This window comes from Gavia stellata, chromosome 31, assembly GCF_030936135.1.
Source record: "Gavia stellata isolate bGavSte3 chromosome 31, bGavSte3.hap2, whole genome shotgun sequence".
Taxonomy (NCBI): Eukaryota; Metazoa; Chordata; class Aves; order Gaviiformes; family Gaviidae; genus Gavia; species Gavia stellata.
In genome coordinates this window covers 1,572,230-1,699,198 of record NC_082624.1, presented here as the reverse complement: position 1 = coordinate 1,699,198, position 126,969 = coordinate 1,572,230, and the positions used below count along the sequence as shown (strand labels likewise).

Genomic DNA, 126,969 nt, shown 5'->3' with positions numbered 1-126,969 from the left:
ACCATCAACCTCCCCCCAAGTTCCAGCATCCTTCACCTACAGAAACTAGAACCAGATTCAAAAATACAGGGGGAAGAGAAGAGGGCAGGAAAACCTCCCACCGCTGAGATAAATCCCTCCGAGCCGCAGCTTCAGCCCCCCAAAATAAAACATTAGAGAGGAAAGGCTGGTTTATCTACACCTGGAGTCCTCAACCTCAAGGAAGGAGGATCGCTCGCTGCCTGCAGAGCTTTCAACCCTTCCAGCGCTGCCTGAAGACACTAATTATACTAACATCAGGCGGAACTAAAGCACCAATTTGTAAGCTGCAAGGCAGGTCTCACTTGTCTGGCTGAATTAATGTTCACGGGCCCCAGAAATCACCAAGCTCCCAGCCTCCCCTGGGCCGGTCTGAAAGCTTCGCAGGACAAATACGATCCACAAACCCACCTTCTCCCAGGTTTGGTGGGCGCAGCTGCGGTGTGACCCCCACCCTGAATGCTCCTCTGCACCCCACACAGCCCTACCATTACCTCCACCAAGCGGGGAGAGCCCCGCTCCCTCCATCCCCTCCTTCCCACCTCGGGTTTATTGATTACAGCCTTCGCTCCGTCCCTCCGGGAGCCAACTCCTCTCACTGATGGTGGCAAAACCCGAACCGGCTGGGTCAGCAAGCTGAGATAGGGTTGGAGAGGTGCGGAGCCTGCCGCAGCGGCGGCGAGCCGGGGAAAATCAGGACGTCTCTGAGCTGGATCATCTCCGTGAGCGCAGCCGAGCTGCTCCACGGAGGGATCAAAGCGGGGCAGGGAGCAAAGCCTCCGTGCTCCTGCTTCAACACCTCCATCCTCATCGGGGATGAGCTAGAAAAATAACAGCCACAGGATTTATCCGCATCAAGGCACGAGGCTGCTACCGGCCTGGGCCTTGTCCCTCTGCCACCAAGCACCCGTCTCACGGCACGAGAAACAACATCCACGATTCCCCTCTCCCTGAGGAAGGGGCACGGTATCCCAACACCCAAAAACCAAACCACCGTCGCCAACGTCTGAACGGGGAGGCCTTCACGGCGCTCGCTGCTTAAACCTGCTCGTTTTCATTTCTAAACGAAGCTAATTGCCAGGGGACGCAGCTCCCAGCGCGGCAGCAAAGCTCTCACCTCGGCACGGGCTCCATCGCCCAGCTCAGCCCGGTCTGACCGGCCACATCAAGGACGCGGCACCGTCGTTAGCTGGCGGCTGGAGGATGGACAGACGCCAACAGCCACCTGAGCCGCTTCCCTGGCCGGCGTCCAGCCCCGGCCTCGCTTAACCGGGGGGGGCCGTGTCGGTGTTTCTGCACCGGCGGTGGGATGCCACCGCAGGGGACGGTGGGGCAGGCTGGAAGCGACGCCGGCCACGGGCAGAGCTCTCCCGTGCCATTTTTGACTCCCCGACGGCTACGAAGCACCGTGCCTGAAGGTGGGCACGGCACCGCCGGAACAGGGATTTTGGTTTAAGCGAGAAAAAAAAGAAAGCCTCCCCCAAAGCTAAATGAGAGGGGGACAGAGGCGAAGGAGACCTGGGAGGGGACGAGAAAGACGATACCGAAGCAGAGAGCTATTTTAAACCCCGGGAGGAGACACAGCTCCCTGGCTGACACAAAGGCACGGGTGAGCTCACCGAGAGGGGAGAGCAAGGTGGGAAGTTTCACCGCACAGTTTTATCCTATTTATTTATTTCCACCGTCATTGCGAGCCCGTGTGCAACGTACTCCCACCCGTCTTGTAAAAAATACATCAACTATTGAAGAGAGGAGAGCAAAGCTCTCCTGCCAACACCTCCTGCGACTCCAACTCGTTATAACAACGAGCAAAGACTTTGCTGAGGACTTTATTGCTCCCGCAACTAGACTGAAGCCTAATGAGCCATGACAGAGAGTAAATGATTAAAGGAATAAGGAAAAAGTAAATAATAATGAGGAATAATAAAAGTGAACTCTCCCTAAAGCACACTGGAAGAGGACTGGGCTCGAGGAGTCCTTAAATTAAGGTGAGGAGGCTCAAGCCTGCAAGGAGTAACCTTGAACAAGACCCACTCCGCTTTTAATCCCAGGCGTAAGCCAAGCCCTGCTGAGCCCGCCGGAAAACATCAGGCAGGGTTTATCCTCGGCGCTGGGACTCAAAAGGCCACGCGATGCACAGCCGCGGCTCCTAGTTAGGGAATAAAACCACGATTTGGTCCTTTCTCCAGCGTTGGCTGCACGTAAAGGCTGGGGATCGCTCCAAAATGTTTGAAGGTGTCATAAGTTGGGGTGCGAGGGTTGTTTCTCATTAGCGCTAAGATTTAATTAAGCCTTAGGTAAGCTACTTAAACAAATACTGGTTATTTAACACCCATAGGACGGTCTGGACGAGGCACCCGGATGCAGAATTTAAGAGAGGGGAAACCCGGCGATTCCCCATCGCACCCTGAGCTCCTCATTAAGTTTTAATTACCCGCTCCTGACTCACCCCCACTTTGTCACACGCTTCGCTGGATAATCACCCCTAAACGAAGCCGCGGGCTTCCACGGGCGTCTCAAACAGCCACCGGGAAGGTCGGAGGGTACTGCCAACATCATCCTGGCAGATTGGGGGGCACCGCCTGTCCCCCCCGCCCCATGCCAGCGCTGTCCCCCGAGTGTAAATGCTCCGTGCAGCAGCATGATGGGGGGCACCCAGTATCGGGGCGAGGGGGGGACACCCCTTTCTGCAGCACCCCCGGGGTGGGGGGGGGTGTGTAGGGCGCCACCCTGAAACCACCACAAGGAGGGTTTGGGGGAGGCACCCTGTTGGGGTAGGATTTGGGGGGTGGAGGGTGCACCCCCGGATCCCAGGGAGGGCGGGGAGCTGGGTGGGGGCACCAAGCAAAGAATTGGGGGGGTGAGGGGGCACCCCAAAGTCCCAGTTAATTTGCAGGGGGTACACCATGCAGGGACAGGATTTAGGGAACAAAGGGTGCGCACACACACACACCCAGCACCCCAAAAAAAGGGCTAGGGGACCCCCTGCCAGGACAGCAGCCAGGGAAAGATGTGGGGCAGCACCCCAGTAGATTTAGGGAGGCACCCTATGGGGGGAGGACTTGAGGGGTGCACCCCCAGGTCAACACATGGGGCAGAACCTGCAGAGGGTGGCACCCCCAGGCCCGGGAAGGTTTGTGAGCGCACCCCCACCCAATTTGGGGGGCACCCCCAAGGATTTGGAAGGGCACCCTGGAGCTTTAGAAAATTGGGGTGCACCCCTAGTGATGGGGGACTTGGGGGGGGGGAGCACCTCTGAAGAGCTTGGCGGGGGCACCCCAAGCCCTAGTGCACCTGGCAAGGGGGGGGGACACCCCTGAGGATCTGGGGGGCACCCCAGGCCCTAAGGAACGGGGGGATCGGGGAGGGGGGTGCCCCAAGCGCCAGGGACCGCGGGCTACCGAGGATTTGGGGGGGTTCCAGGGCCACCGAGGATGGGGGTGGGGTGTGTCCCGGTCCCGGGGGACCCCGCGGCGGACACCCACCGCTGCAGCTCCTCCTCCTCGATGCGCTGCCCGTCCCAGACGAAGACACCGGCCAGGGTCGCCATGAGGCGGCCGGTGGCGGCGAAGGCGGGGCGGCCTCGGAGCGGGCCCCGCCACCACCACCACCACCACCACCCGCCGCCGCCGCGCCTCGCCCGCTCCGCCGCCCCGTCCCCGCCGCTACCGCCGCCGCCGCGGCACCAGGCCCGCCGGGCCCGCCGCGCCCGCTGCCCCGTCACGCAGCTGCACTGGCGCGCCAGCAGGCCCAGCAGGCCCCGCCGCCCCGCGCCGCCCCCCGCCTGGCCGCCGGCAGCGGGGGGAGCCTCGGCGGGCCCGGGCGGGCGGGGGCCCAGGCGGGCGGCGCGGGCGCAACGGGCGACGAGACCGACGAGCGACCGCCGCGGCTGCAACATGCCGCCGCTCCCTCAGCGGGCCGCCCCGCGTCGCGCTCGATGCGTCATCGCCCCGCGCCGCCCCGCCATTGGCCGCCGCCTCGCCGCGCCGCGCGACCATTGGGCGGCGGCGGGAAGAGCCCGCCCCTGCACGCTCGCGGAGGCGAGGGAGGGAGGGCAAGGGCGCGCGGGGCGCTGAGGGCGCGGTGGGCGGGGCGGCCCGACGAGAGACGGGGCGGGGCCAGACGCTAGGGCGGGGCCAGACGCGGGGGGCGGGGCTTGGCGCGGGGACACGCCCCCACCAGCGGGGTGCAGGGCAGTGGGGTGCAGGCAGAGCCTTTATTGGGGGGCAGCGGGTGTGGGCAGGACCAGTTATTGGGGTGCAGGCAGAGCCTTTATTGGGGGCAGTGGGTGTGGGCAGGACCAGTTATTGGGGTGCAGGGCAGTGGGGTGCAGGCAGAGCCTTTATTGGGGGCAGTGGGTGTGGGCAGGGTGGTTATTGGGGTGCAGGGCAGTGGGGTGCAGGCAGAGCCTTTGTTGGGGGGCAGTGGGTGCGGGCAGGGGTGGTTATTGGGGTGCAGGGCAGTGGGGTGCAGGCAGAGCCTTTATTGGGGGGCAGTGGGTGTGGGCAGGACCAGTTATTGGGGTGCAGGGCAGTGGGGTGCAGGCAGAGCCAGTTATTGGGGTGCAGGGCAGTGGGTGCGGGCAGAGCCAGTTATTGGGGGGCAGTGGGTGTGGGTAGGACCAGTTATTGGGGTGCAGGGCAGTGGGTGCAGGCAGAGCCAGTTATTGGGGGGCAGTGGGTGTGGGTAGGACCAGTTATTGGGGTGCAGGGCAGTGGGTGCAGGCAGAGCCAGTTATTGGGGTGCAGGGCAGTGGGTGCGGGCAGAGCCAGTTACTGGGGTCAGTGGGTGCAGGCAGGACCAGTTATTGGGGTGCAGGTCAGTGGGTGCAGGCAGGACCAGTTATTGGGGTGCAGGGCAGTGGGTGCGGGCAGAGCCAGTTATTGGGGGGCAGTGGGTGCGGGCAGAGCCAGTTATTGGGGTGCAGGGCAGTGGGGTGCAGGCAGAGCCAGTTACTGGGGGGCAGTGGGTGCAGGCAGGGGTGTTATTGGGGGGCAGTGGCGTACAAAGCAGTGGGTGTGGGGCAGGGCTGGTTATCAGGGTGCAGGGCAGTGGGGTGCAGACAGGGCTGGTTATCGGGGTGCAACGGGGTGCAGGGCTGTAGGTGTGGGGTGTTTATTGGGGTGCAGGGCAGTGGGGGGGACAGGGCAGGGATGTTTGTCGGGGTGCAGGGCAGAGCACAGCAGACGCAACGCAGCGCTGTTTACCGGGGGGGGCAGCGCAAGGAGGGGCACCCCCTTTTCCCGCAACAAAGCGCAAGCTCCCACACAGGGCTCTTTGCACCCCCTTTATTTCCTCTAGCGAAGGGCGGGGGGAGCCCCAAACCCCGCGGGTGCCACCTGCGCCCCATCTGGATTCCGTCGAGGATCAGGGGAGGGGAATGACATCATTTGTCTCTTTTTGGGGTTTGCTTTTTTTTTTTTTACAGAAATACAGTGTGTTTATGCACAGACTATTTACACCCAAACCCCTCTCTTGCATATAAGTCACCGGTGGGGAAATCCAAACTGTTTTCCAGCCGGATTGCCGCGCCGGCCGGATGCCGGGGAAGAGCCGGCGGGATGTTTTCTTTGGCGGAGGACCCGGAGGTGGGACAGAGGAGGAAGAGGAGCGGCCCCGCGGCCGCTAAACCCCCTTGGCCACCCCACCGCCGGCCTCTCCCCACCCTTCCATCAAAACCCTCGAGGGTTTTAAGGGGCTGATTTTCCTCCTTCAAGTCTTGCAGGGAGCGGGCAGCGCTCTCCCCGGCTCAAGTTTTCCGGTTTCGTGCACCAGCCAGAGCCCCGGCGAGCGGCCGAAGCTGTTGCATAGCCAGCGCTGCTGCGGGCGCAGGGCGGGGGAAAAAAGGGCCAAGCTGGGCAAAACAGCCGGCAGCAAGAAAATAGGTAATAAAAGCATTAGAGGGATCACCGGGAGCCTACAACCTGTCCTAAAATTCCTTCCCTAAACCACCGCACCCTGCCGCAGAGCCAGCCTTGAGTTTTCCGGTGCTGCAGCGCTCGGGTCAATACATCCCTACGTGGTTTTTTTTCCTATTTGGTTTTCTTTAAACAGTCCCCAAAAATCCCCGCTCCGTCCCTGCCAGCTACCTCCTCCGGGTTTGGCTGCAGGGTCTGGAGGCGCCAGATCGGCTTTCCCTCGGCTCTCCGGCACCGTCCAGGAAAGGGTTCAGCTCCTCGAGGTCAGGCATCTCTCAGGGCTTGCGAAGGGAAATGGGGCAATAAACTAAGAGCGGGACAGAAAAATACCGAGATTAAAAGTGGGAGCAAGAAGCAGGAGAGTCAGATCGGCGCGGAGGTCAGGCGCTTGCATAAAAGCTACAGGCAGAGACGCTGGTTTTCCAGCGCAGGCTCAACCCGCTTCCCGGGAGCCATCGCTGTACCAAAGTCCGGTTGTATCTCGGCTAAAAAAACCCCCAAGATTTGCTCGGCGAGATGCCGACAGGAGCTGGGTGCTGCGGTGAGGGGGGACAGAGCTCCCCCGAAAACTGCCAGCGGTGGCAGAAAAGCTTTGAAACCCGCTCGCGCTGCACCGCCCGCTCGTGAAGGGGGTTTTACAGCGGTGACAGTCTCCGGCAGCTGGCCCCAAAAATGTCACCGTCCTCCCCGGAGCCTGAAATAAAGTGCAAAATGCTCGCGTGGTCAGCGCCAGTCAGAAAAGAGGAGCGGATAGAGCGGAGGGGGGGTTCGCTCTACCTCCCTCCTGCCGTACGGTCGCTATAAAGGGCCGTTCCTCTCCCACCGGCACGCCGTGACGGGCGTTTCCCCTATATATATATATAAATATATACACACACGCGTGCGTCACGCCTTTCTCCAGGTGTACGGCACGCCTCGGCAGAGGAGGGACAGAGTTCACCGCACGCCAGGCTGGGAATCCAGCGTGATTTCCTGGCGCAGGGTGGGGACAAGATCTCCGACGGGGAAGAGCAGATCCCACCGCCCCTCATGCCGGGGGATGACGCCGTCGTTATTTCGGCCAGCCGAGCTGGTGCAGGGTTAAAAGTCACGCCGTGGAGTTAATAAAATAAGGGATAGGAAGAAAACACCGGTCATCTGACCCGGAAAGTTCTTTCCTCTGCGTGGGAGGGATCAGAAGGGTGAAGGAGGTGCTGAAAAAATGAAGTTTGGGGGTGGGAGAAAGCCACGACCGCGTCCCGGTGCCGGCGGCATCAGGGGGTGTACGCCGGCGGCGGCTGGAATTGGTTGATCACTTCGTACTCGGCTGGGTAAGGTTCGTTCTCCTCCATCTCGGACAGGAGCTCCAGGGCTTGCTCCTCTTCCTCGGTGGGGTAGTGCCGCAGAAGGTTGGCGGCGGTGGCGAGGATGGAGGCTCCCCCGGCGCCCGCCACCAGGTAGAAGCTGACGGCGAAGGTGACGTAGACTTGGGAGCCGTGGTACTTTTTGTGCTGCTGTTGTTGGGCGAGGATCAGCTCCGAGGCCCAGTAGCAGAAGCCGATGACGGTGGCACACTGCAGGACTGAGAGAGAGAGAGCGGGAGAGGCGCTGAGCAGCCGGCAAAAAAAATAAATCAGCGAGTTCATTTCACGGCCGATATGGCAAAGGGACGTTGAGCGCGGCTTGCCGGAGGTTTAAGCAAGCAGAGTGCGAGAGCCTGCGGTGAAAGGAGGCGGTGGATGCCCAAAATCCAGCCCGAGAGAGGGGAAAACGCGGTGGAGGATCTCAGGCCGAGAACGAACCCGGCAAAGTGGGGAGGCCAGCAGCACAAACCAAAGCTGAACGATTTGGAAAGGTTTGGGGGGTTTTTTTGTGACCTAGAAGGAGCAGCAAGGACAAATCGGTGCTTAGTGTTTGGGGCAGGCTGACAGCTCGGACTTTCCCTGAGCCGCCCAAGTCTGACGCGGGTAATTCTGCCAGGGATAAGGGATATTAAAGCTCCTTCGACCTCATGAGCCGGAAAAGGTGACCTTCTTCCCCAGAAAGGCTCTGTGGGAGCTCTTTGAAAAATAAGAGCCATTAGCAGACACTTAATGTTCATCCTCAACTGCCTCCCCCCCAAGGTTTAACTCCAATTTTAGCCATGTGAGGCTGCTGTTTGCCTCTGGACCCAAGACAACGCGAAGGGGAAGCTCTGCGGGCAGGATGGGCGCTGCAGCTCCAAACCAAAGGTTGAAAAAAAGCCTTCAGGTTTTTTTTTTTCCATCCCCTTGAGAGCTGGGGACGGAAAAAAGAAAGCCAGAGCTTTCCTCCAGCGCGGTGAAAACCCTAACCCCGCCGGCGGGGATTTACCTGTGAGGATGTGAGCGAAAGCGTAGCGGCGAGTGATCTTTAACGCCGGGTGCTTGGGACCGAAGACGTCCAGGAGGAAAGCCGAGAGGCTGCAGATGATTCCCAGGAAGCAGAAGGCGGCAATGACCCGGAGCAGCAGGACCGTCTGCGGGTTCATGCAGTAATCTGTGAGGGGAGGAAGAGAGGCAGGCGCTGAGCACCGGAAAAACTCCTCTTTTCCATCCAAATCACTCACCAGAGAAAGCAACCGGTATCACGACACCCCCTGCTTCGATCCTGCCCAGCGTTTTCCTTTGAGGTTTAAAAAACGCAGCTCTCGACAGAAACCGGAGCACAGCAGGGCGCTTTTAATTAGGCTCTAGGAAACAAACCTCCTTTATGCAGCAGCAGTCGGCCTGGTTGTGTATTTTACTTTATAAACTATTGTTACCACGGAAATTAAAGCTAAAGAAACACCTCCGACACACCAGCGCAGCCGAGATAACGAAGCCGGTTGCACGGGTTCCTTATTTAAAGCGAAGCCGGGGGTGTTAGTAGGAAGTCTAAGCTTAATGCCACGTCCTGCAGGGGAACAAGAAGAGGATGTAACCCTGCGGCGAGGGAGATCCCACGCTACTCCGCCCGAATTCAAGCGTACGTGGTCTCTACCCATCCTTAACCGGGTCCGCAGCTGGCGCTGGGGGTATTTGGAGGCTCAAAGTCACTCCCCTCGGCTTCCACGAGGTCCCTCCAAGCGAGGCGGTGGGGAAAGAAAGGAGGGAAGGGGTTCCGGTTGCCACCCCTGCCGCGAGCCACGCGGGATTTTCAATAAATAAAGCCAGGCGTTCGTTTTAACGTCACGTTAAAAAGCAGTAATAAACATGCCGGCTACGATACACAACTGGAAACGAGTCGCAGATGCGCGGCTCTAACTCTGTCCGGGGCAGGGGGACTACGAGGACCAAGCGGGTGGGGGGGATCTCCTCGCGCCGTCCGCGACTGTTGGGGTGAAGGTGACGGAAAGTAGGAAAACAAACGCGTAATGCAGCCGCCCACCGCGGTTCTGCCATCAGAACTGCACATTTGAAAGCTTTACCCCCACCAGCTTCTTGTTTTAACGGATAACCCCCCCGTCCCCACGACGCACAAAGCCGGCTGTAGGGATTCAGTCGCCTGTTAGCTCAAAAAATAAAGCTGGGAACAACGTTTTTTGTGCTTCTCTCCTTCCTGACTGATTTAACCGCACCCGAGCTGCTCAGGCAGGGGGGCGAGGCCGGTTGCGCTGTCGGTAAGCGCAACCACGCGCATTTATCGCCGATGTTCGGAGCTGGATTTGTACGGCGGGGTGGCAGGCGCCGAGCCCTGAAGGGTTTCGACGCTAAAACGGGGAAAACCCACCTCATTTTGGTGATGCTGGAAGGCAAAAACGCTTATTAATAAGCTTTATGGAGGGGTGCAGGGGGGCGGCTGAGGCTCAGCCCCGCGGCCTGGGGGTGTTTGGGGCGGCGGGTGGGCCCAGGCGAGGCCCCGAGGGCCGCCCCCCCCCCCCCGCGCACACCGGGCCCGGCGCCCCCGAGCAGCGGGGGGGCGGGAGGGGGGCACACAGCCGGCCTAGCCTCACCTCGCAGCAGCTCGGGGTCGACGTAGCCGAGGACATCGGCGACGCCCAGCTCCTGACGGGCGCAGGTGCCGCCGTGGATGCGGAGCCAGGCGGGCTCGGCCAGCGCCGTACAGAGCGCCGTGATGGAGAGCGCACCGGGCAGCGCCGAGGCCAGGCTGCGCTCCGGCTGCTTGGGCAGGCCGCTCCCCGCCGCTCCCCGCCGCCGTCGCCCGCCGGGCAGCCCCGGCCCCCCCGGGGTGTACATCGCGCCCCGCTCCGGGCCCACCGACAGCGGCTCCGCCTCACAGCCCTGCGCCACCGCCCCGCTTCCGGTGGGGGCCGCTTCCGGTTCCGGCGCGCTGACGTCACGGTGCGTCGGCGGGAGGGTCGCCATGAAGGAGGCGCTGGAGCTGCTGTGCCGCGTCCCGGGGCACCCCGACTCCCGCTGCTGGTTCCTGGCCTGGAGCCCCGGCGGCGGCCTGCTGGCCTCCTGCGGCGGCGACCGCCTCGTCCGCCTCTGGGGAAGGGAAGGTGGGCGGCGGGGAGCGCGAGGGAACGGGGAGGGCGTGTCTGTGGCGAGGGGCGGGGCTAGAGGGGGCGGGGTCAGAGGGGGAGACGGCGAGGGGCGGGGCTACGGGGCAGAGAGGGAGGAGCGTCATGAGGGGCGGGGCTGGAGGGACTAAGGATCTGCAGTGAGGGGGCGGGGTCAGAGGGGGAGACAAAGGGGGTGGGGCTACAGGGGCAGAAGGAGGGGCTTCATAAGGGGGTGGAGCTAGAGGGGGAAGGGAGTGTCTGGCGAGGGGTGGGGCCAGAGGCAGTGAGGGAGGGGCTGTGCTGAGGGGGCGGGGTCAAGGGGAGGGAGACAATTAGGGGCAGGGCTACAGGGGCAGAGAGGGAGGTGCTTCATAAGGGGGCAGGGCTAGAGGTACTGTAAGGTAACGGGTGAGGGGGTGGGGCCAGGGGGCGGGGTTAGAGGGGCAGTGAGGGAGGGGCTGCAGTGAGGGGCGGGGCCAGGGGCAGTGAGGGAGGGGCTGCAGTGAGGGGGCGGGGCAGTGAGGGAGGGGCTGCATGAGGGGGCGGGGCCAGGGGGCAGTGAGGGAGGGGCTGCATGAGGGGGCGGGGCCAGGGGGCAGTGAGGGAGGGGCTGCAGTGAGGGGGCAGGGGCAGTGAGGGAGGGGCTGCATGAGGGGGCGGGGGCAGTGAGGGAGGGGCTGCAGTGAGGGGGCGGGGGCAGTGAGGGAGGGGCTGCATGAGGGGGCAGGGCCAGGGGGCAGTGAGGGAGGGGCTGCGGTGAGGGGGTGGGGCCAGGGGCAGTGAGGGAGGGGCTATGGTGAGGGGGCGGGGCCAGGGGCAGTGAGGGAGGGGCTGCGGTGAGGGGGTGGGGCCAGGGGCAGTGAGGGAGGGGCTGCAGTGAGGGGCGGGGCCAGGGGCAGTGAGGGAGGGGCTGCAGTGAGGGGGCGGGGCCAGGGGCAGTGAGGGAGGGGCTGCAGTGAGGGGCGGGGCCAGGGGCAGTGAGGGAGGGGCTGCAGTGAGGGGGCGGGGGCAGTGAGGGAGGGGCTGCATGAGGGGGCGGAGCCAGGGGACAGTGAGGGAGGGGCTGCAGTGAGGGGGCAGGGGCAGTGAGGGAGGGGCTGCATGAGGGGGCGGGGCCAGGGGCAGTGAGGGAGGGGCTTGGTGAGGGGGCGGGGTTAGAGGGGACCCTGCTCTCCCCAGGGCCGGGCTGGTCCTGCCGGGCGGTGCTGGGCGAGGGGCACCAGCGCACGGTGCGCAGGGTGGCCTGGTCCCCCTGCGGCTCCTACCTGGCCTCCGCCAGCTTCGACGCCACCACCTGCATCTGGAAGAAACAAGACGATGGCTTCGAGGTGAGAAACCCCTCTCCAGCCCCAGCCCAGGCCCCCCCCCGGGCACCCCAAAACCCACTCCTCCCCTCTCCTCTCCCTCCCCAGTGCGTCACCACCCTGGAGGGGCACGAGAACGAGGTGAAGTCGGTGGCCTGGGCTCCCTCCGGCACCCTGCTCGCCACTTGCAGCCGGGACAAGAGCGTCTGGGTCTGGGAAGGTGAGGGGAGAGTGGGGGGCGAGGGGGAGCAGCCCCCCCGCCCCAGGGCTGGAAGGGAGAAGGGGGGACGATGGAGGGCCCTGAGCTGGGACGCGGCTGAGCCAAAGCTGCCCCCCGCCCCAGCCTCCTCTCTTCTCCCCATAACCGTTTTCTCTCTGCAGTGGATGAGGAGGAGGAGTACGAGTGCGTCAGCGTCCTCAACTCCCACACGCAGGACGTCAAGCACGTGGTCTGGCACCCCAACCAGGAGGTAAGACGGGGCCTCGCGGGGAGGGGGAGACCCCCATTTCCACTCCAAACCCTACCCCAGCACTGGGATTGGTCCTGGAGAGCAGCGACCTGGTCCCCATTCTGGCTCCAAACTTGAACCACGGGTGAAGGGCAGCTTCACGTGTGCAGGCAGCTGCCTAGCACCTGGTTGATTCCTCTGCCCTCCCTCAGCTCTTGGCCTCGGCCAGCTACGACGACACAGTGAAGCTGTACCACGAAGAGGAGGATGACTGGGTGTGCTGCGCCACGCTGGAGGGCCACGAGTCGACGGTGTGGAGCGTGGCCTTTGACCGCAGTGGCGAGCGCTTGGCTTCCTGCAGCGACGACAAGACGGTGCGCATCTGGCGCCGGTACATGCCGGGCAATGAGGAAGGTGAGAGTCCCAGCCCGTCTTGCGAGGAGCTGCTCGTAACTTGCTGGGGAAAAGAGAGGGCAGGGGAAAAGAGCAGGCAGGGCAGCGAGGTTATTCTCTTGCCTTCCAGGGGTAGCCTGCAGCGGCACCGACCCCACCTGGAAGTGCGTCTGCAACCTCTCTGGCTACCACACGAGGACCATCTACGACGTGGCGTGGTGAGTGGAGGGAGAACGGCAGAGCCACCCGGCTCCGTTTTCTCCCGGCAGCAGCGTGGGTGACCCACGCGGTGCCATCCCCGCTCTAGGTGCCACCTCACCGGGGCGCTGGCGACAGCCTGCGGCGACGACGCCATCCGGATCTTTGAGGAGAGCGCGTCCTCTGACCCGCAGCAGCCCACCTTTGGCCTCGCCGCCCACGTTCCCCGGGCGCATTCGCAGGATGTCAACTGCGTGGCCTGGAACCCAAAGGAGCCAGGCTTGCTGGCCTCCTGCAGCGACGACGGCGAGATCGCCTTCTGGAAGTACCAGCGCCCCGAAGTTTGCTGAGAGGTTCAATCCTTGTACGTGTCACCCTACCCAGCAGTGGGACCCTTCGGCGCTGTCGCCGGCACACAGCCCCGTGCCGGTGCGGAGAGCGGGACAGGGAAGAGGGAGACCGATGTCCTCTGCCCTGCGAGTTGGGACTTTTGCATGCCGAGGACCATGGGGATCCCACCGGCCTCCCCAGGGATGCACACAGCAGCGCGGCGCCTTTGCCGGGATCCGTCTGGCTTTGGAGACGGGGCAGGACTTGCTCCCCGCTCCTTCTGCCCCACGCTCAATAAATCTGTGCTCTCCTCACCAAAGCCTCCGGCTTTTCCTTTCAGTGCCACCACTGACGCGCCCGTCACCCTCGGGATGAGCGGAACAGGGTGTAGGTGCTCCCGGGGGAGCTGGAGGAGGTGGCACGGGAGGATGGGCCCACTGGGGAGCTGGTTTTACGCCTCCCAGTGAAGCGCAGCCCGAGGGGAAGCGTTTAGATCCGCTGGCACCAGCATGGTGTTCCCAGAAACGGCTACGAAGCTAACTCTGCCTTAATTAGTTCTGCTAATGAACTTTTTTGAGCCCCACAATGAAGGCACATAGCCACCGTTGAGTTGGGGGACTGCCTCGGGGTTGCGCCTATTCCCCCCCCTCCTCTTTCCCACCCAGACCCAGCAGCGCAGAGGGCAAGATGGGTCTCAAGATTTATTCCAGCTGCCACAGTCGCTCTTCTGCGCGCAGCTCCTGTCTAAAAAACACTGTACAAAGCATCAACACCTTAAAAAAAAAAAAAAACCAACAGGAAAATACATGGAAACCACACAACGGGAGGCGACGCAAGTGCTACCGCGGCTGGGGTTTGGTGGCTGAACTATGGGGGGGATTCTTGCCAGGAACACAGCCCTTCAGGGACCGTTGTTAGTCGGAGTCGCTGTCGCTTTCCGCCTCCTTCACGTCCACGCTGAACTTGTACTCCTGGTCGCAGCCCATGTATGCGTCGCTCATGAAGTACAGCGTGTAGTTGTGCGTCCCCGTAGCCGGGGCCACGAAATCCAGCTTCACCTACACGGCGAGGAAAAGCTGGCGTTGGGGTGGCGGTGGGGAGACCAGACACCCATCCGCCTTGCCCAAACCGTGCCCGTTTGGGTGCCGGTCACCCCCCTGCCTGTTCCCGCTCACCTTGGCTTTCTGCTGCAGCGTCAACCGCTTGATGGAGATGAGGCTGTTGGATTTGGAGTCGCCGATCACCACCCACCAACCCTCCTCGCGTTTCTGCCGGAGAGGTAAGAGTTAACGGGGCTGGGGGCAGTGGGGGACAATCCCCCCTGCCCACTTCTGCCACCCGAGTCTCACCGGGTTTGGCACATACCTGGGGGAAAAGGGGAGCGATGACAGGCCCGGTGACCTCCTCTTCACGCTCCAGCTGCACCAGCACCACCACAGGCCCCCCGCTGCGCGGAGAGAACCGAAACAGAGGGTCAGGGTGTCCCCCCCAGCACCGGCACAGCACCGAGGGGGCCACGCCACCCCTCCCCGCCTCACCTGCGGATGCTCTCCTTCTCCACCACCTCGTAGGACAGCTCGATGTTGGGGTAACGGTTACAGAAGCGGGCGACGTCAGCAATCTGGGCGTCTGAGAGCTGCAGCAGGGCGTTCCGGTCCTCGTCCTCCATCTCCATGATGTCGAAGACGCTCTCCACTCCCTGCAAGGAAGAAGTTTTCAGCCCTGCGCTGACCTGGGTCTCCTCGGTGGGCAAGGGCAGGACCGTGACGCTTCCCCCCAGCTTTACCTTGTCCGTGCAGCGCTTGATGTGCTCAGAGGTGAAGTGAGGCAGCTGCTTGAGGTAGGAATCCTTCGACCACATGGCCTGCGTCACCATCTGCGCCAGCTCCATGGCGGCCAGCGCGGGGCTGAGCCAGCCGTTGCTGGACAGCACGTCCACGCAGGCCTGGATCAGCCGGATCGCCTGGACACGAGGAATGGGGACAGGTCAGAAGGCAGTGACGCAACGCAGTGACACAGGCAAGGCGGGCGGGTTCCCACCCGCCCCGTCGTACCTTGCTGAGGATTTCCTCAGTGTCCGACTGCAGCTCGGCGCTCAGCTGCATGCGTGACAAGTGAGCCTGCAGCAGGAGGTTGGTCTTGACGTGGGGATCGTTGAATTTGGGGTTGGTCAGCTTGTGGGGAACTTTTTGGGCCAGCTACGGTGAGAAATGATAAACCCATCAGTGCTTTAGCCCTACAGAGCCGAAAACGCAGGCAGCTTCCTTCCCTCGACCCTGCAGGGGTCTGTCCCCAGATCTGACGTGCTGCTACTCACCTGCCGCAGCAGGTTGTCCTCGTGGTGCCTGATGGGGATGTTCTCGTACTCAGCAGCGTTGGAGATGATTTCGATCAGCCCTCGCACCTTGGTCTTGGCATTCAGGGACATGCTGAAAAGCTCTGGGGAAGCCGGAAAGGTAGAGGGGTCAGGGAAAACCAGACAGCATTACACCCCACAGTACAAGAGGTGCCTTCAGGAAGACAACCCGCAGCCTCGTGCTAAAGGACGGAGTTTTACGCACCCGACCACGCACATGGCACCTTCTCTCCATCGCCCACAGCACAGGGAGTGACGCAGAGAGGGGACAGAGAGTAGGAACGCCGGGGCGAGTGCTTGCGTGCGGTACCTGTCCCTTGTGGAACCCTTACCGATGGTGGTGTAGTTGATGTAGTAATAGGCGGCGATCATCCCCAGGTTCAGAGGAGCCACGTCCATCTCATCCTCGATGCTGATGCACTTGGACTGCTCCAGGTCACTGAGGGTCTGTTCCACCAGCTCGGAGAGGTGATCTGAGAGATGCCTGTGGGACACGCCTGTGGGTACAGCAGTGTTGTGGTGGAGCTCAGAAACACCCCAGGACGGAGAAAAGCCACTCTTGCGGAAGCAGAGCCCGCAGGCAGAGGGTCCCCAGTATCCTTCAACCCCATATCCACCAGTGCGGAGCCCTCCGCTCACCTTGCAGGTTGTAGTAGTTTGGATTCTGCGTCATCCTGCGATACAGGAACGTCCAAGTGAGGTAGTCCACCGCATCCTGCTTGTTTTCAATGGTCTTGGTGACGATCTCGGCGTTGAAGTGATCGTGCATGCAGTGATCCAAGTGCGACTCCACCGGCAGGGGCTCATACAGGAATTTCTTGAAGAAATCCTACAGCGGGGCAGGAGTAGAAGGAAGGGGATAAATAAACCCCAGCAACTCCAAAATCCTGGAGCACCTCCCAGGCAGCAGGGCTCTGAGTGAGGGTTATACATCAGTCTGCCCAAAGCTGGCAGAAGAAATCCACGCCCCAGGCAAGAGACAGACATTCACAGGTCAGAAATGGTGCCCTGCTCCTCACCCACCTTCTTGGATCCCTGGCACATGATGACACAACGGCCCTCGTCATCCTGCAGCGGGCGATTAGCGTGGCCCACCATCTGCAGCACATCGTAGATAGGGTAATCCACATACCTGGGACACAGAGACAGAGTTAATGAAGCTCCACGGAAAGCTACCACCGCTCTCCCACGATTCCCAGCCTCTGCCTGGACAGGGATGAAGCCCTTTGGGATTAGGGCCTCGTTCCCTCATGCTCAGCGCAGCCTGAACTAGCAGGGTGGACACGGAGGGAAGCCATGGCTGGTCTTGCCCGCAGCGCAACACACTCACGCGTGGATCTTGCCATTGTAGTACTGCGTGTCCATGATGATCACCAGGTGAGCAGCGATGTTCATACCCCAGCAGAGGCTGCGGGAGGCAACCATCACCTGAACCGCACCTGAAAGGTGCACGGGGAGAGCAGTCAGCACCTCTCTGGGTCACAGAAATTGGAGGGAGAAAGATCTGAGGGTTCTGTGCTCAGGCAGACAGGTCTTGGCATACGGGGGGGTCCAGGAGAGAGGGTGAAGTTTAAGATCGCAGACTTTTTGGTCTCAGGAGGCAGAGAAGTGATACGAGGTTTGGGCAAGCTGTTATCTCCAGTCCAAAGACTGTGGGCACTGCCAAGCTCTGGGGAAAAGGGTTTACGGGTAGATGAAGTGGCGTGTCCCCATCCCACCCCACTCACCGGAGCTGAAAAGCTGCTCCACCACTCGCCGTTCCATGGCGGTCAGCCCCTCGTGCAGGTAGCCCACGCCATTCACGAGCGTCTCCTTCAGAGTGTTGTCATTCAGCTTGTCCAGGTACGGTACCAGATCTTTCTCGGCACAATGCAGGAACCTGCCGGAGAGAGGGGGAGTAAAGAGACCGCTGCCAGGCCCAGCAAGCCTGTCCCTCTTTGATATCACATCAAAGAGACCATTTCCCATCACTAGTTGTCCCTCAGCCCAGCAAAACAGCCAAAAAAACTTGCCCCTGCCTCAGTCAGAGGAAAAACACAGGCCAGGGCACCGTTACCTTTGCCTCTGGACATCCGAGGCGCACGTGGTGAGGATGTTGATGGCTGTGAGCCGTGTCTGTTTGCGAGACGGGACGAAGACGATGACCGGCTTTTTGGGCGAGTGCTTCATGATGGCGTGGTAGACGGGCTTGGCCATGGAGAGCAGGCGAGTCTGTGTGTGGCTGATGTTGAAGCCCTGCAGGGGAAGAGGAGCAGGCAGTGACGCTGTCCGGAGACCAGGCAGAAGGGAAAGGAGATGACGTTGCCCAAACTCTACCTGAATGTGCAGCTCCAGGGGCACGGGGCGGACGTTGGGGTGGAAGTTGAAGGTGGAGGTGGCACTGCAGCCCAGCCAGTGAGCCACGTCCTTGGCGTTGGACAGGGACGAGCTGAGGGCCACGATGCGGATGGGTCGCTCGATTTGGGAGGAGATGTAGCGCATGCGGGAGCAGATGACCTCCAGCACCGGCTGCAGGCGGGAGACAGCAGGTTGTAGCAGGAACAGGAGGGGAACACCAAGCTCTCCACAGCGCATCCGCCTCTCCTGGCTGAGCTCCAAGCACCCTCACCCACGGAGACCCCAGGGGATACCAATCCTGGGCTTCCCAAAGGATATGGCCCTCCTATCCCAGGCCATCCTGCAGCTTGGGGAAACTCCCGGCAGGAAAGGCTGACCTCAGACCAGACATGAGGAGTGAGCAACCATCCATCCCAAAGCAGCTCGACTATTGAGACTAACACGATGACAAGCATCGCTCAAATTAGTAGCGCCCTCCTCCCCTCCCAGACGCACCCCATTTTCGCCCCCGATGAGGTGCACTTCATCCACGATGAAGAGGTTGACGTTCTGGACGTTTTTGCGCTGCTTCCAGCGTCGCGAGAGGATGTCCCATTTCTCAGGAGTGCTGATGATGATGTTCCCTTTGCCCAGCAACTTCAGGTCGGTGCTGGTCTCCCCCGTCAGCAAGACCACCTTCTTATTGAGACGCTCCTGGAACTTTTCGTACCAGTCCAAGAAGACCTGCCAAAAATGCAAGGGAAGCCGTTGTCAACCTCAAATTAGAACAAATCCTACCAAATCCCTGGAGACACACACACGCGCACACAGACATCAGCAGGTCAGTAGTGGGGTGGTGTCTCTTTGCTCCCTCAGAGAGACCACAATTAATTAAAAGACTCTGGAGACATCCTGAGGGACATGACAGCAAAGAAGGGATGAGGAAAAGTGAAACAGGGAATGAGGAAGCAAATCTACGCCGGGGTAAGGCTCCAGTTCTCCCCAGGATGCCGGGCTTACCTGCTCTGCCAGGGCCTCCATGGGGGTGATGTATACGCAGCGTCCCTCCGAGTTCTGGAGCAACATCCTCAGGATGGCAAATTCAGCACAAATGGTCTTTCCACTTCCCGTGGGGGCACCCACAAACACGTTGTCATCGCTGTTATAAACCGTGTTAAACACTGGGGACGGATGGACAACACAGAAGAGAACAGTTTAGCGAGATCTCCACGGATTTCTATCGAAACTCTAAAAACAGGTAGGGAAAACACAGCCCGGACCCAGCCCACACAAGGAGGAGCTACCAAAAAGGCTGTTTAAGAGTTTTAGCCCAGGATCCACTGAGCAAAACAGGCTCTAGTCTGTCACAGTAGCTCCTAAGTGTGAATTCCCTACTCTGGCTAAGCCCAGGCAGAGAAACACAGACAGGGCAGCTTTGGTTCCCTCACAACTCCATTCCTACAAGCAGCACAGATGGAGAAGTTTGGGGCCAGCTGGCTCTGTGAACCTGAGCTGCGGTGTTAGCACAGACACAGCTTCCAGGAGCAAACCTGCTGCTGCTAGAAAGCCTCAGACTGGCTGCTTGATGCACTTGAGGAATATATCAAAGACACTCTGGCCCATGGAGAAAGATTTCAAACCATCAAACCTCTCAGGCTCAGGGAGGTAGAGGGGATACACTATTCGCTACAGAAGTTCCTCACATTACATGAATACACCTCACAAAACCAAGGCTACAGGACTGGGAATACCAAAAGGCCCAGGGCTCGCTGAGAGGCAGTTTGGAGGAGGTCAGCAGAGGCAATACCCACCCTGAGTCTGGATAGGGTTGAAGAAAGGGAACTTGTCCTGGTAGAGGCTCTCGAAGGCACTGTTTCGCAGAGCCGACACGGGGAGCGGCTGCAGATCCAGCAGCTCGGTAGGAGGAGGGTACTTCTCAGGGAGGATCAGGTGGCGGAAGGAAACGGGCAGCTGGGTCTCACAGGCTGTCAGACACACACAAAAAAAAAAACATTTTCATCTCTGAAAGCATTCCAACAGTTTCATCTCTGAGCTCCCTCTGCCAAGAGCATCCCCAGCCCTGCTGTCACTTGGATGTCAGAAGTCTTTCCCCCAGCGCAGCAGTGGGAGAGGGCGTGAACTGCCCCCTCAGACCCCAGGGAGAACCGCTGCTGTATAACCGAGATGCTCCTGGCAGAACAAGACTTACAGAGCCATCGGTCGGAGACCACCCGGATGAAGTACTGCGGGGGCAGCGGCTCAAACACGGGCACAAAGAAGGTGACAAGGTGCTCGTCCTGCGCGTACTTGGCTTTCAGCAGGAAGTACTCGTGGTGCAGGATCACTTCGCTGTCCACATCCTCCACAAGGATCCAGAAAGCTTCGGACGAACCATGTACCTGAGCAAGGGTAGCTGTTACCTTCATATCGGAGTCCGGATCTCCCCCTTCCAGATCTCCAGGAGCTGAACATCAGCCCTCCCACAGCAATCCTGCCCCAGAAGTGCCCTCCTCCCCCCAGCATGGTATTTAGCCCAGTGATATTTAGCTGCACAGCTCACCTTTTCATCCCACTGGAAGTCAGGGGCAATGGTGAGCTCTACTTTGAGGGTGGAGCGGGTAATAGGCTGCAAGTGGACCGAGAGCTCCAGCTTTGGAAACAGATGAACGTATTTGTGGATTGTCTTGCCCATCTTGGGCATTCGGATCAGTTCCCCTGCAACAGAAAGGCACTGCCGTCAGGACAGACGGACAACCGGCTCACCAGCAGCTCCCAAACTGAACAGTATTCATCATCGGTAAGCCAAGCAGCTGGAAGGTGCCAGGGCAAAGCCTCTGCCCTCCTCAGGCTGGACCAAGACCCTCACCAGTTCTGCCCCTTCAATCAGACAGGAACAAGCCCCCCAGTTTCTGGGTCAAAACACGGCAGAGGAGAACAAGGAGGCAGACACTTCTCCCTGCCGCATTTGCCTGTGACTCCGTACCTATTTCGTTATGGTTCAAGTCGTAGAGCCGTTCAAATGGGAAATTCTTCTTCTCGATTTTCTTCACCACTTCTTCAGGCAGTTTCTTGAACTGACGCAAAGGGCACATGGACTGCCACCTGCGAGGACAGCACGGGGTGAGACAAGCAAAGGAACAGAGACCAAGCCTTCAGAGCACCAACGCTCCCCCGGCCAGACACACACGGCAGCTCCTTTACACCCCAACAGGCACAAGCACTCTCTTTCCCAAACTTGCAGACCTAGCCATGCTACGCTGAAGAATCTCATCCAGCCTGAAATCAGAAAATACCTCTGAGATCTCACTTACATCCGTTTGTCAATCATCTTGCAAAGGTTAAGGGTCTTGTCGGTGAGCTGGGCCCAGCCACGGTTCAGGACGATCTCGAAGATGGCACGCATCAGCCGCCCAGCAGACTGAGGGAACAGAGAGCAGCTCTCAGAGCTTGGCTGTGATCATCACATTTAACTCTTCCTTCCTTTCTACCCATTTTCCTGCCCAGCCACATGATAATTGAAGAGTTTGGGTGGGAAGGGACCTTTTAAAGATCATCTAGTCCAACCCTGCTGCCACAGGCAGGGACATCTTTCACTAGATCAGGTTGCTCTGAGCCGTGTCCAACCTGACTTTAAACACTTCCAGGAATGGGGCATCCACAGTTTCTCTCGGCAATGTGCTTCGATGTCTCACCATCCTCATCGTAAAAAAATTCTTCCTTATATCCAACCTAAATCTACCCTCTTTCAGTAAAACCGTTACTCCTCGTGCCATCACTACAGGCCCTGGTAAAAAGTCCTTCCCCATCCTTTTTACAAGCCCCCTTTGAATTATACTTAAAGGCCCTTCGTGCCAAACACCTACAGGTGGAGCAATTACTTGATTCCCAAGTTCCCTTGGGAACTTGGCCTTTGTGGTAGTCCTCTAGTGCTGAATTATTTTGATTACAAATTGGAGACTCCAATGAAGATCTAATTCCCATCCTGACAGGGGTTAGACCTCCTCACTGCTCACAGCTCTGGTTATTTTCAAAGCCATTTATGACCACAAACTAGATTTCCGAGGTGCAAATAGTTGTCCGAGACGTGGCTGGACTGTGCACATCTAAGGGGAAACAGAGAGACCCCAGCCATGTTTCCTCACTCACCTGGGTAACGTACACCATGTCTGCCATGAGAGCAAATCCTTCCAGCTTCAGCTGGGAGATGAAGGCCTGGAGGAGCACGTTGATCTGGGGAAGCAGAACAGAGAGGATCTCAGCGCCCTGCGCACCAGCGCCTGATCCCGGTGGGGTTTGACACATGGCAGGACAGAAGCGATCAACAGGGACCGACTGTCCTACGCCACAGGACAGCACGCTCAACCAGAGACGAAAAGCACCTGCAGCTCTTCGAGCATCAGACAGGGTCCAGGATGTCCCACAGAGGGAAGAGAACAGAAATCCCCCCCAGAGTGGCATTTAACATGACAGCTCTCCCCCAAGGATCGCTGCTCCCCTCAAGACAGGCGGAGAATCCCCTCGAAGGGGCAGGCAGGGCTCACCTTGGCACTGGGCTCCTCTATGCTCTCCTTCACCGGGATGGGAACTCGTTCCAGCAACTTCTGAAGCTCAAGCTTCTCCTCCTGCAGGAAACCAAGGCAGCAGAGATGAGAACAGTCCCTCACAGGGCAAGCTCTGCATCTTCCCCTGCAGCATCAAGACTGATGCCTCAGGGATGTCTCACTCGGGACAGGCGTCTGGCTCCATACCTCCCTCACGGTGATGTTCCTGAACTCCGAGGACAGCGAGAAGACTCGAAACAGCTCAATTTCACTCAGGGTGGGTTTCAGAAGTTGATTATAAGTTTGCATCGTCTCATTGGTGATGTAGTAGTGGCTGGCGATGCGGCCCAGCTCCGTCACCTGCCACAAGGACAACAGCCAGAGTGAAGCAGCAGAAAGACACCTGACTGTTCACGGCACAGACAGAAGATGCTGAACAGGATCTAGGCCGCAGCAGGGGAGACATCTCCAGAGAAGCTCAGCATAAACTCTCAGCCTACAAATCACCCAGGAAAGCTGCTTTACCTGGTACACAATTCCATACATCACAGCCGCCCCTTTCTCATCTCACTGCCTCTGAAGCAATGAAAACGCAACGGGAATGTGAATTTGCTTAGAAGGCAGCAGCAAACCCACAACAGTGACAGACTGAGGGTCAGGTTTTACACCAGCGCTCTCTACGCCAGCAAACAGCTCCCTGGAATCACAGACGTGCACAACAGTAGGTCTGATTGATGCAGCAGCATTCCCTGGGATCCGTACTTAATCAGCAAGATGCCTCTTGCATCCTTTCTCTCAGCCAGAGGATGCTTCCCTCCAGCTCTGCTTGGTCACAGCACCTTTCCCAGGTCTCACCTGGAAGTTCCCCGTCTTCTTGTCGTACTTCACCAGGTTGTTCTTGTCCAACATGAGGGCTGCAGTGTGAACCAGATCCAGTCGGCGCTGGTCCAGCAGCGGATCCCCCTTCAGATCATCGTGGGATATCCCATAGAGAGTGGGGGAGCGCAGCATTCGGATGTACAGGTAGGTATAGCCCAGCCAATTCACTGCATCCTGAGGAAACACCGACGCGCCGTCAGAGCCGACGAACACGCCTCATGGCAAGCAAGGGCGATGCTCCGACTTGGAGCCTGGTGCTCCCAGCACGAGCGTAGGACACAGCAGGCTGAGCCCAGCTGAATCCTGCTGGGTCAACATTAAACCAGAGCTTGGAAGCCCAGCAGTGCCATACACAACTATTCTCCATTACCAGAAAAATATTAAGGAATTGCAAAACAAAAAAAAACCCACCCTCCACGTGCAGACTTTCCCCAGTGTCCTTCTCCATGTGGAGAACTCTGCTCTGAATCACAGAAGCATCTACCCACTTGCCTGACACACCTTACCAGCAGGCAGTTCTCATGGCTGCCCTTCCAGATCTCTTAAAAATTTGCTCCCCAGGCACCAAAGGCTGCAAGTTTCTTTGCTCCCATACAATGATGGCATCTTTCCCCAACAGCAATCATCCTTCAGCCCCTGCAATTCCCACCAGCTCTGTGGGTGCAACAAAGGGCACGTGTACGTGGGGAAAGCAAAGATTTGCACTTGCCTTTGCATTTTGGACGTTGCCGAGCACAGTCTCCGCATTCAGCATGTCTGGGAGCTTCGACACCATCTGACTTTCAATGGGGAGCTGCTGGTTGAGCAGGGACAGGTAATACTGCAGCTCGCCGTGGGATGTGATGAGGATCCCCTCTCCCTTGGTATCATACTGAGGCCTCCCGGCACGTCCCAGCATCTAAGAAACAAGAAGGTGGGGTCAGCAAAACATAAAAGCTTTTAGCTTGGCAATTTCTCCTTGCTGCCATGTCCTGGGGCTTTACTGCTAGATTGCTGAGTCTGCCGTTACTTCTAGTTGGCAGGAGGCACACAGCAGTATCTCAGATGTGTCTGGGCAAGATACTGGGAGAGGAATCATTTCTCCTACTGATCTGCTTCTCCTCTGCCCTCACAGCAGGGCTGTTCCCAGAACAGCTGAGACAGCCTGACAGTAGAGAACAGGGAGCGACTGCACCGAGAAAATACAAAAGCAGACCTCAAACGTGCCTCAGCGGGAAAGGAAAAAAATCCTGCCCCGGGTCCCGGCAGCATCTTTGTTACCAGAACTTCACCTGCAGAATGTCCAGAGCACCCAGCTCGGTCCAGCGCCCCTTCTCAGGGCTGTACACCTGCGTCCCCTTGATGATGACAGTGTGAGCAGGGAGGTTCACACCCCAAGCCAGCGTGGCTGTGGAGACCAGCACCTGCAGGAGCAAAACAGAGATCAAAGCCAGGCAGGAGCCTCTTCTTAGGGAAAAAGAGGATCTAAAATGCTGGTCCTGACATTACAGACACACAAAAGGGACAAAGACTGAAAACTGTGACTGTCTCAACAGCTCAGCAGAGGAAGGTTAGATAAACAGCAAGACCTTTGTCCAAATTTCCCAGCTCGCTGCATGACCCTAGGAAAATCCTTTGCCTTCCATTTATAAATGCAGCCAGGAAATTGGTTGGATGGGGTTTCGCCAAAGTGGCAACTGTGGAGGAGACAGCCTGCTCTGGGACAGACCTCTAGCTTTAAACACTCAGCTAGGCCTAGGGGAGAAGTTTTTGCCCTCTCCACTCCTGGCCATGTGCTTTTAGTTTCTCTTCTTTACACAAAAATCAAGGCTGCCTTCATCAGGCACCAGCTTCAGCAGAGCGGGATGGGGGTTGGCTACGCTTGATCCTCTCGATTTTGCCCAAAGGGCTGTTGGAAAACATGGCTCAACATTTCTTGTGAAGTACCTACCCCAAACACAGTAATTCCTCCTGGGAAGCGAGGCTCACCTGAATGTGCTTGTCAGCAAACAGATCCTCCACCAGCGTCCGGTCCACTCGCGTCATTCCGGCATGGTGAATGGCGAAGCCGTAAGGAAGAAGGTCCTTCAGCTCCAGGTTCTGCAGCAGAAACACAAGCAGCTCTAGGTTTTCTATCCAAGCTGAGTAACACCAGGCAGAAAAGAAGCCACAGAAGGTAGCGCGTATCCTAGAGGAAAGGCTGCGAAACTGCACCAAACTGGCAGCATCTTTGCAGCTGCGTTCCTGCTACTGCTGCGTCAGAACAGCCCCGGCCAGGCAGTTACCTTGCACTGCTCAGCTTCGGTCCTCAGGACCTCGGTGGAGGCTGAGCCCTCCCGCAAGAAGAGGCCCAGGGTATCTTTCTCCAGGCACATGTCCCTGATGGCTCGCGCAGTCTTCCCGGTCTCCTTCCTGGAGTGAACGAACACCAGCACCTGTTAAACAAGCAGAGAGAAGAATCACTATGGCTGCAGCTGGCAAAGATGCTTGACCCAACCTGTTCCTGCTGTTCAGGGTGGAAAGAGATCTAGAATTAGTCCAGATGCCCTGTGAAGCACACACAGAGCTCCTGATCTAATAGGGCAGCATCACAAAAACTCCCTCATCCTAAAAGGACAGGTCATGCGTTAATCAGACAGCTGGCAAAAACAGCAAACCTGTGTTCCTTCCTCTCTCAGCTGCCATCGACCACCCAAACCTACCCTCTTCTCCACCACAGCGTTTCTGCAGCGACAGCAACTTGAAAGAGTCTCACCAGCAACAGACAAGAACCAGAGTTAAGTGTGTCTGGAACAATAAAATAAAGTATCAAACCTGGTTCTTTCCAGCATGTTCCATAATCTTCTCATAAACAATCTCATTCATTATCTGGAAGCGTTTGATTGCTTTCTTCTCTGTAATACCCACATAGGTCTGCTCTAGGGGCACTGGTCGGAAGCTGTAAGGAAAAAGAAACAGTCCATAAAAGAGCAGAAAAATTGAGAAACCCCAATACGAAGGTCCTGCCAAAAGGCATCCTGTATTTTGTGCTACCAAGTTCAATACACTTCCTTTGTGCCTCAGTTTACTCAGAGGTTTGATGGCTCCAGTTCTGCCCAGTTAGATTAAACAGTAGGGGACAGTAAGATGTACTCCTACTTCCTGGAATCCCTTTGCTACGCACACACTCAGGGAGCAAAAATGGTGTTTCAGGAACTACCGCAATCCTATTTTAGGCTTCCTTCAAACGGCTTCTGCAGCACAGAGGTACAGCAGAGTTTATCTGCCTTCTCCAAAGCACCTTCTTGCAAGTTCGACAATGCAGAAACCCTGGCACGCATTTTGAGGCTGTATTTAACTGCTCTAGTCCTGAACATGCATTTACCGGCACATCTAAGAGCAAATAAATGCATGTTGAGAGTAGGCTGAAGGCCCGGTGAGACCCATCTGACAGCTAAATACTCAAGTGCCTCCGCAGGAGGCAGGTCTTTCCCAGCTCTCAACAGCTACCCACCGTCTGATCGTAAAGATCTCTCCCGGCTTTCCACAGTACCTGTTATCAAAATAGAACAAGCCTTTGGCCGGGTCCACTCTCAGGAACGTAGCCACGTCCTCATAGTTGGGGAGGGTGGCACTCAAGCCCACGAGCCTCACGTCCTCCTGAGTCATCTCGATGTTACGGATGGCTCTGGCTACCAAAGACTCCAGGACGGGTCCTCGGTCATCATGCAGTAGGTGTATCTCATCCTAAAGAGAGGAAACAGGAACAGAGTTATCCCCGCTCCAAACCGGCTCTATTAACCCAGTTTTGTTTTAGTTTCTTAGCAGACCCGCTTGCGTGGATTGAAGCACGCTCATCCCACAGCTCAAAACCCGAGTCTCTCCACAACCAAGCACCAGAGACATCTTCAACCACTAACGCACGTACAGGAACCACAATGCCAAATGACCCAGTGCCCATCATTGCCCCCCTCCTCCACGCCAGGGTTTTGCAGGCACTGGTGCTGCTCACCAGGATGACCAGCCGCACCAGCTGGGTATAGGTACGTTCTCCTCCCTTGCGGGTGATGATATCCCACTTCTCCGGGGTGCAGACGATGATCTGGGTAGCGCTGATTTCCTCCTTGCACAGCTGGTGATCCCCTGTCAGCTCAGCCACGTTGATGCCGTAAGTTGCCAGGCGCTAGGAGGAAGCCCACAGGCGGTTAAGCTGGATAAACACACGTTCCCCGGGGCAGCGTTAGAGCAGCGCAGCCCTGAGACGCTCGCAGACAGTTTCATACTTGTCCCACTACAGCGCTGGAAGAAATGCGTGGGTTTCATAGCCCACAGTGACATCCAAAGCCCGTATCAACACACACTCAGAGCCCAGTGAGCGCAGATTACATGAACAGAGATTAAAGGCAAAACCCAAACTCATCCTCTGCCAACAAGCTTCTGCCAGAGCTTATATGCTTCTGTAACCATAATATAAGGAAGCCACCGCAATAAAGCTCATCTTCCCCAACCTACAGTTCAAGTAGGGGCAGGACCAAACCTCTCCTTACCTTTCCGAAGCTGCCCACCATCTCCTGCACCAAGGACCTCATAGGCGCGATGTAGATAATCTTGAAATCATCCACGTTGATCGTTCCGTCGATATTAATGTGTTTCCCTATTTCTCGCAACATGCACATGAGCGCCACATTCGTCTTCCCAGCACCCTAGAACGCAAGCAGAACCAGTCCCATCAAATCCGTGTCTTCTCCAGGGTAAAGGTTCGCCCTTTTCTGCACAAACTGATCATCCTTCTGGATTCCCCATCACAGAGGACCCAAATATCAGGATCCTTACCGTGGGAGCACACAGCAGCAAGTTCTCATCCGACTCCAGCGCAGCGCGGTAAAGTTTGCTCTGAATACGGTTCAGGGTTTTAAACCCCTCAAATCCAGCTTGGGCATATTTGGGCAACTTTTCCACAGAAACCAGTTGCTGAAAAGGAAAAACATCAAGCTCAAGGCCTTTGTTTCAGTACCTCGCAGGCTGCAGGGCATATGTGAGAGCTCAGAGACGTCCTGGGGAGTAGCAGGGTCATGTTGTCTCCAGATGGCCAAAGAGAGGCCCTGTGCCCAGGGATTGCGGAGCAGGTTAGGAGGAGATCAAACGAGGCTCATTAGCCGGCCCCGTGCACTCCAACGAGTACAAGTTATAGTTGGCTACACCATCAGAAAAGCAAATCCCCACCATGTTCTCGTGATGGGACAGATCAGACCACATTTCCGCTGCCAGCACTGATCAAAAGAGGCAATTTGTCACAAGGCACACCATGAATCAGTCGGATCTCTGGCCCACGCTGCACATCACAGCAAGGAGGGAGCAAAAGCAGAGCCGAGGGCTCAGCAGAGCAGCTAAACGAGGCAGGGGAGCCCTGAGACAGAAACCACCAGCACAGGATACACACTCCAGAAGCGAGAAACTAGAAATCAGGAACCCTTTTCAGACACGTGAAATCTATTAGCTTAAAATAACAGTTCTTCAAGAAATCTGAGAGAGCGTCACAGCCACATCAAAGCCTGTTGAGTCCCAGGAAGTATCTGTCACGATATTAGCAACAACTTATAGAGTCATAGAATGGTTTGGGTTGGAAGGGACCTTTCAAGGTCATCTAGTCCAACCCCCTTGCCATAAGCAGGGACATCTTCCACTAGATCAGGTTGCTCAGAGCCCCGTCCAACCTGACCTGGAATGTTTCCAGGGATGGGGCATCGACCACCTCCCTGGGCAACCTCTGCCAGTGTCTCACCACCTCATCGTAAAAAATGTCTTCCTTCTATCTAATCTCAATCCCCCCTCTTTTAGTTTAAAACCATTACCCCTTGTTCTATGGCTACAGGCCCTGCTAAAAAGTCTGTCCCCATCTTTCTTACAGTCCCCCTTTAAGTACTGAAAGGCCACAATAAGGTTTCCTCAGAGCCTTCTCTTCTCCAAGCTGAACAACCCCAACTCTCTTAGCCTGTCTTCACAGGAGAGGTCCTCCAGACCTCTGATCATCCCCGTGGCCTCCTCTGGACCTGCTCCAACAGGTCCATGTCTTCCCTGTGCTGGGGACCCCAGAGCTGGACATGGTGCTTCAGGTGGGGTCTCACCAGAGCGGAACAGAGGGGGAGAATCCCCTCCCTCGACCTGCTGGCCACACTTCTTTGGATGCAGCCTAGGATACGGCTGGCTTTCAGGGCTGCGAGCGCACAGTGCCAGTTCGTGTCCAGCTTCTCACTCCCCAGTACCCCCAAGTCCTTCTCCATCCCTTCATCCCCCAGCCTGTACTGATACCAGGGTTGCCCCGACCCAGGTGCAGGACCTTGCACTTGGCCTTGTTGAACCTCATGAGGTTCCCATGGGCCCACTTCTCCAGCTTGTCCAGGTCCCTCTGGATGGCATCCTGTCCCTCGGGAGCATCAACCGCACCACTCAGCTTGGGGTCATCTCTAAACTTGCTAAGGGTGCACTCGGTCTCACTGTCTGTGTCACTGATGAAGATATTAAACAGTACTGGTCCCAGCATGGACCCCTGAGGGACACCACTCCTCACTGATCTCCCATCTGCACATCAAGCTGTTCCCCACTACTCTCTGGATGTGACTGTCCAGTCAATTCCTCACCCACCAAACAGTCCATCCATTAAATCCATCTCTCTCCAATCTAGAGAAAAGGATGCCATGGGGGACCGTGACAAAGGCCTTACAGAAGTCCAGACAGATGACATCAGTCATCTGGTCACTCAACACACCTGGTGCTAAATAAGGGGGACCGAGCGTGTCACCTACCTCTTCGGAGCCAAAAGGCTTTGGCTTCAGGGCCGGCACGTGCACCTCCTCGTAGCCCTTGCGCTGTCTGCGGAAGGAGCCGTCAGGGAGCTGGCATCGCTTGTTGGCCATGAAGTGACTACCTTGGGCAAACACCAGATCCTCCAAGTCCAGCACCTGCCGGGGAGCCAGCGCCTGGAAACAGCAACGGGAAAGGAGCAAGGATTAGAGAACAACCCTCTCCTGCCATTTTCACCCTGGGACCAAAGGAAGAGCAACTGCATCCAACCAGCACGCGCCTCTTTAGCGCATCGGGGCTTATTCTTGGTATCTTCCTGCCCACGCCACTTCAAATACTCTTTTTGCACTTCCTGAGGATGCTTGTCAGAAGGGCTAGCAGCAACAGATGACTTCAAAGAGTTTTACCTCTCCTCCTTGGTCCAGATCCATGGTCTCCAAGTCAGTATCCATCCGGGACTGACGAACACGCTCCCGGCGAGAGCGTTCCTCCTGTGCGAAGAGATGAGAATTCAGCCCCAGGGAAGAGCTAACATGCTTCCTCCGACGACTGCCATGCTCTCCTGTCACACATGGCTTTGAGTTTGTACAACCAGAGCGCCAGGCGCCACGATTTCTTTCAAGCACAGGCATTCATGTAACCAGAGCCAATAATTTTTGGCAGTAGAAACCAGTGCCCCCCAAGGCCAGGACATAAACTTGCCTTCCAGGAGAGCAGATGAAAGGAAGCAGGGAGTAAAGACACACAAACCTGCAGTGCCCCAGCAAAAGCCCAGCCTGCTGCACGCCAGCAGCGCTCCTCAAACACAGAGATGCCAAACTGGCCCCTCACATCAACATAACCAGGGTTTTTTCTTGCAACCAAGCAGGAATATGGTATTAATCCCCAAAAAACCAACCCCCAACCAGTCACAGAACTGCTGTCATCCAAAGGCCAACCAGAGCTAATCCCGCATGCCAATAAACCTGCTGAGTGTCACATTCCAGCCCCCGGTAATGAGGAGCTGATCAGAGGTGACCAGGGTGTTTTATTGCGGTGAGCCTCGCATCAAGGAGGCCCAGAGATGAAATGGTGTTGTTTCAAGATGCTTAAAACCAAATGTTAAATGTGAAACTTGCAGATATTGACATTTTCTTGGAAAAGCAGACATCTGAGTGACTCAAGAATAAGAAGTGGTAAATATATCGCCTTCTCAGCTGAGTCTCAGCCGTCACCTAAGCAACGTTTCCTATGGTTTCAAGATCCCAGCTGAGTCAGCAGGCTGCTTTCTCACAAACAGCAAACAAAACACAGCCCAACGATGACCGCAGACAGCAGCAAGGATCCCACGATTCCTCCTCTCATCCTGCCTGAGGTTTCCTCTAGCCTTACCCGGATGAGATCCTCCTTCTCTGTCTCGTGCAGCTGATACAAGAACTTCGACAGCTCAGGATCCGCTTCCATCTTCCCCATTATCCTTTCTTTTTCAGCTTCACTTTGTGCACTGGCCAGCAAAGTGCAGTACAGGACTGGTGGAAAGAAAATTGAGGGATAGCAGACGGGTTTAAGGGTTGAACAAAAAGAAGGGAGCAAATAACAAGGGCCCAAGCTTCACAAAACAACACTGACGGCAGCTCAAAAGCCTCAGGTTGTGCTAGAATCATGTGAGGACAGCAGGGAAACAGCAAGGCGGGGCGGTTAAAGGGAACGCCACTCACTCATCATCCGGTGCTGCCGCAGGACTTTAATGAAGTCGAAGGTGTTAAAGCCCAGGAGCAGAACAAGCTGGTTCTCACATTCCCGGTCATCGCTTGCAGTCTGGGAGGAGAAAAAAAACAAGGAACGACGGGTTACCTCTGTGCCCAACAGCACAAGAATCCCTGCTTCATACAGAACTGAACTCAAGTGGAGCTAAACAGCAGCTACACGCAAGACTAGGCACCCGATTCAGACAGCAGATAAAAATCCCATCCTCTCTGACTCCCCTTCTTCCCCAGCGAGTCACCAAGCCCAGCGCACACGAGCATCATCAGGGAAACAGACCTGACTTATGATGATCTCCCAACAAACGCTGACAACCATCTTCCCCTTAGAAGAAGATTTCTGTGACTTAAGACTAGGCCCAGCCTAGTCCAGCATTCATCTATCTTGTTGGCAAACATGGCACATCCACAATTGCATTTAATTTGAAGAAATGTAAGTAACGAGTTGTTGGGGCAAATTCCTATCTCCCAGACAGAGAAGTATTCTAAGATGGCTGCAATCCTGCAGATTAAGTGGCCGCTGACCTTCAAGATCTCCAGCACTTCATCCGCCTTCTTCTGGGAAACAATGGCATCATCGTAGAAGCGGCTCAGCTGCCGCTGGAGCCAAAAGGCGTCAATGTCTCGAGGATGCAGGTCCTTCTTCTTCGAACTCATCAGCTCACCTGATGCCACAAGCTTAGGAAAAACCCACAAAAGTTATTTTCTTGGGAGAGGAAAGCAGGCACGCGACCTTTGTGTTGTGGAGCGAGAGTTTGGGGCCTCTCTCTACCCTGGCAGAGGAGCAGAGAACCAGCAGATGCAACTGTGCAGCTGCTAAACCTGTTAATTTTATTATCGTTCATTTTGGCCTCCATCAGACAACAGCTTCAAGGCTCTCCACCCACAAATGACCTTAACTCCATCCACAGACCAACCAGATCAATGACCCTCCTCCAGACGACCCCAAAACCACGTTTCACGTGTTCCTCGGTGACTCACATTGGCTGAGAGAGTGCAACGGACAACGGCTTCATCTCCCTCCATGTCATCGTCGGACGCCTCGTCACGCACTTCGCCATAAATGTCCTCATCGCCTTCCTGTTGAAAGAGGAGTTCCGGTAAGCCGCTTTTGCAAACATCAAAGAGAAGCTTTTCCTCAACGGAAATTAATAATCTGGCGACCCACTCCTGAGGGGAAACAGCCTGCCCTGTGCTTTTAACAGGAACATAACGCTGCTGTTCAGGTAAAGGACCACGTGATAAGATTATTTCTACTCTCTACAGAGAGGTTTTGCCAGCGACTCCTCCAACAATCTCATATTTGTCTCTCTTATTTTCTCAGCCTCTTCCAAAAAACAATTCCAGGGAGCGTTTCTATGAAACACTTCCAAGCAGCGTGTTTGAACGTCTCTCTTCCTCCCGATCTGTCAAGTTCCCCCACGAGATCTAAATTTCACCATCTGTCTTCCATCGTACTGACTCATGACAAGCCTTGGATTAGCACGATAATCAACAACTCCTCCCCAAGCCAGGAAGCGGCATCTAAAATAATCCTGCTTCTCCTTCCTGGCAGAGACATCCCAGCCCGAGCCAATACCCACTTCCCAATGTGACCGAGTAAAATGGGACAAATGCGGTCCCAGCGGAGCGGCTCGGAGCAAGGGGACAGGGCACTGACTCTGCTGTCGCCCTGCAGCCTCTCATCTCGTACCTCCTCATCCGACTCGAACTGCACATTCACCCCGTATGTCTCATCAATATTGTCATCTGCAAGGGAGAGCGGAGTTAATTCATCGGAAAATCTGGGCACCACATGCAAGGTTGACAGATCCACACACCCGCCCACACCTCTGCGCATCCAAAAGATGAAAAGAACGTGGTTTTGGGGCTTGAAAACTGTCCAAACATTTTTCTGGCTTCTTTGTGTGCAAACACTACCCCAGAGTAAGGCTGGGTTTGGCACCCGTAACCCGACTTTCTGCCAGCCCAACGCCTTCCCGTACCCATGTTCTGGATTTCCTTGTCTCCGCCATAATCTGTGATCTTCTTCCCCAGGTTCACCAGCACATGGTAGCGGGTATCATCCGTCTGCCCCAGCAGCAGATCGATCTCCTTCCGCCTCTCCTTATCGCGCAGCTTCTCGTTTTTCAGTACTGCCAGGACCTCGTCGGCGGCTCCGCAGAGGATATCACGCGGCTGCGAAAGGAATAACGCGTCACACAGAGAAGAAATTCGCTATGTGAAGGGCATGGGGTTGGTCCCTCCTATTTCTGGACCTTCATATAGGCACCAAAAGGCCACCCCCCCAACAAAAACGCGATCACAACATCCCCGAGCCCAAAAGCCAGCACCGACGGAGCGAAGCCATCCCACAGGATTACAGGGAAGGATTAAAACATCCAAGGGCTGGATCTTACAGGCTGTGAATCCTCTGTCCAGAGCAGGGACCCCGGTGCTGATGCGTCCCCATCCTCACCTGGTCCCCAAGAGCCGCCTGGATGAAGCTCAGCAACACCTCGTAGGTCTCGCGGGTCTCCTTGGTTTTGGGTTTGTAGATGATGCCCACCATCTCATCGATGCCCTCGGAGAGCAGGGTGTAACCCTTCATCTTGTTGATGTCGTGCCTGTCCTCGTCACGCTTCCTTCTCCTGGAAAGAGGGGCAGGGAGGAGAGCGCCTGGGTCAGCCCCACGGCAGAGCCCTGCTCCTGCTATTTCAAGTACAGCTAGTCTCTTATTTGAAGAATAAAGGAGAAAAATAGGTACTTTTTAATTTTTCACTTCAATTTTAGTTTCTTAGCATCAAGCAAGCGACTCCAAACGAAAAAAACGTCTCTGCATCTTCCAAGTTGGTGTTTTTTAGTCTGCAGCCCTGTGCTCACGCCACTAGAACACTTTCTGCTACAAAATATTCCCAACACCACAGAATCACTAAGGTTGGAAAAGCCCTGTAAGATCATCCAGCCCAACCACCACCCCAACCCCACCATGGCCACTAAACCATGTCCCGCAGTGCCACGTCCACACGGTCCTTGAACCCCTCCAGGGATGGTGACTCCACCACCTCCCTGGGCAGCCTCTGCCAGCGTCTGACAACCCTTTTGGTGAAGAAATTTTCCCCAATATCCAGCCTGAACCTCCCCTGGCACAACTTGAGGCCATTCCCTCTCGTCCTGTCACTAGTGACATGGGAGAAGAGACCAACACCCCCCTCCCCACAACCCCCTTTCAGGCAGTTGCAGAGAGCGATGAGGTCTCCCCTCAGCCCCCTCTTCTCCAGACTGAACACCCCCAGCTCCCTCAGCCGCTCCATTCTACCCCATTTTAGCACTAAACCAAACCAAGGCTGCGTTATTCAAAGACAAGAATGAAAAACTAATTGCCCAGAGCATTTTTCACGCAAATACGGTTCTCAGTCAGGCCTCTGCACCCTCTCGGCTCTGGGCTCGCACTCACTTTGCGCGTCTCTCCTCCTGCATCTGGGGTTTGGTTCTCTGGGCCTTGTCCCCCATGCGGGTCCCCTCCAGTTTGCCCACCAAGGACAGGACCTCCCCCGTCGGCTCATCCCGCCGGGTCCGGTCGATCAGCGAGCGGTCGGCTTGGAGGACGAGGTTGGAGTTCTGGGAGAAGAAAGAAGAGGGGCTGACGGGGGTCCGGGAGGAGCTAAGGCAGCCCCCGCCGTGGGGGTGATTGGAGCCGTGGGGCTGATCGAGGACGTGGGGCCCCACACGGGACCCACAGCAAACCACGGCAGGTCTGCTACAGCCACAGGCGCGCGATTCCTTTTAAGCGAACACGCTCCACCTTGTTCGAGACACAAATAATTCGCATTTTAATTAACCGGGGCATTATTTAACCCCCCCACCCCACCAGGCGCGGGTTTAGACTTTAAGTTGGGTCTGAGCCACTCGGCCCCATCCTGGGGCTCGTTTCAGCCGGGAAAACCGGCACGCTCCTCGCCCGGGGGCTCGGTTACCTCTCGGTGCGCGGGAAATCCCGCTCTAACGGCGAAAAGTCTGGAAAAACCCTTAAAAGAGGGGTTTAGTCCTCAGAACCGCCCCCCCGGGCCTGATAAAGGGCCGTTACACCGAGCACTCCTCAGGCAGGCCGCTTTCGCGGGGAGAACCGGGGCCGCCACAGCCCAGGGTAGATTTAGTGGCACCCCCTGGGTTAACGGCACCGGGGAAGCGGAGGGCACCGGAGAAGGGCCGGTACCGGGCCGGTGAGGCGAGGGCGGCCCAGGGGCCTGTGGGGCCGCACTCACCGCCTTGTATTCGTACTGCAGGCTCCGCGCGGTCACGTCCGCCATGGTACCGCCGGGCTGGAGGCCGCACCGCCGCGGCGCACCGGATTAGGCCGCGGAAGGGAACTTCCGGGGTAACCGGAAGTAGGTGCCGTCCCCGCGGCGACCGCGACCCGGAAGCGCTTCCGCGTGGGGCCCTCGCTCGGCGCCCCGGGCTGCCTCTCCCAGCATGCCCCGCGGCTCCGCCCTCCCACCCCTCACTACAGCTCCCAGCATGCACCGCTGCGCCTGGTGAGAGGCGGTGACGCTCCGCCGGCCTCCCATTCTGATTGGTTGGCAATGCCTCGCTCGACTCCTCCCCGCCCCCGCGCCAAGGGCTGGCTGTGATTGGCTCAGCCGCACCGCCTCCGCGCGCTCCGATTGGCTGCGGAGGACGGTTGAGCCGTTGACGGTTGAGGCGTTTGAAAGCACCGGCGTGCCGCGGGTAGGAGGGGTCACCTCCCGCCCGCCTGCCTCCTATTGGCTCTCCCCAGCGTAAGCCCCGCCTTTTTCTCACAGCCCCGCCCACGCCCCCATGGCGAGGTCCTGGCCGCCATTTCGGGGTCTCCCCTGAGGGGCCCGGGCCAGGCCCCGCCATGGCCCCCCACCCCGAGGGGCTGCGCTGGTACCAGATCCCCCTCTCCTCCACCCGCATACCCCGCTCGGGGCTCTTCAGCTATGGCTTCCAGGCCAGCCTCCAACGCTACCAGCAGCTCCGCGCCCTCAAGCACCTCCGGGTGGGCCCCCCCATCGCCCCGCCGCTCCTCAGCCTGTTGAATCCCTGTCCCCCCGGCCCCCCGCCCGCCGACAGCCCTCCCCGGGCCTCCCACCGCCCGCGAGGCGCCGGTAGGGCGCAAGGTGAGTGCGGCCCTGTCCTGGGGACGGGTGTGAGGGGAGACGTGACCCTCCCGCTGGCCTCACAGTGTCCTGGGGGGGACCCCGGTGGCCCCCGCGTTGTCCCCGTGGCCCTTCCCTGTGCCCCAAGGGGGACCCCCGTCACCCCCACGTTGTCCCCATGGCCCTCCCTGTGCCCCAAGGGGGACCCCGGTCATCCCCACGTTGCCCCCCCAGTCCTTCCCATGCCCCAAGGAACCCCCTGGTCACCCTGGCGTTGTCCCCATGGCCCTTCCTGTGCCTCAAGGGGGACCCCTGTCACCCCCGCATTGTCCCCATGGCCCTTCCCTGTGCCCCAAGGGGGACCCCGGTCACCCCCGTGTTGTCCCCATGGCCCTCCCTGTGCCCCACGGGGGACCCCGGTCACCCCCACGTTGTCCCCCCAGTCTTTCCCATGCCCCAGGGATCCCCCTGGTCATCCCGGCGTTGTCCCCATGGCCCTCCCTGTGCCTCAAGGGTGCCCCCAGTCACCCCCGCGTTGTCCCCACAGTCCCCTGGCACCCCAAGGGGGCCCCTGGTCATCCCTGTGTTGCCCCCCCAGTCCTTCCCATGCCCCAAGGAACCCCCTGGTCACCCCGGCGTTGTCCCCATGGCCCTCCCTGTGCCTCAAGGGTGCCCCCAGTCACCCCCGCGTTGTCGCCACAGTCTCCTGGCACCCCAAGGGGGCCCCTGGTCACCCCCGCGTTGTCCCCACAGTCCTTCCCATGCCCCAAGGCTCCCCCTGGTCACCCCAGCGTTGTCCCCATGGCCCTCCCTGTGCCCCAAGGGGGACCCCGGTCATCCCCGCGTTGCCCCCCCCAGTCCTTCCCATGCCCCAAGGAACCCCCTGGTCACCCCGGCGTTGTCCCCATGGCCCTTCCTGTGCCTCAAGGGTGCCTCCAGTCACCCCCGTGTTGTCCCCACAGTCCCCTGGCACCCCAAGGGGGCCCCTGGTCATCCCCGCGTTGCCCCCCCAGTCCTTCCCATGCCCCAAGGAACCCCCTGGTCACCCCGGCGTTGTCCCCATGGCCCTTCCCTGTGCCCCAAGGGGGTCCCCGGTCACCCCCACGTTGTCCCCACAGTCCCCTGGCACCCCAAGGAGGCCCCTGGTCACCCCTGTGTTGTCCCCACAGCCCCGCAGCGCCCCAAGGAGTCCCCTGGCACCAGGAAACGGGTGAGCAGAGGGCGTCGACCTCCTGCTCGCGCTCAGCCCCATGCCAAACGGCGGGATGCGGCCAGCCGGGGCTCCCCACCGTGCCAGGCCACACTGGACGGTTGCGGGCATGTCCCGGTGCAGCCGGAGGTGGCTGTGGGGTCCCTGGGGGGTGAGGCCAACCGTGTACAGCACACCGCAGGTGGGACAGTGCCACAGCAGGCTGGCAGGAGCTTTGGGGGGCACCCGCCAGGCACGGCGAGGGGGCGGGTGTCCCCCACAGACAGCGAGGACGATGACCTGATCCCACTGAAGGACATGCTGCTGGCGGGGGACGAGCCCCCGAGCCCTGCAGACCACCAGCAGGTAGGTCCCTGCCTGAGGGTGGGTGCCCGGGCATTGTGGGATCCCTGGGGACGTCCCGGTGCCCGCCGGGTGTTGTGGTACCATCTGAAGCGTCACCATTCCCTTACTCTGTTGCCCAGGTTGCGTGCCCGCGGCCAGATCCGCTTGCCAACAGCCTGGATTCACTGATCCGGGAGAAGAGGTAAGACTGACACCGCTCCGGGCATGGGAGTGGGCACAGGGGCTGTGCTGGGCACCCCGGGGTGCCCTCGCCCTGCCCTAACTGCCCCCGTGCCAGGGAGCAGAGCCAGGCAGCCACGCTGCAGGCCAGCCTGGCGCGGGTGCACGTGGAAGACGCCAGTTCCTGCGAGTCCTCAGATGATGACACTGAGCTGCCTGAGGAGCACAGGTACCCCTGCCAGCCGTGCCCAGGTAGGGGGTTAGGGGGGTCCGCACAGTGCCCGCTCCCTGCCCGATGCCACCCTCCTGCCCGCAGGAATCTCCTGGCCCGCTTCACCACGAAATCCAAATTCATCCCCACTGTCCACCCCGGGGAGCCCGTCTTCTGCGCCCGTCCGGCGCCAGCGCCCACCCTGGACACCGGCGGGCTGGAGCCTCAGAGCGCCTTGGAGAGGTTCTTCCTCTGGTGAGCGCCGGGCACGGGGCGGGCAGGACGTATCGGGGTGACGGGGGGGGGACAGGGGACGTGGGCAGAGCCCCGCTCACCCCGCCTGTCCCTCTCCCAGCAACTCGCCTGCCAGCCAGGCAGCTTTCGTCCGCGACGGGGCCCTCAGCCTGCTCTACCGCTGCGTGCCCACCTGCCCGCTGCCCGTGCTGCGCTGGCTCTTCCAGGTAAGCCACCGTCGCAGGAGGGTGCCCCGTTCTCCTGCGGTGCCACCCCGGTCACCCCCTCTTTGTTTTGGCAGCTGATGACCCTCTGCCCGGACACGACCAACGCTTCCCAGGCGCTGTGGGAGATCTGGCTGAGCGTCGGAGGTGAGCGCGGGGTGGGCGTGGGGCTGCCTCACCGGGGTGCCCCCCAAACCCCCGCCCGCCTTCACTGTCCCCTCGCCCGCAGGCGAGCCCTGGTGCCCCACGGTGCAGGAGATCAGCCAGGCTTTCACCCGCCTCGGCGCTGACCTGAGCCCCCTGCGCCACCGGCGCCTGCTGCCCCCCGAGCTGTGCCCTGCGGACAGGTGAGCCCCGGCATGGCGGGCAGGAGGGTGCTGCCCACCCTGCCAGCCCCCCTGCCAACCCCTCCTGCTCCTTCCAGGAGCCCGGATCCATCCTGCTCCCCCACACAGGCGAGCCCCGATGCCGCCAGCACGCTGGGCTTGGTGACGCGGCTCAATGACATCTGCAAGGTGGGAGCCCGCTGCCCGCGTTGGGGATGCTGCGCCTTCGTTATCTCTGCCCTGCTAATTGGGCGGGTGGCGCTGATACCAGCTCCTGGAGGGGTGCCCGCTGGGGATGCCGCTGGCCCTGCCAGCCTGTCCCTGCCCCGGCGGGGACGTCCCCACAGTGGTTTTCGGGGGCTCCTCGGTGACACACCGCCTTCCCCCTCCAGTTCCTGGCGCTGTGCGTGGTCACCCAGCCGTGCCGCTACGCCGACGATGCCCGCCTGGCGCTCGTCACCCTCCTCTCCTTCCTCGGCCTCGACCGGGCGCTGCGCTGCCAACCCCTGCCTGAACTGCAGCACCTCCTGCACTGCCTGCTGGAGGGCATCCGGGGCTGGCAGGAGCAGGTACCCGGGGCAGGGGGGATCCCCTCGCCCCGTGCCCACCCTCCGCACCCCTTCCCCAGGGCTCTGCCCGCCCTGCCCACGCCTCAGCGCCTCCCTCTCTCCCCAGCTGCCTGCCCTCTGCCTGTCCCTCTGCCAACTTTCTCGGCACCACCACAACCTGGTTGCCCTCCTGCAGCTGCTGCCGGACCTCACGAGCAGGGACAGGTACGTCCCGGCCCGCAGCCGGGTGGGATGCCAGGCAGAGCTGGCAACGATGGCCTGCCAGGCGTCCGGTGCCACCCGCGCCCCACCGATTGGTGATGGGGAGCCTGGCGGGAGCTGGCACAGCCCGGTGGCACCATGCCAGGGCCGGGCGGGCTGGGATGCGTCTGCCTCTAATTCCTTTATTCCAGCCAGTTGCGCAGACACAAAGCGGGCAGGATCCGGCTGCCGGCTCCGATGCCCCTCACCACGGGTGTCCGGAGGGCACCGGGGCCACGCTGGCGCTGCGCGGACGGCACTGGGGGATGGCGGTGAATGGCGCAGAGGAGGGGATGGGCGTTTGGGCACGCACCGGACCCTCCCTCATGCTCTTCCCCCTCTCCCTAGGGACCTTCGCCGGCACCTGAGCCTTCATGCCATGGCCCGGCTCCTGAGGAAGCCGCCGGGCACCGTGCCACGCCCCGGGATGCAGATGGAGGTGGGTGCACTGAGGTGGGACTGCGCCGGGGCTCCAGCACCCACCGCGGGCTGCGGCACGGGGTGCGGGCACCCTGACACCCGCTCTCCCCGCAGTTGCAAGTGCTGGGCCGGCTCCTGGTAAAGGCGCAGCCGGACACCCTACGACGGCTGGTGCTCGCCGAAGGCCTGGAGGAGCCCGAGGACGCTGACCAGGAGGTGGGTGCCCCCCTTGTTAGGAAATGGGTGCTGTGGGGCACCCCGCAATGTGCCCCACGCCCCTTTCGGTGAGCCCCCATACCCGCTCCTGCCTGCAGGCTTGCTACCTGAGCTACAGCCTCCTCCTCCTCGCCAGCAACGTGGTGGGCACCGAGCACCCGCCGGCCGAGCAGCGGGTGAGCACCGGGCCCCGGGGGGGGGACACCCGGGGGGGGTGTCCGCTGTGTCCCTGACCGCCCCCTCCGCCTGTCCCCACAGGGCCACCTGGAGCAGCTCTGCGCCCAGCTGGACCGGCACTTCGGGACGGGGCTGCGCGAGGGCACCCGGCTCCTCTTCCGCACCCAGCTGAAGGGCCTGGCCACCCTCCTCTACGTCAAGTGGCAGGAGATGCTGGCGTAGGGGGGGCTGTCCTGGGGTGCCGTGGGCGCCCCCCACCCAATAAACACCGCTGGCTCATCCTGCGGCTGTGGGTGTCTCGGGGTGGCCGGCGTTGGTGGCCATTGGCACCCCAAAAGGGCGCCAGGGTTCCTGGCCCCGCTAGGCTGAGCCCAGGGCGGGCTGAGCTGAGCTGAGCCTGGCCAAGCTGCGCTGAATTGGGCTGGGCCAAACTGGGCTGAGCCGAACCAGGTGGGGCCAAGCTGGGCTGAGATGAACGGGGTTAAACCATGCTAGGTTGAGCCGAGCAGAGCCGAACTGGGCTGAGCCAAGCCAAGCCAGGCTGAGCTGAGCCGAGCTGAACTGGGCTGAGCCGTGCCGAGCCGGGCTGAGCCGAGCCGAGCCGAGCCGAACTGGGCTGAGCAGAGCCGAGCCGGGCCGAGCTGAACCGGGCTGAGCCGAGCCGAGCCAAGCTGAGCGGAGCTGGGCTGAGCCGAGCCGAGCCGAGCTGAACCGGGCTGAGCCGAGCTGAGCCGAGCTGAGCGGAGCCGGGCTGAGCCGAGCTGAGCCGAGCCAGGCCAAGCCGAGCCGAGTTGAACCAGGCCAAGCCGAGCCGAGCCGGGCTGAGCCGAGCCGAGCCAGGCCAAGCCGAGCTGAGCCGAACCAGGCCAAGCTGAGCCGAGCCAAACTGGGCTGAGCTGAGCCGAGCCAAGCCGAACCGGGCTGAGCCGAGCCGAGCCGAGCCAGGCCAAGCCGAGCCGAGCCGAGCTGGGCTGAGCCGAGCTGAACCAGGCCAAGCCGAGCCGAGCCAGGCCAAGCCGGGCCAAGCTGAACCAGGCCAAGCCAAGCCGAGCTGAACCGGGCTGAGCCGAGCTGAGCCGAACCGGGCTGAGCTGAGCCGAGCTGAGCCGAGCTGGGCTGAGCTGAGCCGAGCCGAGCCAAACTGGGCCGAGCGGGCCCAGGTCAAGCCGAGCCGAGCCGAACCAGGCTGAGCTGAGCCGAGCCGAGCTGAGCCGAACCGGGCTGCGCCGAACCAGGCCGAGCCAAATCGAGCTGAGTTGAGCCGAGCCGAACCGGGCTGAGCCGAGCCGAGCAGAGCCGAGCCGAGCCGAACCGGGCCGAGCGGGCCTGGGTCGAGCCGAGCCGAGCCGAGCCGAGCCCCCTCCCCTCGAGGCGGCCGTGACGTCAGGGCCGGGGCGGGGCCGAGCGGAGCCGCGCGGCGCGCACCCACCGCCGCCCCGACCCGCCGCCGCCGCCGCCTCCCGCCGCCCCGGCCGGGCCGCCCGCCCCGCGCCGCCGCCGCCGCGCCCCGAGGTGAGTGCGGGCCCCCCCCGCCCCCGCCGGGCCCGGCCCGGCCCCCCCCGCCCCGCCCCGGTATTGTTGTGGCGGAGCCGCGGGGGCGGGGGGAGGAGGGGGAGGCGCTTTGTTCCTCCCGGTACCGGGGATCGGGACCGGCACCCCCGGCGGCATCGCCCCCCGCCTCGCTGCTGTGGGGGCCGGACCCCCCCTCCGGTAACGGGGTGTGTCCCCCCCCGCCCCGATCCGTCGGTGCAAACCCCCCCCCCCCCCCCGTCGGTACAGGCAGCCGGTGCCGCCGGTACCGGCCCCCACGCGCGGGGCAGCGGGGTGCGCCGGGGAGGGGCCCCCACCCGCGGATGCCGGGGGGGGCGGGGGGTGCTCGTCCCGCGGGGCTGCGCGTCGCCGTGGGGCCCCCCCGGGGATGGCACCCCCGTGGGGACCCCACCCGGGATGGCATCGCCGCGGGGCCGTGGCACCCCGGTCCCCCCCATGGGACCCCCAGGCGTCCAGCACCAAAACTGGGGACCCTGGGGACCCCATCCTGCCCGGGGCACCCCGGCCGTGCCTGGGGGACCCTGATGGTGCCTGTCCCTGCGTTTGGCACCCCGGCTGTGCCCACGGCACCCTGGCCGTGACCGTGGCACCCCGATTGTGCCTATGGGACCCTGGCCATGACCATGGCACCCCAGCTGTGCCCACGGCACCCTGGCCATGACCATGGCACCCCAGCTGTGCCCACGGCACCCTGGCCATGCTTTTGTCCCCAGGGCTGTGCCTGTGGCACCCCGACCATGCCCGTGGCACCCTGACCGTGCCCGTGGCACCCTGGCCATGACCATGGCACCCCGACTGTGCCCACGGCACCCTGGCCATGACCATGGCACCCCGACTGTGCCCGTGGCACCCTGGCCATGCTCTTGTCCCCAGGGCTGTGCCCGTGGCACCCTAACCATGCCCGTGGCACCCCAGCCGTGACTGTGGCACCCTGACTGTGCCAGTGGCACCCTCGCCATGACTGTGGCACCCCAGCTGTTCCCGTGACGCTCTGGCCATGGCCTGCGGCACCGACCGTGCCCACGGCACCCTGGCCGTGACAGTGGCACCCTGACTGTGCCCATGGCACTCTGGCCATGACCCTGGCACCCCGGCTGTGCCCGTGGTGCTCTGGCCATGGCCTGTGGCACCCTGGCTGTGCTTTTGTCCCCAGGGCCATGCCCATGGCACCCCAACCGTGCCCACAGCATCCTGACCATGGCACCCTGGCCATGACCGTGCCACCCCGGCCGTGCCCGCGGTACCCTGGCCGTGACCGTGCCACCCTGACTGTGCCCGTGGCACCCTGGCCATGACCGTGCCACCGTGGCCGTGCCCACGGTACCCTGGCCGTGACTGTGGCACCCCGGCCATGCCCGTGGCACCAGCAGCCCCCTGCCTGCAGCCCCCCCCCGCCTCCGCGGGTAGCCCGGCCGGGGTGTCCCCCATTCCCACACCCCTGGGGGGCCCGTTCCTGGCCCCCCACCCTCCCGGAAATCCTTCCCCAGCTGGCGTGGGGCTCCCCCCGGGCCCCCCCGGCTTCCTGCTTCCCGCTGGGCAGGGCAGAACAATTCCCGGCCGCCCGCTCGCCTGGCCGCATCCTGCCCAGCCTTGGGGGGCGGACACAGCGGGGGACACCCCCCCGGGAGACCGGGGGTCCCGGGGCAGGACGTGGGTGAGGTGGGGCCGCCCGGGTGGGGTGGGAAGCGGAAGGGCCCGTTTCCTCCTCCGTGGACCCCCCCGGTGACTCGTCATGGCCGGAGGAGGGACCGTGGCGGACGGTGTGTGGGGGGGCAACAAGTCGGGGACCTGCGCGTGTGTCCCCCCCCGCACTGCGTGGGGTGCCCCCGGCCTCGTGACGCGCGGCCCTCAATACCCGCCTTGTCCCCGCGCCGCCCGCGTGACGCCGTCTCTGCCGGTGTTGATGCCCCGTAACCCTAACGGGGGCCGGGTGTGTCCGTGTCCCCCCCTCCCAGGCCGTGTGGCCCCCCCTCTCCCTGGTGCCATGGCCCCCCACCGGCTGCTGGCCCTCGCCTCGCTGCTGGCTCTTGCCACTGCTGCCACCCCCTCGGGGTCCTTGTGGAGCGCCGTGCCCCGAAAAACTGTCCCCTACGCGGGTAAGTACCGTGTGTGTGTGTCCCCCCCCCGGCGGTCCCCAGGGAGAGGGGAGCAGGTTGGGGAAACTGAGGCACAGTGGGGTGGGCTCATCGATCCCCTCCCTCGCTGACACTGGGGTGACACACCGGTGGCTGTAATGTCCCCACCTTGGGCTGCTTCTGCCTCCCCCCCGCCGAGCTTGCCAGCACGGCGGGGACCCCCCCGTGTCGGCGGCCCCAAAACTGGGGCTCTGGGGGAGCAGAGGAGGGGCGTGCAGGGACGCTGCCCGGTGTCCCTGTGCTGTGCCAGCGCCCAGGGTCCCCAGCTCTGTGCCGTGTCCCCTGTCCCCGTCCCTCTGCCATGCCAGCACCCCGAGATGCCATCCTTCTGCCATGCCAGCACCCTCTGTCCCCCTGGCCCTGACCTGTGCCAGCACCGTGTCCCCATCTGTGCCGTGCGCTGTGTCCCTATCCCTGTGCCATGCCAGCACCAGCGTGCCTGTCCCTGTGCCATGCCCTGTGTCCCCTTCCCTTGCCCCATTCCCCTGTCCCTGTGCGGTGGCAGTGCCCCATGTCCTCTATCCCTGCACCGTGCCAGCGTCCCCGTGCCGTGTCCCCTGTCCCTGTGCCGTGCCCACGCCCAAGACCCCTGTCGCTTTGCTGTGCCATGTCCCCTGTCCCTGTGCCATCCCCACGCCTGAGACCCCTGTCCCTTTGCCGTGCCACTGTCCCTGTGCCATCCCCATGCCCAAGCCCCCTGTCCCTTTGCTGTGCCACTGTCCCCGTGCCGTGTCCCCGTCCCTGTGCCATCCCCACGCCCGAGACCCCCGTCTCTTTGCCATGCCAACACCCCGCGTCCCCGTGCCGTCCCCGTGCCGTCCCCATGCCGTGCCAGCCCCGCGTCCCCGTCCCTGCCCGGGGGCCCTGGCGCCTCCCCCGTCAATGGGGCCTTTCTGCGGGGCCTGGGGGTGGGCGGGGGGGGCACGGGGTCTCGCCAAAGGCCGCTGTGTTCGCCCGGCACCGCCAGCGCCTGCTCCGGTGACAAAGAGCCCTTTGTGCGGTGCCGGGACCGGGGGGCTTCCGGCGGTGTTGGGGGGGGTGTGCCCTGGGGGTGCGGGTGCCCTGGGGGTGCCAGCGATGCCCACCTGGGGAGGGGGCAGCCGCGGAGGTGGTGGTGGCCTTGCCCTGATGTCCCCATGTCCCGTCCCCCCCCACTCCCCAAACCCCGCAGAGCTAAAGGACGCGGCCAAGCGCTTCTCGCAGGGGGGGGTCTCGCACTACCTGACGCTGACGCTGGACGAGGCCGAGGCGCTGCTCTACGTGGGCGCCCGCGAAGCCGTCTTCGCCCTGGCCACCGGCACCGTGGAGCTCAAGGCGGCGGTGAGGTCCCGGGGGACCCCCAGAGGGGGGGATATTTTTTGGGGGGGGGGGTGTTTCCAGCCCGCTGATCCTTTTTTCTGTCCCCAGATCTCCTGGGAAGCCCCCGTGGACAAGAAAGCTGAGTGCATCCAGAAGGGCAAGAACAACCAGGTGGGGGGCACGGGTGCTGTGGGGGGGTTACAGGGCACCCCAGTGTGCCCCCCCCTCGCCGCCACCCCCTTAACCGGCTGTTCTGACCCCCCCCAGACCGACTGCTTCAACTACGTGCGCTTCCTGCAGAGCTACAACAGCTCCCACCTCTACGCCTGCGGCACCTACGCCTTCCAGCCCAAGTGCACCTACATCGTGAGTGCAGCTCCCGGGGGGGCCCCCCAAAACCTGTCAGCCCCCGGTTCTCCCCTGCCCCTGGGGATGAGGTCCAGAGCAGCCCCTCCCCGGCCTCAGGAGCGTCCCTGTCCTTAGGGGTGTCATTCAGGGATGTCCCTGTGCACAGGAGGGTCATTCAGGGGTGGCCTTGTTCCCATGAGGGTGCTCCGGGGGTGTCCCCTGTCCCCTTGGAGCATTGCTAGGGGTGTCCCTGTCCGTGGGAGCATCATTTAGGGGCCACCCTGTCCCCCATAATGGATCATCCAGGGATGTCCCTGTCCCAGAACGGTCATCTGGGGGGTGTCCCTGTCCCCAGGAGGGTGGTCCAGGGGTGTCCCTGTCCTTAGGGGTGTCATTCAGGGATGTCCCTGTGCGCAGGAGGATCATTCAGGGGTGGCCTTGTTCCCAAGGGGGTGCTCCAGGGGTGTTCTCTGTCCCCTTGGAGCATTGCTAGGGGTGTCCCTGTCCGTGGGAGCATCATTTAGGGGCCACCCTGTCCCCATAATGGATCATCCAGGGATGTCCCTGTCCCAGAACGGTCATCTGGGGGGTGTCCCTGTCCCCAGGAGGGCGGTCCAGGGGTGTCCCTGTCCCCAGGAGGGTCATCTGGGGTGGTGTTCCTATGCCCGGGGCCAGTCTGGGTGTGGGGAAATGTGAACCAGGGAGGGAGTCGGGACCCCCACCCACTCCTGTGCCCCGCAGGAACTGTCCGGCTTCACCCTGGACCAAGTGGCTTTCGAGGACGGCAAGGGGAAGTGTCCGTACGACCCCACCAAGGGACACACCGGCCTCATCGTGGGTAGGTGGCACCGCCGAGCACCCGCTGGGGTTGGGGGGGTGCCACCGCCCCCCGTCCCCCTCCTTAAACCCTCACCTCGCAGATGGGGAGCTGTACTCGGCCACCTTCAACAACTTCCTGGGCACGGAGCCCGTCATCCTCCGCAACCTGGGCCCCCACTACTCCATGAAGACGGAGTATCTCACCTCCTGGCTGAACGGTAGGGTCGGGGGGACGCGGAGGGGGATGGCGTGGAGCACCCCTTGCTCCGGCACGGCGTTACCCTCCCTTTTCCGCCCCTCCCTCCTCTGCAGAGCCCCACTTCGTGGCTTCGGCTTACGTGCAGGAGAGCGCGGCCAGCAGCACCGGGGATGACGACAAGGTTTACTTCTTCTTCAGCGAGCGAGCGGTGGAGTACGACTGCTACGCGGAGCAGGTGGTGGCCCGCGTGGCGCGGGTCTGCAAGGTACGGGGAGGGGACAACCCGTGCCGGGGATGCCGTCCCGGTGTGGCTTTGCTCCGCCGGTGAGCGCGGTGGCCCTGCCTTGATGCCGGCTGGGTGCCCAGGGTGACGTCGGCGGTGCCCGCACGCTGCAGAAGAAGTGGACGACCTTCTTGAAGGCTCGTTTGGTGTGCTCGGCGCCCGAGCAGCAGCTCCACTTCAACCGCCTCCAGGCTGTCTTCACTCTGCCGGGGGCCGACTGGCAGGACACCGCCTTTTTCGGCGTCTTCCAGGCCCGCTGGTGAGTGCGTGGGGACGCGGCAGCCTCGGGGTTCCCTGTGATTGGTGGCTCCCCCTAAAAACCTGCCCTGTTCCTTGCAGGGGGGACGTGGACGTCTCAGCTATTTGCCGGTACCACATCCTGGAGGTGAAGAAGGCGTTTGAGGGGCCCTACAAGGAATACCGGGAGCAGGCGCAGAAGTGGGGCCGGTACTCGGATGAGGTGCCGAGTCCCCGTCCCGGCGCGGTGAGTGCCGGTGCCGGGGGTGGGAGGGGAGAAGAGGGTGCGGGATCCGGCCGCGCGCCTGACGGTGCCCTCCATCCCCAGTGCATCACCGACTGGCACCGGCAGAACGGCTTCGCCAGCTCCCTCGAGCTGCCCGACAACACCCTCAACTTCGCCAAGAAGCACCCGCTGATGGACGAGCCCATCCTGCCCCACCATGGGCGCCCGCTCCTCCTCAAGAAAGACGCCAACTTCACCCAGCTGGTGGTAGACCGGGTGCCGGGGCTGGACGGCACCGTCTACGAGGTGCTCTTCATCGGCACAGGTACCCGCCGGCGTGGAGGGAAGCTGGGGAGGGGACCGCGGAGGGCTCCCGTTGTGGGGACGTCCCTCACCGCCTGCTGCGACCTGCAGGTGACGGCTGGGTGCACAAGGCGCTGAACCTGGGTGCTCGCGTCCATCTGGTCGAGGAGCTGCAGGTTTTTGAGCCGGCGCAGCCCGTGGAGAGCCTGGTCCTGGCTGGTCGGAAGGTGAGCGGTGCCGTGGGGAAGGGACTGGTGCCCAGGGTGTCACCTCGTGGTGTCACCTCGCGGTGTCACCTCACCCATTCTCCCTGCCCTCGCAGAAGCTGCTCTTTGCCGGCTCCCGTTTCCAGGTGGCCCAGTTGCCCCTGGCTGACTGCAGCCGCTACCAGTCGTGCACGGACTGCGTCCTCGCCCGGGATCCCTACTGCGCCTGGAGCCACAACGCCAGTCTCTGCGTCCGCACCGAGGGCCTCAACGGGTAAGGGGGTTCCCCGGGGAGTGGGGGGGGACACCCCACTGCTGCAGGGGGTCCCCCCTCACTTCCGCCGCCTTCTCCCGCAGGTCCCAGCTGGTCCAGGACGTGCTGAGCTCCGACACCCGTGCCTGCACCCTGCCGCAGGTGGCCAAGCAAGGTGAGACCACCCCCCAGTGCCGCGTGGAGCCGGGAGAAGGGGGGGACACAGGACCCCCCTCCTTGCGCCTCCCCTCCTGATTCGGCCCCTCTCTCGCAGGGCCCATCACCCCCAAAAATGTGACGGTGGTGGCGGGCACCGACCTGGTGCTGACGTGCCGTTTGGGCTCCAACCTGGCCCAGGCGCTGTGGACCTTCGAGGGCCGGGCGCTGGCGGCTGAGCAGGCGCTGGTGCTGCACGACGCCCGTCTGCGGGCTCTGGTGGTGCCGGGAGCCGGGGCGCAGCACAGCGGCACGTACCGCTGCTTCTCGGAGGAGCAGGGCGCCCGGTTGGGCGGCGAGGTGTACCGGGTGGCGGTGTTGGCCGGCCCTGGGGTGCCGCTGGAGACGCGGGCGCCGCTGGAGAGCCTGGGGCTGGTGTGGGTGGTGGCGGTGTGCCTGGGTGCCCTGTGCCTGGTGCTGGTGCTGGTGGTGCTCTCGCTTTGGCGGCGGCTGCGGGAGGAGCTGGGCAAAGGCGCCAAAGCCATCGAGAGCACCCTGGTGTACCCCATCGAGCTGCCCAAGGAGCCCCCCAGTCCCCGCTTCGTGCCCAGCGCCGCCTCCGACTCGGACGAGAAGCTCTGGGACCCGGCCAGCTACTACTACTCGGACGGCTCGCTCAAAATCGTGCCGGGTCATGCCGCCTGCCGCAACGGAGGCCCCCCCGGTGCCACCTCGCCGCCCAACGCCATTCCTGGGCAGCCCCTCCACTCGCCCACCCGCATCCACCTGGGTCCCCTGCGCGGTTCCTCCTCCAACGGCTACATCCGCCTGGCGCTGGGCGCCGAAGAGCGGCCGCCCTGCGCCGATTTGGCCGAGGAGCTGCGGCGCAAGCTGCAGCAGCGCCAGCCCCTGCCCGACTCCAACCCCGAGGAGTCGTCGGTCTGAGCCGCTGGCGGGCGGCTTCCCCGCCGCCGAGCAGCCGTACCTACCTCAGGGCCCGGCCCGGCACCTGCCGGGGGGACCCCGGTGCCGGCACCCACTGCGGGGACCACCGCCTCGGCACCAGCACCCGACTTGGGGCTGCAGCGTGGGCGCCAGCAACCATCGCGGGGATGCCAGCGTCCATCTTGAGGACTGTGGCACCAGCACCCGCCTTGGGGACTGCCACCTCGGCACCGGCACCCATCTTGGGGACGGGACTGCCACGCTGGTGTCAGTACCCGTCTTGGGGACTGCCACCCCGGCACCCGCCTTGGGGCCGTGGCACCGGCACTACGTTTGGGGCACCGGCACCCGACTTGGGCACCGGAGCTGCTCTTGGTCACTGCGCCCGCCTTCGGTACTGTGTCCCGGGCAAGGGACTGACCTTGGGGACCGCCACTAGGCTTGGGGACCACCGAGCCCCCCCCGGGCACCACGTCCCACCCCGAGGAGCGGCCGCAGGATGGTTTTTTTGGAATGATTTAAGAACCGATCGGGTTTTTCTTCCTGAGAACTTTTCTAACACCCCCTCGCCCCCCCTGGGGAACACACACACACCCCCCCCAGCCCCGGGGGGCTTTGTACCCCCTCGGCCCTGGCTGTAAATACCCCCCACCCGCCTGCTGCCCCCCCTGCACGCCGCCCGCCTGGGCCCCTTTTGTATAACCCCCCCCCAGTGTAATTTATTTGTTACTGAAATATATTTATTTGCTGTAAATACGTGAGTATTTTTATATTAATAATAAAAAGGAGTAAAAAAAAAGAATATATATATTAACAGCAAAGCCCGTGGGGGCCGTGTCCGGTGCTGGCTGGGGGGTGCGGGGAGGGTGCTGGGGCCCCCCCGGCTGCTGAGCTCATGGAAAAAGGCCGCGCTCGGGGCTATAAAAGGCCATCGCGGCGCCGTTCCCAGGGCGGGGGGGGCCCGGCCGTCCCCCCCCCGGTGCCTGAGGCTGCTGAGGCCTGGCCCCACGCCCGTGCCCGCCCCCCCCCCCCCCCCCCCGGATGCCGGGGGTCAGTGTGGGGCGCGGGGGGGTTGTGTGTCCCTGGGAAGGCCCTGCCGGGAAGCCGGGAGGAAGCGGCAGCCGGGGTCCCGGGGGGGGGGGGGGGGGCCTGGGAGCGGGGCCAGGGGCTGCCCGGGGCGTGGGAAGCGGGGCCGGGGTGGCCCTCAGCCCCCATGGGGGGGCGAGCCCTGGGCCCCCATAGCTTGGGCGGGGGGGGGAGGGCCACAGCGCAAGCAGCGCTCAGCATGCGGGGGCGCCCCCTGGCGGCCGCGGCGAGGCCCTGCGGACGGGCGGGGGCGGAGCGCGCATGCGCCCTAGCGCTCGAGGCGTAGCGTCGTTCGGCTCTCTTCGGCCCTTCCCGGCTCCCCTCGGCTCCCCTCGGCTCTTCCCGGCCCCTCTCGGCTCCCCTCGGCCCTTCCCGGCTCCCCTCGGCTCCCCTCGGCTCTTCCCGGCTCCCCTCGGCTCCCCTCGGCCCTTCCCGGCCCCGGCGATGGCGGCGGGCCGCCGTTCGCCGCCCGGTCCCTGCTGCCCGTCGCGGGTGGCGGTGCCCAGCGTGCACCAGAGCCTGCCCGAGATGGACTTCGAGCGGGGTCGGGGCGGGGGGCACGGGGCGGGGGCGGGCCGGTAGAGCAGAGGCAGAAGGAGGGCGGGGACCGGGGTACGGGTGGGGGGGCGGAAGGGCCCCGGGGGTGCTCTGGGCAGGGGTCGGGGTCGGGGTCCGTCCCTGTCTGACGCGGTCCCCCCCCTCCCGTTGCCCGCAGGGATCTGGTCGGCGGCGCGGGACGGGGACGAGCCGCGGGTGCTGCTGCTGCTGGAGCGCCGGGGGGAGCCCAGCCAGCCCGACCTGGCGGGGTACACGGCCCTGGTACGGGGGGGCGCGGGTACGGGGCGGGGGGGGGTCAGGGAGCCCCCCTGCCCACACCCCTGCCTGTCCCCGTGTCCCCCCCCCCCGTCCCTGTGTCCCCCCCCAGCACTACGCCAGCCGCAACGGGCACCTGGGGGTCTGCCGGCTGCTGCTGCAGCGGGGCGCCCGCTGCGACGCCCGCACGCCCGGCGGTGCCACCCCGCTGCACCGCGCCAGCTACTGCGGCCAACTCGCCGTCGCCCGGCTTCTGCTGGCCCACGGCGCCGACCCGGCCGCCGCTGACGAGGACGGCCGCACCAGCCTGCACAAGGTGGGTGGCAGGGCCGGGATGGCCCCCCCAGACCCACCGGCGTTGCTCGCGCCGGCGGTGACGGGTGTGTCGCCCGCAGGCGGCTGAACAAGGCCACCGGGAGCTCTGCGCTCTGCTCCTGCGGCACTGCCCGGCCCTGGCCGGCATCCACGATGCCAAGGGCCGGCGGCCGCGCGATGTGGCTCACCCGGCGGTGCAGGACCTGCTGGATACCTGAGGCGGACACGGCGAGGCCAGGAGAGCCAGAGCCACCGCGCCGCAGGACACCCCATGCCACCGGACCCCGGCTCCAATGGATAAACAAAGCCCCTGGCACCGAACGCCGTCTCTGCCTCTCTGTCCTGGTGTGGGCCGGTGGTCACCCCTGAGCGGGGACCCGGCAGCAACAGGGGGGTCGCAGCGCCATTTTTTGGCTACCAACCCCTCCAGTGGCTTTTATTTCCTCAAAAAAAAAAGACTAAAACCAGGGCAAAGAGTGTTTTGTTGAACCAGGAATCACCACAGAGCGCCCTGCGGCGAGTGTGCAGTGACAGGGGAGCCAAAACCGTGCTCCCAGCCCTCGGCTCGTGCTGCAGCCGCCGGCTCCCAGCCTGGTGAGCAGCCAGGAGCGCCGAGGAGGCAGGAAAGCTTCGGCCCCGGCTCTTCGCTTCCCCGTGGGATGGTTTGGTGTCGCCTGTGGCAGAGGAAACAGCAGCCGCTGAGCTCGCAGTGCCTGTGCCAGGGCGGGAGTTAGCCTCTGAGATGGGGAAATGCAGCACCACACGTGTGAGGGGGAAACACACACCTTACATGCGGGGAGGAGGGAGCCTCGCAGGGGGCACCCCAAATCGGGCGCCCCGGCAGCTGCTCTGCCCTGCCCTGCCATGCCCTGGCCTCAGCTGCTCGCTGCCGAGAAGAACCGGGGATGGATGTGGCCCCACCTCAGGACCCCCCAGCCATAACCAGGGCACGGTTCCCAGATGGGGCAGCCATCGCCGTCCCGCTGCAGTGCCGGCTCCCTACCTGGCGCGGTGTTCTGGTGGCTCAGGAGCGCGGTCTGGCTGCCGAGGACGATTTTTGGCTCGATGCTGTTGGGCAACTTGGCTGGATTCGGGGTCCTTTAGGCTGTGAGGGCACCAAGACACTGTGGCCGTGTCACCTGGGTGGAGAACGGGTCAGTGCCACGTGGCGCGGCCACGGTCCGACAGCAGTGCTGGGGATGGTCCGAAACCTGCGGGCAGCTCGGCACGGGGCACAGTGCTCCCAAAAAGCCCAGTGAGGCAGGGCCAGGCTCCCAGCAGGACCCCGAGGGACAGATCCAGCCCCTACCTTGACCAGCTGCAGGTCAGTGAGCAGCCGCACACTGTAGTCAGGGCAGTACAAAGCTCACGCAGTCGGTGCAGCCCGGTTGCCGGTCCTGGCGGCTGCGGCACCAGGCGGACGCCAGGGATGGGTGCATGGCAGGTGACATTGGAGAGCCGGAGCCTGCCAAAGAGCATCTCCCTTTGCACCCCAAAAAACAGCCGAGTGGGTCTGGCGCTGCCCTGGGGATGAGCCCCACGCTGCCAGCTGCTCTCACCTGCGGGTAGCAGTGCCAGAGCGGAGATGCCATAGTAGGTGAAGGCTCCATTTTCGAACTTCAGTCCTTCCTTCCCGATCTCCATCTCCACGCGGCCCTGCGGAGAATGGGCAGCTTGGGGCAGGCAGAAGGGAGTGCTGCCTGTAGTCCGGGCGGCACGGGACGGCCTGCAGCACCAGCACAGCTGCCCCTCAACGCACCCTGACAGGTGGAGAGAGCACCCAACATCGCACAGACATCATGGAGGGGGACACACACGGGGCTGATGGGCCATGCGCAGCCGGTGGCACATGGCGCCATCCCTACGCCGGCGGTGCTGTACCTGCAGGATGAGGATGAAGTGGCTGAGGGGATGGTGACGGCAGTACAGGCAGGAGACAAAGGATCAGGAGCACATAAAATCATAGAATCACTGAGGTTGGAAAGGACCTTTAAGATCATCAAGTCCAACTGTAGACTTAACCCTGCTGAGTCCACCACTAAACCGTGTCCCTGAGCGCCTCATCCACACGGCTTTTAAATACCTCCAGGGATGGTGACTCCACCACCTCCCTGGGCAGCCTCTGCCAGTGTCTGACAATCCTTCCAGTGAAGGGATTTTCCCTCATACCCAGCCTGAACCTCCCCTGGCGCAACTTGAGGCCATTTCCTCTTGTCCTGTCGCTAGTGACATGGGAGAAGAGACCAACACCCCCCTCCCCACAACCCCCTTTCAGGCAGTTGCAGAGAGCGATGAGGTCTCCCCTCAGCCCCCTCTTCTCCAGACTGAACACCCCCAGCTCCCTCAGCCGCTCCTCATCAGACTGTGCTCCAGAAAACACGCTGAGAGGTGCACGGCTGCGACACCCCCATCCCCTTCCAGGTTCCCTGACACACACTGTACTCACCCGATTCATCCGACTCATTTAGGATCTCCGACTTGATGATCTCCTCGACGACGTCCTCCAGCGTCACCAGCACCTCGTAGACGGGGTCTCCTTCGCCCTCGTTGTTCACCTGCGGGGGGGGTGTCTGCCTCGGGGAGAGGTGAGGGGCGCCCGGTGCCGCCACCCATGAGGAGCGCTCCAGGCCGCTCCCGCCCGTCCCGCCACAGCGTCCCGCTGCCGCGCCCCACCCACCTTCCTCCCGGACAGCCAATCGTCAGCCGCCTTTCCCCCTGTCGCTCCGCCCCTCCGAAGTCTCCCCCACCCCTCAGCCAATCGCCGGCCGCCGCGCGCCCCGCCCCGCCGCCGTTCCTCCTCGCGGCCAATCGCCAGCCATCGCGCCTCACGCAGTGCAGCCAATCGCTGCCCGCTTTCCCCTCCGGGGGCGGTGCCTCACCGCCGCGCTGTAAACAACACCGGGGAAGGATTTAAAGGGGCCGCGTCCTTTGGCGGCGGCGGCCCCGGGAGCCCCCGCGGTAACCGGGACGCGGCCTCCGCGGCTCCCCCCCACCCCGCCGCGAAGCACGGAGGAGACCGACGTACAGATATAGATTTTTATTACCCAACTGGCAAAAAAAAAAAAAAAAAAAAGCCCTAAAACCCATCAAATAAAACTCCACAGTCGGTTTCACAACCGGGAGGGGGCGGCGGGGGGGTCACAACCCGGGGGGGGGGAGGCCCGGCCCCCCCGCACCCCCCAGGCCCAACCTACCCCCAATATATAAATCAAATCTAATGCAAAAAATAAATATGAATTCCCCGGGCAGGGAAGGGGGGGGGGGTGCATAGAGGACGATTTAATTAAAAAAAAGGGGTTTTTTTGTCCTGGTTTATTATTATTATTAATTATTATTATTATTATTTCTAGTATCTCCCCGCGGAAGGACCTAGGACCTGATCGTCGAGATGTGATTAACAAAAATAATTAACCTTCTCCCAATAACTTACAGAGTTCACCCAGGGAACTTGTGCTTTTTTGGGGGGGGCGGGAGGGGGGGTCTGTCCCTCCCCCGCCACCGGGCACCGAGCTCCGGGGCATGGGGGGGGTCCGGCCGGTGCTCACCGGGGGTCCCACGTCCTGCCCTGAGGAGGTGACGGGGGGATTTGGGGGTCCCCCGGGGCTTGGGGTTCCCCCCGGTGCTGCGGGGGGGGGACACACACACACGGACACGGCGCTGGCCCCCCTCCTGCCTGTACAACTTTGGTCACTAGCTTTGTGCCGCCCCGAAAAGCTGGATCCTGCACCCCCCTCCCGCCTCACCGATCCCCCCTCCGCCCCGTCCCCCCCGGCACGGATACCCTGAGATGCCCCATGGGAGGGGGGAAGGCACCGAAACCGCCGGCGGGGGGGCTGTCCCCGCCGTCCTCAGCACGCTCGTGACACCGGTGCGTGGTGGAGGGGCTGGGGAAGAGGTGGTGACGCGAGATGGCGGAGGGTCTTGGCCGCAGTCGTGCCCGGCTTCGCACCGGAGACACCTCGTACACGCCGAGCCCATCCCCTCGGCCTCAGGCCTGCCGCCGAGCTCTCCACCGCCGCATCCCCCGGTGCCCCGGGCCAGCGGGAAAGGGGAACGGGTACGGAGAAGGGTCGCGGCATCACCCCGGTTCACCGGGAGAAGGACGAGATGCCGCCGTCACGCCACACCCCAGGGCGTCCCCGTCCACTGTCGCACCCCGAAAACACCGGAGAGGGGCCGGGATCCCCGTCCCGGGGGGCCGCAGCGGAGCCCCCCCCGCCCCGAAGCGGCATATGAGACCTGAAGCTCCCTGAGCTGAACGAGCGCCGTCGGCGGGGCGGCCGGCGGAGAGTTGTGCCATCTCCACCGCCATCCGTTTAAATTAATTAAAAATAAGCCAGTCTGGAAAGCAGCAGCAAATCCCGGCTCCGTTTCCCACCGCGCCACCGCCACCTCCTCCAAGCTCAACCGGGCTTCTCCGGCGACCGCGGCACCCGGCACGGCATCACCGAGGAGACGCCGAGCTTTTCCTACCGGGGAAAGGGTCCCTAAAACGGGCACGCGAGGTCCCTCCCGGCGCGTGCCGGCGGGGCCGGGGTCAGATGGAGTTTTCCAGGGGGCTGTGGTTGCTCCGGCGGCTCAGGCAGTTCCTCTCGTTCAGGAGACTGGTGGTCTCGTCGGCGGTGGCGGAAGGTTCCGTTTTCTCCGGTAAACCGGCGTCTGGTTTGGGGGCGTTGCTGTCGGGGGACTGGGGACAACTGTCCATGCGGGAGGCCGTCAGGCCGTTCTGGTATTCCTGCCGCGTGATCTGTGCCAGGGGAAAAAAATAATAAGGTGGGGGGGTGAGGAGTGGTGCCGGACCCCACCGACGGCATCCCCGTCCCCGTGCCGGTGGGCACCCGCCTCACCTTGACGAACTGGAGGTCGGTGAGAGCGCGGACGCTGAAGTCGGCCACGTACTGGGTGCCGGTGCCGGCGTTGAGCTGGTTGTTGCTGCCGCTGACAGGGGACGAGACGGAGTCGGAGCGTTCGTGGTAGCTGAGGGAGGCCGAGCGGTTCAGGCTGCTGACGTGGGACGGGGAGCGGATCTCTGCGGGGACGGGAGGGACGGGGTTAGCCACACCGCGGACACCCTACCCCGGGGAGGGTCCTACGCCGTGCTGGGCTGAGGTCTGGCAACTCTCTGCCTGCCGGTTACGGGGTGCCGTACCCCCAGTGACGCCAGCCCTGGCTCCGGTGCGTGCCAGGCAGGGAGAGCCCCGTCCCGCAGGTTCCGGGGACATGGAGCCCAATGGTGACAGGGAGCGTGTCCACCCCAGCACAGCCCTGTGCCCGCCGTGGCTGAGCGCTACCGTCCCCCAGCTCTGCCGGGCAGCGCCGGATTTGGTCCCTGCTTATCGCCTGCCGAACGGCGACCAACCGCGGCCAGGGAGTCTGGAGCCCCTCCGGTCCCCCTGCCCCAGGGCCAGGTGCTGCTCAGGGGACAGGGGACCAGGGGACAGTTCCAGCCCAAGGACACTGTGACTCACCGCACTGGTGGATCAGTCACCCTGCGTGTGGTTAGGGACAAGGTGGGGGTTACGGGGACAAGGAGGGCCTGGTGACGTGGCGGGAAAGCCGGGGTGACACAGGAACCGCATGCAGCAGCAGGGAGAGTGGCACCTCCTCACCAGCCAGCCGGCGTGGCGACAGCCACCATGCCGGGCTGCCCAGCCAGCACCGTCCCCCTGTTCCTCTGCCGCAGCCACAGCGAAGGCAGCCAGGAGAAATCGGGGCGGTTACAGGGTGTGCAGGACCCTAACGCCACCGCGAGCAGGGCCGGGTGACACCAGGCAGTGGCATGCCCAGCTCAAGTCCCACGCCGCAGCCGGCAGTGGGGCTGGAGCTGCTTTTCCTCCTCCAGAGGCACTCGGATGCGGGGCGAGAAAGCCGGCGGCACGGGGAGGCAACCAGGATGGCCTCCCGGCACATGGAGCCGGATGAGATGGCGCGTAGCTGGCCCGGTGTGGGGGACAAAATAGCCGGTGCTGCATTAATGGGGTGGTGACGCCCACTACAGTGGGTTAACGTGGTCACAGCGGGGTTTGGCACGCCATGCAGCCGCACCGTTTACCTGTCAACCTGGCAAACAATGACCCTCGCTTTGTGGATGGGCGCCGGGGCTGGGCTGGGAGGGCTAGGGCAGACAGACGGACAACACAACACACACGCAGAGGACAAGGTCAAGAGAAGCCTCCGGGGCAAAGGAGAGGGCGGCCGTGGGTACCTCTACCCCTCACAGTGCCAGTGGATGGGTGCTGGTGACCCCACGACGCCAAGCCGAACTGCGAGGGTCAGCGTCTGGCCGCTCGCAGAGCCTGGCAGCGACGGGAGGGCAGCCTGAAATCAGGGCGGTGGGTTTTCGGCCTCCGGCTCGGGCACGGACCCTCCGCCCGCTGCCAGCCACGCTCAGGTGTGTCCCTGAGGACAAGTGCCAGGCGAGGTGCTGGCCACGCAGCCCTCCCCAGCATGGCTCAGGGGGCACCGGTGCGGGCTCGGAGCCTCCGGCATCTCCTATTCCTACCAGCAGCTCTAAATCAGGGTGGGAGGGCTCTGCCCACGCTGGCACCCAGGCGATCGGGAGGTGCTTACCAGATACAGGAGAGGGGCTGAGGGCCATCACCCCATAATAGGAGAAAGCTCCCGCTTCAAACTTCATGCATTCCTTGCCGGCCTCCACCTCCACCTTGCCCTGCAAGGGAGAGACAGCATGTAAGCCACATCCCGTGGCACTGGGCTGGATGAGACCCCCCCCATCGCAGTCTTCCCGGGGTGAGGGTTGACCCAAGGGACCCCACGCGCGTGGCTCCGATGCCACCCCGCGCCCCGGTACCTGCAGGATGAGGATGAAGTAGTCGGCTGCCTTGTTCTTGCAGTAGAGGAAGTGGCGCGGGGATTTCTTGTTCTCTTCATCGAACTTCAGCTCCTGGATGACGTCGGAGTATTTGAGGAGCCGCAGCAGGATCTTCTCCGAGATGAAGTTGGGGGTGAAGAGCGTCACCTCTGAGAGCGAGACGGGAAGGGGGTTCAGAACCGCAGTCCTTGTCCCTCTCCTGTCCCTCCAGACGAAGGTGCGTCCCCCCCGTCCCTCGGGGTGGTGCCTGGATCAGGCTGGGCCCCATCGACACCTCCCTGGGGCAGAAGCCCACAGGTCCGGCCCCAACACCAGCTCCAGGTCCCCACCAAGGCCAGCCCCAGCCTTGGGGACACACATGCCAGCCGGGGAACAGGACGGTCCCGGAGGGCCGGGGACCTGCCGAGCGTCAGAGGCAGGGCTGGCCTCCCTGAGCCCTGTCCCTTCTCATTCTGGGGGTGGGACAGAGGAGAGGAGAGCGGGACAAGACAAAAGCGCCCCGTAATTTCTGAACGAGATGGTTGGAGCGACTCTTCCTCTGTGTGGGGACAGGAACGGAGCCCACGCGGCTGCCAGGGACGCGGCAGCGCAGCGAGCCCAACTGGTGCCGGGGAGCCGTCGGTGCCGGCACTCCACAGTCGGACTGAGCCCAGGGGTGCCTGGAGCCGTGGGGGGCTTCCCCCCCACAAAAAACTCACCCGTGGAGAGGAAGCGGTGAGCAGCCAGGAGCAGCTGCGGGGAGACCTTCACCTTCAGCTCGTTGACGGGGTCTTTGAAGGCCGAGAAGTCTCGCTTGTTCTTCTGGTTGCCCACCCGCTTCTTGCTGCGGTTGTCGGCTGTGGGGAGCAGGGTGTCAGGGGGGGCAGGCGGGACCCCGGCACGCAACGGAGAGGGGAGAGGGGCCGAGCCCAAAACCTACTGTACATATCCGACTCGTCCAGGATCTCCGACTTGATGATCTCCTCGATGACGTCCTCCAGCGTCACCAGCCCCAGCACCTCATAGAAGGGATCTCCCTCGCCCTCGTTGTTCACCTTCTGCACGATGGCCAGGTGGGATTTCCCTGCGGACAGACACACGGACGTTGGAAGGGAGACCACCCTGGGGACACCCCCAGCCCCACCGCTGGGTCCCAGCACCCAGGGATGTCACCGGGACCAGCCCTTCCCTCCCTGCCACCCTCCCCGGCGGGAAACAATAAACCAGTTAAAATCTAAACGAGCGCCTGGGCTGGGCACTAATTCCCAGTGTAATGACAGTAATTAAGCCCTTGACAGTGGCGCCTGCGAGGCTCAAGGCACCACCATGTCGCCGTGGGGTGTGGGCTTGGCCAGGGGGTCACAGAAGATGGGATGCGTCCCTGGAGGAGCCTGTGCCACGTCACGGGAGCGTGGCACGGTCCCGGTGGTGCCGGCTGAGCGCCTGTGGGCTGAGGGCACCCCGGCATGGGGGGAACAACGCAGCCACGAATTGGGTTTCCGCCAGCGGCTCCGACCTCTCCAAGTTTCCTCGGCGGCTCTGCCGAGCTGACCCAGGGCTGTCCCATCCCGGAGGAAACGCTCCGGACACCTGGTGCCGCAGCGGCCGCCTGATCCTGGAGCCAAAACATCCGGGGGAAGAGAGCCAAGGGCAGGCAGCCGCTGCCCGGCTGGCCCTGGCCACGAGCAGGCAGGTCCTTGCCGGCAGGAAGACCTCTCCAGCCCTGAATTAACAACTCCCCTCGCTCTGCCGGCCTCACCCCAGGCACGCAGGACGCAGTTCGCCTTATTCTAGCTAAATCCGAACCGCCGCCTCGCGTCAAAGCTGCCGTTGCTCCTGCCCCAGCTGTTGGGCGCTCGCCGAGCTGGTCCGTGAACCGATGTTTCTCCTGCTTCCTTCCCAAATCACACAGAGCCACCGGGAAAAACTCCTCGGAGAAGGAACTTCCACCTCTGCTCCGGGGAGAGGAGCTGAGCGGCCATGTGGAAAACCGCAGCGTGCCCAGGCCAGGCCAATGCACCTGCAGGACCGGTATCCTTAGCCTGGGGAAACTGAGGCACGGAGGAAGGTGACGTTCTTTCCCTGACCTCAGCGCAGCCGGAAATAAAATCACTTCTACCTCCTCAAGCACCACGTTTGCCCCCAGGCCAGAGGCAAGGTGCCCTGCTCGCCATCCTGCTCCAGCACAAATCTGCTCTCCCCGACACTATCTGCTATTTAATTTTAGAGCTGGCGGCCACAGGCCCCTCGTCGCTCAGGGAAAAGCTAATTTTAGGGATGGCCACCGCGCAGCTCCCCTTTTTCTCCTTCTTCAGCCGAGCCTAGGTGGTTCAGGCAACCCCGCTGCAAAAAGGCATTGTGTAGAGGGGGGAAAAGACCCTAAAATTGTTGCTTGGGCCGTAAAAACCCCTTACCCACCCATCTAACCCCTTCGGTGAGGCACGGTGGATCCTTCATGTGCGAGGCGAAGAGAGGTGAAAGGATCGGGGCTGCGGTGCCAGCCCCGATGAGTCAGGCAGCGGTTTCTCTCCGGGATGAGCGGCCAAAGCTGATCTCGGTGGGGAGCGGCTGGTGGCAAAGCAAACATGCCACGGGGAGCCCAAACCGCTGGAGCAAAGGGCACAGGGCCAGCTGCTGCGGCATCGTCAGTGGGGTGCGGCAGACCCCGCACGCCACCCTGGGACGCCTTTTGTCGCGATGGTCCCTACAGGAGGAGGGAGAGTGACACCCCAAGCTCGGCAGGGAGGCCGGGAGCTCCTGGCAGGGTTGTTTGCTACTCAAAGCTTCATGCCAGGTGTACGCTGAGAGAAGGAGAAGATTGGCAAGAGGTGCTGAGCCAGATGCTGGATGTCGCTGCGGGAGCTGCCACCTCAAGGCCGGCGTCTGGGTCACTTCTGTGGCACCGGGGGGAGAGGTCCAGCTGCCAAGCGCCGCGATTAGGACGATCAGAAGTGCGGCTGGTTGATTTTTCCCTCTTTATTCATTTGCTAGCCGCGTCTCCCGCTTCTGATCCGGGTTCCGATCAGTGGGATGAGGGCAGAGACTCGCCTCGCTGCATCCACGAGGAAGAGGGTTCAGAGAGAGACCTCAAAAACAGCCCAGGCGACGGCCCCACAAATTACCCGCTCCTGACCCAGAGAGGCAGGGATGAAAAAATAACGATACAGGACATGGGCAGCTTTGTAACCGGAATAAGCGTGCTTTAAATCCTTTAATAAGGATTCGTCGGAGGGAAAGCCGGTGCCAGCAGCCAGGATAACTCCAGCTCTGGCAGCAGTAGGACCCCGCTTCTGTATCAATGGTTTTTGGAAACGGGGGGTGAGTGAGACGGCCACGCTCGCTCCTACAGTGGTTCTCAAACCGGCACGAGATCAACTGAAGGAAAAGCATTTGCCAAGAAGGTTTTTCACTAATCAGGGCAGCTCCAAGATGATGCGATCCCATCGTCATTGCCACAACCACAGGCAACGCCAAGCCACGACCGAGGGGCGTTGTTCCCCTGCTGATATTTTTGGGTGCCAGGGAAGTACGGTCGCAAAGGGAGGCAGGAGTAGAGCTGCTATCTCCCACCTACCCTCAAACATCAGCCAGGCTGGCACCTACCAGCTCCCAAACCCTCACCCAAGCTCACGCCAAGCTCTTGCGGCGGGAGAAAATATTAGATACCCTAAATCTCAGCAAGACACCCCCCAAAATGTCCCTGACCGCAGCAAACCGCCCGGCTCTTGTGATGCGCCCAAACCCCCGCCGGGCGAGTGTAACGGGAGCCAGAGGAGAGCGCGGGGTCACGCACGGCTGAGGGTTGGCCTGGCATCACCCGGCACAGCTGCTCCGCAGCCGGGCTCTTTATTTTATCCCAGCCCAGACGCAGGCAGCCGGTCCCGTGCCGGCGGGAGCTGGAAGAAGCTGGGGAGGGCAGGAGGGTCCTCTGCCTGGTCTGGGAAAGCCCTGAGTGGGGACCCCGGGTGGGTCACGTCCTGCCTCGGAGCTGACACGGCCTTTCCTGTTCCCGGTGGGCTCAGCCTCCAGCAAGCCCGGCTCCCGCTCCTCCTCCCAGCCCTCCGGCCACTCTCGCTTTTAGGTGCCCCGATGCCATGAGCGGGAAGCAGAGAGGGGATGGGCGCTGGCATGGAGCGATGTTCGCCATTCCCCACAGCGGGGAAGGGCCCAGAGGAGGGAGCCAAGCCCAAATCAGGGAGCCGAGCAATTTTCCAGCAGCTATTCAAGGGCCTCCGGGGCCGATAATTAAAAGCAAGGAGCAAGTAAACACTCCCAAAGTGTTTCTTGAGCACTGGTTGCTCCGCCGGCGATAAAGCAGAGGCTCTCCCTCCCCAGCGCGGGCGCAGCGCCGTTACACGCCAAACCCCGGAAGCCCGGGTGGTTGCGGACACCGAGCAGCTGCCCCCCGGTTCGGTGCCGCGCTGCCCGTCCCCACAACCACAGCGGCGTGCCCCCAGGTGCCCGGTCCCCTCCGGATGGCGACCGCCCGAACCGTGGGGACCCCAGGCAGCCCCGGCGCAGGCAACTCCAGCGCCGGAGGGCAAAACTGCCTGGAGTTTTGCTTCCGGCATCTGCCGGCCTCCTCCGAGAGGAAGAAAGTAGCACCCCGGGGAAGCAGTGGCACCCCCCTGACCCCCTCACCCTTTTTGAACTCCTCCAGCATGGCGTCCAGCTTGGTGTCGTGGAAGACGACGTGGACGGGGTGGTTGTAGAATTTGGTGATGGTTTTGAGGGGGGTGCAGTCGTCGGGGTCGACGAAAGCCAGATCCTTGACGTAGAGGATGTCCATGATGTTGGAACGCTCGTCCTCGTAGACGGGGATGCGGGTGTAGCCGCTCTCCATGATCTCCGACATGGTGTTGAAGTCCAGGATGGCGTCGCTGTTGATCATGAAGCAGTTCTGCAGCGGGGTCATCACGTCTTCCACCGTCTTGGTGCGGAGCTCCAGGGCTCCCTGGATCATGTTGAGCTCTTCCCTCACCAGGTCGTTGTAGGGTTCCGTCACCTTCAGCATCTCCACCAGCTTCTCCCGGTTGTAGACGGTGCCGATCTCCTGGCCCAGGATGCAGTCGAGGAGCTTGCTGATGGGGTAGGAGAGGGGGAACGTCACCAGCATGAAGAACTTGGTGACCACGATGGTGTTGGCGCCCACGGCCAGGCCGTGGCGGGAGCAGAGCGCCTGGGGCACGATCTCCCCGAAGATGACGATGCCGATGGTGGAAGCGACGACGGCGCCGATGCCGGAGCCGATGAGGTCATCGAGGAGGATGGTGAGGGTGGTGTTCACCAGCACGTTACCCAGCAGCAGGGAACAGAGCAAATAGTTCCCCTTACGGCGGATGGGCTCGATCTTCCGGGCGTAACGCTTCTCCTTATCGGTGCCGCAGTTCTGCACGATGCGCAGCTCCATGGGATCCAGCGCCATGAGGCCCAGGTTGAGCCCGCTGAACATCCCCGACAGCACCAGCAGCCCGCTGATGAGGATGACCTGCAGCCAAAGCGGCAACAGCGACTTCTTCTCCTCCAGCACCACGATACGTCCGTCGGGGCCTTGGTGGGGCAACCAGGGTTGGCCGGGGCGCCGTTGGGTGCAGAGGACGTAGGTCTTGGCCTGCTCGTCCTTGCGCAGGGGCTGGACGCGGACCCGCAGCAGGGCCGAGGTGTCGCGGGCCTCGGCCAGGCCGGGCTGCACCAGCAGGTCCTGGGAGCGCTCGGGGCAGGTGCCGTTGGGAACCGAAGCGTTGGCGGCGGGTCGCAGTTCGGCGAAGGCCACCCGTTCGCCGGTGCGAGGGCCCAGCCCCAGCCCGTAGAGGCGGAGCAGCACCTCGCTACCCTCCGTCACACGGATGGGCCCGCGGACCGGAGCCCCCGCCGCCGGCTTCGTGCTCTCCTCCAGCCGCATGCCCAGGATCACGCTGTCCCCCGACGGCACCGCCCCGCCGGGCAGCGCCAGCAGCAGCAGCAGCGGCGGCAGCAACGGAGGAGACGACGGGGATCCCCCCCCGGCCCCGCCGGGGCCCCCCCCGCCGCCGCGCCGCCGCCCGCCGCCCGGCGCCATGTTAGTGTCTCGCGGCCGCCGCGCTCGCGGCCGCGTCACACGCCGCGCCACGCCCCCCCCCCCCCGCCCCGGGGGAGCGCGTCACACGCCGCGGCCCCTCCCACCGCCCTCCCGCTGGCGGCTCCCGTGCCTTAAAGGGGCGATGGCAGCGCGGCTCTGACAAGGTGGGGCCCGCAAGGGGCGTGAGGGGGGGAGAGCGCGGTGTCAGCTGAAGGGGACGTGGGGTGGGGCTGCGAGGAGGGGGTGAACCCGCAGCGGGGTGGGGGTGCGTGGGGGCGTCACCTGGGTGGGGGTGCCGGTTAGGTGGGGGGTGTCCCCTGGGGAAGACGGATGCGTGGGGGGCCAGGGGGCGCTAGGGCCTGGGCGGGGGAGGCACAAGGCCCTGGGGGGGCACTAGGACCTGGGGGAGGCACTAGGACCGGGGGGGCACTAGGGCTCAGGCTGGGGGAGCAGTAGGGCTGGTGCGCGCCAGGTGCCGGCGCGGACCCTTTAAGGCTGCCGGAACTACAATCCCCATCACCCCCCGCGCGCGTCCCGCCCCTTCAGTTGACAGACAGGCCGCACGACCAACCGGCACGCGGCGCGGCGGGGCGGGGCGACCAATGGGCGTGCGAGGCGGGGCGCGGCGCGGGCGGCTGGAGGGAAGATGGCGGCGGCGGGCCGGTGGCGGGCCGGGCTGGCGCTGCTGGCGGTGGTGCTGGGGCTGGGCGGGCCGCGGGCTGAGCAGACGGAGGAGCACCTCAAGCGGGAGCACTCCCTCTCCAAGCCGTACCAGGGTGAGTGGGGCCGGGGGGGGCGGCGGTGGCGGACGGTACCCGGTACCGGCGCCCGGTACCGACGGTGCGTGTGGGCCGCAGGCGTGGGCTCGGCCAGCTCGGGGCTGTGGGACCTGCTGGGCAACGCCATGGTCATGACCCAGTACATCCGCCTCACTCCCGACGTGCAGAGCAAGCAGGGAGCCGTCTGGAACCGAGTGGTGAGCCCCGGGGGGACCGGGGTGCGAGGGGGCCTGGACCGGGGCGGGGGGGGGGGGGGCACCGGGATGGGTTGGGGGGGGCTGGGGGAGAGGGTCGGGACCGTGGGGTGCCCCCTGTGGGGGTGGGGCAGTGGCTGGGGGAGCGGGTTGGGGGCGGGGAGTGGGATGTGGGGGCTTGGGGTGAGATGGGGGGGCTGGGGGGTGGGGAAGGGGGGGGGGACCTGAGTAAGGGGGTTTGGGGTGGGGGGTATGGGCAGGACTGAGGGGGAGCGCTGGGGTCCGGGGGAAGGGGGTTTGAGCTGGGGAGGGGGGCGATCTTGGCGGGGGGGGTGATGGTGTCAGGGTGGCTGGGTAGGTCTGGGTCAAGTGAGGGAGCATGGGGGTCCAGGCCAGCAGTATGAGGGGTTTGTGGGGAGGGGGGGCACGGGGGGGGTGGTTTGGGGGGTTGTGGGGACACGGGGGGTGTTTGGGCTGGGGAGGTTTGAGGGTCTGGGCCAAGGTGGCAGTGGGGGGGAGTTGGGGTGGGCTATGGGGGCCATAGGGAGAGGGTGGTGGGAAGCTGGGTGGGGGTGTGGAGTGGGGCAGGGGAGGGCCATGGGGGTGGGAGCTGGGGGGCTTTGGGGTACCAGCGGCACTTCAGCTTCCAGCCTTTGCCGTGGTGATTCCCACAAGGGCTGAGTCCCTCCCGTGTGAATTTGGGGGGGGTCTGTGCTTACCGGCTTGGGGTCTCTCTTGGGACTGCCACGGCCGGAGCACGCCCGCTGCCCCCTTTGCCGTGCCCACGTCTCAGAGCGGGGCCGGTAAAGCGGCGCCTCGACGTGGTGTGCCAGCACTGCTCTCTGTTAAGGTGTTTCGCTGCCCCCCGCGAGCCTTTTGCCCAGCAGACAGCAAGACTCCCTTTAATACCTTGATAATTCCCGTTGAATTTCAATTTGGGTTTGAGGTCGGTGGAGTTTTTGTGCTCCACCATTCCGCAGTGGTTTGGAAAACGCCCTACGAGACCAGAAACAATCTGTCACGCTCAACTTTTATTGTTATAAAATATTGAGGGAGGTTTTTTTTATGTTTTTGCTTGGGTTTACGGCTCCTATGAAACGTTGTGGCTTGCGAGTGAAGTCACCGGCTGGCTTCATAACATCGCGTGAGCGAATCTGTTACAAGCTCGTCATGTTGTGTGCCCGTTAGCGCAGGGAATTTATTGGTAGCTCAAGAAATAATTGGCTCATCAGCAATTAAGAAGCTGGAGCTGCTCCTTGGGCTTTTTCTGCTCTCTTTTTCCCGGGTGTGAGTTATTGATTTTTTGGAGTTGCTGTTGCCTCAGAATAGTCTGTGAGATCAGAATCGGTTCCCTGACTTTTTATAGCTTTGGGTAACGACCAATTCCCTTGGCTTAATAATGTCCCTTGGGCTTAATTATTCTTGCTCGCATCCAAAATACAGGACAGCGCGGTCTGTTGGCAAGGGAGACAGGGAGCAGCGGCGCGCTCTCCGGTTTGGCGGCACGTGGAGCTGCCGGCTGTTGTGATGGGCAGGGGACGGCGCAGCCGGCTGCGCTGGTCCATCCCCACCTGCCTCTCACCCTCGTGGGCAGTGAAGTGGCGTGTGCTGGCGTGAGGGGCACCCTAGTTTCACGTCCTCGCTCCTTCTTTTGTAGCCGTGTTACCTCCGAGACTGGGAGATGCAGGTGCATTTTAAAATCCACGGGCAAGGCAAGAAAAACCTGAACGGGGACGGCTTTGCCATCTGGTACACCAAAGATCGCATGCAGCCAGGTAAAGCGCCGGCGGTAGCTGCCGGGGTGGAGACCGTGCCTTGAGGGGAAGGTGTGGGGCTGCACATGCCACCTTCTCCAAGAACGCCTTCTCCCTGGTCTGTAGGCTCGCTCGGGGAAATTGTAGTGAGGAATTGCAGCGTTCTCTGGGGAACTGCAGTGTTTTGGGGCCTTAGGGCTGTTTTTCTTTCACCCTGGCAGGCGAAGAGGGAGTAACAACCATGCTTGAGGCTGCCGCTGAGCCTCGGCACCCTGGGCTGGGGGTTTACCGGGGCCCTGGGAGGTTGGAGTCAGCTCGGGGGTAGGCGGCTTTGGGATTGTTTTGCCCTGATCTTGAGATGGGCGGTGTAAGAGGATGTGTGGGGCCTCCTGCTCCTTAAAAAACAGGCTGCAGAGGAAGCCCGATCCTGACCAGCAAAGAGTAGGGGATTTAATCTTGCCTTCTGACTTCCCTGCCTGGAGGGTCTGTGCACTTGATTAACTGCGCAACGCTATGTGGAGCTCTGTAGTGCTCAGCTCTGTCTCTGGCCTTTGAAGAGGTGACACAGCTCTGTCCTACTGAAGCAGGTGGAAGCTGGGGACAAAAGATCCCTCCCCGCTGATCCCCCATCACAGTGTCCGACCTAGGTCTCCCTGCCACAGCGACGTTAACAAGCCTTTGCGTGCCCTGAACCCCGTACATCCTCCCACCTCAACTAGCGCGTGGGTTTTGCTGCAGAGTTACGTGACTTGAGGGTAAATCTGCCCCTGTGTAGTCTGGAGAGCACCTGCCTCATTACCTGATGCAGAGAACAGCACGAAGGGACGGGAAACAAACCCTGCGCAACGCCTGCCTGGCCTTGCCGCCCTTATTCAGAGCCTCTCCTTCCTTCTAGGACCTGTCTTTGGAAGCAAGGATAACTTCCTGGGCCTGGGAGTGTTCGTGGACACCTACCCCAACGAGGAGAAGCAGCAGGAGGTGAGCTAGAAGGGATAAACAGGACCGTGCTGCTTGCCAGCTGCCTGCAGAGCATGGCATGGGCAGCATCGAGGTTACGGCTCGCGTTGCCACGAAACACAGCTCTTCATCGGCACGGTGCGATCTTCTTTGAGCTCTTAAATCACAGACCAGATATTACTCTGCTTCCTCTCCGCTGCTGTTCCCCACCATGCTCTGCGTAGCTGGTTTTTCTTCCGAGTGAGGCAATAACTCTTCAGAGACGTGAAAAGCTGCGGGGTGATTTTGTGGTCAGCTTTAGCCAGAGAAAATGCTTTCAGGGCAGGAGAGAACTAGCTGATGACATCACCTTTGTGTTGTGAGCTCCTGTGCTTTCTGGAGGCTGCCAGCAAGTAGCGCTTGAGGTGAAGCTGTACCAAGAGCATGGTCTTTGTAGACCTTGAGTAGGGTGGTACCTGAGCTGCCAGCCCAGGCCTGCCTGCACAACGGGGCTGTTTCCTGACAGCTACTTGGCAGGAGGCTTTCCCTGCTCTCAGGGGTGCAGCGTGACTGCACTTTCCCTCTTTGAAAGATCTCCGTCTAAAGACTTTTGTGTTCCTGATGCGTCTGTTGGTTGTTTGGGGTTTATTGGCGTCCGTTCCTGTGGAGAAGGGAGTGCAGAGGCAATTAAAACCGGGCCCCTCCCACCGTGATGCTGGAATCAGTTTCATCACTCCAGAAACAAAGCTGGACCCTTTCGTAATTCCAGTTTCCCCTAAAAAATAGGCACTATTTTACCCCAAGACCTTGGTGCTAACCCCACCGCCCCACAGGACCCCCTTCATCCCGGGGAGAGAGACAAAAGGGCGCAGTCGGGATGCGCCCTGACCTCGGAGCTGCCGAGCAAATGTTGAGTAACCTCCGGCTTTTGTTCAAACACCCAAAGCAGCCGGCTCTGGTGCAGGGTTGGACTTTGTGCTCGGAAAAGCCTTTCCGAGCCGCCTGGCACCGTGTTACTGGCAGCACTCGGGGATTAGCGTGGTGTTGGATGGATCCTGTTGGTTTGCAGGGTGGCAGCTCTGCTTTTCTGGGGTAAAGTGCCACACAACGGGTCTGATTTAAAAGAAATAATCAGTGGAATGTGGGTGTCGGGCTTCCCAGTGCAGTCTGCAACTGGAGGGGGCTGCCCTCCTCCGGTCAAGCACCAAGGAAGGGAAGAGGGGGAGAAATGCTAATCGTCCAATTGCTGTAATGGCGTGTGGGTTCATGGCTGCTTTCTCTCACCTTTAAACGGACAAGAAGTGGTGCCTTATTCTCGAGGGAAGGGGGGCAGGTTAGTTGTGGGTCCCTGGGGAGCGGTCGTGGCCGATGTCTCCCCCGTTGGGCGCTGGCTTTTGTGTGAATGAGCTGCTGGGCGACAAAGAGGAGAAATGCCGTACGTGGCAACACTTGACGTGGCTTTCGCCCACTGGCGCTGTTTCCTAGCCGTGTGTTCCGGGATTTGGCACCTAACATCTAAAGCCCTCTCTGCTTCAGTCTCCACTAAGCCGGTAATGCGCAGAGCTCTCTAGTGAGGAAGTTTCCAGTTTGCAGGTTAATACTAAACTCCGGTCTGTGACCGTCTTGCTTCTGTGCTCTTTCTTGCTTTGCGATAACCCTGGACTGGCAGGCTCAGAAGAGGAGGTACAGCCCGGGAAATCAGGTACTTGCTCTTGCTGACCTACCCGTTCCCAAGCTGTTGGGTTTCACCTTGGCTCACAGTTGAGGAATTCCCTCCTCTGAGCTCTAGAAATCCCTGTGTGAGCTGGGAGACTGCATGGAAACCGGCTGTCCTCCATCCCGGACGTCTGGGAGCTGAGGCTGAGCCTGAGGAAGGCTGGGGGATGAAGTGGGATCATGCTGTTGTCTTGTTGAGACGGTTTCTTGGGACGCGAAGGAGTTTGGGGTCCGTAGGGTGTTGCGGCTCTTGAACCCAGAGGTGTGCCGGGATGTGTGAGCAGCCGGTAGAGCCGAGCCGTGGCCGGCAGCAAGAGCAGGAACTAACCCCCAGTTTTGCCTCCCTTGCAGCGTGTCTTCCCCTACATCTCGGCCATGGTGAACAACGGCTCTCTCACCTACGACCACGACCGGGACGGGAGACCGACGGAGCTGGGGGGCTGCACGGCCATGGTGCGCAACCTCAACCACGACACCTTCCTGGTGATCCGCTACGTGAAGAGGAGACTGACGGTAAGTGCTGCCTGCCAGCGCAGAGTGGGCAGCGGGGCCACGGCAGGGGCTAAGGGAGCTTCTTCTTTCTCAGGTTTTGATCGATATTGACGGTAAGCACGAGTGGCGAGACTGCATCGACGTGCCGGGCGTGCGTTTGCCCCGCGGGTACTACTTTGGGACCTCTTCTGTCACCGGAGACCTGTCAGGTACTGCCCCGGGGTCCCTAGCCTCCTTTCCCAAGCAGCTCTGGCAGCTCCTGCGCAGCTTTGGGTGGCTGGAGGTGCAGCTCGGTACTTGGTGGGGCTTACAGAAGTGCGTGAGGACCTTTCCATGCTTTAAACACCCTTGAGCTGTGAGCGGGAGCCTCGTTTCTTATCTTGCAGCAACTCCCGAGGCGCCAAAAGCCCGGTCTGGGCGCATTGCTCCCCTGAGCGCTTTGTCTAGGCAGCGCTTCGACTTTCCTTGAGCTCCCTGCGGGGCCACGGCCCAACCTCAGCCAGCCTCTCTTAACAACATGGCGGTGAAGCGGCTGTACCGGCTCAGCCGGAGGGTCTGTCTCCAAAACATGTGCCTTGGGAGGAGTAAAAACAGGATGAGCACTGAAAAAAATCTCTCCTGCCGCAACCCGCGGTGCCTGGCTTGGCCCCAAGGGCAGCGCTGGAAAGAACTACCATTGCTTCAAATGCCCCAGGCGTTACAGCCAAGCCACAATGCTCGCTCCTGATCTCTGACTCTTGTCTCTGGGACACGCCTGGGCGTATTTTGTTTTGGATTTCATAGCCTGAGAGCTATTGTCCGCCCGTTATTGAGGGAGGGACCAGCCAGGTGTGCCTGGAAACGGTGCTGCAACGTGGGCCCACGTAAATTGGGTTTTGCAGAGAGCTAAAGCTAACACCCTCCGCCTTCCTCGGCATAATGCTTCTCTCCCGGCGCTGGCTGAGGTGCCGTGAGGCCTGACGTTACCCCGCTGTGCCTCTTTTGGCGGGTTTTAAGCCCGATTTGAGTTGTGCCTCTACAAAAGTGCATTGATGACGGCTATCTGGGCCCGTTTTTGGCTCCAACAAAAGTTCCTTCTCTCTCTTAGATCTCTGCCCAGCGCCCGGGGAGCCGGCAGGCTGGCCTGGAGTGCTCGCCTTCTTCCACTAATAACTCCGCCATCACGAGCAAAGGAAGTAGGGCCACGTGAGGCCGATGCTAACACATTCCCTTCGGGTGGCCGAGCGGTTTCGAGTCAGATGATCTCCCGGGCTGGGCTGTTGTTTTTCAGTTTAAGTAGCTTAAAGGTTCCTGTTGGCAGAGGGCCCTGCGCTGGGGCGCAGTGCTCAGCCCGGCCTAGACCCTGCCCTGCGGAGGTGAGGTTTTTTCCCCCTTGGGAGGGGAGAGCCAGCGCCTTTTGCCCCAAGCGATAACGTCCCATGGTGCTGCCTGTGGCACTCGAATCCCCTGGCCAGAGCCATATTTGTTGGTGATGCCTCAGGACACGTTTCTGCTCTGTTTCCAGACAACCACGACATTATTTCGCTGAAGCTTTACCAGCTGACAGTGGAGCGGACGCCGGAGGAAGAGAAGCGGGACAGAGAAGTGTATCTGCCGGTTGTGGACAACTTGAAGCTGCCGGGAAGTGAGTAGCAGTTGCCGGCCTCACGCAGGGGAAGGTGGGACTGGCAGGGGGGAACCCGCAGGGTCGTGGAGCTGTGGTGCTTGCGGAGCAGAAACCACGTCATCTCGCCAGCAAACCAGCCGAGCTCCAGCTGGAATCAGGAGGTCCGTGCCCCCGTTCCTCCCACCAACAGTTGTTCTCACCCACTGTGCTACACAACCGGTGTCTCAGCCCGTCTCCGTTTGGTGTGGGTGTAACAGGCAGCAGTGCTCGCCCTCGGAAAACCGCTGCCTTCCTGGAGAAGTGCTGCCTTCCTGGAGAACCCCGGCCTGCCGGGCTAAGCATGTCCGCTCTGCTTTGGTCATGGCACGACCGAAATGGGTTGTGCTGGTCCACTGGAAGCTCATGGAGGTTTGAACCTCGACGGTGTCATCTCCCCTCCAGAAATCCCACTGCAGATGCGTCCACGAGCCCCTTGTGTGCCCTGAGGTCTCACAGCTCTAGCCCTTATGATGAGCTGGGCCCAAAAGCTTTGGGAAGCCAAACCCTGGGGTACTGTGAGCCTGGCAGGGTGTGCGTGGGGTTGCTGGCGGTTGAACTCCCCCAGTGCAGGCAAATCTCAGCTGGGTTTTGGGGCGCTAGCTTGTCTGGGGGCTCACGGGCTGTTTCTCTTCCTCTGTCACACAGTGGAGGCACCGCTGGAGCCCATGAGTGGCCTGGCTCTCTTCTTAATTGTCTTCTTCTCCCTTGTTGCCATCGTTTTTGCTATCGTCATCGGAGTCATCGTCTACAACAAGTGGCAGGAGCAGAGCCGGAAACACTTCTATTGACTTGGGAACCCCCCCGGGATGGCCCGTTGCTAGTCCTTGCTAGCCACATATTGACTCCCACCCGTCCCAGACCAGCCAGAGCGTGATGGACCGACCCTCACGGCAGGGACCCTCGTGTCCCCCTGAAAGCCCCAGCGGGGACGGCTGCTGTTTCTTACCGGGCTCCAGAACTCTACGCTGCTTCCGGTGGGAGCAGGGGGATCCCCAGCGTGACGTGCGATGGACTGGGAGCCGGGCGCCGCGTGGATGGACTTGCTGTCCCCTGAAGGAGCTTTGCTTTGTGAGTTGTTTAGGAGGACGGGCTGTGCCGTGGGGCACCGGCAGTGCTGAACCAACTCTCTGCCGCCTGGGGAGCCTGAAGGTGGGCAGAAGTTGCCACCTCGGCTGCGAAATCCCGGCTGAGGGACACCAGCGAGCGCCTGCTTTCCTCGCCAGACTCCTCCAATAACCCCTTGAAGCGTTACCGTAACCCTCGCAACCCCTTGTCTCAAGCGATTTAATTTCCAGGAGGGATTTCCATCCCACTCCGGCTGCTTTCCATCACCTGCCCTTAGGCTGTCTTTGGAGACCAGACCGCTTTTCTTTGTACTTTGAATTCCCCCGCTGCCGTGCAACACTTCTCCGTCCTGCTAGCCACCGAGGTTGGGTGTTTCGGGGCAGGGGATGCCGATGGTTTTCCCCGGTGGCAAGGCAGGTCAAGCTGGGAACCTGCCTGGCTGCCGGGCTCGCCCCTTGGGGAGCAGCCGGTCCCCTCCGAAGCTGACCTGGGGCAGCCCCTCACTGCCAGACCCCTTCCCGGTTCGGGGTGTAATGCTGGGTTCCCCCTTTTTAATGACCGTTTGCTGCTGCGTCTCGGGGCTCAGCCCCTCTCCCCCCTCCGTAGGGCTGCCGCCGATCACGCCACCGCCTCCGCACGCCTCCCGTCCCGGCGCGGCCTCCTGCACCGGTGCTGTTTGCATGTCATGTCGTGGCTTCTGGCAGCTTTTCCCCTCGGTGCTCGCTGCATCCCGGGGCCCCTCCGAGGAGGAGCTGAGCCTCGTGGGGTGATTCCCCTGCCTCTCGGAGCCGGAGCCCTCGCTGCCTTTCAGGGAGTCGTAGTTTATTCCTACCTCAGTCGGTGACTGCTTTTGGTCAATGATTTCTCTGCGTTTCTCTTGCCGGTTGTCGCAGCCGCCTTTGTCCCCGGGGACCTCGTCGGTCCTTCACAAGGTGATGGCATGAAGGGGCGCGGGGTCCCTGGAGGGACCCAGGAGAGGGAGATATTAGGTCAGTTTGTCCCCGGGGGAGTCTTAGTGGCTCTGGGGACATCAAGATGGCAAATTTGCCGCCCCGTTGGTGGCAGCAGCCTCCTCACCGGTGTCTTGGGGAGCTGTGTCCTCGCCCCACTGCTTTCCAGGACACTCGCACCCGGGATGGATCCCCAGGAGGGTCCCAGTGGTGCCCAGGGGAGACACACACGCATGGTTGGCGTTCTTCTGGTGGGATGCTGTCGCCGGGGTGGGTGGGAGCTTTTTTCTAAGTGCCCAACGGTGGTTGTGGCGTGGAAGGAGAGGTTTTTTTTCTGGTGTTTTGCCTCTTTTTGCCTGATAACCAGGAGCAAAACGTGCGTGCCTCTCCCTGGAGCTGTAACTGGTGTCTCAGAATAAACATTGGTGTGTGTGTGTGACACAGACGCGCTTTTTGTCACCGCCGAGTCCCTTGGATGCAGCATTTCCCCCCACCCCAAACCGATGCTGTTGAGTGCCATAGCGAGTCGGGGGCCATGTCCCAATGCCGTGGGGCTCCCCAAAATGGAGTAGCACCTTTGTTAATCCCCCCCCCGCCAGCCCACGGACTTGGGGACGAGACTGTGACTGTCACTAGATGTGCCTTTATTAAAGAGTTGACACAGATGAGTGGCATCCCCTTGGTGCTCTCCGGGGATGGCACATCAGGGCTTGCCCGTGCTGGGTGCGGGACGCTCGCCGCCGGTGAAGTGCAAGCTCTGGATAGGGTTAATGAGCTTCATGGCCAAATAACCCTGCAAGGAGGGAGAGAGAGAAGCTCAGGGGGGGCTTCACAGTCAGTGAGAGGGGGAATTGGGGGGCGGCCATGCCCCCTGCACTCACCGGGGCGGCGTAGATGAAGACGAGGAGCAGGGCGAGGAGCAGCAGCAACGCCAGCCCCAGGCTGATCCGGCAGCGGTGTTGCCGCCAGACGCCGTAGCGTAGGCTGCGCAGAGGCGCCTGCAGCCACAGGAACGACCACTCCGGCCGGCTGTGGGTGACATCCAGCTCAGACACCCCGTGTTCCCCCTCCCGTCACCCCCCCCGCCCCGCACCCCGGAGGGAGACGAGCCGACTTTTCCCCGGGGACTCACACGGGTGCCGGGAGCGTTGGGTACATGTTGGGATCCTCCCGGCCTTTCCCCGCCGGCCGTTCTTCCGCCTCCTTTGCCGTCAGCAGCTCCAGGCTCAGCTCCAGCTTACCCTAGAGGGGGGCAATGGGGTGGGAAGTGGGGTGCAGGATCTGTCCCCCACTATGCCGGTGTGCCTCCCGCCCCAACCTACCGAGAGGCGCCGCTTGCTGCCCTCCTGAACGGTGCAGGGCCACCACCCCCTCACCCGTCTCTGCCGGAAAAGGGAGAGCCGGGAGGGGGCCCGCGTCCCCCGCCACGGCCAGGGGCTTTGGGGGGTCCCCTGCGGTGTTGGGGTGCAGGCCTGGGGGTGCTGTGCCGGCTGCGGCAGCCTGGTGAGCTCCAGCTCTAGGACACCTGCGGGGAAAAGCCAAGGCGGGGGGCAGTTCCACATCACCCATGGGTGCCCCCCATCACCCGTGGGTGTCCCCCACCCTGCCGGGGGACGCGGCGCAGGGAAACAGGGTCTCACCCAGAAAATCATCGGCCGAAAACTTGTCGTTGTCCCACACTTGGAGGATGAGCTTGGGGGGCACCTTCAGCACCGTCTCGTCCAGGCTCCAGAAATGCTCCTGCCGTGGCAGAGAGGGGGGAAAGGGGGGGTGTCATGTGTGTCCCCTCTGTCCCCCCCACCCCAGCACCCCCCACCCTGGGGTGCCCCTCGCCTTCCGGGGCAGGATGCAGAGCTGCTCAGCTGCCAGATAGTCGAAGGAGAAGACGAAACGCCAGTTGAAGCCCCCGTCCCCCTGCAGCGAGCGGTAATGCACGTCCGTCCTCTGCCGCTGCTCCTCCAGCCCGTCCAGCCACCTGCCGTGCCACCAGCAGGGAGGGGACACTGCCGTCACCCTTGTCCCCAGCCCTGTTGTCACCTCCCGGGGTGGGGGACACATGGCACTGGTGGCCTCGTCTCACCCGGTGACGTAGATGTCACTCATCCGCTGTCCCATCAGGTTGGTGTCCCCCAGGTCCACGTCCCGCGTGTTCCAGACCACACAGCGCAGCTCGTACCTCGTGTGTGAGGGGGACAAGGACATGTCACCTTCTTCCCCGGGACGTCACCATCCCACCCCTTGGGGCCTGGCTGGGCGCTCACCTCTGGGGCTTGCGGGGGGTGATGTTGACGGCGGGGCCGGGGGGGCCGAGGCTGGCGGGGAAGATGTCCACCCACATCTGCACCTTGCCCTGCGTGGCACCCGGCGGGAGGCTGGGACCGGCACCCCTGGGTCCCTGCGCCAGCGTGTGTCCCCCTCCCCGTCCCAGGGTGTCCCCATCGTCCCTGGGTCCCCATCACACCATCACACACACCCCCAGCATCCCTCCTTGCCCTGGTGTCCCCGACACCCACCCAGCATCTGTCCTTGTGGCCCCAGGGTCCTTGTCACCCACCCCCAGGTTCCCTGACACCCCAGGGTCCCCATCACTCCCCCTCAGCATCCCTCCCTGCCCTGGGGTCCCCATCACCCTGGGGTCCCCACCACCCAACCCTGGGCTCCCTGTCACCCCAAGGTCCCAGTTGTCCCCCCAAAGTCCCAGTTGTCCCCCTGGCATCCCCTTATACCCCAAGGTGAGCATCACCCAACCCTGGGGTCCCTGTCCCCCCCAAGGTCCCAGTTGTCCCCCCAAAGTCCCAGTTGTCCCCCTGGCATCCCTTATACCCCAAGGTGAGCATCACCCAACCCTGGGGTCCCTGTCCCCCCCAAAGTCCCATTTGTCCCCGCAAGGTCCCATTTGTCCCCCTGGCATCCCCTTATACCCCAAGGTCCCCACCACCCAACCCTGGGGTCCCTGTCACCCCAAGGTCCCCATTGTCCCATTGGCATCCCCTATACCCTAGGATCCCCATCACCCTGGGGTCCCCCCCGGCCACATCCCGGTCACCCCAGGTCTCCACCTCCCTGTCCCCCCCACCCTGGGGTGCCTTGTCCCCACCTGCTCCAGCCCAGGCTGGGTGCTGTTGTAGAGGGTGCGGGTCTCGAGGTGCTCGGGGACAAGGTGACAGGCGTGGAGCACGTGCAGGGCCAAGCGCTCGCGGGGCGCCCCGGGGTGCCGGTGCATGGGGGGGCCGCTCTCTGCAATGCCAAACTGTCGCACCGCGGGACAGGATCCGGCCCCCGCCATGCCCCCACCCAGACCCCCACCCACCGAACTGGCTGAGGAGGAAGGTGTGGTCCCCGAAGGTGACGGCGGTGCCCTCGGCGCTGAACTCAGGTGCTGGCAGCCCCCGGGTGCGGGCGAAGTGCTCCAGTGCCCGGCTGGGGGGCAGCTGGTCCCTCCAGCGCCCAGGGCCAGTGCTACGGGGACGGTGGGTGGGCTGGGGGCTGCGGCGTCCCCCTCTTGGGTGTCCCCTCCCTGGCCATCGCCCCCATCTCCCTGTGCCCACCCCGACTCCCTGTGCCCACCCCATAACCATCCATCTGTGCCCACCTTACCCCCATCGCTATGCCCACCCCATGCCAACCCCATCTCCCTGTGCCCACCCCACAACCATCTCCTCATGCCCACCGCTGTGCCCACCCTCACATGCCCACCCTGTCCCCATGTCCTTCTGAGCAGCCCTGTGCCACCCCGTTCCGCCGTGCCCACCCCATAACCACCCCCCTGTGCCTATCCCTATGCCACCCCCACCTTGTCCCCATCCCTGTGCCCACCCCATCCCTCTGTGCCCACCCCATCCTAATCTGCTTGTGCCCATCTCTGTGCCCACCCCATCTCCTTGTGCCCATCCCGGTGTCCCCTCCGTGCCCATTCCCGTGCCCACCCCTGGGCTCAGGACCATGCACCCCGATGCCCCCCAGCCCCCCGGTGTGTGTCCCGCCACCCCGGAGCACCCACGTGCGGTAGCGGGTGGGCAGCCCGCAGTGGGCGCGGAAGCGGGAGAGCAGGCGGTTCTCCAGGTCGATGGTGGTGGTACCGATCTCCTGGTCGGGTGGCAGCAGGTCGTAGTCCAGCAGTGAGACCCGCAGGTCCTTCTCCAGCGGGATGGTGCCCGTCACCTCGAACATCCTGGCAGCAGGGGTGCCATCAGCCCCGGGGACACGCCGGCACGGGGGCTGGCACCCGCTGGCACGGGGAGTGGGGACCCATAGGCGTGGGGACCCATAGGCATGGGGACCTGCTGGCACAGGGACTTGGTGGCATGAGGACCTGGTGGCACGGGGAACCACCGAAATGGGGAATGGGGCATCTGGTGGCACGGGGACTTGCTGGCATGGGGAATGGGGACCTGGTGGCATGGGGACCTGGTGACATGGGGAAGGGGGACCTGGTGGCACGAGGAATGGTGACCTGGTGGCACAGGGACCTGCTGTTGTGGGGAACGGGGACCTGGTGGCATGGGGACCTGGTGACATGGGGAATTGGGACGTGGTGGCCTGGTGACGTGGGGAATGGGCACCTGCAAATGTTGGGAATGGGGCATCTGGTGGCACAGGGACCTGCTGGCATGGGGAAGGGGGACCTGGTGGCATGGGGACCTGGTGGCATGGGGAATGGGGACCTGCTGTCATGGAGAAGGGGGACCTGATGGCATGGGGAATGGGGACCTGCTGGCACAGGGACCTGCTGTTGTGGGGAACGGGGACCTGGTGGCATGGGGACCTGATGACATGGGGAATGGGGACGTGGTGGCCTGGTGACGTGGGGAATGGGGACCTGGTGGCATGGGGACCTGCTGTCATGGGGAAGGGGGACCTGGTGGCACGGGGAGCCTCCAGCACAGGGAATGGGGACCTGCTGGCATGGGGACATGCTGGCAGAGGAATCGGGGACCTGGAGGCTCAGGAACCTTCTGGGCGTGGGGAACGGGGACCTGAGAGCATGGGGATGCGGTGGCATGGGGATGTGGTGGCATGGGGAACGGTGACCTGGTGGCATGGGGATCCAGTGGCATAGGGACCTGGTGGCACAGGGACAGGTTGGCACAGGAACATGCTGACATGGGACATGGGGCTCCAGCAGCCCCCCTGGGCACCTCCTCTCAGTGCCAACACCCCCCCCAGCCCGGTGCCACCTGGGGGTGACAGTGCCACTGGGCCACCCACCCCGGCCATACCTGCCAAAAACAGGCTCCAGGGTGTTGGGCACGTACTGGTCCCGCTGGCCCAGCGTCTTCGTCCCCAGCGAGACACGGATGTAGGGGTCACACTGGCAGCAGGGAGGGGACCGTCAGGGTGGCACGGGGCGGGTGGAGAGGACAGGGGACCCCTGCCCAGCACCCATGGGTGGCCTTACCAGCCCGTTCCTGTCGCGGGGGGGCAGGTCGAAGGCCCGGACGACGTAGACCCGCACCAGGCACTTTTGGGGTTGGCTGGGGGGCAGCTCCTGGAAGTGGCGTGGTGGCGGGGGCACCCCGGGGTCCTCGGGCAGGGGGTAGATACGGAAAAGCCCCTGCGAGAGCCGCCCGGCCGTGCACCCCGGGGTGCTCCCGCCTCGGCTCTAGGGTCCCCCGGAGGCTCTCACCCACCTTGAACTCGCCCACGGGGACGGGGTCTTCCCCCGCTGTGGGGTGACCCCCCGGCTGGTAGAGAGGGAAGGTCTGGCAGAAATCCTGCAGCCCCTCGAATTCGGGCACCGCCTCCAGCTCGCAGCTGTAGATCTGGGGAGCAGTTCCTGTCCTTGTCCCCATTCCCGTCCCCATCCCCATCTTTGGTGCTTCTCCCCATCCCATCCCATCCCATCCCATCCCATCCCATCCCATCCCATCCCATCCCATCCCTGTCCCCTTCTTCATCCTTGTCCCCATCCCATCGTCAGCCCTGTCCTTGTCCCCATCCCATCTTCAGCCCTGTCCTTGTCCCCATGCCATCCCCTTCTTCATCACTGTCCCTGTCCCCAGCCTGTTCCCTCCCAATCTCCATCCCTGACCTCGTCCCCATCCCATTTCCATCCCTGTCCCCATCCCTGTCCTGTCGCAATCCCCACCTCATCTCCATCACTGTCCCTGTCCTCACCCTGTTCCCATCCCTGACCTCATCCCTATCCCATCTTCATCCCTATCCCATCTTCATCCCTCTCCCCATCTGTGTCCTTGTCCCCAGCCATCCCTGTCCCAATCCCCTGCTTCCTTCTTCTCCCCATCCTATCCCATCTCCATCCCTGACCTTGTCCCCATCCTTGTCCCCTGTCCCCTGCTCCAGGCTCTGGCTCACCTTCAGTCTGTCCCTGTTGGTCCCCCGCCGGCTCTTTGCCTTGTCCCCCATGGCCGCGTAGAATTTGCTCCACCAGTCATCCTCATCTTCATCCTCCTCCTCCTCCTCCTCTGCAGCCTGGTGGGGAGCAGGGTGAGGTGGGGACAGGTGGCCCTGGTGGCCCCGGTGGCCCCGGTGGCCCCGTTCCTGTGCCCACCTTGTTGACAGCCGCCTTCTCGGTGGTGATCCTGGGCAGTATCTGCAGGGAGCAAAGGGGACTACTTGGGGAAACTGAGGCACGGGGCCGGGGACCCCAGTGTCCGGCAATGCCGAGGCCGGGTGCCGGGTGCCGAGGGCACGGGGGACTCACCTGAGCTATCTTGCCCCAGGGAGCGGCTGTGGCGGGGAGACGGGCAAATAAACCGTGCTGGAGGTGGGCGGCGTGGGGCAGGGATGGGGTCCTGCCTGCAGGAGAGAGGGATGGGGCAGGAATGGGGCAGGGGGTACCTGGAACGGGGCAGGGATGGGGCAGGGATGGGGCAGGGGGGTAGCAGGGATGGGGCAAGGGATGGGGCAGGGATGGGGCAAGGGATGGGGCAGGGATGGGGCAAGGGATACCAGGGATGGGGCAGGGATGGGGCAGAGGGGTAGCAGGGATGGGGCAGGGATGGGGCAAGGTATGGGGCAGGGATGGGGCAAGGGATACCAGGGATGGGGCAGGGATGGGGCAGAGATGGGCAGGGATGGGGCAAGGGTTGGCAGGGATGGGGCAGGGATGGGGCAAGAGATGGGGTAGGGATGGAGCAGGGATGGGGCAGGGATGGTGCAGGGATGGGGCAAGGGATACCAGGGATGGAGCAGGGATGGGGCAGGGATGGGGAAGGGAAGGGTCAAGGGATACCAGGGATGGAGCAGGGATGGGGCAGGGATGGGGCAGGGAAGGGGCAAGGGATACCAGGGATGGGGCAGGGATGAGGCAGGGATGGGGCAAGGGATACCAGGGATGAAGCAGGGATGGGGCAGGGATGGGGCAGGGATGGGGCAGGGAAGGGGCAAGGGATACCAGGGATGGAGCAGGGATGGGGCCGGGATGGGGCAGGGATGTGGTCCTGCTGGCAGGAGTGAGGGATGTGATGGGAATGGGGCAGGGATGGGGCAGGGAAGGGGCCGGGATGGGGCAAGGGATACCAGGGATGGGGCCGGGATGGGGCAGGGATGTGGCAGGGATGGGGCAAGGGATACCAGGGATGGAGCAGGGATGGGGCAGGGATGGGGCAGGGACGGGGCAAGGGATACCAGGGATGGGGCAGGGATGGGGCAGGGATGGGGCAAGGGATACCAGGGATGGAGCAGGGACGGGGCAGAGATGGGGCAGGGACGGGGCAAGGGATACCAGGGATGGAGCAGGGATGGGGCAGGGATGTGGTCCTGCTGGCAGGAGTGAGGGATGCGATGGGAATGGGGCAGGAATGGAGCAGGGGTGAGGCAGGGATGGGGATGGGATGAGATGAGGAGGGATGGGGCAAGGAGGTACCCGGGCTGGGCAGTGCCCTGCTGGAGCCAGGCAGGAGGGTCCCGGGGCCGGGGGGCTGCCCCTCGCCGTGGGGCGGGCAGCAGTACTGCCCCAGACCCCGCACGCAGGCCTGCCCCACCTCGGGCCGGTACCCGAAATCCCGCGTGTCCAGCACCCGCAGCCGGATGGGGGGCACGTACTCCTCCTCTGCCGGCAGGTTCTGGGGCCAAGCCACACCGTCACCCCAGGGTGCCAGCGGCAGCACCCATGGGTGGGGTGCTCCCCCCCATCCACCCCCCCCCCATCCTCACCAGTGTCAGCAGGAAGGCGTTGATGGGGAAATTGGGGTTGGCGGCAAGGTCGGTGATGGTGGGGGTCCGCAGGGTCCGGCCCCCGCACTGCACCTCCAGGCTGGGTGCCCGCACGCCACCGCGCAGCCCCCGCAGCCCCCACGCCAGCACCTGGGGGGGCACCCAGCAGCTGTCACCCCCCCCCTCCCGGGTCCCCTGGGTGCCCAGGGGTCACCTCGAGTGGGCTGGGTGCCCGGGGGGATGCTGAAGGTGCCCCATCCTTGTCCCTGTCCCATCTCCATCCCCATCCTGTCCTCATCTTGCCTTTGTCCCTCTGTGCCTGTCCCCATCTTCATCCCTGTCCTTGTCCCTGTCCCCATCTTCGTCCCTGTCCCCATCTTCATCCCTGTCCTTGTCCCTGTCCCCATCCTCATCCCTGTCCTTGTCCCTGTCCCATCTCCATCCCCATCCTGTCCTCATCTTGCCTTTGTCCCTCTGTGCCTGTCCCCATCTTCATCCCTGTCCTTGTCCCTGTCCCCATCTTCGTCCCTGTCCCCATCTTCATCCCTGTCCTTGTCCCTGTCCCCATCCTCATCCCTGTCCTTGTCCCTGTCCCATCTTCATCCCCATCCTGTCCTCATCTTGCCTTTGTCCCTCTGTGCCTGTCCCCATCTTCATCCCTGTCCTTGTCCCTGTCCCCATCCTCATCCCTGTCCTTGTCCCTGTCCCCATCTCCATCCCCATCCTGTCCTCATCTTGCCTTTGTCCCTCTGTGCCTGTCCCCATCTTCATCCCTGTCCTTGTCCCTGTCCCATCTCCATCTCCTCCTTCATCCCTGTCCCCATCCCTCTCCTTGTCCCCATCCCACCCAGCCTGTTCTCCTCCCAATCTCCATCCCGGACCTTGTCCCCATCCCACCTTCACCCCTGTCCCCAACCCTGTCTTATCCCTATTCCCATCCCTTTCCCCACCCCATCCCTATCCCTGTCCCCAACCTGTTCCCCTCCCCGTCCCCCCCCGGCGTCCCCGGTCTCACCTCCAGTGCCACCAGCCGCAGGAGGGGCCGGACGCCCATGGGGACGCTGAAGACCCCCTGCCTCCAAGGCGGGGGTGCTGACCTGCGCCAGGGACCCATCCTGCCGGGGGGGGGGACGATGACGCTGGGACCCCATCACCTGGGTGCCCCCCATGCCACCCCCACCCCCCAGACCCTCACCTCGGCATCGTGCAGCAGCTCAAAGGCAGCCAGCAGCTCCCCGGCCGGCCCCCCCGGACCCCGCAGCGGGTAACGCCGAAGCCGGGGGGGCCGCCGGCGCCCCACGTCCAGCCAAACATCTGGGGTGCACACACTCCTCCCCAGGAAACCACCGGCACCCTGCAAGGCATTGCTTGAGCATGGGTGCTCCCCCCCACCCATGGGTGCCCCCCACCCATGGGTGCCGTACCCCTCCATCCTGGTCGAAGACCTCCACCACCACGGCGGGGGGCTCATCCCGGACACCCCGGGGGTCCCCGTAGAGCAGCACCCGGTGAAAAAGCAGCGTCTGATCCCAGAGGGGGTCCAGGGTGCCGGGCAGCACCCGCGTGCTCTGGCTGACGTGCACGAAGGAGACGTGGGCGACGGGGTCTGGGTGACAGCGACAGCGTCAGCACCCTTGGGTGCCCACCAGGGTGGGGGCCGGGGGGCTGGGGGGGGGTCCCACCTGCGGTGGCCCTGGTGCCGCGGGGTGCCAGCTCCAGCGCCTGGAAGATGTAGCAGCGGAGCTGGAAGAAGTTGGGCCCTGTGGGGAGAGGCAGGGGATGGCAGGGGGGGCCTGGGCACCCCCCCCGTGTCCCCCCGTGTCCCCCCCGTGTCCCCCGGGGCTCACGTGGGAAGGTGCAGAGGATGAGGGGCACGGACTGCTGGGGGGGGGTCCGGGAGGAACCCCGCGCCTGTCGCTTGGCCACAGCCGTCTCGTCCTCCTCGGCGGGGTCCTCTGTGCCCTGCGGCGGGATGGGACATGGGGTGGGGGGTCCCCCTGGCCATGCTGTCCCCCGGCCCTGCGTCCTGCTGTCCCGTGTCCTGCTGTCCCAGCGTCACCCCATCGCCCCATCGCTCCAGCCATCTCCCCATCCCTCCTCCATCCCTCTGTCCCTGCAACCCTGCAGCAGTCTGTCCCTCCATCCCTGCATCCCCCATCCCTCCACCCCTCCATCCCTCTCTCCCTGCATCCCCCCACCCCTCCATCCCTCTGTTCCTGCATCCCCCATCCCTCCACCCCTCCATCCCACTCTCCCCACATCCCTCCATCCCTGCATCCCTCTCTCCCTGCATCCCTCCATCCCTCCACCCCTCTCTCCCTGCATCCCCCCACCCCTCCATCCCTCTGTTCCTGCATCCCCCATCCCTCCACCCCTCCATCCCACTCTCCCCACATCCCTCCATCCCTGCATCCCTCTCCCCCTGCATCCCTCCACCCCTCCATCCCTCTCTCCCTGCATCCCCCCACCCCTCCATCCCTCTCTCCCTCCATCCCCCATCCCTCCACCCCTCCATCCCTCTCTCCCCGCATCCCACCACCCCTCCCTCCCTCCCTCCGTCCCCCCCGGGACCCCCCGGTGCCCCCCAGCCCCAGCTCCCCCCGGCTGCCCTCCTACCGGGGTGCCCTCCAGGAGGAAGAGGGGTGCCACGGCCGGGGGCTGCGTGGGCACCATGCTCCGGTGCCAGCAACGCCGCCGGCACACGTCACCCGCCCGGGGCTGGAGGTGGAAGCGGCAGCCCCAGAGGGGCCCATACTCCCAGGCCTCGGCCCCCGCCGCCGCCTCGGGGCCATGCTGCGGGGACACGGGGCACAGAGGGGACACGTGGCAGGGGACAGCATGGCGTGGCACAAGGGGGTGGACAGGGCTGCTCGCCATGGTGCGCTGGTGGGCAAAGACCTGGCCATGCCACCTCCAGCCATGTCACCCCAAACTTGTCACCCCATCCCTGCCACCCCATCCCCGCCACCCCATTGCTGCCACCCCATCGCTGCCACCCCCATCGTGTCACCCCATCCCTGCCACCCCATCCCTGCCACCCCCATGTTGTCACCCCCATCCCTGCCGCCCCATCCCTGCCACCCCATCGCTGCCACCCGATCGCTGCCACCCCATCGCTGCCACCCCCATCTTGTCACCTCATCCCTGCCACCCCATCGCTGCCACCCCCATCTTGTCACCTCATCCCTGCCACCCCATCCCTGCCACCCCCATCTTGTCACCTCATCCCTGCCACCCCATCCCTGCCACCCCCGTCTTGTCACCCCATTGCTGCCATCCCATCCCTGCCACCCCCATGTTGTCACCCCCATCCCTGCCACCCCCATCCCTGCCACCCCTGTCTTGTCACCCCATCGCTGCCACCCCATCGCTGCCACCCCCATGTTGTCACCCCCATGTTGTCACCCCCATCCCTGCCACCCCCATCCCTGCCACCCCCGTCTTGTCACCCCATCGCTGCCACCCCATCGCTGCCACCCCCATGTTGTCACCCCCATCCCTGCCACCCCATCCTGCCACCCCCATCCCCACCGCCTTGTCCCCATCCCCACTGCCCCAACCAGACGGAGGAAGGCGGCCACGTCCTGCTCCCGTCCCTGGGCGCCGGGGTCCCTGCGGCGGGTGCGCAGCCAGCGCCGGCGCCGGTGCGTGTGGTACGTCTTCTCGGCGGCGTGCCATGCCGGCGGGGGGCTGCCGGGGCCCGCGCTCGCCCCATACTCCCAACCTGCGACACCCAGGTGTCCTCGCCATCGCCGTCACCCACCCACCCATCCCGGGGTGGCCCGTGGGGACACCCACTCACCGGCCTCATCCACAGCCCCCGTCACGTCCACCCGCCAGCCGTCGGTGACGTGCCAGCCTTGGGGACATGCCACCTCCTCCTTGGGTGGCACCGCCGCGCCGCTCTGCAAAGCCGGGCGAGAGCTGAGCCCTGATGCGCTCGTGTCACCCCACAGCCTGCCCCCACCCCGGTGCCCCCCACGCCGCCGCCTGCTCACGGCATCGGTGCTGGCCACGGCGGCGGGTCCCCACTCCCCGCCGAGCCGCCGGCTCTCGTTCTCGTAGACCTCCTCCAACACCTCGCCCACGTTGGTCTCCGTGTCCAGCAGCAGCCTGGGGACAAGGGGGCAGCGCTGGCGTCCCCAATGTCCCCAAGGTGACAGGGTGGGTGCCACCACCTGTCCCACGGGACTCACCGCCGCTGGGGTTCCACGGTCCAGGGTCCGTCCCAGTGCCAGCCCTTGGGGGGCCGGATCCGGTGGCGGGGGAGCCCCGCTTTGCCGGCGCTGTCGGAGAAGCTGGGGCGCCCCAGAAGCCCCCGGGGACCCCACTTGCCCAACAGCTTGGTCTGGTTTTCGTACTGGGGGGGGGGGACACATGGGGTTGAGGGGGGCTGCGGGGGCACCCTGGGGGGGTCCCCCCCCACCCTAGGGCTCACCGTCTCGGCGTAGACGCGCAGGGTGCCCTCGAGGTGCCGTGGCAGGTCCCCGCTGTCCGCCACCCGTCCCAGCCACAGCCGGAGCCGGAGCTGGGCACGGATGTCCCCGGAGCCCTGCGCCCCACAGTGTGGGTGGGGGCGCGGGGGGGACACGGGGGGGATGTGGAGGGGACACAGAGGGGACGTGGAGGGGGACATGGAGCAGACATGGTCTAGGAGGGACTTGGGGGGGACACAGAGGGGACGTGGAATGATGGGGAGAGGATGTAGAGGGGACATGGGGGGGACATGGGGGGGACATGGGGGCACACAAAGGGGACATGGAGGGGACATGGAAGGTTGTGGAGAGGATGTAAAGGGGACATGGGGGGGACATGGAGCAGACAGAGAAGATCTAGAAGGGACACAGAGGGGACACAGAGGGGACATGGAGGGGACGTGGAGCAGACAGAGAAGGTCTAGAAGGGACATAGAGGGGACACAGAGGGGACATGGAGGGGACATGGGGGCACACAAAGGGGACATGGAGGGGACATGGAGGGACGTGGAGAGGATGTAGAGGGGACATGGGGGGACATGGAGCACACATAGAGAAGGTCTAGGAGGGACATAGAGGGGACACAGAGGGGACATGGGGGACACAAAGGGGACGTGAAGGGGACATGGAAGGATGGGGAGAGGATGTAGAGGGGACATGGGGGGGATATGGAGCAGACAGAGAAGATCTAGAAGGGACATAGAGGGGACACAGAGGGGACATGGAGGGGACGTGGAAGGGACATGGAGGGGACATGGAGGAGGTACAGAAGGGACACAGAGGGGACATGAAAGGGACACAGAGGGGATGTGGAGGGGACATGGGGGGCATGTGGAGGGTTCACGGGTGGGACACAGGGGAGATGGAGGGGACATGTATGGGACACAGGGAACACAGAGGGGACACAGAGGTGACAGAGAGGGGACGTGGGGTGCCTACCACCAGGAAGAGGGTCTGGATCCGGCCGCAGAGCCTGCCACAAGCACCGGGGCCACTCCGGGAGAACATGAGGTCGGGCGCGGGGATACGGGCGCAGGCCACTCGCCGGTCCCCCCGCAGCAGCCACAGCAGCACGTCAGGCACGCCGGCCTGTGGCTGCGGGGAGAGAGAGAGAGAGAGAGAGACGGGCGGGCTGAGACTGGCCACAACTCATCACAGCAATGACCCACCACCACCACCACAGCCCCCCAGCCCTGGCTCCCACCTCGACAGCCAGGGCGGCCACACGTCCCAGCCAGCCCTCGGCCACCGGCAGCAACTTGTCCCAGCCGGCTCTTGATGGCACCGCCGCCGCCGCCGCCACGCGCCGCAGGAGGTGAAGACGGGCGGCCCGGAGGTGGGCGTCCAGTGGCGTGGGGGTGGGCTGCGCTTCCAGCCGGGGCAGTGCCCGCCTGCAAAGAGCCTCCCCCAAAATGCCCCATGCCCCCCCCCCCCCCATGTCCTGTTTCCCCCCCAAAATACACTGTTCCCCCCCCATGTCCTGTTGCCCCCCAAAATGCCCCATTTTCCCCCCAATTGCCCCATTTCCCCCCAATGCCCCGTTCCCCCCCCAAATACCCCATTTTCTCCCCAATTGTCCTCTTTTCCCCGCAACTGTCCCCTTTTCACCCCAAATATCCCATTGTCCTCTAAATGTCTTCATTTTCCCCCCAAACACCCCATTTCCCCCCAAACACCCCATTCCCCCCCAATTACCCTGTTCCCCCCCCCCAATGCCCCCATTTCTCCCCAAATACCCCATTTCCCCCCCGAATACCCCTTTTTCCCCTCAATTGTCCCATTTTCACCCCAAATGTCCCATTGGCCTCTAAAATTCCTCATTTCCCCCCCAAATGCCCCATTTCCCCCCCAAAACCACCCCATTCCCCCCCCCCAAACACCCCTTGGCAGGTCCAGGGGTGTCCCCCCCCCCCAGCATCCCACCACCCACTGCTTTGGGACACCCCCCCCACCCCGGGGGCCACCCGCTCACCCGCAGTCCTGCGCCAGCTGACGTAGCAGCCTCCTGCCGATGTCCCCCCGGGTGTCCCCACGGGCGCTCCGCAGCTCCGCCACGTTCCTCTCCTGCAAAGAACCCCCCCAAAACCATCCCAACCCGGACGGAGGTGGTGGGGCGGTGTCACATCCCACCCCGCCGTCACCCATGGGTGCTTACCAACCGCCGGCACATGGCACGCAGGAGGTTTAGGGCATCCCAACGGTGACCGGCGTCCTCCCAGGACGAGGTGACAGCCGCCACCGGTTTGTCACCGTACCACGGCAGGTAGTGATAGCGGTTGCCTGTATCCGGAGGGCACTGAGCATCCCACGGGACACCCTTGTGTCCCCCCACCCACCCAGCACCCCGCTCACCATCGAAGAGGGGACAACCGTGCGGGGTGACGGAGGCGGCCGGCTTGCAGGTGACATCGCCCGCGTCCCCGTAATTGCCGAGGCTGAGCTCGAAGCGCAGGAGCTCGGGGCCGGCTGGCACCATGGTGGCCGAATAAAAGACCCCACACAGCCCGAACCGGCGGCGGGGCAGGAGACGCTGAGGCAAAAAAAAAAAAAAAGGTTAAAATACCCCCAAAATACCCAAACGGCACTTAAAAAACCAAAGGTGACCCTGGGGGTGGCATCGCAGTGTCCCCATGTCCCCACCTGCACCTGAGCGACGTCCTCGGGGGCGATGGTGTCTCGCTGGCGCCCATCCGGGGTGCCCATGTGGGTGCTGAGCTCCAGCAGCACCCGGCCCCGATAAGCCACCCCGGTGTGCTGTAAAATAAGGGGGGGTGACTGGGTGTCGTGTGTCCCCCCCCAAAAATGGGTGCTGTCCCCACCCTGCCACCCGCTCACGGTGCTGGGCGTCCTCGCAGAATCCGGCCGGGGACCGTAGAAGGGGAGAAAGCTGGGTCCGAAGCAGGGTAGGAAGCCGGGGGTCCCCTCTGGGAGCAAAAGAGGGGGTTCAGTGGGGGAAGGAGGGGGGGTCTGGGTGCTGGGGACCCCCCCACCCAAGGGCGGACCCCGCTCACCCTCAAGCTCGGCGCCGGCGGAGGAGATGTGGGAGAGGTGGAGGGTGGCGGTGCCCAGGACTTTGCTGCTGCGGGACCTAAGGGTGGGTGGTGAAAGGGGTGGGGGGGGGTCCCCCAAAAATAGGGGGTCCCCCAAAAGCGGGAAGGTCCCCCAAATCTGGCAAGGGGGGTGTCCCCCACTTACCCGCTGAGGATGGCCAGCTGGATCTCATCGATGGGGGGTAGCTGTGGGGAGAAAAAAAATGGGGCAGGGGGTGTGCCTCCCCTTTTGGGGGTACCCCCACTTTGGGGAGGGGGTGCAGGATGCGTGCTGGGGCTGGAGGGGGCACCTCACCCGCAGGGGGAAGAAGAAGACCTCGTTCCACGCCGGGTTGGCGTCGGGGGGCATCACCTGGGTGCAGAGCTGCGTTGGGCAGAGCCATCAGCCCCCCACCCAGCAGAATCCGGACCCCCCACCCACCTCCCCCACCCCGGCACCCACCGTCCTGCCGGCGAAGCTGACCCGCACCGCCGCCGCCACGAAGCCCCTCTTGCCGCCGACCGGTAGCATCGAGGGGAGGCATTGCCGAGCCGGCTCTGCTGCACCGGGGAAGGGGAGAGATGGGTGGGTCGGGGTCCCCCAGATCCCCCTCCATCACCCCCCCAAAGCCCACCCAGCGCCCACCCTGCGGCAGGTCCTCGGCGCGGTAGATGCGGAGCTGGAGCGTGGCGGCGCACGGCGGTGGCTGCAGCAGGTTGGCCTCCATGTCCTCGTCCCGCGCCGGCTCCTCCGGCTCCTTGGAAGGGGGTGTGGGAAAATGGGGATCCCCCCACCCACCCGGGAATATTTTTTTGGGGGTGCCGGGGAGGATGGGGGGGTGCTCACCGGCACCGGCTCGCCGGCGCGGAGGACGGCCAGGCTGACGCGGAGGTACCCCCGGGAGCCGGTGTCGGGACGATGGGGATGCTGCAGGCTCAGCCACTTCCAGCTCAAGCTGTGTCCTGGTGCGGTGGGAGACCCCCGCATCACCCCGGTGTCACCCCAGTGTCACCGCGGTGTCACCCCAACCCTCTCACCTACCCGGTGCGCGGTAGACGGTGCCGACATCCAACTGCGGGGATGACAAAGGGGGTGAGAGCGGCCGAAACCACGGCGTGACGCCCCGTTCTCGAGCCGCCATCCCTCACCTGGAAGACGCCGATGATGGCTTTGGCGCGGGTGGCCCGCGAGTCCAGCACCTGTCACGGAGGAGGGGGACACGGTGTCAGCGGCCACCCCGCTGTCCCCGTCCCCGACGGTGCCACCGATCCCCGCCCTGACCTGGATGCGGATGGGCTCCGCCGCCAGCTGGGCGGGCGTCCGGTGGAAATTTTGGCAAAACACCTGGAAATGGGTAAAAGGAGGTGAGGGCGGGGTGAGGGGACACCGGCGCGTCCCCGCGTCCCCTCCCCGGGGTCACCTCATTGTAGTAGGGGTTGTTCCCCACTCGGATCCTGGTCCTGAAGCGGTGCTGGCCGATGAGGACCGTCACCACCGGCTTGATGTCATTGCCCTGGAGCTGGTGGCCCTCGATGACCCTCACCCGTACCTATGGGACAGGCGGTGACACGGTGGCCGCCGAATGGAACGTCACCCTAGATGCCACTGCACCCATGGGTGCCCTACCTGGAAATCCTCTTTACTCCCCGCCGAGGGATTGTCAGGGCGGTGGGGTGTCCCCGGTGACAGTGCCCGTGGTGGCACCCGTCCTTGCAGGGGGACCGCAGCGTCCCTGGCCGTGCCACGGGGGACGTAGGAGCAGCGGAGGGTGATGGTGCACTGCAAAGGGAGAGGTGGCACCCCAGACCGTGCCCGCCGGCACCCTGGGGTGCTGCTGGGTTGGTGCATGGGTGGGTGCTCACCCCCGTGGGCTGTCCCTGAGGGTCCAGCAGCGGGACGTGGCTGAGGGCCAGCGGCAGCCCGGGGTCGGCCACCAACCGGTCCAGTGACACCGTGGTGGCACCCAGGTCCCTGTGGGGACAGGGGGACATGCTGTGGGTGGTCACGCCGGGGGTGTTTCCCCCAGGGTGCCCACCCATGGGTGCTACTCACCCCCGGGGCGCCGGCTGGCCCCAGTGTCGGAGGCGCAGGGTCAGGCTGGCCGTGGGGTGCAGGGGACGCGTGCCCAGTGGCCATGCCAGCGTCTGGGGCGGGGGGGAGAGGTGACAAGGAGTCAGTGGGGTGACCCGAGTGTCCCCGCGCCACCGTGGGCCACCCTGGGGTCACCTCACCTCGTTCCAGGTGGGGCTGTGCTCCTCCGGCACCACCCGGGTGCTCCTGGGGACACCTGCGGGGGGGACGGGAGGGAGGGTGGTGGCATGTCAGGGTGGGGACATTGGGGTGCAAGGGGAAGGCTGGCACCGTCCCCACACGTGGGGACAGCCAGCGCTGTCCCCAGGCATGGCCGGCACCATCCCGTCACACGAGGATGCCACCCTGGTGCGCCATCCCATCACGCGGCGATGGCCAATGCCATCCCGTCCCCTGGGGACGGCCACCGCGGTGTCCCCCCGCCCCGTCCCCACCGGTACCTCTGAAGCGGGCAGACACGTGCACACCCGGCCCGGAGCCGGTGGCCCCGGGGATGTGGGCACTGGCCACGAGCAGCCGCAGCATGGCCACTGCTCCAGGCCACTGTGCCACCAAGGTGCTGTCACCAAGGTGCTGTCACCGCGGCAATGACATCAATGACACGTTCCAGAATGGCACTGGGGCGGAGACGGGGCAGGTGCTGCTGTTGGCTTGGTGGGTGTCACCGTGTCACTGCGTGCCGGTGTCACTGGGTACCTATGTCCCTGTGTCCCCATGTCACTGTGTGCCCACGTCTGTGGGCACCCGTGTCACTGTGTCACTGTGTCCACATGTACTTGTGTTCGTTGGCACCCATGCCTGCGCGTCATGCTGTCCCTGTGTCCCCATTCCCATCTGTACCTATGTCACTGTGTCACCATGCCCATGTGTTCCTCTTGTCCACTTGTACCCGTGGCACTGTGTCCATGGGTCCCCTTGTCACTGGGTCCCCGTGTCTGTGTGTACCCATACCCATTTGTCTCAATGTCTGTGCGTCCCCCTGAACGTGTGTCCCTGTGTTCCCATGTCCATGTGTCCCCATGTCCCCGCCTCCCCCTGTCCATGTGTCCCCATGTCCCAGTGTCACTGCCTCCCCACATCCGTGTGTCCCCATGTCCCAGTGTCACTGCGTCCCCATATCCATGTGTCCCCATGTCCCCGTGTCACTGCCTCCCCATATCCATGTGTCCCCATGTCCCCGTGTCACTCCCTCCTCATGTCCGTGTGTCCCCATGTCCCCGTGTCACTGCCTCCCCATGTCCATGTGTCCCCATGTCCCCGTGTCACTGCCTCCTCATGTCCGTGTGTCCCCATGTCCCCGTGTCACTGCCTCCCCATGTCCATGTGTCCCCATGTCCCCGTGTCACTGCGTCCCCACGTCCGTGTGTCCCCATGTCCCTGTGTCACTGCCTCCCCATGTCCGTGTGTCCCCATGTCCCCGTGTCACTGCCTCCCCATGTCCATGTGTCCCCATGTCCCTGTGTCACTGCGTCCCCATGTCCATGTGTCCCCATGTCCCTGTGTCACTGCATCCCCATGTCCGTGTGTCCCCATGTCCCCGTGTCACTGCATCCCCATATCCATGTGTCCCCATGTCCCCGTGTCACTGTGTCCCCACGTATGTGTGTCCCCATGTCCCCGTGTCACTGCATCCCCATGTCCGTGTGTCCCCATGTCCCCGTGTCACTGTGTCCCCACGTCTGTGTGTCCCCATGTCCCCGTGTCACTGCATCCCCATGTCCGTGTGTCCCCATGTCCCCGTGTCACTGCGTCCCCACGTCCGTGTGTCCCCATGTCCCCGTGTCACTGCGTCCCCACGTCCGGACTTCCACCCCACGTCACCGCATCCCCGTGCCCGTGCATCCCTATGGCCCAATGTCCATATGTCCCTATAGCACTCAGTCCCCATATCTGCCGGTCCCCATGTCCCCACGTCACCGCATCCCCATGTCCGTCTGTCCCCGTGTCCCCACGTCCCTGTCCCCCCGCCCACACACTCCGCTCCGTAATCCGCTCTCCGCACTTTGCCCCCGCCCCGCTCCGGTCACCGCATCCCCATGTCCGTCTGTCCCCGTGTCCCCACGTCCCTGTCCCCCCGCCCACACACTCCGCTCCGTAATCCGCTCTCCGCACTTTGCCCCCGCCCCGCTCCGCTCCTCCGAAATCCACCCTCCGCAGTTTACCCCGCCTCGCCGCGCATGCGCCGGCCACGCCCCCTGAGAGGGCGTGGCCGGCGCATGCGCGGCGAGGCGGGGTGGCGGGCCGGGCGCGGCGGGATGCGTCGCGGGGGTCTGTAGGGCCATGTCGCAGCGCGGGGGGGACCGTGATCGCGACCGGGAGCGCGATCGCGACCGGGAGCTTCAGTGGTCGGCGCGGAGGATGGGGACGTCGTTGTTACTGCAGCTGTCGGTGCACGAGCGGGAGCTGGATCTGGTCTGCCTGGACCACAGCTACGCCAAACCCTGGAGCGCCCACCCCGACGCCAGCGCTGCTCGTCCCACCCGCATGCTCTTCCTCACACCGCGGCGGCAGCCCGGCACCGCCCTGTGAGCCCGGGGGGGCGGCTGTTGTGGGGGTCCTGTGGGGCTGAGAGACCTATGTGGGGGCTGGGGGTGTCCTGAGGGGCTGAGAGGCCTATGTGGGGGCTGGGGGTGTCCTGAGGGGCCTGTGGGGGGTTCCTGTGGTGCTGAGAGGCCTATGTGGGGGCTGGGGGTGTCCTGAGGGGCTGAGAGGCCTATGTGGGGGCTGGGGGTGTCCTGAGGGGCCTGTGGGGGGTTCCTGTGGTGCTGAGAGGCCTATGTGGGGGCTGGGGGTGTCTTGAGGGGCCTGTGGGGCAGGTGGTGGGGTCCTGTGGTGCTGAGGGGCCTGTGTGGGGGCTGGGGGTGTCCTGAGGGGCCTGTGGGGCAGGTGGGGGGGTCCTGTGGGGCTGAGGGGCCTATGTGGGGGCGTCCTGAGGGGCCTGTGGGGCAGGTGGGGGGGCCCTGTGATGCTGAGAGGCCTATGTGGGGGCTGGGGGTGTCTTGAGGGGGCTGTGGGGCAGGTGTGGGGGGGGTCCTGTGGTGCTGAGGGACCTGTATGGGGGCTGGGGGTGCCCTGAGGGGCCTGTGGGGCTGAGAGGCCTATGTGGGGGCTGGGGGTGTCCTGAGGGGCCTGTGGGGCAGGTGGTGGGGTTCTCTGGGGCTGAGGGACCTGTATGGGTGCTGGGGGTGTCCTTAGGGGCCTGTGGGGCTCAGAGACCTATGTGGGGGCTGGGGGGGTTCCTGAGGGGCCTGTGGGGCGGCGGGGGGTGAGTTGTGAGATGACAGTGTGGGGCTGGAGGGTCTGTGAAGGGAGACTGTGGGGCCTGTGGGGTGGGGGGATGTCCTGTGGGGCTGAGGAGCTTATGTGGGGGCTGGGAGAGGTCCTGAGGGGCCTGTGAGGGGAGAGTGGGGGGGTCTGTGGGATGGGGGGGGACCTGTCGGGTGGGGGGACCTGTGTGAGGGCTGGAGAAGGTCTTGAGGGGTATGTGAGGGGAGAGTGTGGGGCTGGGGGAGCTGGGTTAGGTCCTGAGAGGTCTGTGAGGGGAAAGTGTGGGGCAGGGGGCATCCTGTGGGGCTGGTGTGGTGGTGGGGGGAGAGTGGTGTGAGCTGAGGAGACTAGAGGAGGTTTTGGGATCCGTGGGGAGCAGTATGGGCTGCGGGAGGGTGTGGGGGCTGAGTTGGGGGTCTTGGCTCGGCAGCTTGGGGTTGGGCTCGGGGCTGATTTCACGGTCTTCGGGTCGGGGCGGGAAGGAGGGTTGTGGCCAGGCCTCAATGGTTTGGTTTAGGGTCGCTGTGTGGGGCTGGGCCTGGGGTCACGGGTGAGTTTGGGGTGAGGGTGGGAATGTGCTCAGCGTCGCAGCTCAGGGGTTTGGTCTTGGGGTTCAGGGGGCTGCCTGGGCTCAGGCTGGGAATAACAAGATACCTGGTTATGAAGCTTAGCGGACTTTTCATTGTAAAGCACAGCAGACCCCACGGCGAGCGATCCCCTTCTCTAAAGCGTAATTATTCCTGACAGTGAAGCAGATATCCCCATCGACGTCGAGACGGTGACGCCCACGCCCGTGCCGCTCTATGACAACCAGAAGGCACGCAGCGTGATGAATGAGTGCGAGCGCCACGTGATGTTCGCTCGCACAGATGCTGATGCCCCTCCGCCGCCGGACGACTGGGAGGAACACGTCAACAGGTAGCGCCGGGGATAGCAGAGAAAATAAATTCGGACGCTGAACAGCCACCAGTTGCGTGGTGTGGGGTTTTTTAGTGAGACTCGATATGCGGTGACGTTCCTGAACTGAATAATGTTCAAAGAAAATGAATTCTTGTGTCCAAATTCCTCATGTGCCTGCGGTGAAAGCTGTCAGATTTAACGGTAGAGGCTGGCCCAGCTGAACCTCTCCCACACGCTTCATGTGAAACTGTCCCGTCTGTTTGGAGGAGGTTGGGACAGTGGGTTGGTAGATTACACATAGATCCTCAATTCAGTCATATTCCAATGTCAAAAATCAAAAATGAGGATATGCATAAATTACAAAGCCTATTAAAAACCCTCCCTGGAACTGTCATCAAGCCAGTTCCTGGTCTTGACATTATGAGGAATGTTGAGTTTTTTTGTTGTTTGGTTTTTCTGTACAGTTTTTTTGACAAACGTGGTGATGGCCTAGGCTAAAAGGAATGATTATTTTAGTCTTATTTATTGCTTCTGCTGTTACTTTTGCTTTTCCGGTGCTTACACGTTCACCGACACACCCTAGTGACATTTAAAACCTGGTGTTTTTTATTGAGCCATCCTCTAACTTAAAACCTTAGAGGCGAAACTCACTTTGTCCATCGCCGCAAATCGGTTCCTGAGGCTGCGATTGCAGCTGATGCCCAGCTGTGCTGCTGACCACCTTGGGAACAGGCAGCAGCTTGCAGGACCTGGAGGTCCGTGTAACAGTGACCTATGTTTCCTCTCTGTTTTTTCTCAACAGGACGGGTTGGACGATGGCCCAGAACAAGCTATTTAATAAGATTCACAAAGCGCTGCAGTCTGACAGACTGGCTCGCTTGGCTAACGAAGGGGTAAGGTCTTTTACTCCCTGTTTCACTTTCCAGCAGAGTTGCTGCCTGTGTGTTTTTACCAGTCCTTCCTAGCAAAGCCCGACTGAGTCAAGACGAAAATCTTGGCCTTTGGGTTGTGCAGTGTTAAAAACCAGGCAGCTCTGTACTTCTTTGAGGCGTGATTTTGTCCTCACTGCGAGGATGTTGGCCTTTGCTTGCTGCCAGAGGACTTCGGCTGCCCAAGCCAGTACTTTCCTGTGGCTTGGGATGCACGTGGCATGCTTGATTTTTGCCATAACTGTGTTTCTTTTTAATTTCCTGGTTTTTAGGCTTGTAATGAGCCAGTCCTGAGGAGGATAGCAGTGGACAAATGTGCTCGGAGGGTCCGCCAAGCTCTGGCTAGCGTGAACTGGGACACCAAACTGATCCAGTGGCTTCACACGACGTTAGTGGAAACCCTCAGTTTGCCAGTGCTGGCTGCTTACTTGGATGCTCTGCAAACGCTTAAAGGAAAGGTGATAAAAGCAGTGAAAGACGTTGCTGTCACTTATAATGTTCTTCCTTTGTACAGCTTGTTAAAGGAAGTTGATGGAGTTTCTATCCTTTTTCTTCGGAGTGGCTGTGTGCGTTTCCTCAGTCCTTTCTGGCCTCTGGTTTCAGATCCCCACCCTGATCGACAGGATGCTGCTCTCCTCTACCGCGAAGACGGGGGCAGCGGGTGCCGAGGCTCTGTCCCTGCTGCTGAAGAGGCCTTGGGACCCGGCAGTGGGTGTCTTGTCGCATAATAAACCAGTGAGTACCTCTTGGGGCTCGCAGGGAGCGAGAGGCTGGTCTCACATCAGCTTTATTCTTCCCATCCTTCTGCTGTCCTCTTCCTTCCGCCTCTGTCTTTCTTCCTGGGCTCTTTTCCTCCTGCTTTAGACTTGCTCAATGAGGGGCTCTCCTTCTGTTGGACACATTCCCCCCATACTATCCTGAGGTAGCTTTGGTTGAGGAAAATGTGATCAATTAATGAGCTATGCAAGATCCCTCCTGCTTTGATGTGCAGGCCAGGCTGCTTTCCCTTACACATCTCTTGTTGAACTTTGTAGAGCAAATTGCCTGGTTCCCCCCTCATCCTGATTGCTTCCTCTGGACCCTCCAACTCCATGTTCCCCACTTCTCGACGGCACCGATTCTGGCAGTCACAGCTTTCCTGCTTGGGAAAGGTTCGTATGGTTGGTTTTGAAAGGAGGGAAGTTCAAACTAGCAGCTGTGCTAGACTGCAGCTGCTGAGCTTGTTTTTATAAGCCTTCGGTGCACCAAAGTACCTGGCTCTGCTGAAAGCAGAGGCTGGCATCTCCCACCTGCAGTGTTTAGCATTTGAGACACTGCACAGGGGATGAAGTTGCCCAAATCGGATGCATTTGGGGTCTCTTGCTGACCAAAGTCATCCAGCATCCAGCAGTTTAGATTGTATCATTACTGTTTTTAAGGATTGATGAGTCTTATGGTAGGAAGGGGTTGGAGGAAAGAGACTACATGTCACCTTAGTCCTCTGCCTGGCTACAGAGCTGCTCACACACCTCCTAATGTGGTAGATATACTGGGTGTATAGGAGCAAGGTGAGTAGCAGAGGTTGTCTCTGTGGGGAGTTCTCTATTTCCTCTGGTTTTAGTAGCTAAAAGGGATTCCTGGGGGAAAGAGGGAGAGAGAAAGCACAAGTTCATGCATAAACTGGCTTCCAGTCCATGCTAATTGTTGTTGGTACCTGTTGTCCTCAGTAACGCCTTCGTTACTTATCGATTTTTCATTTCAAACGGCAGGTGATTCCCATCGCCACCCACCTGTTGAACAACGGCAGCGGGGTGGGAGTGTTGCAGTGTCTCGAACACATGATTGGGGCGGTGAGGGGCAAAGTGGCGGAGGTAAGTAAAAGTGACGAGTGTATCGGGGAGCCTTTGCTGCTCCCTTCAAACTATTCACCTTGCCTGTATGTGCTGTGCCACCTCAGTGCATCGTCCTGTTGGCAGTCCCTCTTCTCCAGCCATGTCTTTTCTTTTCTCCCATAGATTCACAACCACTTCTCTCATAAGCCGATCATCCTGATAGGGTGGAACACGGGTGCCTTGGTGGCCTGTCACGTAAGTACCCGATTCCTTTGCATCCTTTTAGAGTCCACTTGACAGCTTTAGTTCAGAGTTAGGTTTGAATTACTGTTGTGTTTAAGGCTCTGCCGGGGTTTTCCTTGTCCCTTTTCTCTTTCCAAGGCCTGGCTTTGAGGCAGGCATAATTTCTGGTCGTGGGGGCATAAGCAATTTGAGTCATTCGATGTTTTTTTCCCCACTGTTTTAATCAACAAAGCAAAGTCTAAATATGGAAGATATTTCTGTGCCCGGCAGGAGCCTGGCAAAGCAGCCTTCGCACCCCCGATGCATTTGACTGTGAGGACGCTGACTGTTGCTTTTTCTACCCAGGTTTCAGTGATGGAGTATGTCACTGCGGTTGTGTGCCTTGGATTCCCACTGCTCACTGTTGATGGCCCCAGAGGGGTAAGGACCAAAGGGAGATGGAGCCATTTAAAGAACTATACTTTTTTTTTAACCTCCCTATATTGTTTCATAGACTCAGGCTTGGAAGTCCAGTGATAACTGGAAGATTTTTTGAGGAATGTCTGTGTGATTTTTATTTGGAGGAGGTGTGCCCGGCAGGTGGGACTGTTGCGTTCATAGTAGGATTCTTGATGCGATGGGAGGTGTGAGAAGTCCTGTGTTTACTTGTCTCTGTTGTGACATGTTCTTGCAGCTCCTTCCTGGGGTCTTATGTGCGGGTCACTTGTTAACTGTGTCATTTTGCACCGGAGAGGGCAACTTTAGGTTGATTTATATGGACCCCAAATTGCTCCTTTATTAACTGACCAGTGTGTGACTGGGTTGGGAATGATTACAGTTGTGCTAATGAAATGGTTAATTCTGAGGGTAGTGGAAATCTGTACAAAAGGCATTTGCTGGAGCTTGGTGCAGCTCTGGAGCAGAGTTTTCTTCAGGACTCAGTACAGCTGTGTAAATCCCATCGGGGGCTCACCCCAGGAAGCTTCGCTGTTGGTGCTTCTTCAGCCTTACCCTGGGTTTGTGTGGCAAAAGCTTGGAAGGAGGGAAATGCAGTGAAATAGGGTTTCTGAGGAGGGGAGGGCATCAGTCTCAGCTGTTAATGAGTAACAGCACTATGTACTCATTCAACTTTTGAGTCAGTCTCTCTCACGAGATGTTTAAACGAACCGCACAATTTATACTGCTCTCCTTTCAGGACGCAGTTGCTATGTACTAGGATTGCATGTGAAGCGCTGTTTGCCCCTGCGGCATGTGCCTTCCCTTTTTGGAAATCCTCATCTAATTCAGGAAGGTGTTTGGCTCCAAAGACTCTGCATCCTGGATCAGTCCTTCTGGATTACAGTTCCCCTTGCTCTTGCAGGATGTTGACGACCCCCTCCTGGAGATGAAGACCCCTGTCCTCTTTGTGATCGGTCAGAATTCCCTGCAGTGCAACATCGAAGCGATGGAAGATTTCCGGGAAAAAATACGAGCCGATAACAGCATGGTGGTGGTGGGAGGAGCAGACGACAATCTCAGGTAACGGTCTGCGGGATGGATGCTGTCTTCCCAGGAACGCTGGGCAAGATCTGACTGTGTTGCGTACAAAAAAAACCCCCAAATTTGGTAGATCAGAACTGCATAAAAATGCTCCATCGAGATCAGCTTTGTTCTTCAAAACCTGGTATGTTGGATAGAGGGTTGGTTTTCTGTGATAAATCTGCATCGTTTCTCCCAGTGCTAAGTTAAAGATCCAGGGTACAGTGTGGTATGACACTAGAGCAAGTATTTACTTTTTCATGTCACCCCTGGCTCTGGAATATGTAGCTTTTGGAGGCTGTGCACAAAATTGGAGTAAGGGAGGCTGTAAGAGCCTTGCAGGAGGCAAGAAGCTCTTAAGGTTTCCGTAAACTTTGGAGCTTGTTCTCCTGTCACACCGGTGCGTGTTTGGAATAACTGCACCAAAAACCTGAGCAAGTCGTGTGTGAGAATAGGGTCGGCCTGATGCTAGAGCTGGACCCAGCAGCACAGACAAGGTTTTTGGAGCATCGTATAAGTCAGAAATCTGTAGTAGGGACAATCAGTAAAGGAGAGGAAAGAAAGAAATGTAAAATTCCCATACTGGGTCTGAAGACAGAGCTCTGAAGGAAAGGAAACATTATATTTGCTTTGCAAAATGATTTGGGATGCTGGGCCTTTTTCCTTGTCATCAAAGTTTGTCCCAGCACTTCTGAGGGATGAATCTTGTCCTTTCGGTAGACGGTGCTCTTGAGTCTAGAGCTGACGGGACTGGCTCTTGCCTTACTCTGTGTCTAACTGGGTAAGGGAGCGAGCCTGCTGTCGCTTGAATCTTACTCTCAGGTGAAGAATGATGCTAGTGTGAAAGCAGAAAACCAGCCGTGTGTTGACTTCCATCTGTTGCGTGTTTGTTTTTTCTTTTAATAGGATAAGCAAAGCCAAAAAGAAGTCAGAAGGCCTTACACAGAGTATGGTGGACAGGTGCATCCAGGTAACCACAGAAATCATCCTTTTACACCTCATATCTATAAAAAAAAAATCTGTGCTGAAATGTGTCGGTGACCACAAGTTGTAACCTTACTGCCAGGATTGGTTGTACGAGGGTAATCTGTCTTCTGAGTGAGATTTTGAAGTGGCTATCTCCTTTCGGGAGGAGAGACGTGAGCTTCCTTTGTTCACCTTAAACAAAGAGCAGTTTTTCTGAGTGTTCCAGTACGTCTGCCTGGGGAAGCAAGCAGTACTTTTGGGAGCATTGGAGAAACCATCATGTTTCTCTCCCACGTGCCAGAAATCAGTGGCATATGAGCTTTACAGATGGATCTTGCCTTTCTCATTAAGGTTTTACAGTTTCTTTTTGCGGGATATTAAACCTAAAGAGCCTTACCCTTTTGTCCCTTTGGGAATCTTGTTCTTTTTTTGTTTCAAGCGGTGAAGATCAGTTGTTTAGAGACCTGCACACCGCCTAGTGTAACTATTTGTTTCATCCTTCCTAGGATGAAATAGCTGACTTCTTGACTGGAGTCCTCACCCGAGCGGAGAGCCACTCGGGCTCCGATCCCCGTGACCTGGATGCTGAGAAGAAGAAGAAGCCACGCGACTCAACCAGGAGGGATCTGTCGTTTGACTTGCCGGAAAGAACCAGCAGGCCCACCTCGCCGGCAGCCAAAGTGCCCGCCTCGCCTTCGGGCTCGGAGGTGGGGGCTTTCTCTGAGATACTTTGAGCCGGGGAAGGCTGAGGTGGCGTAAAGAGATGCTTTTGTACTGCTGAAATACGTGGCGAGAGACGTGGTTAGTGTTGGAAGAGGGAGGTGAGAGGATACGGGGGGACTAATGGCTTGCGGTGGGGCAAACGAACCTTCAGAAATAGATCTGCTCCAGCAACAAGATGCATGTTCTTGCCTGTGTGCTGGTACCCTCAGGGTTATGACTGTCTGTTAGGGAAATGGGAGGGTAAGAAGTGTTCCTTCTCTTCGAGCAGGACTTATCCAGTGTCTCCAGCAGCCCCACTTCAAGCCCCAAGACTAAAATGGCTGCTGTGTCTTCCATCCAGAAGCCCAGCCAGATCGGCACCACGCAGCTGCTGAAGAGGCAGGTGCAGAGGACAGACGCTGTCCTGACGCACAAGCAGGCACAAGGTAATGCCCTGCAGCTTCCCCACTCTCTTCCCTCTTAGCATCTGGATTTTTGGTCTTTATCTGTCCTGATGTGTTTAGCTTTCTGTTTTCTGAGTCCTGTCTTGAATTCCAATCTCCCCGTGACAGCTTTCTCTACATCTCAGTCCCCCATCACTGTCATCCAAAGGCAGCAGCTTGTGAAGGGTTGAAATTAGCTTGGAAATGGTGTTTCCGCAGCTTGTGGAGCCTTGCTGCTGTTCGAAGTGGGAAGGATTTTCACTTGTTCTGGCTGACCAAATTGCACGTAGCCATACTCTAATTCTTTTTCAAGTGTGAGCCCCTTGACTGGTGTCTCATATCCTTGAAGGCTGCTTGGGAGGGAGGCTGAAGGTACTCAGGAGATGATTGAGGCTATTGAATTGTGACTGAAACAGCGGGGCTTGGGTAATTACAGAGTCATCTTGCATCAGCAGTGGAAAACCTGCTCTGAATAAGAAACCAGCTTGAGCTGTGGGGGTTTTTTGTCCTGTTAGATGCTGATTAAGGTGCTGCTTCAGTCTGATTGTGAATGCTGTGAATGTAGGTAATGGTTTTGTTGACAATGATCCCTTCTGGCAAATACCAGCGGCACCTGGGGAATAGTTCTCCATCCTCCCTGCTCTCCTTAGTTCTTTGCTCAAGACAGACCTGAACAGGCTTGTTGTTGTCTCCTGCAACAGTGTGACCCTCCACATTCTCTAAAGTCTTTCTCTAACTCAGGGAGGGAAGTTGAAGCTTGGATCTCCCTTAATTTCTCAGACCACGGACTAAAGAAGTCCTTTCCTTTGTTGTTGTAGTTGAGGGAGGAAGTTTCTGGATAGCACGCGGGAGGCAGGAGGAGGGTCTGTGGAGTGGGGTGTGTCGTGGCCGCCTTGTTTTGTCAGGAGCGCTGCTGCAGCGTGGCTTCTGGCCTGCGTTTTGTGGCTGTAGCTGTTCAGAGATGTGCTGGCTGATGTCTCCCAGCTGCTCTCAGCTTCTCAGTGCAACTGCTTGGTCAAGCTAGCTGTGCATCTCGCAGCCAAGCCTGCTCTCGTTCCCTGGGCGCCGGACCTTTTCCCCATGGCTGTGGGGCTGGAGAGGGCTGGTGCTGTTGGGACGTGCTCTCTGTGAAAGCTGGGATGATGCCCCTTCTAGTCTCGGATGTGCTACGCTGCCGTCCGGAGAGGAGGTCGGTGTGTCTCCATTGTGCCCCGTGGCCGGATGAGTCGTGTCCGGAGCGCTCTGCCTGCCTGCCTGCTCCAAGGTCTCTGTCTGTGGGTCGCAGTGGTGTCCCTGGAGTTCCCTGTCCCCCTTCAGAGCCGGGCTGTGATACTGTAATTCTCTCTGATTCATTTCAGCTCAGTTCGCTGCTTTTCTGAAACAAAACATGCTGGTGAGGAAAGCTCTTCCTCCTGGCACCTCTTCATGTCTCTTTGGTGAGTATCTCCTCACTTCTCGCTTTCTCTCTCTCTGTCTCCCTCCTTCTCTCTGTCTCTGCTGCCTTCTTTCATCGTCTTCCTCTTCCCTTGCATTGGTTTTGGGGATGTGGCCCAATGTGTCCCATTGTCCCCCTTGCTTTTTTGCTTTCTCATTGCTGTATTTGAAGCTAAAGCAAATGCTAGCTGAGAGCATTAACTTTTCCTGAGCTCTTCTCCTTTCCTTGCTCCGGTGGGTAAATACTGCTCTTCGAGGCGTGTAGTCTGGCAGCCGGTTTGCTTTGATGGACTTTTTGTGGATGATGTGGTGACTTTTTGTGATCGTGAGTTTAATCCATTCCCGCATTGGGCCTGAGAAGGGTGTGTGGACATCAGCCTGAGAGACTGCATGTATTGGTGGAGCGTCCCAAACGTGTGGAGCAGCAAAGGGGCTGTCAGCGGGAGCAGAAACAAGGGACTGACGAGTGACTTGGGAGGGGCAGATGTAGACACGTGGAGCAGCGTTTTTTTGGCCAGAGAGAGTTAGAGAAGAGCAGAGAGGTCAGGGAGAGGGATGGCTTTGGTAAGACAGTGATGTGGTGGGAGAGGGATGCTGTCTGGACCAGGAGACGTGTGGAGGTGAGCAGTTTTTAGTCCTGTGGTCTCTCGTGCTGGGTTCTGGAGCACGCAGAGAGGCGGACCTCAATGTGTGTAGTGCTCTGAGGGTTGGGGATCGAGGGGTGAGATCCACAGTGTATCTAAAGACGTGTTTTGCTGTCTCAAATGACAGTGACCACATGGATCTGGGATTAAGAGAGGACGAGATGTTGAAATCCAAGGCTTTGGGAGGCTGCGGTGTCTTCACATGAGCTGTCAGTGTCAGTTCTCCGTTTGGGTGACCTCAGGGTGCTGAGAGCGTTGACGTGGGTGAGAACTGCCTCTCTGCAACACACTGAAGCTGGTGGTTGTAACTTGACACGTGTCTTCACGTGAGCTGTCAGTGTCAGTTCTCCGTCTGGGTGACCCCAGGGTGCTGCGAGTGTTGACGTGGGTGAGAACTGCCTCTCTGCAACACCCTGAAGCTGGTGGTTGTAACGTGACAAGGCAAGCGCTGGATGCTGAGAAGCTGGTGGTATTTTGGCATGCTGTGTAGATACAGGCTATCTACACAGCACGTAGATACTCCTAAGACACAGGCTCCCTGCTTGCTCTGAACACTCACGAGATACAGTCCAAACTGCACATATACAACCGTGGTAACAAACTCCTGAGGCAAGTATTGGCCCAAGCCGGTTGTTTTAAAGGTTTCTTTCTCCCTTGAGCCTTGTTTTGTGCTCTCCCCTGTGTGATGACGTTAGCCTGGGAGCATGCATGGAGCCCGGTGCTTATCCGGAGTCCTCGCACGCAGCATCTGCTGGGAAGAGAAGCCATGGTGGATGTTTCTCCGCTGGTGGGGAGATATGGAGAGGCTGGGACCAGCCTGGCCTGCCTTTTGATTAGATCAAAAGCCGATTAAGATCTCTGGGCTCATTACTGCGTTGGCTCAGCTGCCTGACCCACGAGGTAGGAAGCTGCGGCGCACACTTTGGGTGCGTTCGCTGCTGTTTTGGGAGCGGGGTGCTCCTCCTGAACATGCAGCCAGTCCTTTGCGGCGGGGGTCTGTGTGCCCCTGCGCGAGCAGAAGCAGGCTGCGCTCTTGTGCAGTGGGGACACAGAGGGACGTTGGGTCGCTGCTCGCCGATGCTTTGTGGAGCACCTAACGCCGCTGCCTGTGCATGTGCCGTTTCACTGTCCTGCTTGGCTGGTGGCACTTTTGGGGGGGCTTTGGTGCCTGCAGTCTGTGCACGCCTGATGAGGTCTCTCTGGATGGTGACTTGGACCACGCATGTTTGCAGGTGGGTGGGAGGCACGGGAGCGTTGCACGAGTGTCACCAGTTAACACGCTCGAGCCAGAGGTCTGTCCATCGATAGCAGCACAGCAAGCTTGGTGCTTGTCTTGGGGACCAGAGCGGCCCTGAAATGCTCAGAGTTGCCTGACATTTAGGGATTTGGCTGCAGTCTTGTCACACACACACACAATTCAGAGGTATGCAGGTGGTATGCAGGAAGCGTATAAATACATATATATATATACACACACGCATCTGTATCTATATCAATTTTATATAATATATCCATATCTAGATATATATAAATGAAAAGGTATGTACATCTTAGCCTCTAGACTGTTGAATACACGGCTTAAATGCCTAGGTCCGTCTGTAAAGAGGGAGTTAGCTGGCTCAGCAGCAGTCTGCAGAAGCTCTCGATGGTGAAGGCTCTCCGTAGCTCTGAGCGAAGGCCTTTCCCCCTTGCCACAGATCACGGCAGCACTTGGGTGTAGCAGCAACTGCATTTCTGAGCTCTGCCAGAATGCGAACGCCACAGCGGGAGGCAGATCTGCGCCTTTGTTTCGACCCAGTCCACCAGCGTTTCAGGCTGGGGCTGGACGATCGTATGCCGGTGGTGGGAGATGTGTGGAGAGTGGATGGGCAGGATGTGGCAGCTCGTGACTGTGTTTCGTTCCCGGGCTGCCCAGAGGCGCTTGTCTTAGGTCCTCTGTGCTTTTTTGGATAGCCCTGGCCTTGGCAAGCTTGTGCTCTAGGCAGGACGAAACGGATGTGACGAATCAAGGACGTGACAGCAAAACGAGCTGTTGGTGTGGAGGAGAAATCTCAGCTCGCGGCTTTTCTCCCCTAGTACCAAGCAGTGTAGGGTATGTGGGAGCTTGGCTTTGCTGCAGCACCTTTTGTGCTCATGGCTGCTTTGCTTAGTGCCTCTAAGAAACCTGTACGCTTCAGTCCAGCTCCTGGAGGGCCGGTTAGGAGCGCTGGAACGGATGTGCTGTACAACAGGCGTGCAAATACCTTTGCTGGTGTGTCGGAGGAGCAGGCGGGCTGAGCTCTAATCCCAGTGTCGGCAGCGTGCCTGCATCAGCTCTGCAAGTCCCTGCACCCTTGTCCCCTCACCTGGAAATTAGGGATATTGGAGGGGCCTGATGCTGGGATTGATTATGCCGCGCTTTGAAATAAAAAGCATTTTTGTGGAGATGTGGTATCGCTGTAGGCATCCATTTTTCTTTGCTGCAGAGGCAAGACAGACTTTATATGCTGTCCTGCCTTCGGCTGTGAGTAGCTTAAGCTAAGTTCTGGCCCTAAGACAGCAGCTTAGGACACGTGGAAGTCAGCGTAGGCGGTGAAAAGGAGAAGCGTGGGTTCCCAGTGCATGGGAGATGGGTAAGGCTGGCATGGAGGGAGCTGTGGAAGTGTGCATGGGCATGTGTCCCTTCTCCACACCTTGGTGCGCACAGTGGAGCAGCGCTGACCTCGAGGGATCGGCCATCAGTTTTCAAAAAGCTACTTCTGTGTCCCCTAGTTCCAGTCTCCTCAGAGCACTCGGAAGGGGCTGAGAAAGATGATGTGCGTATGCAGCTGAAGAGGCATCAGACCCCCAGCCCGACCCAGTGCACCAAATCCTCCAAACGAGCCAAAATCAAGGTGACCATTGTCTCTCACGGAGATGCTGCTGGCGTGGGGAACGGAGCACCCCTCACCACCCAGGCAGAAAGTGAGTTGCGATTGCATAGCTGCTTTTTAACCAGAAAGCAGGGTCGTGGCTGTGCCCAGACCTGCTCCTCTGGGGCACGGCGTGGGGAGGGGAGGGAGCTGTGATATTTTTTTTTAATTATTATTTTTGGAGGAGCTAGCAGCAGAAAACAGACGGAGGCTCAAGGTGTGAGTGACTTGGGGATAGCCAGGGAAGCGTGGGGGCTGACAGCACGTAGGAGCTTGGCAGGAGTCTCTGTTTTCCATAGCAGTTGGGACTGTATGCTCCAGCGAAATGCTCGACCGCAGCCTTGTCAGCTGTGAGGCGAATTTTACACCTTCCTCTGAGGCATCGAGCCGCTGCTGGAAGCAGGATGCTGGTCCTGGCGGACCCCTTGCTCCAAGTATGTCATGTGCGTCTCCGGTTCTGCTGCCCACTCCTGCGCCAAGTTCTCACCTGGAACGTGCTCCTGCTTTAGGGATGACGGCGATGTTCCTTCCTCTGGAAGACCTTCCTGCATTCGGACTTCACGATTCAGCTGAGTGCCCCGCTCCGCTGTTCCCCTTTGGGCCTGAAGTCTGGCACAATATGCGCTTGATACACGTATAAACAAATCCCAGCTCCTCTCCTGCCTCTGCAGCTGGGAAAACCCACTGCAACACGCGTTGCGGAGGTCCCTGCAGTCCAAGAAGAGTTGATGTGCTTGGTCTTCTTCCCCTTGAGCCTTTGCAAGGGAGGCCAGAAGCTTTGGCTACTGTCACCCTTGTACCTGAAGGATGTTGCCTTGTCGCTGGCCACGCTGGCATATACGACTTCCTTACGTCAGAGTGCAGAGCCTCAGATATGTAAAGCAGTCGCTTGTTAGTAGCGTTAGCTCGATGCAATGCAGGACTGAAAGGTCAGCGTCTCCATTCTGATAGGCAATCAGAGGTTTTCAAAGCTGAAAAATAATTCTGCTCCTTTGGAAGCATCTCTTTGTTAATTTAACAGTTGTTTCGAACTGTGAAAATGGACTAATAAATATACATCCTTTCTTAAGGTTACAGTTTCTCTTCTGGCAGCTTTGAAAATCTCTGGTTTCTGGAATATTTTTTTTTTTTAATTTTCCAAACTTTACTTCTTTTCACAGAAAGGAAATGAATTGCAGAAGTAAACATGAACCAAAACAAGAATTCCCTCTTACCGTGTGTGAGCAGGAGGAATGCACAAGACAAATGCAGTTGTATCCCAAAACGCCGCAATAAACAAATACCGTGACTCGTCGCATCCCTGTGTATTTTGTAAAGTGTCTCTAAAGAATGCTTACAAAATTGATCGCTAGCGACCAGCCAGATCTGAATTAATCGGTGGAGGCGGTAGACCTGTGCCATGATGGACTAGGAGGAGGGGATTAGCGGAGATAACATTTAGGAGAGAGAATTGCATTTGGTGGTGAGGGCCTGAGACTTCACTGCTTACAGATTTTTGCAGCTGATTCCTTCAATCCCGTCTGTCGTAACACTTCCACAACGGCAGCTTTCCTGGGTTTTTTTCGCACCTCTGCTCTGTTTGATACTCCTGATCTCCCGTAGCGTGGTGGCTGGAGTGTGTGTTTATGGCTGCAGCGGAGTTTTCCTTGAGAAGATGCTTTGTGAGCAGGATGAGCCCGTGGCCCGCAGCGCTGTGTCTGTGGGTAGTTGTGTGAGAGAGGGGAAATCCCTAAAGACTCGTGGAGGAGAGAGAGTTGAGGTTTCTTCTTTTTCTTTTGCAGTTGTCGCTGGAAAGCCAGTCCCCATGGCTGTCGGCCAGTCTGTGTCAGGCGCAAAGGAGCTGTCAGGACTGCTCACCACCCCGAAGTGAGTGCAACTGTTTTTTATAAGCTGTGGGTCTTTTTGACAGGCTGCTGCACGGCAACAGGGTGATTTCTGCACATGGAGCTTTCTGGTATCTTGCTTATAACTGGAATTTTCTGAAGTGCAGGAGACTTTTAGGCTCCTGAAAACTATTTGTCAACTGGCCGTTGAGTTTGAGAATAGCAGAAACGGGCAGAAGTAGACGGTATTGTGGCTGTTGGGCTATATTTCTATATGGTTTCCCAAATCCAAGTTTGCTTATCTCTGTCTTTTGAATGACTGTGGTGTCTTTGCCAGAAATTCAGTGTTGTCTTTAACCCTTCCCTTCATTCCCTCTGACAGTCAGGCTTTTTTTTTTTTCCCAAAGATAGGGGAAAGAAGCCTCAATATCGGCTCATGAAGTTGATTAACTGGCTGTAGGGATTTCTGTTGGGCAACAAATCTGACGTTGACATCTCACGTCACTGTTTTCCCTTTTAATTCAAACCAAGCTTTGGAGATCCGGAGTCTGACTGATCCAGGAGGGGTGAGGGAGAAGAGCTGTTCTCAAATAGAAAGTAGGTTTTAAATGGAAAATGTGTCACTGCAAAGTAGATAGCCTGCAGAAAAGCAGACACAGCCCTTGCAGCACCTAGGTAGGCACAAACGTATAAAAAGCTCACTTCCAATTTGGAAATACATGGATTTTGCCATAGGTGCTCCTTGTTCTGGCTGCCGCAGCGGACACAGGGAGACCTCTTGCTTTGGGTTTTTGTAGCTCGTCAGCACCCTGCCTTACCCTTCCAGGTGTTCCACTGGGGTGCATCTGGCCAGTGACAGCTCGCTGTCAAAGCCATCTCGCCTTGCCCTGTGCAGTTTATTGTTAACTGGAGTCTTTCTCTTCTGCTCGCTTTGTAGGCTGAGTTCGGCAGCAGAAACCTCCTCCGCGAGTCCTGCTCCGTCTGCCGTGATCCCCAGCAGCACGGTGCCCAGCGCATTCCATGCCCTGCAGAGCAGGCTGGTGGCCAGCAGCACCCACTGCATGCAGGCCCAGCCAGCCAGTACCCTCCAAGGTACCTGCCTCTCTCCATGTCTCTCTTGTGAATGTAAAAGGTAAACCAGGTTCAAAATCATTTTGTGGATCCTCTTTCTTGCATTCCCTGGTTGCTTTGGGTTTGGCTGAGGCAGCACTTGTAGCACTTTGCTATTGCAGAGCCTGCAGAGATCCAGTGGGATGCTATAAAGCGAGGCTGAAGGTGCAGTAGGTGACCTGTTAATTGTGTCATTTGTATGTAACGATGCGTTGACATACTAAAACTGACCTCCTCTTGCCTCCCGGGTTTCACAGCTATCCTCATTAGTAACTGCAGCAATGAAGTGTGTTGGACTGTGTGTGTAGAGCGTCTAGGAGGATCCCTGCCGACCTCGAGGCAGGCTGCTTGGGATGCTGCTCTTTAAAGAATGGTTCTACAGACACCTGCCATATGACAGACTTGGAATTTCATGCTGGTGAATTCTCTAAGCCTGATTTCTTTATTCTTTACTTTTTTTTAGGAGCAGCATCTGCCAGCAGCCTGCTGCAAGGGCTGAGCTTCAGCCTGCAGGATATCGGGACCAAGTCATCAGCCCTTCCTGCCAGCGTGGCTGCTGCTGGGCCGCCCGTGCAGGTATGCAGCCTGCAAACATCAGACATCCCTCTCTGGAGGGGAAGCTGTACGGAGGATAAAGCGGTAGGAGTCAGAGGGAACCTGGGTGGGCCATGTTTGTTCCAGAACCAGAAGAGATGAGGGATGGTAGGTGTGAACTGCAGCTGAAATAATGCGTCCAAGCCTTGGTGGCGTGCCAGGGTCTAAGGGTTCCCCTAAGTGGCATGAGGTCTAGGGAACAGGGCTGTGGGAAGGTGTTTCTAAGCAGCCGCCTAGAAAATGCTGAGAAGGAGTTGGAGAATGGACGGGGGGGGCAGATCAGCAATCTTTCTCCTTCTTCTTCTGGGAAAACGCATGCCTGTGACCTCTCAGGCAAGCTCCCCATCCCTGCACTTTGAAGCGACCTCTTTCAGAACGGGTGGCTTCATTAGAAGCAGAGCCACAGTTTCTCCCAGTCATGCTTTCAAGTTGAAATGAGTGTATGCAGCCTGGAAGGGACAAGTTTACTTGCCTTTAGACCTGCTTGTGGCCACCAGAATGAAGTGTGGAAACTCTGACCTCTAAAGACCTCTAGCTTCTGCAGGAGGGAGGGGCCGTGCCATCCTGGCATCCCCTTTCCTTCCAGGTACTCAGTGCTTCTGCTTCTCCTTCCAGACTTCAGCTGTGAAGACACCTGCGCCTATCCAGAACCTGAGTGCCATCACCACGGGCACCGGCACAATTGTCCGCACCATCCCGGTTGCCACCTCTTTGTCTTTGGGAGCCTCGGCAAGCGGGAAGCCCACGGCCATTCACCAGCTGCTCACAAACGGGGGACTGGCGAAGCTGGCCAGCAGTCTCCCTGGCTTGGCTCAGATCTCCAACCAGGCAGCAGGTGAGGGAGAAAGGGAACAGGCATGCGATGCAGGTGCCTGGAGCACCCCATCTCCCCGAGACGAATGTTTCCAAAGCTTATTCTGCCTTTGAGCCGTAGCTACGGACAGTTGCGTGTGCTAGCAATTTCTGAGCAGCTGCTCAGAATGGGAAGAGACTTCTGATGCAGCCCCTGGTTGGTGAATGTGGCCTTCACAGTCCCCATGTCTCAGGGAAGTCTTGCTTGTGTGTTTTCTAGGCTTGAAGGCCCCAACGACCATTACTGTGACGCTGCGTGGGCAGCCCAGCCGCGTGACCACGCTTAGCCAGGCTGCGATAGGGACTGTCCAGCCCCAGCTCGAGGAACAGCCGATGCAGACGCAGGCACCTCAGGTAATTTTTGGCATCTTCTCTGTAGAGAAAGTGCCCGCTGCTGCTCTTCTGAGCTTTTTCTGACTATTGCAGATATAGCTGTTCTGGGGAAAGTGTTCTTGGTCACATCTCGCTTGGGTGTGATGAGCTTTGTTGCTTTGCTGAGGCCACGCAGAAAGGGGCCTCGCAAGGCGGTGGTTAAGAGGACCCAGGCCATCTTCGTGGCTGTTAGTGGCAGGGTCGACTGTGCTCGATAGCGCGCTAGTACCACAGCGAGGGAATCTCCGGCTAGACTTCGAAAGCTGACATCAGCATGGAAATTGTTACTGAAGGTCCAGGCTTTCCTGGCAGTAACGGATTTTGGTGGGAGGAGGAAAGCTGCTTGTAGAGTGTCTATCCCCTGCCTGTTCAGGCAGGAGAGTGGGTTGGCCATGCTGTCTGGAGCTGTATTCCTCTTGAAAATGCTGCTTCTGACTGTTAGATGCCCCGATGTGAGGCTGGGCCCTGTGGGTGTTGGGTATACCGTACTATTTCCTCCTGCAGCTCCCCAGCTCCTCTCTTTCTCACTGCCATGCTGTTGAAACCAATTTATGAAGTGCTGAGCGCATGCTCCAAGGTTCTATTTGCTCGATACAGATCTCCTTTTGGAGATGGATCACTGACAGTAGGAAAACCACTTACTGTTTGGACTCTCAACGCATGCCAGGTACTGTCTCAAGGATCCTGGCTGCCTTCCTGCTTCCTAGGTTAAGTCTTGGTGCGGTTGAGTTGAAAGCACAAGATGCCAAATCGGAGAGGTTTTTTTTTCCTGTCGTGAATGTAGTGGTCTTGGGTGCTGTAACGTAGACCTCTCAACCCCAAATCCTGGAGGTAGCAAAAGGGGTGAATTTACTGCAGGAGTATCCTTGGGCTCCATGCTAAACCACTGTCAATTTTGAGACGGATCCATAAATGTGAGTGCGGAAAGGTTGGCTCTGACTCCCTACATAGGATGGTTGGTCAGGGGTGGCTGCGGTGTGCCATCAGCGAGGTTGACCCAAGTTCACACGGCTTCCTCGTGGTCCCAGCTCCAGCGTTGTGCAACACTCGGTTCTCTCCTAGATGCTTTCCCGGACATGGGGATGTAGGAGAAAACAGGCAGCCCAGGCCTGTGATCTGCCTCACGGGACTGAAGGAGGCATTGCAGGAAAAGGGCTGCTGGTTGCCCAGTATATGCTGAAGGGGTATAACTGTCCAACAGATGCTGACTGTAGTGATTTGAGGCATTTGCAGGAAGAAGGTAGTTCAGAGAACAAGTCAACAAGCTCTTGGAATGATAAATGCTGCAGCTTGGGCAGTTGGACGAGTGTGGAGCGTCCGGTGGGGATCAAGCTCCAGTTCCCAGCAGGGATTAACGAACTGGCCCTGAAGGCTGAGGATGCCAAGATCACTCCAGATTGGCAGGGTTTGTTGGTTTTTCTTTTTTCTCTTGCATGTGATTTTCCTACTTTTGATAGCACTAACGCAGGTCCCGGGCAGGTAAGCTGGTGTAGGAGAGGCAGAGCAATCTTCGCTTTGTAGATGAAGCTCTGTAGTTTTGCTCCCTGTTGCTGGGCTGGCTCAAGTTGTGAGCAGCACCGTGGAGGTAGGGAGTGTGTTTCTACTCCTTGCTGCTGTCTGCAGAGGTTTGAGGTTGCTTGAAGCCCTGAGATATATTTAGGGAGGCATTTTCCTAAGGGTGAAGCCTTTGGATAGAAGTTGGGTAAGTATTAACAGCGGCAGCCATAAATCCTTAATTTGTCCTCTGCTGCTTTAGAGCTGGCATTGCCGGTAGTTTCCACACAGAGTCCTGATTTACTGGTTCAAGCTCAGATTTGGGAACATCCGTGTCCTTCTCCCTTGACTTCTCTGTGTTTCTTTCAGTCACTTCGCTAGCGCAACAGAGCCTGCAATCGTTAGCAGAGCTGGGCTTAGGGCCAGCTAAGGTAGAGCTCGGAAACACTGAGCTAGTGACACTCAGTGCAGATCCCACCTAAGCAGCGGGTGAGTCGCTTTCATAGGTCTGAAACTCTTCATCCAGGTTGGAGACAGGTTTTGTGCTCTTCAAAGGCCGTTTAAGAAACCATCAGAACTGGCGTGCTTTCCTTTACGTCCTTTGTTACCTTCGAGAGACCCTAAATATCCAGCAGAACAGTAACTCCGCAGTGTAATGAAACTTGGTACAGATCGACTCCAGGGTTAACGAGTTCACGTACGAGTTAATGTTTTAAGGCGGTGGCAGTTGGAACTGGATATCGGATTGTACGCTGTGACTTTTGCCTACAATGCAGAGCTTGTGTGTTCAAGGTAGCGCTTAATTGTGTGGCCGGCTGCGGGAGTTGCTTCAAAAGCAAACTGAAAGCTGGCTTTTACAGGAAATGGAATGAGCTATGTGTTTTTGTAACTAATTATAGCCCTTGACATCAGTTCGTGTGTACCTTTAGCGCATAAGGATTACGTAATCTAGCCGGGCTTCCTGTAAAAGAGCAAATTTACAAAAGGCTTTGCGGGATAACACCGAGGGCTTAAACTCTTGTGTTTTCAGCAGTAGCCAAAGCTGTTGGCGGTTGGGTTCCCTTTGAAATTCCAGCTGACGGCTCCAGTGTGCCTGTGCAGGAAGCGTGAAGCCCACGCATCAGCTGTGCGCTGTGATTTTTAAACTCTGGGGGCTGGGGCGATGCCTGTAGCAGCTGAGATGCAGTTTGAGTGGGTAACTCTTTTCCTTCCCCCGTGGGCATTAAAAGGGAGGCAGAAGACTGAGGAATCTCCCTGAGGAGTTTGGTGCAAATGCTTTCTGTGAGTAGCAGGGTAAGAAGAAGCAAGAGTGTTTGGGTGGCTTTAAAGTGAAAATAGGAGCAAGCTTCAGTTTCTCTTTTCAATAAACCGCTCCATCGTGATTTGAACATTGCTTTTTGTATGGGTTCCCCCTTCCAGCGTGCTTATATCCTGATAGTAGCTCCATAAAGTGTGGAGTGATGCTGATGCTGGATCACGCTCTTGTTTTCTGCTTAGTGGCACGAAGATTTACGCTGCGATGACCGGAGCTGCAAGCTGAGGTGTCATGGTTTGAGCTTTGGGCAAGGGTCTCCCCCAGGAGAGCTCCAACTCCAGCTCTTGCCGCTGCCTAGAGCCGGCTGCTGGTGGTGGATGTGCTCTAAGCAGGCAGTAAACACCTTTCTTTTCCTGAAGTTTAACCCTTTCGACTCCCAGGGGCAGAAATATTAATTATAGCTAACGGAGCACCGTTAAATTGCTGCACAAAGGCATGGAAAAGCAGGCTGCGACCTGCATGGGCATCAGATAAGGAGAGCTCAGACTTGAGTTTAAGCGGTCCTTGTCGGTGGTGGAGGAACGCGAGCAGGTTGGGTCAGAGAAGTCTGACTGAAGAGGTGGCTGTCTGCTTTTGTAGCTGGAAAAGCTGCTTTGGAGCTTGAATTGTGTCAGCTCAGGGCTGTGAGGGCTGCCAGGGAGAGCACAGGAGTGCATGCAGTCGGCTCTCTGCAGTATCAGATTGCAGATGCACCTGGACAGAGTTCAGGCAGGTGAAGCCGACCCAGAGGCGTTTGAAGAACCCCTCGAATGGGGCAATTGCCAGATATTTCACTGAAGCTTGTCAGTGCTCTCCAGTGCTGCCATCTGCCTTGGGACACGAATCCAAACTCCCCGATTGTCCCAGTATTGGACGTCTGCAGATAACTGGTGGACACTGGTGCTGTGTAACCAGCTGGTTCTTGTCAGAGGGGCTTGTATGTCTTCGTCAAGCAAGAGGGAAGTTCTGATGCAGAGGATGGTGTGTGCTGTTCCCAGTTTTTGCTGGCCTTTCACTGGTAATAGCGCCTCATTCTTGCGAGCGGATCTGCACGATGCGGGGATCGTTCTTGAGCTCCTGGCTGTTGTTTCGCTATTGCTGCAGAGGAAACAAGAGCAGGACTGATTTCCCTGACAGCCAGAGATGGGGATAGAGCCATCCCATTCTGCTCCAGAAAAAGGCAATGAGTTTGTGCCCATCTCAGCCCAAGGACCGACAGTGGTGTCGGTGCTGCAAGTGACACCATCATGCTTTTAAAATACAGATCTCTACGGATTTTCTATCTGTACGCATTTTTCCTTGAGCTTGGTAATGACTGGTCAGAGTGAGGGCAAGGCTAGAAGAAGCAGGGAGACAGCATGCTCTGACTTTTTTTATTTTTTAGGTGAGGGCTAGCGCAGGTCCCGAGGAATGGTTGCAGCCCCCCTCGGCAGCGGGGCACTTCCAGTAGCTCTCCGTTACTTTAACCCTTCCAGGCTCCAGACGGTGCAGTTGGGAACCTGGCCGCCCCAGCTACCAGTGCCGCCTCTCCTGGCAAGCTGCTGTCTCAGATGGATCTCAGCAAAGCCCAGGCTGGCGCAGAGATGGCTCCCGCCGACCCCACGGCACACCTGACCTCCGCCGCGGCAGCACCCGTAGGTGAGGCGCATGGCAGTTGTGGGGCGCGGGCAGCCGGCCTGGGGATCAGAGCGGAGGCCGGGTTGGAGCCATGCCGCCGGGTGACGTGTGTGGAGTCACTCCGGGGAATAGCTGCCTGAATGCTGCTCATTTTTAAGCCCACTGCTTTTTGGTTTTTTGTCTCCCCCCGCTTTAAGTTAGGTTCCCCCATGGTTTCTCTGCACAAGGAGTTTTGGCTCGATGTAGCAGTTTCTGAGCAGTTGACGAAGAGCAGGGTGTTAAACTTGAGCCCAAACACAGAAGGGATTATCTGCAGTTTGTGTTTTAGGGCCCCAGTCATGTGCTCAGAGCGCTAAGCACTCTCCCTGCTGCCTACATTTATTTACCTTGCCTGGGGAGAGCTGACCCATCCAATTACAGCTAAATAAATATTGCAGAGCCACTACCCAGCCGATAGCCTCAGACTTAATAAAATCGACGAAAAGCGGTGATGTGGTCCATTGCATCCTCAAAGGCTTCTGTACCAAAGAACCCGCTGCCAGCCGAGCAAGTGTTTTCATTTTCCTCGTCCAGCCGATTTCCAAGCAAGCGGCAGGGTGAGCAGGTAGTCGGCACTGAGGCCAGATCTGGCGGATGAAGTTCGGTGGGGCTGTGCCAGTTTCCCAAAGGGCAAATGAGGCAGCTCTGCAGCGTGTATATTTTACCACGCAGTCGGCTTTCCTTGCAGGCGTTAAACCCAGCTAACCGACCTTTGCAGACCCTCAGCTCTGCTCTTCTCCCCCAGGACTCAACAGGGAGGTGCAGAAGCACTGGGCTTAAGTCGTCATCTGTGTATTTTTTCTTGTTCCTTTTGTTATTTGTCATAGCTAGTGGATGAAGTTAGATCTGTGGAGAATTTTACCTGCTTTCGCTGGAGGTTCGGGTTGGCTTTGCATCCAGCGGGGAGGACCAGTTTGTAGGAAAAGCTGCTGGAGTAGCAGGGTGGACTGGGGTGTTAGCGCAGAGAATTTTCCAGACTCTCTTAGTTTTATAGAGCGGTCATTGCCGGTGTCTTCATAGTATCATCGCGTGTCTGTGCCGCTTCCCCAGCCTGCGTAGGGGTGGCTGGAGTTGCCTGTTCCTGCCGTGCTCCTGCCCTCCCAGATCCCAGGATGGTGGGGTCGGTGGTCCCATCCTGGGTAGGTGATCGCTCGTCAGCTTTCGCTCTGTGCCCTCTCCACTTGAGGCACTTCATTTCGGAGAGTTCCACGCTGCGCTGATGGCGTTTGTGGCATGCTGTCGCTGCTGAGGAGCGCGAGGGACACCGCGGTGCTTCTTTGATGCCACTGTATCACAGAGATGCGGTGCTGCATGCCAGGTGACCCAGCATGGCTGGGCGTGCTGCTTTCCGCTCCTCGGTGCGAGCTCCTGAGAGACGGAGCAAGTCGCAGTCTTGGGCAACCGCAGGGGCAAACCACGAGCTGCTCCAGGTTGGGGTCTTTCTGGCCAGCCTTGTCTTTAACCAGCAGTGGGTCTCCAGGCTTTTTCCCATCCCTTGAGCACGTCTAAACCCAGCGATGAGATTTCAGTGAAGTCTCTCTGGGCTGCGGCTGCTGTAGATGCAGCTGGGGAGCCGACTCGGATGGGGTAACCACCACGGTGCAACCTCTGCTGTCGCCGTAGAGCGCAGAGGACTTTATTTCACAAAGTCTTTTAGCCGCCTCTTGGGGTGGAGGATGGTGAGGGTCTGAGCACCCCCGGTGCTGCTGGTGGGATGGAGCTGGAGATACCAGAGATGAGCAAGAGTTTGCCTTGAGCCGGGCCGCCGAGAGCAACGTGAGCTCGGTGTGGTCTGTGGCAGCTCGGCAGGTAGGATGGGGCAAGATGGAGGATGTTTGGCTAAGGAAGAACCTTGATGTCCTGTCCTAATGGGAGGGGACTTTTTGGGGGAGAAGATCAGACACTGAAGGAGGAGAGAGGCTTCCTTGGGGGATCTGAGCGGTCTAGGAGGGGAGCTGTGCTGACTGTGCTGAGTTCGGCTGTTGTGCTTCCCTTGCCCGGGCTGTGGCAGCGCTGGGGTTTGTTTTGGGGTCCCGCTCTGGAGAGCGGACAAGGCCAGGTCTTTCTGTTCAGTATGAAAGCCTGCGACTCCGCAGCTGCGGCTGGGGGCTGCAGCCCAGGGTGGGCACCACGTCCCCACAGCCACTGACCATGCTCTCCCCTTCTACGCAGTGACCACCACCAGCCCCATGAAGACGCTCTACGTCATGTCGGATGCCAAGCTGTCTGCGCTTACCAAATCTGTGATGGGTGAGGCTACCTCTGTCCCCCTCAAACTGCCGGGCATCCAGCCTTCCTCCTCCCCGTCTGCCAGCTCTCCCACTGGCGCCGTCACCTTCGCCACCTCCCCCCTGGCCAGCACCCCCAGCCCTCCCGGCAGCCTGGCACACACGAAGGTGGGACCTGTCCTGCAAACCGCGTCCAAGACCGTCATCCTGACCTCGACGCTGGCCGCGATGAAGGGCGATGGACCCCTGGGACACATCGGGGAGAAGGTCAGCCTGACCAAGAGCGCCGCGGCCCTCGGCCATGCTCTGGGGGCAGTGGAGACCCTGGGGAGGGTTCCCTCCGTGGTGGACGACGGGAGCACCATCATCCACACCAGAGAGGCTTTGGCCAACAGACACTTGCTGCCCCAGGCTGTGCTGCCAGGAGGGGCCGGCACCACGCTCATAACACTGGGCAGCAGCCTGGCCAGCTCCTCCATCATCGCCACGGCAGGGCCCACACTCAGCCAGAAGCCGTAGGGACCCCCGGGACCCCTCGGCTGCGACCGGGCGCTTTGGGAAGACTGAGCTCGGCTGCGGGGTGGGAGAGGAGCAGCCCCGTGGGCACGGGGAGCTGGTTCAGGCTGGAGCAAACTAGGGGGATGTTTTTCTGGTTTTGTTGCTCTTTAATAAAACTTTCTTTTTTTTTTTTTTGTTCTTTGCTGGCTTCATTGCGCATGTCCCTTCCAAAAGCAGCTTTGATTGCAGCCCAGCCCTCGATCGGTTTTGTCGAGGGCCGATTTCTCTCGCCGTGAAGGCGTGGAGGGACAAAGCAGCTTTGTGCAGGCAGGGAAGAATTCATGCTGTGGCTCCTGGGAGCAGGCTGGGCAGCAACCAGGGCAGCTCCTCCTGCCTGTGCCATCTGCCGGTACGTCCCTCCTCTGGGCAGAAGTTTCAACTGATTCCTCCTACTTTTGGGAGCATTTATACATGCTGAAAAAGGCTCGACTTTAATCTGCCCTGAGCCTTGACTTAACCTTTACAGTTGTTTTTGCATCGGCAAGCGTCGGGGACCTGGGCAGCTTGTGCTTGTAACGAGGGAAGCGGCAGAAGGGGTGACACAAAGGTGCCGAGCCACAAAATGGGGGCCGAGATGATGAGGTGAGGTCGAGTTCAGCACCATCGAGGGTGGTTTGACAGGACTATGTCTCCCAGGGCTCAGGACAAGTGGTTTCCCTCCCCCCGGGGCTGTCACTGGGCTCTGAGGCTTGTTTTCACAGGACCGAGCTTATGGCTGTGAATTATTGGGTCTTTTTGTGGATATCGGGGATAATCCTGACACTCTGCATGTCTCCATCCCGTGCTGCGGCTCTGCTGCGCCCCAAGCCCTTGACTCTTGCTTCCCCGGAGGGACGCAGGGCGTGATGCAACATTTGCTGGCTGAGATGCTTTCGGGGAGCGTGATTCTCAGCGGATGGAGACCCACAGTGCCGGGGCGGCCCCCTGCTCCTCCCGAGGGCAGGCACGTTTCCGAAATCTCTGCTCACTTCCTCATCCTGCCGGCTTGTGAGAAGATCCTGTTTTTGGCTTGGCTTGGCCGGGACCGCACAAATCATGGCAGAATCAGGGTGTTTGTTACAGGGAGCCCGAAAACAGAGCAGGAGAATAACCGTTTTCCCCTTTGATGGCTGTATTTCCTTGTCGAGAGAGGAGGCAGATGCTGTAAGTCCCTTCCCACCCCTCCTGGGCTATACACACGCTGCTCCAGATGCCATCCGGCTTTTTGGGGACTGTCCTGCTTTGTCTCCATGGCCTCTCGCACACCGGACTTCGCACTGCCACGATGGTGAGTACCGGTGTTGGGGATGCTGAGCTTTGCCAGCACCCCAAAGCCTTTCTTCCCTTTTCCCTGGGGTTTTGTGGAGGGGAAAGAAAAAAAATAAAAGGGCAAGATTTTACTTTGCCAGCAATCCGGGTTCAGCCCAGGCAAAGTTTCCTGCAGAGAACGTCGTGGCTGTGGGATAACCGTGAATCCCAAGGCTGAGCTAGCCCCTGGTATAGGGGGTTTGCCGATGGGATGCCACTGAACACGGTACCTTCTCCCCGAGCTGACAGCGATGGGAAAACAGCCAGGATGAACTTGGGCTCTGCTCTGGCATCCGCAGCACCCATGGACACAAGTGTGTCTGATAAAAACGAGGGTCTGCTGTCAACCTGCAGTGTTTTTAAGCAGCTCAACTCTCTTTTTCCAGGCTTGAAGTCACAGTTTCTCCGCTGCAATAATAATAATTAGGCTGAGGCACCCTTAGGGATGTGGCATCTCCAGTGCCCTCACTCCCAGGTGCGGAGGCAGCTCTTTGCGGGAAGACTCAAGCTCCGTGGCCACGTCCTCGCACACAACCCGAGGTTTATGGTGTGTTTTGGCAGCGAAGCTCCTGGGGTGCAGTGGGGCAGTCTGCAGCGCGTGTAATGCCTTTCCGATGTTCAGGCTGGAGGATCCAGGAGTGGTTGGGTCAATGATGCTGCTCTTCTCAACGAGTCTAATGCTAAAAGCATCACAGAGCGACCGGTCCTGCCTGGGGCTAATTCTCCTTTTCCAATTTCTATCCCAGAGCTTTTCCTTTCCATGGATACAGCAGAAGTGGTCCTTTAAAAGCCGACTTACTGCTCCTGCTCCACCTGAAGCCATAACCCTCTCTGGGGACGAGCAAGTGCCACTGTCCCTTTGCCCTTGCCGTTTCGACGGCTCATGGTGAGCAGATGCGCTTGTGGGGAGCAGCCGTCACGAGAAAAGCGAGTCCTGCGGCTCCGATGAAGCCTTTGGGTCATTTGCAACAGCTCGACAGGAGCTCCCAGAGGCAAAAAGCACCTGGAGATATTGCTGGGCTGGTTCATGCCTGGACACGTGGCTGCTCCACAAAACGGCTGCGATTTCCCCCAAAAATTGATGCAGAAAAACACTTCCCCACGGGATTGGGGCAGCCCCCGAGGTAGGTCTCAGCCCATCCCCACAGCATCATGGAACACCTCTGGGGCTCCCCCCAAACCCTGCCCCGATCTGAGGAAATCAAGGACACCCCAAACACCACCAGGTCGGGACCATCCAGCCAGTTTTATTTTGGGCACTGCCTTTGTCACCGGCTCAGCCGCTGCTGCTATTCCAGGTGCAGAGCAGCAGCGTGCGGAGCAGCCGGAGCACTTTCCGGGCAGACACCCAATGCAGCGGCCACTCGCCGCAGTCCCAAACCCCTAAAAAAACCTTTGGAGCCCCGGCCAAAGGCAACGTAATTAAAAACCAAAATGGCATCGCGTGCTGTGAGCCAGCCGGGGCTCTGGCCCCGGGAGTCACCGAGCATCCCGGGCACGGTGGGATGGGAATAACTATCGCCCAGCTCTGCCTCGTCACCGCATCACACACAACCGCGCCGGGGCACGGCCTCTCTAGCAAAATAGAAACCTCTGCAACTCATTTTACTCCCTTTTTTTATGTGTGTGTATGTGTATATATATATATATAATATATATATCCTTGTGATACTGGTAGTTAAGTCACCGGTGTAACGATGTCGGATACAAACAGCTCTAAGATCAAGAGTAAAAATGACACGGTCCAGATTGTCTCCTCTTAGTCCCCTTGCCGCAGGCTCCGAAGCAGTGACCGGCTCCGGCACACGTCTCTCTGCCATGGCATCCCAGCCAGCTCCCTTCTCCACAGGGAACGAGACCGATCCGCAGCGGGATGGAAGTGCTACAGCTTGGCGTGGCGGTGAAAGGCAGGCACGTGCGGGGAGGTGTAGGTGGGTTGGCTGTGCCATGTTGCCGCCGGGTAGAGCCGGTGCCGCAGCGAGCTCTCATAGGAGGCTGGGTAGTGCCCAGGGCCGGTCGCCAGCGGCCGGCACAGGTCGGAGGGCTGCGTGGAGGTGGCTACCAAAGGGCTAGGGAAAGCAGGGATGATGAAGGGGTTGACGGAGAGGGACGGTGCCACCGGCACCCCTTGGGTTTTGAGGTGCTCCAGTGGATTCCCGAAACTTGCTGGGAAATGCAGCATCGCTCCCTTGTAAACGTCCGGGGCTTGCGGCAGCGGGGCGGCGTAGCCAGGGCTGGCCACCACCGCCTTGGGTTTGGCCAGCCCATGCTGGCCCCTGGGCGAGCTGGCGCCCGTGTCCCTGCCATCAGCCTCCTTGACGAAGGGGGAGATGGCACGTAACTTCGCACCGGGGCCAAAAGCCTCCTCCTCCTCCCGGCCACGCTTGCCCCTCGGCGCAGCGGGGGCAAAGCCGGCCCCGGGGGGCACCCAGCAGGCTTTGACGGTGGCACAGGTGGCCGCTCGCCGGCTCTCCCCGCTCCACGCCTGCCCTGCTTTGCTCCGCAGGTCTTGGGGCTGCTCCGGCTCCTCCGATCGCGATGGGATGTTGGAAGGCGGCTCCAAAAAATCCTTCAAGCTGGAGAAATATCCCCAGAGGGGATGGCAGCTGACGGGCTTCAGCACCTCGTTGCGGTAGGCGTGGAAGCAGCCGGTGAAGACGGTGGGTGCCGGACCCCCCTCCTCGGCCCGCGGGCAGGGCTGGCTGTCTCTCCCGCCGGGGGATGCGCTGGGAATGGGTCCCACCTCGCTCCCAACGCTCGGAGCTGTATCCTGAGCTCCCGATGGTTCCGGGCTCCTCCGCTCACCGAGGCGGGGGCCAGCGGCCGGCCGGGGGGGCTCGGGGCTGGGACCAGGACCAGCGTTGCTTGCCAACTGCCGGCCCTCGGGACAGTGGCGTTTGTGGCAGTGCAAGGACTCTGCCTTGCTCACCTGGGCCAGCAGCTTCTTCTTGGCCAGCGGAGACATGATGGGGTGGTTGCCTTTGGAGTAGAAACTGGAGAAAAGGCGCTTGTAGGTTTCGGTGTGGGTCCTGCAGGTGCCGGGACACCCCCCCGAGGGGCTCGGGGTCGGGATCGCCGGGCTGGGGCATCCCTCCACCACCCGGCCCCGCTCCGGAGCGTCCCTCGCGTCCTCCGTGCTGGCCGCCGCCTCCAACTTCACCTTCTCCGGAGGCATCTGCAAGCAAAGGGGGGATTTGGGGTGTGGGTGCCGGGCTCTGCCGCATCCCCATGCTGGGGTCCCGGCTCCCCCCGGCCCCCTCCCCATCTTTGGCTGCCCTCAAGCCCTCCGCTCTCCTCTTTTCCCAGCCAGCCGCATCCCTCCTGGCTCTTCCCCGGCCACCCCAACGCATTCCCCGCTGGCGAGGGACAGACCCGGGGCGGCTGGCGCAGGGTTCCGGGGCTGCTCCCAAAGCGGAGCCGCATCAGCCGGGCTCTGGGGGGGCCACGCACCTGCTCCCGGCCCTTCTCCTTCTTGGCCCTCTTGTTCTTCTCGCCCGTCTCGGCGCCCTTGGAGACCTTGTACTGCTTGCGGGGCTTGCTGGGGGGCAGAGGCTTGTCGTCCTCCCCCTTGAGATGCCGCACGTACGGGAGGACCAGCCTGCGGGAGGGGTCGGCAGTGAGAACCGACGCCGGGAGGGGAAACCGAGGCACGGAGCGGGACCCCCTGGCTCCGTCCCCTACCTCTCGTAGTGCCGCCGGGTGCAGGTGGCCGCGCTGGTGCTGCCGGGGCTGCCCCCCAGCTCGTCGTAGACGTTCTTCCAGAGCCGTCGCCCCGTCACCTGCGGCGGGAGGGATGGGTTAACCCCCCCGGCACCCAGGGGCTATCCCGGCACCCAGGGGACGTGGCTTACCAGCTCGTAGGCTCCCAGCTTCTCCACGGCTTTATAGATCTTCCAGAGGTTAACTGGAAATAAAGAGGAGAGGCCGAGGGTCAGGGGGACGCGGTGCTCGCCGCGGCCGCCGGCAACTCCTCCCGGCCCCGGTGGGGGACATACTCTGCTTGAAGCCGAGGTGGGGGATCCTCTCGATGGGTGTGTGTCGGTCCTTCATGAACTTGTAGAGGCTGACGAGGAAGGCTTCCTCCTCCTCCTTCTCACCACCCGTTGTCCCTTCTTCCACCGGCTTCTCCCGCTCGGAGCCATCCTCCGGGACCGGAGTCTCCTGCGGGACAGGGGGTGGGTGAGAAGGAGCCCCCCCGACGCTTCACCAGCCCAGGGATGGGGATGATTACAACCCAAAGGCGTTTAACGAGCTCTCGGTTCGTTAGCCGGCAGCCTGGGCCGCCGGCCAAGTTGGTCAAAGCGCTGGAACCGTGCGAGAACACGAGGAACGGCTTCCAGGAAAACAGACGGGCAGAAATTCATCCTCCACCCCCCCCTCCCGCCGCCGCCTTTCTCAGCTAAAAATGTTTCTCGTTTGTTTGTTCTACATTTTCCGGAGTTATAAAACTTGTTGCTATTTTTGGGCAAAGCAGCTGCTCGGCTCCCAAGTACTTTTATTTTTTATTTTTTTATTTTTTTTTTTAAATTTTTCTTTCTTTTCTTTTAACCGCTTCTGACAGCCGCTGTATTTTAACGGTTGAACTACTTAGAGGCTTTTTTTAAAATTAAAAAACCGCTGGAGAGAGGTGTCCGGCGCGGCAAAACCTAACCCCCTCCCTTCTTCGTCGGGGTAAAAAAATAATTAGAAAAATTAGAAGCCGCGTGGGTGTGGGGGGGGCTCATTTCTCCCCCCCAAAATACGCTGGTTTGGGTGTGTTTCCCCCCCCCCCCATGCTGGGAAATTCGCCCTCCTCTTCCTCATCCTCGCTTTCACAGGCACCAAAAGCGATGCTCGCCCTCTGAGCACCTCCTGTGCGCCCCCCCCCAAAAATATGGGGGGGTTCAGCATCCTCACCCCCCCCCCAAAATAATGGGGTGCGGCACTCACCGCTGGTTTGGGGACGGTGGGTTCTTGGGGGTCTCGTTGTGGCGCTTGGTTGTCCTCCATGGAGGGGGGAGTCGTTGGCTTTGATTTTAGGAGAGATCCTGCAAGGGGAAAAAAAAAAAAGGGGGGGGTGAGACACCCCAAATTGTTGCCCCCCCCAAAAAAATTAAGGGTAAATTGGGATGATTTGGGCCACGGCGTCGCCCGCCAGGCACCGAAATCGGCCGGACGGCCGATTTCGGTGCCTGGCGGGCGAGGCCGTGGCCCAAAGCTGCTCCCTGCGTGCCCCCCCCCTAAATTTAGGGGTCTGTACCCCCTTGACACCCCAAATTCCCCCCCCGCCCACTTTTTTGGGGGCAAACCCTGGCAAAACGGGGAAAAAAAGAAGGTGCCAACCTGGGGAAACTGAGGAACGGGGTGGGGGGGTCCCCCCCTCCCTTCCGTGCCCCCCCTCACTCCCACGCGAGACCCTCTCCGGGGTGTCCCCCCCCCCCCCAAATCTTTCCCCACGCCGACCCCGATCCCGCTCACCCGCCGCCGCCGCGCCATGTGACTGCCCGCCGGGCGGTGCGGCCACGCCCCCTCGCCGCTTATTGGCTGGCGCCGCCACGCCCCCTCCGCCTATTGGGCAGCCGAGCTGCTCGTCCCCCACCCACCCACCCCAGGCGAAGGGCACGCTGGGA

General features: G+C 60.8%; 11 protein-coding genes across 11 annotated transcripts; 6 read left to right on the top strand and 5 right to left on the bottom strand.

Moving 5' to 3' along the window:
- Window positions 1-5,358: 5,358 nt before the first annotated feature.
- On the bottom strand, window positions 5,359-10,111 carry TMEM127 (transmembrane protein 127). The gene is made up of 3 exons (XM_059831528.1): window positions 9,868-10,111; window positions 8,268-8,432; window positions 5,359-7,497 (listed from the first exon to the last, which is right to left on the bottom strand). Exons 1-3 carry the CDS (start codon window positions 10,109-10,111, stop codon window positions 7,190-7,192), a joined length of 717 nt encoding a protein of 238 aa, XP_059687511.1. The 3' UTR covers window positions 5,359-7,189.
- Window positions 10,112-10,238: 127 nt separating this feature from the next.
- CIAO1 (cytosolic iron-sulfur assembly component 1) lies at window positions 10,239-13,418 on the top strand. The gene is made up of 7 exons (XM_059831535.1): window positions 10,239-10,377; window positions 11,560-11,708; window positions 11,793-11,904; window positions 12,066-12,154; window positions 12,346-12,547; window positions 12,657-12,744; window positions 12,834-13,418. The coding sequence occupies exons 1-7, from the start codon at window positions 10,239-10,241 to the stop codon at window positions 13,072-13,074; spliced, it is 1,020 nt and encodes a 339-aa protein (XP_059687518.1). The 3' UTR covers window positions 13,075-13,418.
- Window positions 13,419-13,831: 413 nt separating this feature from the next.
- On the bottom strand, window positions 13,832-35,952 carry SNRNP200 (small nuclear ribonucleoprotein U5 subunit 200). The gene is made up of 45 exons (XM_059831468.1): window positions 35,892-35,952; window positions 35,084-35,247; window positions 34,106-34,277; window positions 33,633-33,825; window positions 33,341-33,396; window positions 32,629-32,727; window positions 32,173-32,325; window positions 31,603-31,702; window positions 31,277-31,413; window positions 30,313-30,396; window positions 29,908-30,081; window positions 27,938-28,075; window positions 27,652-27,807; window positions 27,117-27,287; window positions 26,658-26,851; window positions 25,940-26,063; window positions 25,411-25,560; window positions 25,115-25,225; window positions 24,418-24,549; window positions 23,856-24,044; window positions 23,123-23,320; window positions 22,475-22,627; window positions 22,268-22,348; window positions 21,873-21,956; window positions 21,038-21,144; window positions 20,710-20,828; window positions 20,287-20,441; window positions 19,936-20,125; window positions 19,538-19,711; window positions 18,747-18,907; window positions 18,243-18,470; window positions 17,727-17,918; window positions 17,467-17,645; window positions 17,138-17,289; window positions 16,741-16,849; window positions 16,434-16,542; window positions 16,050-16,239; window positions 15,743-15,907; window positions 15,372-15,493; window positions 15,109-15,252; window positions 14,841-15,017; window positions 14,593-14,753; window positions 14,420-14,501; window positions 14,230-14,322; window positions 13,832-14,112 (listed from the first exon to the last, which is right to left on the bottom strand). The coding sequence occupies exons 1-45, from the start codon at window positions 35,934-35,936 to the stop codon at window positions 13,969-13,971; spliced, it is 6,411 nt and encodes a 2,136-aa protein (XP_059687451.1). The 5' UTR covers window positions 35,937-35,952; the 3' UTR covers window positions 13,832-13,968.
- A 553-nt stretch (window positions 35,953-36,505) lies between these two features.
- FAM178B (family with sequence similarity 178 member B) lies at window positions 36,506-41,299 on the top strand. Its single transcript, XM_059831385.1, has 16 exons — window positions 36,506-36,767; window positions 37,916-38,137; window positions 38,219-38,301; window positions 38,421-38,482; window positions 38,579-38,689; window positions 38,777-38,926; window positions 39,027-39,132; window positions 39,207-39,276; window positions 39,359-39,476; window positions 39,554-39,644; window positions 39,848-40,024; window positions 40,131-40,228; window positions 40,613-40,703; window positions 40,799-40,900; window positions 40,999-41,076; window positions 41,159-41,299. Exons 1-16 carry the CDS (start codon window positions 36,506-36,508, stop codon window positions 41,297-41,299), a joined length of 1,962 nt encoding a protein of 653 aa, XP_059687368.1.
- A 3,313-nt stretch (window positions 41,300-44,612) lies between these two features.
- Window positions 44,613-50,037, top strand: SEMA4C (semaphorin 4C). Its single transcript, XM_059831531.1, has 14 exons — window positions 44,613-44,724; window positions 45,935-46,083; window positions 46,171-46,233; window positions 46,330-46,428; window positions 47,152-47,248; window positions 47,331-47,447; window positions 47,542-47,693; window positions 47,795-47,970; window positions 48,051-48,195; window positions 48,277-48,499; window positions 48,589-48,704; window positions 48,800-48,957; window positions 49,041-49,111; window positions 49,211-50,037. The coding sequence occupies exons 1-14, from the start codon at window positions 44,613-44,615 to the stop codon at window positions 50,035-50,037; spliced, it is 2,505 nt and encodes an 834-aa protein (XP_059687514.1).
- A 1,530-nt stretch (window positions 50,038-51,567) lies between these two features.
- ANKRD39 (ankyrin repeat domain 39) lies at window positions 51,568-52,658 on the top strand. Its single transcript, XM_059831533.1, has 4 exons — window positions 51,568-51,667; window positions 51,839-51,942; window positions 52,049-52,252; window positions 52,332-52,658. The coding sequence occupies exons 1-4, from the start codon at window positions 51,568-51,570 to the stop codon at window positions 52,467-52,469; spliced, it is 546 nt and encodes a 181-aa protein (XP_059687516.1). The 3' UTR covers window positions 52,470-52,658.
- A 4,042-nt stretch (window positions 52,659-56,700) lies between these two features.
- CNNM4 (cyclin and CBS domain divalent metal cation transport mediator 4) lies at window positions 56,701-65,120 on the bottom strand. The gene is made up of 7 exons (XM_059831532.1): window positions 63,704-65,120; window positions 60,003-60,146; window positions 59,782-59,919; window positions 59,063-59,232; window positions 58,822-58,921; window positions 57,099-57,280; window positions 56,701-56,998 (listed from the first exon to the last, which is right to left on the bottom strand). Exons 1-7 carry the CDS (start codon window positions 65,118-65,120, stop codon window positions 56,789-56,791), a joined length of 2,361 nt encoding a protein of 786 aa, XP_059687515.1. The 3' UTR covers window positions 56,701-56,788.
- Window positions 65,121-65,766: 646 nt separating this feature from the next.
- LMAN2L (lectin, mannose binding 2 like) lies at window positions 65,767-75,066 on the top strand. The gene is made up of 9 exons (XM_059831384.1): window positions 65,767-65,896; window positions 65,978-66,096; window positions 67,751-67,868; window positions 68,743-68,825; window positions 70,453-70,485; window positions 70,851-71,012; window positions 71,086-71,200; window positions 72,496-72,615; window positions 73,282-75,066. The coding sequence occupies exons 1-9, from the start codon at window positions 65,767-65,769 to the stop codon at window positions 73,422-73,424; spliced, it is 1,023 nt and encodes a 340-aa protein (XP_059687367.1). The 3' UTR covers window positions 73,425-75,066.
- On the bottom strand, window positions 74,120-92,890 carry FER1L5 (fer-1 like family member 5). Its single transcript, XM_059831383.1, has 51 exons — window positions 92,806-92,890; window positions 92,506-92,561; window positions 92,327-92,418; window positions 92,137-92,245; window positions 91,695-91,823; window positions 91,556-91,618; window positions 91,423-91,473; window positions 91,316-91,346; window positions 91,121-91,236; window positions 90,920-91,031; window positions 90,737-90,834; window positions 90,590-90,646; window positions 90,440-90,480; window positions 90,256-90,332; window positions 90,080-90,168; window positions 89,885-89,998; window positions 89,597-89,774; window positions 89,400-89,524; window positions 89,217-89,308; window positions 88,449-88,635; window positions 88,184-88,339; window positions 87,208-87,321; window positions 86,966-87,129; window positions 86,768-86,882; window positions 86,572-86,674; window positions 86,330-86,493; window positions 85,386-85,562; window positions 84,617-84,731; window positions 84,452-84,529; window positions 84,162-84,375; window positions 83,785-83,884; window positions 82,770-82,919; window positions 82,546-82,678; window positions 81,316-81,410; window positions 81,163-81,204; window positions 80,967-81,083; window positions 80,282-80,413; window positions 80,050-80,205; window positions 79,871-79,962; window positions 78,652-78,822; window positions 77,962-78,110; window positions 77,749-77,888; window positions 76,913-77,001; window positions 76,732-76,827; window positions 76,485-76,626; window positions 76,292-76,391; window positions 75,974-76,176; window positions 75,784-75,893; window positions 75,533-75,680; window positions 75,362-75,444; window positions 74,120-74,624 (listed from the first exon to the last, which is right to left on the bottom strand). The coding sequence occupies exons 1-51, from the start codon at window positions 92,888-92,890 to the stop codon at window positions 74,120-74,122; spliced, it is 6,255 nt and encodes a 2,084-aa protein (XP_059687366.1).
- A 1,897-nt stretch (window positions 92,891-94,787) lies between these two features.
- Window positions 94,788-120,126, top strand: KANSL3 (KAT8 regulatory NSL complex subunit 3). Its single transcript, XM_059831439.1, has 22 exons — window positions 94,788-94,890; window positions 96,380-96,550; window positions 97,335-97,425; window positions 97,734-97,919; window positions 98,065-98,196; window positions 98,496-98,612; window positions 99,210-99,311; window positions 99,456-99,527; window positions 99,861-99,935; window positions 100,855-101,012; window positions 101,919-101,982; window positions 102,485-102,685; window positions 102,970-103,126; window positions 104,482-104,559; window positions 107,953-108,144; window positions 109,874-109,958; window positions 110,853-111,007; window positions 111,489-111,601; window positions 112,235-112,454; window positions 112,692-112,825; window positions 117,107-117,269; window positions 119,460-120,126. The coding sequence occupies exons 1-22, from the start codon at window positions 94,850-94,852 to the stop codon at window positions 120,032-120,034; spliced, it is 3,282 nt and encodes a 1,093-aa protein (XP_059687422.1). The 5' UTR covers window positions 94,788-94,849; the 3' UTR covers window positions 120,035-120,126.
- Window positions 120,127-122,875: 2,749 nt separating this feature from the next.
- ARID5A (AT-rich interaction domain 5A) lies at window positions 122,876-126,373 on the bottom strand. Its single transcript, XM_059831537.1, has 6 exons — window positions 126,290-126,373; window positions 125,356-125,521; window positions 125,212-125,264; window positions 125,042-125,139; window positions 124,811-124,958; window positions 122,876-124,535 (listed from the first exon to the last, which is right to left on the bottom strand). Exons 1-6 carry the CDS (start codon window positions 126,347-126,349, stop codon window positions 123,243-123,245), a joined length of 1,818 nt encoding a protein of 605 aa, XP_059687520.1. The 5' UTR covers window positions 126,350-126,373; the 3' UTR covers window positions 122,876-123,242.
- Between the last annotated feature and the right edge of the window lie 596 nt (window positions 126,374-126,969).

Bases quoted from the DNA above. Each gene is read 5' to 3' on its own strand.
- TMEM127 (XM_059831528.1), bottom strand. From the start codon at position 10,111: ATGTACACCCCGGGGGGGCCGGGGCTGCCCGGCGGGCGACGGCGGCGG. The intron at 8,433-9,867 runs GTGAGGCTAGGC...CTCCCCTCACAG, and splicing joins CGACCCCGAGCTGCTGCGAG to ATTACTGCATGAACCCGCAG. The intron at 7,498-8,267 runs GTAAATCCCCGC...TCTCTCTCTCAG, and splicing joins TTTCGCTCACATCCTCACAG to TCCTGCAGTGTGCCACCGTC.
- CIAO1 (XM_059831535.1), top strand. From the start codon at position 10,239: ATGAAGGAGGCGCTGGAGCTGCTGTGCCGCGTCCCGGGGCACCCCGAC. The intron at 11,905-12,065 runs GTGAGGGGAGAG...TTCTCTCTGCAG, and splicing joins GAGCGTCTGGGTCTGGGAAG to TGGATGAGGAGGAGGAGTAC. The intron at 12,155-12,345 runs GTAAGACGGGGC...GCCCTCCCTCAG, and splicing joins TCTGGCACCCCAACCAGGAG to CTCTTGGCCTCGGCCAGCTA.
- SNRNP200 (XM_059831468.1), bottom strand. From the start codon at position 35,936: ATGGCGGACGTGACCGCGCGGAGCCTGCAGTACGAATACAAGGCG. The intron at 24,045-24,417 runs GTGAAGTTCTGG...CTTGTTTCTTAG, and splicing joins GTGCTCTGGACATTCTGCAG to ATGCTGGGACGTGCCGGGAG. The intron at 14,323-14,419 runs GTATGTGCCAAA...CCTCTCCGGCAG, and splicing joins TCGCTCCCCTTTTCCCCCAG to AAACGCGAGGAGGGTTGGTG.
- FAM178B (XM_059831385.1), top strand. From the start codon at position 36,506: ATGGCCCCCCACCCCGAGGGGCTGCGCTGGTACCAGATCCCCCTCTCC. The intron at 38,138-38,218 runs GTGGGACAGTGC...TGTCCCCCACAG, and splicing joins CCGTGTACAGCACACCGCAG to ACAGCGAGGACGATGACCTG. The intron at 39,477-39,553 runs GTGAGCCCCGGC...TGCTCCTTCCAG, and splicing joins GAGCTGTGCCCTGCGGACAG to GAGCCCGGATCCATCCTGCT.
- SEMA4C (XM_059831531.1), top strand. From the start codon at position 44,613: ATGGCCCCCCACCGGCTGCTGGCCCTCGCCTCGCTGCTGGCTCTTGCC. The intron at 46,084-46,170 runs GTGAGGTCCCGG...TTCTGTCCCCAG, and splicing joins CCGTGGAGCTCAAGGCGGCG to ATCTCCTGGGAAGCCCCCGT. The intron at 46,429-47,151 runs GTGAGTGCAGCT...TGTGCCCCGCAG, and splicing joins AGCCCAAGTGCACCTACATC to GAACTGTCCGGCTTCACCCT.
- ANKRD39 (XM_059831533.1), top strand. From the start codon at position 51,568: ATGGCGGCGGGCCGCCGTTCGCCGCCCGGTCCCTGCTGCCCGTCGCGG. The intron at 51,668-51,838 runs GTCGGGGCGGGG...CGTTGCCCGCAG, and splicing joins CGAGATGGACTTCGAGCGGG to GGATCTGGTCGGCGGCGCGG. The intron at 51,943-52,048 runs GTACGGGGGGGC...GTCCCCCCCCAG, and splicing joins TGGCGGGGTACACGGCCCTG to CACTACGCCAGCCGCAACGG.
- CNNM4 (XM_059831532.1), bottom strand. From the start codon at position 65,120: ATGGCGCCGGGCGGCGGGCGGCGGCGCGGCGGCGGGGGGGGCCCCGGC. The intron at 58,922-59,062 runs GTACCGGGGCGC...TCTCCCTTGCAG, and splicing joins ACTTCATCCTCATCCTGCAG to GGCAAGGTGGAGGTGGAGGC. The intron at 56,999-57,098 runs GTGAGGCGGGTG...CCCCTGGCACAG, and splicing joins CCGACCTCCAGTTCGTCAAG to ATCACGCGGCAGGAATACCA.
- LMAN2L (XM_059831384.1), top strand. From the start codon at position 65,767: ATGGCGGCGGCGGGCCGGTGGCGGGCCGGGCTGGCGCTGCTGGCGGTG. The intron at 70,486-70,850 runs GTACTTGCTCTT...CCTCCCTTGCAG, and splicing joins GGTACAGCCCGGGAAATCAG to CGTGTCTTCCCCTACATCTC. The intron at 72,616-73,281 runs GTGAGTAGCAGT...TCTGTCACACAG, and splicing joins CAACTTGAAGCTGCCGGGAA to TGGAGGCACCGCTGGAGCCC.
- FER1L5 (XM_059831383.1), bottom strand. From the start codon at position 92,890: ATGCTGCGGCTGCTCGTGGCCAGTGCCCACATCCCCGGGGCCACCGGC. The intron at 86,883-86,965 runs GTGAGTCCCGTG...CCTTGTCCCCAG, and splicing joins ACCGTGGAACCCCAGCGGCG to GCTGCTGCTGGACACGGAGA. The intron at 76,828-76,912 runs GTGAGCGCCCAG...CTCACACACGAG, and splicing joins ACCCCCCGCAAGCCCCAGAG to GTACGAGCTGCGCTGTGTGG.
- KANSL3 (XM_059831439.1), top strand. From the start codon at position 94,850: ATGCTCTTCCTCACACCGCGGCGGCAGCCCGGCACCGCCCT. The intron at 103,127-104,481 runs GTAATGCCCTGC...GATTCATTTCAG, and splicing joins GACGCACAAGCAGGCACAAG to CTCAGTTCGCTGCTTTTCTG. The intron at 112,455-112,691 runs GTGAGGGAGAAA...TGTGTTTTCTAG, and splicing joins GATCTCCAACCAGGCAGCAG to GCTTGAAGGCCCCAACGACC.
- ARID5A (XM_059831537.1), bottom strand. From the start codon at position 126,349: ATGGAGGACAACCAAGCGCCACAACGAGACCCCCAAGAACCCACCGTC. The intron at 125,522-126,289 runs GTGAGTGCCGCA...CCTGTCCCGCAG, and splicing joins CCACCGTCCCCAAACCAGCG to GAGACTCCGGTCCCGGAGGA. The intron at 125,265-125,355 runs GTATGTCCCCCA...CTTTATTTCCAG, and splicing joins CCACCTCGGCTTCAAGCAGA to TTAACCTCTGGAAGATCTAT.